Here is a 139,474-nt window from a genome sequence, read left to right on the forward strand (position 1 = left end):
CACCAACATTATCAGTGGTCCTTGTTGCTTGTATGATAATGAGAAAGGTGCGTCTAGAAATGGCACTGAAAAGTCTTAAGCAACTAAATATCCGTGACATTATAAAGCCCTCCTCAACCATCGTCACACCCCTAGACATACTCAAACACTGCCTTCTCATTATCAAACAAGCAACAAGAAACATTTGTGCTATGACTATTAACAAATGGAAAAGTGAAAAGAAACCTCAATTATGAAATTAAATTAATTTAGTGTGGACAATTCGTTTTTTTTTTCTCCTCACGCTAGATTACTTAAAGGACCAGTGTGTAAGATTTCATCTAGCAGTGACATTGCAGATTGTAACCAAATGAACATCCCTCCCCTCTCCCTCCCCTTCCAAGCATGTAGAAGAACCTATGGTGGCTGCGAAACTAGCAAAGGGTCCTCTCTAGAGCCAGTGTTTGGTTTGTCCCCTCTGGGCTACGGTAGAAACATGGCGGTGCAACATGGTGACCTCCATGGAAGAAGACCCACTCCCTATGTAGATATAAAGGGCTCATTCTAAGCTAACGAAAACACGATTCTTATTTTCATTGGATTATACACTAACTAAAACATACTTATGAATATTATATTCTATTTCTGCTAAGTCTGTTCCACTAGATGCTACTAAATTCTACACACTGCACTTTTAAAAATTTGTAAGAAATGTACGTCTAATTTCAGAGCATTTGCTGTCCTCTTTGTTCTATTTCTAAATGGTCCATCGTTAACAGCTGATTACTCTGTCAGCCTATATAAAGACACTGAATGTCATAATGAACCTTGCACAATCAAGAAAGAAATAGCTGAAACATTGATGTTTGTCTTTTCCTGTACTGACAAGGCAATTTGAAAAAAAAAAATCCAAAATAAAAAGCAATAGGTCTGAAAAAAAGAAGCGATGGTGAGTTTGTTTACAGGTGCAAAATAAAGTTCCACTACGTGCAATGACTCACAATATCACTTCCTGTCTTGCAACACACACACATGTCAGTGTGTCTGTGACACACTGACATTACTTATATGAAATAAAATATCCAGTCACTATAATGCCACCTTACCTTCACGCCTTGTCCTAAATCGTCCACAATTCTGTTGAACTCATGCAAACGTTGACAACGTATGATTGAAGAGGATGACTGCTGAATGGAGATGAAAAGAGGCAGCAGCAGCAGTACAGACAGCATCCATGTAGAGGTGGAGGTAGAGGACCCAGTCATGGTTTAAGGTTAGGTTTGGATTACTATAAAAGTCGTAGCTCACAATGAGAAGTAAGATTCGAGCAATGTGATTTGTGCAAATCAATTGTCCAGTCTATGTTTTAATTGTAATAATTTTAGTCTAGACTGTTTTTTCTAGTCCCAAGTAGACTGCTGTGAAGCCCAGCCAATGATCTATACCTAAACCTATATTAGCTTTCTAAATCTGGTAGAAAGTCTTGTTGTCTGTGGCTTGAGGCTGTGTCACTGGATGAGCGACAGGTTTGCAGCTTTTAACATACCGGGATGTGACATTTCCAAACTATTGGGGAATCCCTGCACTAATTGTCCATGATTTGACTGTTTGTTCCCACACAGGATGTCTTTAGTCAACCGGACTCTGACATGGTGGTTAGAGTGATACAGCATGTGTGTTCTGATGCTTATTCTAGCTTCATATCAGTGAGATCTTGATCGCTTATGACTGTCTCGGCATTTCCTCACCTCTGAGAAGACCTGGCCGTCACCACACAAAGGAAATTTTCAGATAGTATGCAAACTGAGCTGAAGTCATATCTCATATAATTGAACATCCAACCAGTATATCCATTGCTGGGTGCCCATGTAAGCCTCAAGTGTGACTAAGTGCTGTACATGGGTTTGAAAGGATCATAAGTACCACTAGAACTGGGTACACTATCTGAGACCCTTATGTTAGGTAACATGTGGCAAATCCATCTGAAAATGTGGAATCTTGAAGGCTACTTTTACAGTCAGTACTTTACTAGACTAGACACTTGCAACTAGGAATTGATCACATATAACAAATGCTCTGCTCTTTAAGAGAGCTCTTAAACAATCCAAGCAGCAATGAGGATTCTGCTGAGACTGATCCCCAAACAAACACATACATGAACTTTAGATCTAAGTTAAATCAACAATACCAGAAATATAACACATGATGAGTAGGTTGGGGTGGTGGAGGGAGCTGAAAGACTGCAAAATTGTGTTAACTCATGGTTCAAATTGGTAGCTGCTGAGCTATTAAACTAATACATAGTGCAATGGCTTAGATTAGAAAAAAATGAACAAACTACATAGGCAGTAACTGCAAATCTTTGAACTGAACTAAACAAAATGATTTGAATCTACAAATTTGTAATTTATACCTCTAGCGTACTGTATCAGCAGAGCAAAGGCCTAGTCACGTAAGAGAGTGACACAGCGGAGTTCATCTGTGGGTCCTCATAAAATGAGCCATGCTCGAAACTCATAGGTGGCCCACCATAGCCCCACCAAGAAAATATTAGATGTTTGGCATATAAACTCCTGTCTGAAAAGACTCCGTCAGAGGAACCAGAAACTAGTGAAAATGACAAAGTGGCGACAATAGCTCCTACAGTGCTGTTCACTCTTGGCAGTGCTATTAGCAGCCAGCAGCCTGAGGAGGGATCCATCGCCCAGCATTGATAATGTTCCCCCCAAAAAACTCCAAAATCAGCAGAGGTCAAATTAATTATTTTGAGCCATATGTCACAGTAGTGACAAACCACATTATCACGTAGATAACACTAATGTGTTGTTTTGGAAGACGATAACAAACGGCATATATTATCATTTACTTTGGAGGATTTGCTGAAATTAAAATGACATAATTACACCCTTTGTCCCATCATAATCACAATGAAAAGTCATGTCTTTGTGAAGGAAACAGAGGAGTCCCTCATCTCATTGTAGGCTTCTGTAGGTAATGCTTCAGCTCATGTGGACTGGTAATGGGACCAAGGCGGACTACGGTACGGACTTGTGGTTTTCAGGTCCCACATCAGCCTATTTCTCTTTCCATGTGTGAAAATACATAGGCCAGGTCAGGCTAAAAGTGTAGTCTATGTGGGTAGAACTGACGTCCAACTGGAATGTCTTGGTTATTTTTGCTTGATAACACATCATATTACTTAACATGTATGAAGCTATCCTATTCATTTATTCCATTCCATTTTGTGGGAATGATCTATTAATACCACCGTGGGTGACACTGTGGGTTCCACTAATAAATTAAATAAATAAATGTGCTTTCCACTGTAACCTTTGTTCACAAGTATGGAAACACATTTTTCCCCTAAAGTTGTGCTAGTTAATTCAAGAAAGGAGTAATGAGTCTAAAACTTAAAAGGTCACTTATTTTCTCAAGCAGATAATATTATTGACATAAACAGTGAATCTTACTAATTTCCACTTCAAACCTTATAAACAAAGTTTTCCCCACACAGCATTTATAGGTAACAAGAAAGCATTTTGCTGCGGTCAGTGGAAGGCTCAGAAAACAATAGTGATGCAACAGATCAGTATCTGTGGAGGTTTCTTAGCAACTAAAACCATCCTGCCACATCTAAGAACTGTTGCACTGTCAGTGGACTCAGTGGGGGCGCTGAAAGGCTCCTTTTCATCTCAGGAGTTTGGGACAGACCAGAATACTGGTGAATCAACTGAAACTCACATCTGAGAATGTGTACTGTCCTCATGAGATTGTGACTAAAACAAAAAAATGACTTTTTTGTGGTGTACTCTCTCTAATTTTCAGGTTTTCTAGTAAATCCCCTATATACCTCTATGACATATTGCATCCTTCATAAGAAACTGAACATGAAAACCCTAATAAAGACAGAAAACACTGCATTATATTGCACAGGTGTTGCTGTTATTCTATACAGGCCTACACATATAGGTGTCATACTATTCAAACTGTGTCATTATGCTGTTTGTGGAGTCATGATGATTGCCATAAAATCTTAAAACACCATTTAGTATAAAATATGCAGATATTTTGTGTAAGAGAAAGCACATACGTACATCCTAGCCAGTTGTGGATAACAAGATTTGTAAGAATCACCCATTTTTCTTACCCAGTATGCACTCTACCTCATTCGCATTAAAATGTGTAATCTTGTGTGCATCTAAATCTACTAGATGAAATATATGTAAATTGAGAAGGCAAATATCAACATACATGAAAGTGAGGCTGGGCAATAATGTTCATTTTTATCAACTTGTAGAATTTTAGAGGTGAGATCAAATTTGTCTGATGTACTTCATAACAGTGGAACATCTTGACTATCAGTTTTATTATTTTATTTTTTGTGATTTTGAATATATATTCATGCTATACATATATACATTCATATCAGAAAAATATTCAAATTATTATTGTGATATTGGATTCAACCATACAGTATCACTCATTTCTGTAACTTTCCAAAACAATCCAACATTCACGCCCACTTCCCAGCCTGGCAGAGGTGGGAAAGGAGTCAGGGTTTTAACTTCTCTCTCTTGCTTTTTTTATTCGTTCTTGACACAACTATTTCTGTCACTTTTCATATAAACAAATGAGTGCAACACCATCAATGTCTTCCAGGAGAGACTGTCTGAAAATGTGCGCCGGTATCTTCGTATTTAAACAATATCTCCCCCTCTCTATGGCAGCCAACTTTTCACTCTGCCTTCAAGTGTAGCCATTCTGAACATCTAGAAACATTTTTGATTTCCAATGTGGTCGTAGGAACTATCTCTGATCAAGCATGAACCCACTCTTACTCTGTATCACAATGTAACCAAGTTTTGTGGTATTGGACTACCTCATGGTAAAAGTAAAGCAAATTTCTCTTTGCACTTGTGTTTATGATTATTGCCAAAACACCGCTATACAAAAATGTTGGTCCGAAGGAACAATATGGTGCTGGTCCAGCCTCTGCACAGAATGAACATACTCACTAAATGTTATGGCAGTATGACAATCAGACTTTGAAATTTCTTGCATTGAAGTGGAAATTTTGGCCCTGTTTCACTAAAAACATCAGGATTCATCCTCTTGGGATTATGGAGATTTTCAGCCAATTTTATAGAAATTAGTTTTCAAGACACCATGTTGTGGACCAAAGTGTCGGTTAAGTTAATATTTGTCATGATGGCAGTGCTTAAAAAAGGTCAAGGGGTCACCAAAATTATTCATCATGATCCTGTGGATCATGAATATTAAACCTAATTTCAGAGGAAGTACAGCAGACAGATAAACAAGTACAGCATGTTCCAGTCTGACATAAAAAATTGATTGATTTAAGATAAAATTCAGTCTGAAATCTTTTTTCTTGTATCACTCAGACCCTTCCATCCTCTATCCATCTTCTATGCCCATTCATCCTGTACTGGGTCATGAGGGGCTGGAGTCTTCCCTAGAATGCAATGCATGAAAGGCAGAGTAGAACATCTATCACACATAGAGAAACACACTCACACCTACGAGCAACGTAGAGCTTCCAGTTCGCCTAACCTGCATGTTTGTGGGAGGAAACTGGAGCACCTGTAGAAAACCTGCACAGACACAGTGAAACCATCCAAACTACACACAGGACCTTCTTGTTGTGAGGTGACAGCACTAACCAGGTCCTGATATTAATGTGCTACTCCAGAGTAACTTCCAAAGAGTTTTATCGCTTTTTTAAAGAGGCCTATCAGTAACTGACACACAGCAGTTATCAGCTCACTGAGGTTAACCTCTCCTTCCAGCAAACATGATGTAATTACTAAATAAATACAATGGAAAGTGAAATTAGTAATAATGAAGAGAAGTCTCTTCTCTGACATTTGGGGCCACTTACTATACCTGTTTGATGTCTTGCCCAGAGTCAAAAGATAGAATCAATCTCGGTGTCATGTCTGTGTGTGCAGTAGAAGAGCAGTGTAATTTTAGAAAAAAGTTAAGCATGCCATCACATTTTTATTTTTGTTTTTTAATAAGTCTATAGCTCAACTCTCCCCTAACTGTTATCAATACTAATAGTATTACTATTAATAAAATGTATTATTTAGTTTATTTTACTTAAAATATGCATTTTACTATCAATACCAATGATCAAACATGTTAACATTTGACAATTTTTAAAACTTACAACATGCCACAATTGTAACTGTGGCACTAATTTAAAATTCTAAAGTAATGTCAAAGCAGCTTTTGTTGATGGATACTGAAACGTGTAGTTTGAGTGACCAGGTTTTTAGAGAGGGGGATAGCTTTCAGGGGTGACAAGCTACTTGGGTCCACACAAATGCCAACTACCATGGAATACATGAGTTATTTACTGAGCACAACCCATTCCTGGCAGAGGAATACTGTATATCATATACATATACTTGCATACTGTATGTCATTTAAAGGCTACATATTACAGGCTGCATATATTCATGCATGTCCACTCCAACCAATGTGCTACAAAATCTTGTAAGTGCACCTCTCTCTTTCTTTTGGAAACCTCTCTCTGTTGTGTGTCGTAAAATTATGTTTTAAATATGTCACATAGTGAAGAAAATATGCAGGTTTTCGTTTCCTCTAATAGTCCGGCTATGTATGTATGTATATGGATTCTGATAGTGGTTCAGTTCTCTTTACTCTTTTCTCCACCTTTATTGTAGAGATTTGTGAAACACATACAAGAAGTCATACAAGTGTTTCACATAAATCATGTGAAACACTTGTCTCTGAGTCTGAAAGCCTCCTGTGCATGCAGGTTTGTTTACATGTGTGAGGCTGTGGGTCCCTGTGGATATAGCGAGTGTACATGCTAGAGAAGAGATTACTTTTCTGTGTAATGAGTAGTGCATCATATTACAGAAATTCAGCAATAACATTACAGTTCTAATCCCAGTAACCTTCCATTACTTCAATATATTGGGAGTTGGCTTGTTTGCCAGGACTTTGCTTCCTGCTGTGCAGACGCTTTGCTGCTTGTTCTTGCCTCTCTCTGCTTGCATTTTCTGCTGATATTCTTGTTTTTCCTCTGCAGTAAACTATGAGCAGCAGCTCCTGGATACTTATAAATCACTGGGACGGTCATTTTTTGTAGATACAGTAGCCATATTTCAACATTTCTATGACCTCCTCAGAACAATGTGAGTGAGGCAGTGACTGGAAACATGATTTTAGCTAAAGCTAATTAGCAGCAAGATGTCCCAGTTCTCCACAGATGACTACCACAAACTTCTACAGAAGATTGTGGTGCTGGAAACCAAAATTCATCAGTTAGAAGTGAACATGAAAGTGAATGGACTATGTGGGAATGACACCACTTTACCATGGACTCAAAACAGTGGACAAGAGCATGGTAACACATGGCTAATTAGCACCAACAAGACCAAGAAACAGGAGGGCTGTGTACTGTATAATAAATCTACAAGTGGTAGTCCTTCCTAGAACTTCTTAAAAGTAAATAATTTCCCTGGGAAATGGGAGGATGAGTAACAGACAGAGCCTAGCACGCCCTGAGATTTGTAATGTGACCGGCTGGCCTGCATTATCATCCAGGCAGAGCGCCTCTTCAACCTCTGTTCTTGGACACAGCTGTGGACAGCTGCAAAAGGGAGAATTAACAACAAACCTCCCAAACAACCAAGTATGCAACTGGAGAACAGATTTGCTAGATTGTTGAAGGACCTTGGATATCCGTCTGATGACCTGGATAACCTCTCATCTTCACACAGCAGGGTAAGAACTGAGAGTAACTCAGAAAGTAAAAGGCTACAGGGAAAACGACTGGGCTTCAAACTGATTGTGGGTGACTTTGCTGTAAAAGATGTAGGAATCATGTGCAGTAAAAACACCAATATACTCTGTTTTCCCAAGAATATGTTCTCTGACATGACTGAGAGAATCCTGCCTATCGTGGCCGCACATCCTACTGTGAAAAATATCACAGTGCACAGAGGGACCAATGATGTTGTGAAACAACAGTGTGCAGTACTGAAACAAGACTTTATTGATTTGTTGATCACAGTCAGCTCTTTAAATGGTGAGGTGTGTATCAGTGGCCCTCTACCACCAGTCAGAAGAGGAGCTGAGAGATTCAGCAGATTGTTGGCACTGAACACGCGGTTCTTAACTGCATGAACAGTCCATTCAGTGTACTTTACTGACAAAAGTTTTCTGGGGCTGCAGACCTCTTTTTAAGGCAGATGGACTTTGCCTTAACAAGTCAGGAGTAAAACTGTTCATCTCTAACCTATTTTACTTCCTGCGTCACCCATCTGTTCCCTTTGCCAAGGACAAGAGACGAGAGGAATCAAAACAAGAAGAAGGCATGACTCAGCACGGCAGAAACCTTGAAAGAGAGCCACCTCAGCCCCCGCCTGACATGAGAGTCATCAGAGCCAAAAGGAAGAGTCTGCACCCCCCCACCAACTACCACCTGTGGGGATTCACCTTTTTCACCTCCCCAAACTTCATCCAGGTCACCCTTGTGTCAAGTCACCCTTTCCCCCTCCTCTGTGATTTTATGTTTTTAACTGAAACCTGGTTAGACTGAGATAACAGTGCTGCTGTTCTTATCAAGTCAACCCCTCCCAACTTCAGTTTTATGAATGAAGCAAGAGTGCATAAGAAAGGCGATGGAGTTGCCATTTTGTTTAATGATTCTCTCCAATGCAAACAGATGTCTTATGGAAATTTTGCTTCTTATGAATATGTGGCTCTTCAGTTGAATTCCTCCTCTTGACTTAACTCTAAACATCTACAGGCCACCTAAATACTGTGCAACCTTTTTTTTATGATTTTGCTGAACTGCTGTCTATAATTTGTATTGACTTTAACTCTGTTATTGTTGTTGATTTTAACATCCATGTTGAAAACTCCCAGGACAGAGGGACTAAAGAACTGTGTTGTGTTCTTGATAACAGCATATGACGGAGCCCACACACAACAAGGGGCACACTCTGGACTTAATCATCTCCAAGGGTCTGAACATTTGTAAGGTTGTAGTGACTGATGTTGCTCTCTCTGATCATTCCTGTGTTTTCTTTGAGAGTGCTATCTCCGTGCACACAAATGGTACAGGATATATATTGTCCCTGTGTCCACTTTTAATGCAATCAATCAGTCAATTCAAGTAGTATGACAGCATTTTATCTTATCAACCACAAAAACTTGGAGGACATTATACAACATCTGAAATCCTCCTCCTGCTGCCTTGATATTCAGCCTGCAGGATTTTTCAAAAATGTTTCAAATTGTAGTCCCTCAGATATTCTACAAATTGCCAACATGCCTCTTCTCTCAGGTTTATTCTCACAGGCCCTAAAAACTGCCATCATCAAGCCACTCACTGACCAAGAAAGTGGATCACATCACTCCAGTTCTCAGATCTTTACACTGGCTTCCTGTCTGTCAAAGACTTGATTTCAAAATACTGCTGTTTTTTTTATATAAAGCACCAAATGGTTTAGGGCTGAATTACATTTCTGATCTTGTGCTACGTTATGAACCATCCAGACCTCTCAGGTCGTCTGGATCAGGTCTGCTTTCTGTTCCCAGAGTCAAAACTAAACATGGAGTGGCAGCATTTAGTTTTTATGTTCCACATATCTGAAACAAACTCCCAGAAAACTGCAGGTCTGCTGCTACTCTCAGTTCTTTTATATCACAGCTGAAGACTTTTCTGTTTGCCGCTGCCTTTTATTAAACCAAATTTGACAGTTAATATCTTACACTGCACTGTAACTTTTATTCTCCTTTTTTATCTGTCTTATTCTATTTTAGCTTATTTTTTATTTCCAATTTACTACTTTTTAATTGTATTTAAATGTCTTTTTATATTGCCTTGTTCTTCTTTTATATTCTGTCTTGATGCCTTTTATGTTCTCTGTAAAGCATTTTGAATTGCCTTGTTGAACTGTGCTATACAAATAAACTTGCCTTGCCTTGCTGTTTTACCAAGAGTTGATGGAGAGTTGATATCTGCTTTGTCTTTCTCAGTTCTGTGGACAGAATAATCCAGGACACCAGCTTTGTGCAGTTTTTGAGACAGCTAGCCTCCACTAAAAGAGTAGGAACATGCTTTCCAGTAAATCCAAAGTTGTCTTAATGCTGTGTTGTCTAAGCTGGCTAGCTAGTAGGGGTGCACCGGATCACAAAACTCACGGTTTGGATCATATCACGGATTCAAGTCACGAATTGGATAATTTTTCAGATCAGCAAAAAAAAAAAAAAAAAAAAAAAAAAAAGGGCGAGACAAAACTTTGTATTCCATATATTCTGTAAAACACTTACAGCATGGAACCTTTGCCCATGGTCTTAAATGAAAACAACATTCAAGATGTCCAATGTTTAAATAAAATCTTAAAATATATAAAATATTCAAAGCTCAATTGTTAAATTAAATTACAATATGAAGCATGATACCTTCTTCCTTTAAACATCGTAGTGAATGAAACAACAGTCTGTGTCCACATCATCAAAACTTCATAACTTACAAACATGAACACATGTCCTGCAAAATGTTGAATGAGCCACCAAACAAACATGCACCGGTGAAAAGTGCACCGCTAACATCAGTTAGCAGCTTCGTGGCTAATTAGCAGCTCAGCCGCAGCACATTAAACAGCAACGGATCAACTATTGTTGATCTGCACCCCTACTTGCTAGCAACTGGTAAGCCTACATTAATCACCTGGTTTTGTTCAGAGTTGGAGGGTTCACAGTGAGTACAGGACTTCTGTAATGCTTTGCGCAGTGACCTTTGCTAATCTAGCTGTTGATGGAAAGTACTAAAAAACCATTGGCCGGCTACTACCGCAATGTCTAATTTTCCATTTCTCTTAAAAATGCAACGTGTGGGTGTAGAAGATTCTGAGTTGTTGGAAGGTATTTTTAACAGTGCTGGGCTGAATAATCGAAAGTAACAAGTAATGCAACTAATTACTTCTGCTGTTGAGTAATTCATAAAGAAATGTAATTGTTAATGTAATGAGTATTTATTACATTTTCAATTAAGCAGCCCAACGCTGGTCAAACCTCTATTATCAAAAGCAGATGACTAGCAAGCAAGCAAACCTGGCTACACCCACTATATCTTCAGGAGTTCTAGAAATAATGTACTAAAAGTACAAAGTATCTAGCAACGTTTACATTTATATTTCCTCTTACAGTAAAAGATATAATGTGTAGAGAATCCAGCTTTAGAGATGTTTTAAATGTGAAAATATCATGCTTTTTGTGATTTTCTGTTCTTTACCTGCTCTGAAGACTTTGCAATGTTACCTATACTTCAGATCGTTCACGCATGCCCACAAATGGCCATCCACTGGTAGCCTTTATTGCTAAGGTTGTTGCTAAGGTTATTCCAGGGGTTGTTCACATCGTTCACTCACATATTTCGGATCAGATTCAGGCTTAAACAGATGCGGATGTATTTGAAAGGTTTCCATGTTGAGTAAAGCACAAGAAATCCTACTACTACTGTTTGTTCATAGTCCAAGCTGCTGGAAGCACAGATTTATTACATGATATTGTAACAAAAAATCCCTTGCGGCCCAAAAAGAATTTTCCCCTCTACCATTATAAAAGAGATGTCTATAAAACTGTTGACAGGACACTTCAAACTGCCAATAAGGTCAGTTATTACTCTATGAATTTTTAATCCATGAGGGTTTTATGTTTGTGAAATTTTCCCCGAGCCCAGAAAAGTGATTTTAAATTCTGAGCAATTCTCATTCGATTGAATAGACATCATCTTTGAATCCAGTATCCTAAATGCCTGTTTCAGATGGAGGCTGAACTGAGAGGCTGCATAAAGGGCCAGTATAAGATAAAGAATGAGTTTTTTGAACTGTAATTCATACGAAGATATTCCAGTGGAACCCCAAATTTAAAATATAGACTCAATCTTCAAATATCGACAACCAAGTCCAGTTACCTTCGATTCAACCTTCCCTGGAACACAGACTGGGAAATTTGTATGACACATCCCCTTTAAAGTGTATTTGGCTGTTTCACTATTGACTGAATGTCAGTGATCTTGTTTGACTGATAACTGTGATTCACAAATGCTGAATTAGTGTATTTTTGCCTGTTACAGAAGATAACAGCCTGAGAATTATGCATCACAAATGCAATTTTATGAAAGAAAATGTAGATTAGCAGAGATTACATAAAATTAATATGAATCATGAGGACAAAACAAGCAAGTCATCTGCAGCTTCAATGCAGAAAAGGTCATTTATTTAAAAGTATTCAGCAATTAAAACATGAACATAAAACCAACACATCTGGCTTCTGTCCATCTGTCCATCTCTCGTAAGTTCGCCTCTCCTCTCCTTTTCTCTGGCCTCCCATCTTCATCTTCTCCTCTACTCCAGGAACTCACTCCTCAAACTCCCCTCACTGTCAGAGAAGTTGATCAGCTCCTCTACCTCATCATCCTCCTCATCCTCATCTTCCTCCTCAGCCTCCCGTGATGTCTGTGCCTCCATGTCTCCTCCACCCTTTCCCCCCAGCTCCAGGTAGCCTTTTGCGGTTTGGTTCACTGCCCCACGGTCAACCAAAACACCACTCTTTATCCCGCCTCCTCCTCCTCCTCCTCCTCCCCCCTCAGCTCTACTTTTAACAGGCTGGACCATCAGAATGCCCTCATCCAAAATGGGGGTCCCTTCAGGGCTGAGTCCTTCCCCTGCTGCCTGGTTTGCTTGGTCTGCACTGAGGGTATGAGCGCTGGGATCCATGGTGACAGTGGACTTACTTGTGCAAAGACCCATGATTAATGCTTTCTTGGGCTTTTTTAAAGCTGTAGATTCTAGTTACTTTTCACAATTGTCTCAAATGTCTTGGGTTTGTCAAACTGATTGTTTTTTAGCCTAGAAGAAAAAAAATGATGCTATCCATAAGCAAGAGTATAAAAGTAGATTCCTTGCTTGATTTGCAGTTCCAAGGCAGCGTCTCTTTTCACTTCACCTTTTCTGGTCGGTCGATCCAAAAGATTAACTTCCACAATCCCAGCCTTTCTTTTCTTGCTGAAAAACCGTCATAAGCCTTGCACCTTGATGACTGTTAGTGGTAAGTCAGATGAAAAACCCAAAGGAATGAAAACTTCCAGGAACTCTCTTGAAGATTGGATCACAGGTATAAAAGATTTTGTCAATAAAAGTGATCTTCCTGTTAATCTCATTAGATTTCTGCAAATCATTTCAAAGTCCTAAGGCCCGTGGCCAGTGGTGATTCTCCCATCCACACTGTCCAGCTGAATTTGCTTATCTGGTTTGAAATGACCATCCTAACTGAGCTGTCGGAGCCAGACTTCTCTTTCCCTCCCCTCAGTCCATAGAACAGGTTGGATAGGATGGGTTTCACCTCTTCTGCTGTCTAGAGCTATAAATAGCACTGAATCTTTTTGGATCATCCTTGGACCACTTGGAAAATGTGGGTGGGAAAAGTGAAAGAATACTACTCTGCATCACCAGCTACTACTGAGGTGCTTTTAAGCAAGAGACTGATCAAAGCTATTGAAGTTGCTTATTGGTCAGCATTAGTTAAGACTCCCATGTGAAGCAGGGCAAATCGGAGAAAAAAGAGCATTCAGTATTTACCGCTGATAAAGTTAACCAAAGTCTGTCTAAACAAAAAAAGACTGAAATCTATTTGAGGATGATTATGTGTCCATTTTCCAAACTGTCTGTATATGGCTCAAGGTGATTTGGCACATATGGTTCCAGCAGCCTGCATTGTTCTTTCTGTCTCAGCTGGTCTTCTGAGGGTCCTTCACTTAAACCCACAGAGCTCTTAAAAAACAGATAGCGCCAGAGAGGGAGTCTGTTTCTGGCAGGTCGGTATATTTTATAGCTAACAGTCACAGTAAGTCACATAATTAAAGAATGGATCCAATGGGGCTGGATGAGGATGCAGTATATCACCACACAAAATACTGCATTAACTATAGTGTACTGTCATTTGCTGCTTTGGTTTGTTATGACACCACTGTCTTCTGTAATAAATCCAAAATCACCTGAACAAATAACATTTGCGTTACTGGTATTAGTCAGCAACCCTCTGAACACCTCACCCACCACAACAATAAAACACTGATAATAATTTAGTGCAGGGAAATTTAAAGGATCAAAGTCAGTGGATGACTGGAGAAAGACCAAAGAGGCCAGACACCATCTTTGAATAGAGACAGGGTGAAGACATCAGTATGCTTCAACTGAAGTGCTTATTGGGTGTTCAAATAGTGTCTGAAACCCCCTCCCCACACACTTTTACAAAACCAACAAACTGACAGTCTTGCCCACTTTACACAGGGTCTTGCCAGGGTGCAGAGGTGAGAGAGTAGGCAGGATGTCTTTCTCAAGCTTTCTTTTATTCCATTCTTCACACAAGTACTTTTTGCATGTATAAATGAGTGCAACACTATGAATGCCTCTGAGGAAAGATTGTCCAAAAGTGTGCACCATTATACCCATTTGAGCAATTATTACATCTTGTCTGTCTCTATCACAGCAGGCTTTTCCCCTGCCTTTTGCCTGAGCTACAAACACTTTTGCCTTCAGACGTGGCCAAACAACATATTGTAAGAACTTGTTTGTATATAACCGACTGTATATAAAGCTATAGATGTATAAAGATGGACCCATTGGTTTACATTGGAGCCAGCTTGAAGCCCAGAGTTGCAGCTTGTGGTCGGTGCCATCTTTTCTGTTTGGAGCCAGGACCATCCAATAAGGAGTGTGGAGTGCTGCCTTTCACGCTCTGGAAACATGCCCCGTGACCTCGGACCAAAGTGAAGCACCAACCAGTGCACACTTAGTAACATTAAACTTACCAAAATATTGCATAACTGCATCCTGTGACAAACACAGTAGAACTGCATGTCTGGAGAAAAATCATTGTTTATTCTTTCATTTGAACTATTCCCTGAAAATACACATTTATTTCAAATCTTAACTTTCTAAGAACAATCTTTGTAATGTATAGCATTAGTATACAGTATAGTGTGGAATCAGGACATGTCCTTTGAAATACAGTTTTTTTCACAGATTTTTATTTATTCACCTCGTATTACATTAAAGTTTAAAGAGTCTTTAAATTAAATTCCTTTTCATATCTATTGTGTGTAATTTTATTTATATTTGTACAAGTTAAATGTATGTCGTTGCATGATATCAAAATAGCAAATCTGATCATTTTCTTTCTTTTTTTTTCACTTTAGATGTGATTTGGTCCGTGAGTTGAGCAAGTGTTGGCACAAATTTAAATCTAGCTGCGGATCTTTAAAAAAAAATTCTCTCAGTCAAACTGAAAATTGAGAAAGTTTTTTATTTCTCAGCTCTGAAACACTGACTAATTTAAAGGTACGAAGAAATTTGTGTGGTCTGTAAAAGATACGATGGCTGAGATAGGGAGATAGAAGTAGCGGTCTCATCTTATCTCTCTGCTCTGACAAATAGGTCTGAACACACAAGGTTTTCCACCACTGTCTGGTTATGGAAGGAAAAGTTCAGGGTTCCTCTGAACCTCCACAGTTCAGTGGAATATTTCTCTTTATGAGAACGGCTCCTGCTCACAAATAGTGCTTTAACCCACTTCTTTCTCTGTGTTCATAGTTTTGTGTGCACAAATAAATCAAACATTATAGTATGTTCCATGTTTAGACTGACTCACGTTTTTTCTTAATGTTATCTGAACCTATTCAGTTGAGATGAGCATGAAGAAACGCAGCTTATCTTACTACTGATCTTTCTGTGAGTGTAATGGTGCAACCACAGCGGCCTGTCTGCTGCTCTTACAGTAAATCACGTAAATTATGTGAAACCATACTTCAGTAATCCACCTGGGGGAGTTCCAGCTTTAGAGTTCACAGCGTTGAGACAAATCATTGACCAAAGACATATTTTTTCATTTTATGGAATATCGTTTGAATGAATTTCAGTTTTTACAATTCAAAACACAATTTATTAGCCAACCCCTCTAACCCCAGGTCCTGATACCTTAAACTGCATGATCCATGAAAAGTTCTAATAATTTCTGTAAGACTCACAGCACACAATGGATGCATCCTAGCAACAGAGTAGTCATTGTAGCGAGGATGTGCCGATCTGGACATGGAAAAAGGGAATGAATATGATGATGCTTTTCAGAAGATTTGACATGCATCAACACTAGTGAACAAATGTCAAGAGGCCACCAGTGAACAGGCTAAATAGAAAACAATAGATGCAGGTGTTTGGGTCCACATCCTATGCGAGGTAAACATCTGTGTCTACCTCTTACTGGTGGAGGTCACGCAGGCAAGTGGTGATTTGACAGTCACTAGAAGCATGTTTAAGCTAGGTTTATGCTTGATGCAGTGTCCACGGCACGAGGGTGTGCGTGCCAAAAATGATTGTGACTTTTGCGTTGAGCATGAAGGCTCCACAAGTTGTTGGGGTGCTTGGTCGCACACCTCTGAATTTTTGTAACTAGGCATGCACTGCACAAGTGGTCCCGCCGATTCTGGTGGAGCCGGGATTGCTGTCCCGGTTCATCAAACATCTAGAGACGGACAAGTGACAGTAAATACAGTACACAAATGTAATGTTTAGCGGTACGTTGGTGTTTACTACTGTTGCCAAGTAGCCTATCAATCAATCAGTCAATCAATTTTTATTTATATAGCGCCATATCACAACAGAAGTCATCTCAAGGCACTTTTCACATAGAGCAGGTCAAGACCGTACTCTTTAATATACAGAGACCCAACAATTCCCCCATGAGCAAGCACTTGGCGACAGCGGTAAGGAAAAACTCCCCTTTAACGGGTAGAAACCTCAAGCAGACCCCGGCTCTTGGTGGGCGGCCATCTGCTTTGACCGGTTGGGTTGAGAGAGAGCCTACTTTCTTTTACTTCCTCTCTCTATTGTAGTTCATTTCTTGTGTCTCTATAGCACTTGTGCTCTCTTTTACTTTTTGTCAGAAAGTGACCACACAACTTAACATAACTTAAGTAACAACTCTTTCTATGTCATGATACGCAGAACAAAGTCAACAAAGACTGGAAATCGTAACAAAGAACACTTGCTGACTTCTTGCTGATTCACAGAGTGTTTTGTTTGCAAGTTCCCTGTCGTTTTGGAGAATACTGCAGCGAACAACATGTTGAGCATAAACCCCTCTGCATGCTCATAGTTCGTGCTAAGACTTTATCCCCTTTGAGAGAGTCACTGTGTGGTTACATGTGTTGTAGCTGGGCCAGTGGCTCTACTCTCTAGTAGTAGTGTGTGTGTTTCTTTGGTGTGCCTGTAAATTATGGAGGGATGAAACCGCCAAAATTAAAAATAAATAAAGAAATAAATAAATGACTCAATAAATAAATTCAAATGCCATTAAATGCACCAAAATAAATATAATAAATAAATGGGCATCAATTAATTGACAAAATGTGACATAAATAGATATCTCTGTTTTAATTTACTTCTGTATTTATTTACCTTTGTATTAACTTACTTTTCCATTTAATTTTCCATTTTATTTCTTAATTTATTCATTTTAGAATTTATTTATTTATTTATTTTTGTATTATTTTCCCTTTGCATTTCCCCCCTATTTATTTCCCCAAACTTATGTATTTCTGTATTTTCTTTTTACATTTCTTTAAGGTATTTCTGCTTCATTAAGTAAATGTTGGCACTGTCGATCAAAGTGTGTCATGGGGTCAACTTTTTGATTGGTTGATCAACATCAGAGTGCATAGATTGACTATACATGCCTTGCTCCCACACAGGTGGTCAGGCTAGGTGTTTGGTTTGAAAAGGAGAGGGTAGAGGGCTGTAATGGCATTAAACCATACACCTTGATCATCTGTACACATGTGTGTTGTGTTACAGATCTGCGATAACAGGCATCACTGTCTTGAGGTAATTTAGCTGGAAACAGGTATCTTGTTGAGAAAAAACAGCTACACCAAACTCTGTAATCATTTTTAATACATTAGCGACAAACATTCATTACTCGTCTACTATAACTTAAAACAATCATTCAGTTTGGTCATTACAGTCTATTCAGTCTACTGAGAGATTCGGCTACTCTGTGATTCAGCAAAATAGCTTGACTTCGACTTTTGCAACCGGTTCATCAGTGTTTTTACTACAGTCATCTCCTGAAACACTGCAGACAGCCTAACGGGGGCAAAGCAACTGTGACAGCTGAAATTGTGTTAAATTAATTGCAAATTATATCATTAATATGCCTTCCTGATTAATAACATATCTTAAACTTAAGTTAAGAAAGCTTGGGGGTGTTGATAACCAAGAAAAATATACATTTGAATAAACTCGTAGCCTCTCATGTCGCAGATAACCCACCTATTAATCTAATATGAGTAATATCTTGAGTCATATTTGAGGAGTTGAAAGTTTCATGGTAACCAATATGGGCTTATCTGTAAGTTATAGCCAGTAGTTTTAATGACTGGTGATTTTCAATCAGTATTTATCTATTTTGAGCGGCTTCTGAATTGTTACTTCATCAGAACTGCGGCTCTAAACTGCAATAGGAGATGCTGTTACACATGAAGAAGAGATTTATTCTCTTCTGTGACAGTGAACACACAATATTCTTAAAAATAAATGTGGCCATTAATTAATTGATAAAATGTGACATAAGTTGATATGTCTGTTTTTATTTGCTTCTGTATTTATTTGCCTTTGTATTAATCCCCCTATTTATTTACTTTCCCATTTAATTTTCCATTTCATTGATTAATTTATTCATTTTCACATTTATTTAATTATTTATGTATTATTTTCCCCTCACATTTTTCTCCCCATTTATTTCCCCAAACGTGTATATTTCTGTATTTTCTTTTTTACATTTCTTCATGCATTTCTGCTTCGTTATGCAAAAGAGGGGGCTGAGTGTGTCATGGGAGACGTTTTTGTTAGCGCCAGTGTAACCAGTAATAGTTCTATTTGGAAGAACATTTAGGAAATTAGAAAATGCAAGAAATGTTATTGAATTAATTGCAAATCATATCATTAATATGCTGAATTGAGCAGAATCCCTACCACATATATATATTTTTAAACTAAGAATGTGTGGAGGTGTCGATAACCAAGAAAAACTTAAATTTAAATGATTTGCATTGTGCATCTTATTGAGCCTGATAACTGACATACTGTACATACATATACAGGCACATACTGTATTCTTTTATCTGAGACATAATAAATTGAGGTTTATTACTCCAAAAAAATCGTTTTTGTGCTGTATTCACTCTTTAAAACTAAAAAACAGCATAGTTTTGTGTTCCCAAGTGTTCTCTCTCAATTTAACATTGCCTGTATTAAGTATACAGCTACAAATTAAATGATTGTTTTGGGCATTTTTTTCCCACATTTGTTTGCACTTCCAGATTTGATGTTGTTGTTTTTTGTAGAATGGTCCACAAAAACAGTGTCAGGTGTTTTTTGGCTTTATGATCTCAAATTCAATTGCATGTTTTTTTTATGTTTGTATATCAGCTTTAAAGGTTGGAGTATGCATGAAATGAAAACCAAATTATTTGTACAAAACACGGTCTGACCGAGTGATTGTAGCAGTTCTGAATGGCCACACTCGGAGGCAGAGTGAAAAGCTTGCTGTCATGAGATGAGAGACACAATATTCATTCAAATTATCCAGCCCTACCACAGTCTTATCTGTGATCAGTGAGCTACCCCACTAAAGCTTTTTGTTGGTTACATGCATGTTCAAAGGCACCACAATGGTGGTATTGACGGAAGCGCAAGCCCCTGTTATCTGCAAGTAAATTTTGATAATCTGATCTGAGGACCCGACATTGTTGTACATGTTGTATAGTGAGACTAGCCAAACCATCCATTAGCTAACAGACATGGTCTGCCCCTGCTTTCCCCTTCACTGAAAAAGCTACAAGTGGTATATGCAAAAACTGTTTTTTATGATTTAACAGGGCACAATGTGTGACTGGCAGGGCCAGAATTGTATCTTTTCAGTTTCACTTCAAGCCAGGGATGTTGCAGGTCCTCTTTTCCCTTTTTTAACAGAAGAAACACAACATGTTAGGCGGGTGAATGAAGAGAAAGAAAAACACCCACAATACAGTCACATCCCACCAATGGGCATGATGTTCTAAGACACAGATTGCCACACTGGTCTGACCTTTACGTTATGATTAACCAAAAAGCACAAATGCCCGATGTAAACCCTTAAGGTTTTTCATAACCAGCCATGCAGTGCTTTAGTGGTAGCAATAATACAATCAAGGCCAGACTTGTGAGATGACCCACTGTGAACTGTCCTCATCAGGGACTGTTTTTATCCTTAACAATCCTGTGAGTTTCAGCAAAGAAAACATAAGATATGTAAACACATTTAAAGTTGTATTTAGGGATAACAGATGAGCTGTTATACAGGTGCTATTATCTGTTTATTTTAATTGAGCTTATAGTGGAAGAAGACTGTTGTCCCCCCCAAAACAACAGAATCAGATGTTTCAGATGTTCAAGTGACAGCACCCTCTACTGGCCATAGTATTTATTACAGGAGCAAAGGAGGAAATCAGTTGATATTATGATAGAGCGACAAAGTCATGTAGGGAGGTCGGGCTAGATGGATGAATCAACAAAACATCAGATTTGAACATGATCGCTGTTCATTTCCCGTGTCCAATCATGAGTCAACATTGTTGTTGGGGGGGTTTTTTGTTTGTTTGTTTCTTGTTTTTGTGATCGTCCCCTAACTTCAACCATGTGGTTATTACCATGACAACAAAGGACCCCAACCTTAAAGGGTAAACTAAATTATATTTTTTTACACTGTACATATAATCACGTAGGTCTATGTTGGCATATGATGTTAATACAGGTGATTTTTTCAACAAATATTGTATGTAAAGCTACTTTTGCTCAAAATTGGGTCATTTGTGTCTGTTTGGATTTGAAAATTCAGTTCAGCCAAATCATTTGCCCCCTCCTTTATCATGATGTATTTGGCAAGACTCTGAAGTATATTCACTATATCATGTGCAGCAAGTAAAAATAACAGAACACTGACTAACTAGTGTTATATTTACTGTGGCAGTAAATATAACACACTGATAACTAACTGTGCTATATTCAGAGCTGAGCAAGATATTCAGGGCTGATGACGGTAATGTTAACATGACAAACAGCAGGGCTGTGGCTATGTACTGACACTCACCAATAGACAAACAGCCTCTTGTAGCTGGCTCAGCTACGACACAGGTACAACACAGAAACTTTTACTCAGGGACATGAATGTGCTTCCAGTGACTGTCAAAGCTCCAGCGGACTCTGTGTTTCCTAATGTCACCTAATTAGCTCTGACTAGCAGCTCTACATCACTATTCCTACTACACTGAGCAGTGGTCATTTTTAATCTACTCTGGTCAGTGTCTATTTACCTCCAGAGTCACACACTATGTAGCCACGAGACCATGCCCGCTACAGTCATTTCCCTTCAGTCCTCTGTTGCATTTTTTTTAAATAAGCTGGGATGGAGGGAATTTGAGTGTGGGGTTACCCTTTAAACCTGCACCTACAGTGGTTTTTTAGTGCTTTTTCTCTGAAACCGGCTGCCTGAACCAGAGTGAACCAAGATGGGAAAGTTGCCGCCGAACAGATAAACAATGAGCTGAAACTCGACATAAAGCTCCATAAAGCTGAGGGGAGCTGCAGAGTCACAAATATTTCTCTGTACATTCATCATTATTAGCCACATCTCTCACATTACACACTATTATACAAATATCAATTATAGCTGCTTTAATGAAGTACTCATTTTAACCCAAACCACAATCTTTCCCTGAACCTAACCAAGTCGTTTTTGTACCTGAACCTAACCAGACCTTCACTATAGCATTGTAACATCATAAAACATATTTATTATAATATTATCGAGGACCATATCTTAAATGGTCAATAATATAATATGCTGGTATTTAATGCCATTTGAGGACCATCATAATGTCATTCTCTTTTTAAAACTAAATTTGAAATAAGTCGCCCCACACATACTGTCCCCTTACATTTATCCCATTTAATTAAGTGGTCAGATGATAATGTCATAAAGGCAGATGTTTTGCTAGGTTAATAAATCATCCACACACATGGATACATAAATAATGTTTAAGTTTCTCGGGTCCTTAAAACAAGGGCAAACCCGCCATGTGGCTCTATATAACTGGTTTTATGTTGCTCATTTGTTAATTAAGAGATAAGGAGTATCATATATGGTTCTAATCCAGGTCCTGGAGGGATAAACGTTATTCTACCAAGAGATATTTTCTCATTTGGTGTTTTGATGGTGGTGTCTAGCACTTTGTTCCAACATCTCCCATAGGTGTTCAGTTGGGTTGAGATCTTGTGACTGTGAAGGCGATAGCAATGATTCACATCATTTTCACAAGCATAAAACCATTCAATTAGCCTTTATGGCCTGTATGGAAGCAACTGCATTCATTATGTTCATCCACTCATTTATTCAGGTTTTCCTTTTAACTTGTCACTGTTATGGAAGATCCCTCATCAATGGTCAACTCATCAGTGAAGTGTCCAGGAGCCTTTGATGTCTTATGCTAACAATATTTATGGAACACTTGGCCAAGCAGAGAAGAGAAACATTATCAATCACGGTTGTCTGTGCATTGATGTCGTCTCTAGTGTTCTGACTCTAGTCCCAGGTGGTCACTCCTTAACCCCTACAGATCATACCATAAACACTATACACCCAGACATGGTCAAACCCAATGCATCTACTGTATGCAAAGTTAGTCTATTGGCTCATTAGTTTCTAAACAAGGAACTGTGTTAGTTCAGGTCACGTTGCATGGAGCTTCAGGTCACCGTCAACACAGTCTGTTTATGCCAATGGAATCTGCGCAATCACCTATCTGTGGTGTCTGGGGAGTCCCTGACCTTGGTTACCGGGACAACGCTGGTTCACTCTTTATTCAGAATGGCTCCTGCTTTCCCCAAACATCCAGACACAGTTGTGTACCCAAGGAGAGAGACAGTTTCTCTCAGGGTGACCTCAAGTCCCATGCTTGACCCAGTGTAGCCCAATTTGTAGCCCCTAAAGTTAGAATTTTCACCTGTCTGTGCATATTCATCAGAAGCCAAATTGTGTTTCGAAGGGATCAGAACAGTTTACACAGATGCTTTGGCAACATCTAGAAACAAAGCAAATCTACTAGCATGTTAAGGAAACCAGCCTAACTTGGAAAAAGTAGAGTAAGTAAGAAACAAATCAATTCCTGACTAAAAATTAAGAGGAGGAGAGTGGAAAGATGCACCAGAATTGATTGAGGAACATCGGTGGACAGTGTCTCTGTGCCACCTAGGTACGGATCTGACTAAGTCCTGGTCCAGGATTTGTCTTTCTGCATAAAAATTACATTTACCAACTGGTGTATCAGGTACACACATGACCATCTAATCAGACAGTGCTTCAGCTTCTGGTGATCATTCCCTGAGGTGGAGAAGAGCATGTTAAGTTTCAGTGATCCATCCTTTTCTTTAGGTGTATCTCCTGGATAAAAGCTTTGACTACTTTGGATGATTTTGGATATGCCAAAACATATGTACTGATGACAGGTGAATAAAGTTTGGTTTGGAAGCCATGAATTCATAGTATTGTTAGACAATCTTTGCCGACCTCTGTTGGTGAACTCTTACTATAACTGAAAATACACTGAGCTGCCCATTACCCTGTTTACCATTCACTTGTCTCATGGTTTTTGATCTGAGATCAGTCCTTTTTGGTGATGATAAATTGAAAAATTCTGATGCTTCTACAGGTTAAACAGGTGAGTTAGACCTGTGTTATACCCTATTAGTTTTGGTTTTATTTGTCCAGGTGAGAGATGTCTGCCTCAGAGATTTCTGTCCCTATGCCAATACAATACAGGTGAATGGAATATCATTTGTGGTTCTCACAGCATTAGTGTTCAAAACACTAAATTGGGCTCAATTTGTGCTTGAGTGCTCTTCCTTGTGGCTGTGAAAAAGAAATTTTAAAAATACAGTGAAAATTGCAAAATAGAAGCAATTTGCTTTTTGCAAAATCTGACCTAATCTTACAGTGAATACAAACAGCATCACTGTCTATCTCCTGACCAGTCTCTTCATTTTCAAACACTGTAAAAAAATGAAGAATGAAAGATCTCTAGACCGGATTTTGCTTCTTTATATCATTTGACATATAGACATTTGCATAAAAAGAAGAATAGTTTTAATAAAACAAACATCCACAGTATAAATAAAGCTGTGTGATATAGACTACCTGTACATTGCAAGAATTTTACAAAGGCTATGGAGCAGATATTGCTATATTAATATGACTGCTGCAGAGCAACATCTTCCCCAAATACCTGAGGTTTGACACAAAGAATGGAGTGAGAGCATAGTCACTTTGATCATTATCTACCATACGGTGTTTTTATGTCCACATTAGTTATATGTGTGTCAGCCCTCTCCAGACCAGCTGAGATGCACAGGAGCATGTTCTTCAGAGATCCAAAAAGAGCAAAAAATAACTCTCTAACTAGCTATATACAAAAATGTCAATGACAAGAGAAACTCTTAGGCAGGATCTACAGTGTGAAAAGCACTTCCATCAAGTAAGAATTGGAGTTTCTAATAAACTGGCTGCAAAAATCTGTCTCCTTGTGCAGCATACTCCATGTGAGTAAGCTAAGTAATTGCAGTGTGGATGCCTTATTGTCTGCTCTGTGCTCCCTGCAGGCTCTTATTTTTAACCCTAAAGGTCATAAGTACAATTAATTGCATAGTCAAGAAAATATTTACATTAGTTTTGTAGTTCATATTTTACAAAGAATTTTGAAAAAAAAAAAAAACTCTGCACCCTCTAAAAACAATATCTTTGTGAGTGGTGAAAATCCAGATCATGAGGTAAATCTATTGGCTTCAAAACAGCAGCACACCAGAGTCTGCAGTAGTTTTAAGTATGTTTTCATGCTTACAGAATTTCCCATCCAGCTCAACTGTTTTTGAAAAAGACCAAGAGCTGAATATTATAGATCTTGATTTTGTAGACAAAGGTCCTCACTATACCTGCGACTATAGCAAATACTGGAATTTAAACCAAGAGTTCAGGATTTGGGGGAAATGCACTCATTTGTTTTCTTTCTGACAATGAGAAGAGAAGATATGGACCTCAGGTCTGTGTGTTGAGTACAGAGCATGGTTAGCCTAGCTTAGCATAAAAACTGGAAACAGGGGAAAGCCTGACCTGCAAGAAGAAAGCCTAACCTGCAACCAAGGCTCTGTTCAAAGTTAAAAATACACCTCCCAACAACTCTAAAGCTCACTTTGTATCTGTTTTAATCTCTACACAAAGAGAAATGTAAAAATAACTGTTGGTGGTTTCAGGACAAATTGTATGTTGGGGCTATTTCTTGGCAAAGATTTAACAGATGTTTGTGATTACAGTGATCCTAAACTACAACCTGGAAGCACTGCACAGAAGTGCTGGGTGGATGGATAAAATGATGCTCATGTAAATAAAGTCACAAATTACCAGGCTAGCTGTTTCCCCCTGCTTCTAGTCTTTATGCTAAGCTAGGCTAACCAAATCCTGACTGCAGCTCTAGACTTAACACATAGACATAAGACTGATATTGTTCCAAAATATTTCCAAAAATGTTGAATTCTTCCTAATATAGTGGATTCACATAGTGAGTGTTTGTTGATGAGATGCAGCTGACTTTTATTGCATATGTCAGATTTAAATTGCCAACAGTGTCCATGTGCCCAGCAGCAAGGCAGCAATAAAAGATGTTGTCCTGCCACCAAGAGCTCCATTTTGGCAAGTGCACTGTGTTCTTATGTGCGGACCTCTGTCCTGCCTGTCTTTATGTTTATGTCCATGTCCGTCCCTCCCATGGTCTCTCCTCCTTCCTCCTGCTTCCTCCTTCTCCCTCTCCTCCCTCCATCTCTCTCGGAGCTCCTGTCTTCCTGCACGTGGAGAGAGAGACAAGGAGAGGTCGTCTACCACAGGTGAGGATGAGGAGTTGGGGCAGTCCAGCCAGTCAGCGGCCGAGGATCGTGGGTATCCGTCCTGCGGCGTGGAGCCTGGAAACATGAACTTCCAATAGGAGTCTCCTCTGAAGAGATAGACAGAACCTGGAGAGGAGAGAGAGGAGGATTTCACAAAAAAACTTGTTTTTTCTGCTCTTTATAACAAATTTTATTCCATTTAACAGTGACAACAGATTGGCTTGTGTTGGCTTGTTGTACAACCCTCCCCCTCCCTGTCTTTCATCCCCTGAATAATCTTCTTTGCTAAATCTGAACTACTGTATATCTGGGATTTTTCCTGTGTGCATGAATTTTAATGATTCACCACAGTCTACATTATCTACATTACAGTACTGTGTTCAATAAACAATTTTTTATCTTATTAAATACATAAAAATGAACTGCTAGTGCTCATGGATGTAGCATGGAATGTTTACTTTCGTGGAAAATATAATAACTTTCTGAATAAAAGGGAACGTATGTAACAATGGTTAAATGACTAAACAGATTATCCCTGTTTGTTTGTTCAACCAATCAGGTGATGTGGATAAGTTCCTAAAAACAAATCACCTGTGAGTGGTATATCAGAGATGGATACCTTCCAGAAATGTTTTAAAGTGGAGTTTGAATGTGCTTATTCAATCAATTTAGTGTACGCCAAGAACATCTTTACTAACCCAACAACAGAAATAATTTCAATCATTTGAATTCCGTTACATTAACCAGGTCAACGAAAGAGATTCTGCTACATTGAGAAGCAACGTTAACACTTTTAGTATGTGGCAAAAGCTCTCACTCAAATGTGCTTCTCTTACAAACATATATAAATCCATATGTTAGCCTGCTTTTGTAGGATCAAAATGATCAATGAGTAGGTCAGTCCCGATATGATCTTGATATGATAGAGAACTAAGTTGATCGGAAGATGTTTATCATAACTCCATAACTAGTTCCTAATGTTTTCTGATGCTGTTAAAGGTTTGTTTACATCAGCAATGTCTGCAAATATATTTTATCATCCATTGACTAACTGATAAGAGGCAGATTTTTCATACAACAACCTCTTCAAATATGTATGTGAGTTTATCTCAAATTAATATGGTCAAAAAAATGATGGACTGGGATTTTAACTAGTCTTAATCCTAAAATAATCTTAACCCTAACCGACACCTAAACCTAATCCGAGTCCCTAACCCAAACCCCTAAATCCTGATTATAAACCATAAAATCCAGCAGAATGTAAGGACATATGGTCCTCAAAAGACTAGATAGCTCTACAATGACACACATACACACATTCCTGTTCTCACCATCACTGTGCGTCGTGATTCCACTGACACCCTCTCTGAGAAGCTGAGTCCAGGTGTCATCTTGCTCTGCTTTCTCAGCATCTCCCTTTTCCCCCCACACAGGGCCCTCCTCTGGGTCCCAGATCAGGCCCCGCCTCCCTGCTGCTCCGTCCTCCTCCTCCTCCTCCTCCTCTTTCTCCACGTCATCATCTGCCCCTGCCAAACTCACCCCCATCCTGAGAGCTGACAGGGGCTGAGGGTAACCTTCCTGCAGGGTGAGGTCCCTGAACAGCCAGAACTGGGAACCTACAGCAAGACACCAGCTGGAGTGGTTACTTTTGGTTTGGAAAATGTAAAACTGCGAATAAATCAGCTTTTAGTGTGAACATTAAATAATAAGGCAGGTATACATATTTAAACAATATTCATGATACAATGTTCATAATTGGTTGGTCCAATGGAAACATTGTTAAACTTTTTCAGCTTGTCCATCAACCGAGTTTGGTGTCAATCGCACTTGCACTGTGTGAAATATAGCTTTTTGAAGTTTTAACAAATTTCACTATTGGATATGTATTGGATTGACTGATCAATCTATTGATTTACTTTCTTGGTTTACACTAAATAACTGACTAATCGATTAATTGATTGGTCAAAATAATATAACATTATGACATAGCTGGGAGTCATTGTTAACATACCGCTGATGAAGATGATGGCATGGTCTGATTGTCTCTCGAGCACAGCGTGAAGACGTTGCAGGTCAGAAGGTAGACCCCTCCACAGCCTCCTGACTGAAGCCCCACGACCGGACACTAAACCCTCGCCACTGACTCGCCACATCATCAGTCCTGGAGGGACATGAACAGGGACATAATGGAGGAGAGGCTAATGGTCATTTTTACACACAAGGTATTGATGTCAGTTTTCTAATTCAACCTGCTAATGAGTGTGTTTGAGTTTGCAGTCTCTACCTTTGAAGAAGAAAGTCTCTCCTCGGATTCTTGCCACAGCATCAAAACTGGTGTTACAGCGATCTATGGAGGGGCTGAGAGGATAAAACACACAGGGAGGACCAGTTACTGAAATATTAATACAATCTAATACATATCCTAGAGCTGTAAACAAACCCGTGCCAATGTCTTTTGTAAAAGGAATGCAGGAAATGGAAATGTTTTGGAGCATTTAAAGCTGAATGTAATAATTATTGTTGAAACTTATTCATATAGTTACAAGATGATATTATTGTAGTTTTTTTGTTTTTTTTTTGGTATTCTGTATTGTAAGCTCACCCATATCTGTGATGATAGTGATGGCCTCTGTGACGTAACTGTGGCTCTGGGGCAATGCGAGGAGCGTCTGTAGCCAGCAGCTGGTTCCTTTTACCTAAATCAAAAATTAAAACAATTTAAACCTCATGACAATATTCCGTACAGTAGACGTTTCCTTATAATGCAACTTTTTTAAAACTATTAATGACATCAAATGCATTCCAGCGATCAATATATTAAAAAAGCATCAGATTATGATGTAACAATCATCTGTAATCAGACAGAGAAATCTCAAGATTGATTATTAATTTGTCACCACACTGCTCATTATTAAAAACACGTCAATGAGCCACACCGTTACACCGGATGACATGTTACTTCATTACTATGAACACACACACTAGTTTATTTTGACTTAAGCCCACACACGCTGACCTGCTGCCAGAAATACTCACTAGACCATCAAATGTGTATCAATCTGCTGCTGAAAATAGTCCCCAAAACAAGTTCTATTTCTTTGACTGACGTTTGCTTGAACCTACAGTGCCCAGCTTTTTTTTTAGGAAATTACTTTCTAAAAACATCTCAAAACTATATATTTTTGACATGATATTTACATCTTTGTTGGGAAGGCCAAGTATTGAGAGACATGGGATTTATTGACAATAACAAAAATATAAAACCACACCAACCTCATCCTAAAGCCATCCTCAGTCAAAATACTTGTCAGAAATTGCCTTTTTTTATGATGGTATCATTCATGATGATGTATTGAAAGTAACAAAGCTGCTGTGTGGTCATACTGATGCATATGTAGAGCGGTCTGTATGTCCAAACTGCTGCTGGTAGGATGTTAAGAAGCATGCATGATATTATACAAAGACTAAATGAATCAAGAGATGCTCATTTTTAACAGCAATGGAGTCATACATGTCATAGATAATTTCCTGCTTTTGATCCTTTCATCCCTGACAGTCCAATGCTTTCACATGAGCATTTGAGAATAATGAGGAGGATAAAACTGCTAACAAAAGGGTCTGTCTGTACATCCTATGTAAGACACCGGACAGAGGTCAGTCCCAGCAACCAGCTCACAGCTGTCCTCACTCATCACTACTCAACAACTCTCCAGTTTCATGCCTTTATTGAAAAGCTACTGAGAGGGACTTTTTTATAAGTAGCAGATATGAAGTCACTACACAATTAAGTCATTATGTCCTCTGTCTGACACAAAATTGTAATGCAATTGGTGACTTAAAATATATGCAAGTAAACTGTCTTGCAAAAATGGGATAAAAATGTAGACCTACTGCAAGGAGCAGCAGTATGGCATGGTTTTCAAAGTCTGCTTTGTTGTCAAGTCAGAAAAGCTTCTAATCCACTTTTTGGAGATAGTTTGGATGCAACATGTGACAGGGAAAATGATGTTAACTAATTGCAGCAGTTGTGGCTGCTGTTTAGACATTATATAAGTGCTACTTTTTGAGAAGAAGGTACTTTTGGTTGGTAGGTATTATATTTTGATTTCTGAACATTGTTTATTGGAACTACTTTCCACAAAAGAAAGAGTCCTTATAAAAATAGTACATAGTCAAGTCTGTGGACTATCATGTAACGGGGACAATGTTTCTGGAAATAGATGTTAATTCTTTAAATGTTAAGCCACAGATGCAATTCCTTTCACCTCCATTGTATTGGGGTAGAGGGAGAAATGTCAAATAAAACCACAGTGACTGGAACTACATTTTTTTGGTAATGTTTAAATTCTCATTATGGATACTTGTGTGACTAAGAAAGGTGCATTTTGATAGGAAAGATTCCTACCATAGAGCTGGGTGATGTGCTCTAGATCTTGGGATCCCAGGCGGTAGTGAAGGGGGTCTCCAGCAGGACCCTGGTAGTACGGCCTCATCACTGAGTGGCGGGATGAGGAGTGAGCCAGGCCCAGTGCATGGCCAAACTCATGGACCAGAACTGTGAACAGATCAGTACCCTCAGAGGCTGGGAAGGAGAGAGGGGGAGAAGGGTGTAGTTTGAATATTCATTCGTATCTTTCATTGTTTGGAGAGGATAAATGTAATAGGGAGGGGAATTATAATGTGGTCTAAAGCCTTGCAAGCAGTCACCAGATGTTGCGATCCTTCTTACAAACCCAAAGACAAAACAGTTTTTTTTCAGATTTAAGAACTTTGGTATTTTAAGTCTTGTCTCTAAGATGGGCTCATATAAGCTCTGACCTCAGGGTGCCTCTACAGGTTACAATCACTATATTCAAGGCAGTTTTTTTTTATTATGCAATATCTTGGGTGGAAATTGAAGTTTTGATGTAAAGATAGCAGAGGTTGAAAGGTCATGGGATAACCAAAATAAATAAGCTTTTATCTCTGAAGAGAGTGAATATTCTCTGCAAAATTTATGAAAATGATTATTCTGTGTACAAATGTGACCTAACAGGCTGCTTACACTGGATGCTCTTTAGTTTGAATTATTACTGTCTGCACTGACTGTACAGTATAATGACTCACATTTCACTGGTGCTTTATGCACATAATTCTCGCTCCAAGCATCTTACTTATACTAATAATTACAGTGAATATATTAGGCGGTGATTGAAGCCAAAATTCTAGTGCACAGGGGCACTGTGGCTGAATGCATCCAGAATATATTGCTAGAGAAATGGATTGCAATCAGAAAGGATCATCCTCTGGAGACTATAAACATCCACAGCCAAATTCATGAAAATGATTTTTCCAACTATCTTGTGTCAGACCAAAGTGTTGATCAAAAGGAAATTTTGAATAATTTCAAAATAGACAAAAGGACAGTTCTAAAATGATTTGTTCAAAAATACATATACAACTTTATAACATTGGAAGATGAACTGTGCAGAAGTTCCACCTGGCTGTCTGAAGACCCACTCTTCCTCTGCGTCCAAATGAACTCCTCCTGCCCGGTCAGGGTCTGATGGGAAAAAAGCATGGCCAACTGCACCGCCTGCCCCATCAAAGGGATAGCCATCACCATGGTAACCATGGAGGAAGTCTACCTGTAGGTCAGCTGACTCTGGACTGCCCACCTAGTGGCAAAGGGCAAGAGGGAAGGAGTGATTTGGACAGATTTACATATTAATGTGATTAGCTGTCTGTGATAGGAAACTCATATCTCCCATCTTCCTTTATGGCATGAATGCAGCATTGCACCAATGTATTTACCTCATGGAACTCCAGTGGTGTTGGCTCTGCCCACACTCTTAAAGCATAGAAGACCAGCGAGCGAATAGTCTCCCGAGACAGATGGGAAGAGGAGGGATATGAATGCAACCTGGGGATGTAAAAGAGTGTGTGTTTATCATGTCACAGGTGACTTGAAGGAAATGGGATGAGTGGTGATTCTGTAAAAATTTTGTGTATCTGACCTCCAGTTGATGTTCTTGCGGGTCCACATAGAGATAGCCCTTTTCCTCCTTCTCATGTTTCTCTCCTCTTGGTTGGTCAGTGATTTAGATGGCTCTTCCTGATCAGGTAGGGAGCAGCGTGGAGTGCTCATTAACGCCATTGTTTCCTCATCTGAACACATCAAAACATGGAAGAGAAAAATCAGGTTCAAAGGGTCACATAAAGAACACCAGGTTAAACATGTTAGGTCCATCAAAGTGTACTTCTATGGTACATAGCTACCCTCCCCTCTGTAATCCTCACCTACAATTCCCGTGTCTTTGAGGCCTGCAAACCTCTGCATGGCCCTGACAGCATTAGTAACAGCTGTCCAAGCCTGTAGCTGTCCTGTGGAAGGGTCTGAAGGTGGGAGGTAGCCATACTTCATCAGCCAATCCTATGAGTAGAGAAGAGAAAAGTCATCCTGAATGGATTCTCCAACAATTTCAGCCTTGCATCTAAACTGGGCAAATAAAGCCTCACCTGCTAAACCTGTCTCCTGAAATGTACTTTAATATGCAAATAACATGCATTAGCAAATACATTTATACATTTTGTAGGAAAAGTAATATTGCCTGGAGACATTTTTTTGCCATGCTTGGGATGCTGTAGGGATGGCAATGTTGCTCTGTTGTTTGATCAGTCAACCACCATTGTCCAGGGTGAAATATCTCAAACAACAATTAGATGGATTGCCATGACATTTGTAAAGGTATTTATGGTCCCAAGAGGATGAAACCTACTGACTTTGACTTTTCCTCTAGCACCACCATGAGGTTGACATCCATGCTTCAGAGTGAAATATTTCGGACAACATTTGATGGATTGTCTTTAAATTTACAAAAGATATTTAAGGTCTCTAGAGGACACATTCTAACCACATTGGTGAGCTTCTGTTTTTTTCTTTAGCACCACCAGCAGGTCAAAGTTTTCACCTATGCTGTGATATATTATATATACGATATACAAATTTTTGTGCTGTTTCTTTTACCACCAGTTGGGAGCTCTCGTCTTCAGTGGGTGCCACTGGTGCAGAGGAGGGTGTTGGGGTTACACCTGCAGTAGAGGCTGTTTGCATCCATCCATTGCTCAGGCAGAGAAATATAATCCACGTCTTCATCTTGGCTGCATGTTTTTGCATGAAATATTCACTTAATAGAAATCTTCAATGCTGCCTTTAAATCCATTGGAGTCTGAGATGATTTTCTATCCCTGGATTGAAGTAAAAAAATAAATTGAAAATTAAAATGTTTCTGGATGCTTTTTTGTCCTTCAGCTACTTCAACATACATTTGTACGCAGAAGCTTCATTCAAACTTCAAAATATTCAGCTCAAAAAATCTGAAAAAAATCTTCACATCATTCATGGTTTTAGAAATATTCAACATTTTCCCACCTTTTTTAGCTCATTGAAATGGATGGAGAGAATGTGAAAAAGAAGAACAGTGTTGGCTCCAGCTTCACAGGAGATTCAACTGTCTAATTAACTTACAATTCAAATGCTTTCATGTCACTTACACTTCACTTGACTACAACTTTAACTGTATTTCAGTATTTCATTTGTTTCCAGAGTAACATTTCAGCAGGAAGCAAAATGTAGCCTTTTCTACTTTTCCTTGTATCCTCTTTCTCTCTAGCCTGTTTTTTCTTGTGTCATCCCTACATCACACATTCAAATGCAAAGGAAGCACTTTTTCAGTAGGCTCTTATGTCCAGTATCTTCAGTGACAAAAGAAAGAATGTGCTGATAAATCTAATAAGACCCTCTAACCTGCTTTGGCTTTCTGTGCTCAAATTATTCCTGGTCAGATGACTGAACAGCCCTTCATTTTCTCACTGCTAAATTAGGAAAAAAAACACCATGACTCCAATGTCACAAACATATGGATGAATTAAAGCAGTCAGCAAAAGAAGTTGACAGGAAACATCCATACAGTATTCCCACTGGGGAGACAATCTACCAGATGCAATCAGAAGATGGAAGGAAATTACCATAAAACACAGAGGGGAGGGCACAGATGACTGCTGTACAGGACAGTGGTGGATGTGAGTGCGTGTGTCTGTGTCAGTCAGAAGATGCTTCATTTAATTAAGTTAGAGGGTATACCATTTCAGTTAAAACGTCTGGGGAGGGAGGGAAGGATGAAAGGGAGGAAGGAGAACGGTGTTAAAGTAATGAGATTAAAGTAGCAAAGAGAGTAGAGGGCAAAAGCCAAAAGGCATAGACTGTTAAAGACCAACAAACATACTCCTTTATATCAGAGGTGATATTAACCTTTATGAAATTTTGTATAAAGCACATTTTTCTGGTATACTCAGTTTTTTTTTGTTTGTTTGTTTTTTTTGTCATAGCACACATGAAGTGAGCAGAGCTTCTCTGTGCCATGACTACAAACAAATTATATGATAAAAGTTGTCTTCCTCTTGATTTTTTTCAAAAAGTCACTGAAACAAAGACTGATGAATGTCACATGGAATAATTTTTTGTTTTATTTATTGCTGACTGGGACTTTAATATTATTAATTTTATTATTCTTTTTTCTTTTTTGGACAGTTTGTGTTTTTTCTACCTTGTCTTGTTTCATTGTTACTGTGTGATTTTAAATAGCTTTTGGAATTTAAAATATAAAATAAAGAATCTATGACAAATTGTACGATTCATCTTGAAAACTGGCATTTTGTTTGTATTTCATAAAAGAAGTAAATGCTACATATGATCATGCTGTTAAATTGATTTATTAGTTAGCAAGCAGTTGCTTGCTAACTAATGTGAAACTAAATGTGAAATCAACATTCACATTCATTTTGAGTTGTGTTTCTAGACATCTGGTGAATATTAGTGCTATTATACGTCCAATATTCACTCTCCTTTCAGCTCTTGCTGAGGGAAATATCTGCCTCTGTAGTTGCTAGTGTTAGTAGTTGTGCTTTCTTCAGCAGTTATCTTTACTTTTGTCTGTCGGTAGTGTAGTTGGTTTGTTAGCACTTGAGACTGAACTAAAACAGTAAAGTTGCTGTAATGAGCTGAAAGACAGTAAAATGCTCTGTACATCTGCAGCAAGGTTAGCTGTTGCACTTTATTCAGCAGTTACTTTAACTTTTGTCTGTCGGTAGTGCTGTCAGGTCGTCAGCGCTTGAGAGCTGTGAGGGATGTGTTAAAGTAGTCACAGTAAAGTGACAGCCTGTAAAACCATTAGATGCTAATAATCTCTGTTGTGCTATTTATAGTTATTATAGTTATTTATAGTTATTATTATTATTTCATCTTCCTATGAATGAAAATGCACCAATTCTAAAACTTTCACTTTCTTTTTTTCCTCTACGACAAACTCAATTACAGTAAAGCCTGGTCACTGTATAGCTGCATACAGCTGTACAGTCATACTGATTATCTTGGCTGTGACACATGCAATGTTGTCACCATCTTGCACTAGCTTCTAACATCTCACACCTTTCACTATAACACATGCACACTTCAGATTAACTTAGTGGCACATAAAATGCCAGAGCACTCCAAACTCCAAATCTAGACAAAGTGCAGACAGCAATAAACAACACAATTACCCTGCCACAGAGCAATTTAACAAAACAGGAAGATGAAGTGTTTTCATGCTCACCCTGCTCCTGCTTAACGTCCGTCCTCCTCTCACTCTCTCTTTATCTGCCACTATAGGAACAGATGGGTCCTTTCTCCTCTCTTGCTTCTTCCCTCAAAGCCCAGCTAGTAAACCCCCACCCCCCACCCTCTACCCCACCCACTCCCACACTGCCATGACAAATGTAGGCATGTTTGCATAAAAAGCCTCTTCTTTCACCACATCCACAACAAATATGAAATGTATATGAAAATAAAAGCTTTAATCTTACACAGCTCCTGTGTTCTAAAATTAAAACAATCAGTCCCAGCACGACACTCTCTGAATCTGGAATCCTGTATTTGACCCAGCGAGGATTAGTGAGTGTTACATAGCAAAGATGGGTTTAGAGTTTGTGTGTACGTGCATGTTTGCATGTGTGCAACATCTGCATATTCATGTGTATCTTTGCTCATGATAGCATTAACATCTTACACAAAATCTGCTTAACGCCAGGATTAAAAAAAACTAAAATGAAGACGAACAGATTTGATTCTCCCTTTCTCTATCTGTGTTTCCTCTTTTTCTCTGCTTCTTTCTTTGTGTTTAAGCCAATGGACCAACTGTTGGAGGGTTAACATGGTCAGCAGACTGACCTCTAAGTACATCTGATATCCTTCCACTTGGCTGTTAAAATCTCAGTAAAGACATTCATCCCATTAAATTCTGACTTGGAGAGCAGAGAGAATATAAAGTGGAATCGCCAGATAGAGAGACTGACATGACGAGAGTGCGAGAGAAGTACATCTGGAAAAAGATTTTAAACTCTCAGTCATGTGATGCAGTGTTTCCTTGTATTTTCTTTTTGTTCATATTTTTGTCAAGAACACCCATACATTTCTACCTGCCTCCATATGTCTATAGGCCGATTCATGTCAATACTAATATTCTTTCCGTCTTTGCTGAGTCGTATTAGTGGCCGCGGCGTCCCACTGGGATCATTAAGTTCCATCTAATCTGCTCTTTGTCTGCAGAGGGACAATGGCTGATAGTGAAAACACATGTAGGGCTGATGTGATGTTTTTGCAGGAAACCTGATTCCTCTGATCTGTCTCTGTAGCAGAACGGGCAGATCCAGTGTCTGACTGATGCTCTTCACTAAACCCTCTCTGAGTTGGTCACGTTTGTTGGGATTGTTTTTCTTCAGTGCAGATTAACTTGTCGTGAAATAAATTTGTCATGTGCACCCTGACCCAAAGTCTAACTTTGACACATTGATCTTGTGTCCACCTGTGATTGTTATTAATCTCATTACGAATTGAACAGATTTGTACAAATGTAGAGTAGGTAAGTAACTTTTACCTTTAGGGCCAAATCACACCAGCATTTATGATTCATTTGAGTGCAATCATTGTGATCAATGGGTTTAGCTGTAAAATGATACAGGATCAAGTGTAACTTTTTTCTTTTCTTTTTCTTCTAGAATGACAGAGATACAGTAAATATTTGGCAACATAATATTAACATAATCAATTACGTTCATATTTATCAAAGACCTACTGTATTATCAAAAATCCTTTGGGAAGTCTGTGGTTATGCTAGCGGCTTTGTGAGCCTTTGTGAGTATTGCACACATTGAAAATTTGACCTGATGATGGTGCCAGATTAAAAGTTATGGGATCACCAGAGTTCTTACAATTCATCCTGGGGGAGAACATCAATATCTGTATCAAATTTTCAATAGTCTGTACCATTCAATAGTTGTTGAGAACTTTCATTTAAAACCACAAATGTCAGCCTCATTGTGGTGCTAGAGGAAAAAGGTCAGTTGTATCACCAAAGCCATTAGCAGAAATTGTGTAGGAGCAACGAATGTCTGCACAAAATGTTGCGACAATCCATTTATTAGATGCTGAGATATTTCACTGAATAAATAAAAAAAAAAAAAAAAGAAATTGTCATTAAATCTGAACAAAACAAAGATAACTGTGTTTGGAAATTGTAAAATAAACACTCGAGTACTAGTGATGATAGACAATGTTAGCATAGAAAGAGTATATGAAAATAAATAAAGACCACAAAATCTGCTGGAAACCTCATATAAGATATGTGTGAGCAAAGCTGCAAGGAGCTTTACAGTACCAGGAACAACAAGACACATTCTGGATCACAATGCATTGCACACTCTGTACTGTTCACTTGTATTACTGTATCTGAGTTACTGTGTGGAGGTATGGGGTAACACCTACAAAAACACCTTACAGCCATTATGCATACTACAAAAAAAGAGCCAAAAGGATAATAAACAATGTAGGATGTCATGAACACACCAACACACTGGTTTTAAAGTCATATACATTGAAGTTCATGGATCTGGTATAAAAAGTTTAATTTAAAGAAACTCTGTGTTCGCACCACTATGAAGAGAGTATATGTATTATGAAGAGAGTATATGTATTATGAAGAGAGTATATGTATTATGAAGAGAGTATATGTATTATGAAGAGAGTATATGTATTTCAGTCTGAGGGGTGAATGTGTAGAATGGTCTGGATGTGGAGCTAAAACAAAGTACAAACATAACTCAGTTCAAGAGGATACACAAAAAAAATATATTTAAAGAGGTATGTGGATGAGGAAGGGTTGTGTTAAATGTTAAAGTTTTATTTTATTGACACCAGGTGGATATTTGGGATGTACATAGAACTGGGATGGTTGTTCATATGAGTTTATGGATGGATAGTTGAGGAAGGGGTAGGAATAAATATGTGTATATTTCTCTACTCCTTTCCAAACATGTAATATTTAATTTGTGTTGTTTATAAGAATGCGTTTATTGAGTTTGTTGTTTAAGTTTATTGTTTATTTCATTTTATTGGTATTATTGTTTTGTTTTTATCTGTTTTTTTATTTTTACACCTTCGAAATAAAATTGACTAAACTAACCTAAACTAAAACTTGACCTGTTGGTGACGCTGGATGAAAAGTCAGCCAATCACCAAAGTCTTTAGGATTCATTCTCTGGGGATCATGAATGCATGTACAAAATTTCATGGTAATCCAATAGTTGATGAGATATTTCACCACTTGACCAGACCGAACTGCAATCTATAGAGGAATACCCATTCTCAGTTCTCAACAGTACCTAGTTAGTTAGCCATGACACTCTAGACAAATTAAAACACCAAGAACCTGGAAGAAATATTTCACCTCCTATATGACACATAACCATACACAGAATAACTCATATCACAATAAAACCAAGTCCTGTCATTCAGTTACCTTTTTGGAGGTCTGTTCTTCTTCAGCTCTTTTTATTCAAAGTAAGTTTTATGGAAACATAAAATAAAAGTTTCTGGGATAAATGGAGATTAAACATTTCCTCTGACACCGTGACAACAGGCAGCTGCCTCATGAATGCAGCTGCTGTGACAGGTCAAAGGTTACTTGGGGGTAATGGGTGATGGATGCTCGGTGGGTGGGTGGGTGGGGATCTTGGTAAATATGTGAATGGAGCTGAGTGTCTGGGACCGTGTGAGGCTCATCTTGTTGTCGTCCATAGCAACAAAAATACCCCTTTTGGACTGCATGGTGTCTCTGTTAAGTTATTTGAATGGCCCTCTCTGGAGTCCTGCACACATGGGATACCTCTGTACACAGCTGCATTACGGTTTGACTGAAAAAGGGCGTTAAAGACCAATACCCACTCCACAGCTGCCACTTTTAAAATATACATTATCTTTAAGTTTGCCCATTTCATTGCTTATATAAAAATGCTATTGACAGTGACTTGTCCTGATGTTCTGACAAGGCTGACCTGCGGTGGCCCATGATCGGTTGGTGGTAAACCACCAGATGACTTTTGAGTGGAGGAGAAAAGAGGTTCCAGGTCCACAAAGAGAGCAGTGTTCAACTCTGATTACTAATGTGAATGTCAGGGCTGAGAGGACAGTGATGATGTGCACAGAGCTGTGGTCTCATTTATAAAATGACTCAATTCTCAGTTGAGAATTACTCAAGACAGAATTTTGATCATTAGACCTCAAAAACTCACAAACCCACAATAAAGTTCTTACTTATAAAAGTTACTCTGACGTCTTTGTCATGTTTCATACAAACATTAAAACTTTGGTTCATCCAAATTACAAAAAAACATATTTTCCCCTACACCTACCATAGACTGTATATGTTAGCCTAACAGAGGTAGACAGATCTTTAATTATTAGAATGATGCATGAATGCAGTGAAGTCACTGTAAAAGAAGCTGATGCCTTTAACACAACTTATGGGGGAAACTTTGCCTTTTCATCAGCATGCTAATGCTAGCAGATTTAGCAAAGTGCACTGACTAATCATCAACATGGCTGGAATAAATCTCAGAGAAGGATATTTCAAAACCTTGGCAAACAGTGTAGAACCCAAACTATCTGCATAATTAGATATCTATCCAGGTGGGTCAACTGATCCTTTAAATGCAATAATTGTTGCCCCACCAGCATTATTGGAGAACATTTTTTGCTATGATGCTATAACCACACCTGTCAAAGTCCTCTTCTCCCCCCCTGACATCACTGTCAGCAGAGGTTGCTGGCCAGCGGCAGAGGAAGTTGGACTGGAATAATAATAAAGTATATGTGTCAGGAGGCATGTGTTTGGCTACAGTGACACTGACTCCTACAGATTTTCCATCACCCATCTCCCTATTTCTAATACAGGTGATTCTGGTGATGAATACTACAGGCAGTTTTTTTGGCAACACATTTTGCACCAATTACCTTGTTAACCTCCAACTGAATTTCATGGTATCCTGTAGTGGAAGAAGTATTCAGATCCTTTAAACACAGCAATGCTACACTGTAAAAAATACTCCATTACCAGTGTTGGGCAGTAACACGTTACTTTGTAACGTGTTACAAGTCAGATTGGCCACTACCTGCTAGCTTGTTGTTGATGGTTATGTGACTCCAAAGTTGTTTTATTTGCATGTTGTGGTTTCTCAGCTGTCTTGCTAATGTTAAGCTTTCAAACCACAAGGTCTTGTTGTCTTTCTACACAGAAGATGTAGCGTGAGTATGGAGGCTTTGACGTTGTTTAAAGGGCACCTTTTGATGGATCTGGGCTGAGTGACAAAAGTAAAGTAATGAGTAATGTACTTTTGCTAGTATTACTGTGATTACTTTTGAAATAATATGTGTAAATTATTACATATTTCAGGTAACTTGCCCAGTACTGTCTATTACAAATACAAGTACTGCATTCAAAATCTTACTTAGATAAAAGTAAAAAGTATTATCAGCAAAAGATATTTATAATATCAACAGTATAGTCAGCAGCCTGACTGCAGTATGGCCCCTTTTCAGATGGTATATCGCTATTTGTCCTCATTATCCATTGTGTCAATGTCAAGTCAGTTTTTAACTTTTTAACAGTTTTTATATACTGCTGGGCAGTTTAATCTATACCAACACAACATAATTTTTACAAACTAATACTTGTGTTTTGTAAAATCTTAATATGCAAAGTAAGCAGTAATTATAGATGTCAGATAAATATAGTGAAGTAAAAAGTTTTTAGAAAGGAAAAGAAAAGTAGTGGGGTAGAAGCAGAAAATATATGAAAATGGATATACTTACTCCACCTGTAGAGAGGGCATGATGTAACAGTAAGCAAATTTCTTCTATATAGCACCTAGAATTAGAATAAGGAAAAGTCTCCAGGTCACTCCCTGCACTCTAATATACTACATACAGTACATAGTATGGTCTTCATTAGTGTCTGAGCTCTCTTTTTGTTGTAATGTATTATATTATTATATTTATTTTAGCATTTTCATTTTTTTAGTATTAAAATGATTGCTTTACATAACTTTGCTTTACATTTACTCTTGTCTGCATTGTTTCGAGGGTTAAACTACCATGTGTGATGCCTGGAGAGATGTGAGTGCGTCTCTTCAGCCAGCTACAAGTCGAGTTTGTGACTGACACCAACAAAATCATTTCGATGTGTGTCCTTGTTTCTGCATCTTAAAAAGAAAACACACAAAAAAAGAAGACATTTTCCTGTTCCTGACGGTCAGTTTCACGGTCTAAAGGAGAAACTTTCTTCAAAATTAACCAACGTTAGTTAATGCAGCTAAACAATCTGGTAAATATCAGATCCGTATTAACCAAATTGTTTCGCTGCATTAAGTAGTAGAGGTCGTCTGGTTGTTGGTGGATGGTTTATATTGATAAAGCGAATTCGATGGTAAAGCAAAAAAAAAAAAAAAAAAAAATGAAAAGCTGGAGATGCCGGGGATTGAACCCGGGGCCTCATACATGCAAAGCATGCGCTCTACCACTGAGCTACATCCCCGCTGCAACAATGTGGGAAATTACCCGATAAGTACCAGCTCAAGAAATTTAGCTTGATTTACGATTACATAGTCATCATGAAGAAAAATACAATCACAATTATAATGTATACGTTCATGTAGCTAAATGACTTGCTTTACAGGCTAACTTAATAAAATATACGGTCCAATCAAGCTTTTTATGATGTGTTATTAACATAACATAACGTTAAACCACACAACTAGACAATTAATAACTACACGAAACCACAACTCACGTTTTAGAAGCATTTTCATTTTAAAACACAGAAAATGTGTCGGGTACGGAGGAGTGAATGCAGGTGTCTCTTGTTCAACCAGCTGGTGTCGCTGTTATAGGCTATTATTGCCCTTTGCAGCTTGTCAGAACCGACGTTTACAGCACTTTGAAGTGATTTATTATGTGTGAGTTTACACCTATGGTCCCCGAGTGAATGGAAACAGGTACAGCAGGCATATTTGTGTGTGTTTGTGTGTGTTTGTGTGTGTGTGTGTGATGTGTGGTCAGTCATAGGCTAATTCTGGTGGGACGGCTTGTCCAACTGGGGACAAAAGCCGTGTCCCTAATGGGGAAAAAGCTGATTTTTGGGGCAGTGGTTAACTCTCCAGGAAATGAATGTAAATCTATGTTATGTCGCCTATGTAGTGTATGTTTGTGTGTGTGAGTGTGTGTTTCTTTCTTTCTTTTTTTTTTTTTACTGACGTAATTTGGCGTCACACCTGTTAGCCTATAACATTACCCAAACTTACCTGTACCGTTTACGTCCACCTGCTGCTCGCTGGGGACGCGGCGGTGAGTCTGCAGACAAGAACGGACGGACTGTCAGTGAGAAATGAAATGAGGTTGTACTCCTACAGATTTGGATGTCTGTTGGCCCTCGCGTGTTTCGTGTCGATTACTTGGATTAGGTCAACTCCCAGTGATGGAGGTAAGCTGTCACTGCAACCTAACGTTCTTTTTTTACCTGCAGAAAAGTAACTTAAAAAAAAAAAATTGCGCAAATCTTCCCCACACAGCAAAAAGTCGTTAAACAGACAACTTTGCTAGACGTCTCAATAACGTTGAAATTTGGTTGCAAAGTAAAAGTTGAAAAGACGTTTTTTTCAGGCTGTTTTCAACGGCTTGAATTCGATCTAATTTCAACCGATTCATGATTATACATTATATTCATTATATTATTACATTATCATATTATATTCATAATTACTCTCACAATAAGACAATTGACAAAAAAAAGTGCAAGTTACATTTATTGATACCTGTCAGATACAATAAAGACGTGTCTGTGTGTGAGAACCACACAGATGGTGAGTGAGACAGAAACTGTGGGAACTACTTTGCTCTTTCTCTCTATGCTCAGAACTAAACATGCCAAAATATATTTCAAATAGACCAAAAACAAATCAAACATTTAAATTGCATTGGGTTGCAGGTATAGCCTCCACTGCCAGACTGTCTAGGGGCATGTTTAAGGTGGTCTGCCACTGCACAGGATGTATGTTCCGTGGTTTTCCTGTCCCACTTTTTGACAGCAGATGCAATGACAAAGCAAATCATTTTTAATCAACGTTTATTTAATCCTGTTTATTGCGGAATACAATCAAAGGAGCTAAAAAAGAAATAGCGTACACACACTGACATCAGGGATGCAAACACATGGTGTGAAAAAATATATATTACTTTATTCTTTTCAGTTTTCCCACAAAAGTAAGTATTAAAATGTTACTATGATAGCCTAATCACTGCCTACTCTGAATGGTTTGTTTGCAGCCCTGTGACATCCATAAAAACGCACATAAAGTTATATCAGTATATACCAATCAAAGTGGTGTACAGTGCTGTTGGCTGAAGCACCCTTTCTGAGCTGTGGCCCTTCATGTTGAACTGTGACACGAGGATGTTGGTCATCAGCCTGAAAGACGAGCACATGAGATTATCTTACAAGGTGTCTACGGTTAATGAGTTAATCATCGTTGACTTCTTACGCTTTTAAAGAGATGGTGAGGGAGGAGAGGAGATGAGGTTGTTGGGGGGGGGGGGGGGGGGGGGGGGGTAAGAATGAATTGGGGGAGAGGGGAAGATAGAAGTAGGGAAGTGGATAAAAGGAGGAGAGGGGAGGAAGATAGAGAGGGGGAGGGAGGGAAAAATATAGGGAGGCAAGGACAGAGGGAGGGTAGGGAGGAAGACAGAGATAGGGAAGGATGGGGAGAAAGAAAGGGAGGGAGACAGAGCCACCCGGTTTGGCCCCCTGGCTTGCTGTATGCCTTCCCACCCTTGCAGCTGCTCCACAGGGTCCAGTTGCAGTGGTCTCAACGATTCAGAATGCATGTGCCCTGTCCACCTCCCGGTCCTACACGGCCCACTGGCGGGTGTTTGCAGACTGGGCGAGACCAGGAACTTCAATCCGCGTTTGTACCCTCTGCAGGGTATACTAACTTTCCTGCAGGGCTTGTTCAACAGTGGCCATGCTGCATCCACTCTGGGGGTGTTTGCAGCTGCAATTATGGTGAGCCATGACAGTTTAGACCACTTCACAGCCAGTAGCCATCCACTGGTGAAGCGCTTCTTGCGGGGGGCCAGCAGGCTTAGACCCCCCACTGGACGCTTGTCCTCAATGGGACCTTCAGACGGTGCTGGGCGGTCTAGCAGGCCCGTAACATATTTCACAAACCCAACCAACTTCCCACCAAGAAAAAAAACACTGCACCATTAGACAGTCTCATTTGTTTCATATCAATATATTTAAATATCCGGTAGATGGAACTAGAATTCATGCAAGTTCAACATAAGCCTTGTGACAACAAGCCACCCAACTGTGCATCGGAACTAATGCATGCAACGTCTATGTAAACCTGTAATAATATACAAATGAAATGGGTAAATATTGCTTAGGTCTTATTATCTAAAGGCTGGATCCTGCTCTCCGCTGCTGCTGGAATTTGACAATGTAACTCTACGTTTTGGGGAAATTGAGATGGATATTTTACATATTTTTGTGACCTTTTATAGCTTAATCAATTAAACTAAAAAGGGAATTAAGAGATGAATCAATAAACATATACATTTATTGCCTTGGTGCAACAGAAATGATAATTTAGTGCCCTGCCCAGTGAGATATTCAAAGTGAATTCAAAGTGAATGGGAGATAAAGCACATTTTGGGTGTGTGAGCATAGTGGTTCATTGTTTCAACTTTGCTGTTTTTGTCCTCTTGTCTCCAGAGTCCACAGCACTGCCAGACTTGCGGACCTTGTACGAGCGTCTTTTGGTGGCTGAGAAGTTGGGAGTGCAGGTCAGCAGAAATCTCAGCAGTATCCTGGAGCAGCTGAGGAATATGTCCAGAGCTCCCAGTGTCACTCAGCCCAACAGAAACAGCGACACCACCACCATCTCCACAACTAAAAGTAGGGTGCAGAGGATCCAGAGGAAACTGCTTTGGCCTGCTTTATAGTGATGTTTGAGGAAATGTTGGGTCATTCAGAAATTAATGTCAAAAATGCAGTTTTCATGGAAATTGAGTCTCAGGTAATCAGGACCAACAGCTATATAGAGTTAAGTTTCATCCACATAGCAATGAAAATCAATACTGAAGACTGAAAAGTAGTGGGCCCAGTACAACGCCTTGCACCACTCCATATGAAATGTCTGTTCTTTGTGAGGAGAAGCTTTGAATTTGGACAAAAGGTTGCTGTCTGATAGATACGGCTGAAACCAGCTCATAACCAAGTTATGACTGACACCCCTACCCATTTTTCCAAACTATCAATTAGAATGTCATGAGCAACAGTAGTAAAAGTTTTCATGGTAAAACACTTGATAAAAAAATTTTGACACAGGGATCCTCTACAAGATTAGGATCAACATTAAGAAATAATGCAGGACCCACCTTTGTTGATTTGTACTTAAGTGCAGCAGTCTTGAAGAAAATGGAAAAATAATCAAACCAATCCACCAGAAGCACCAGAAATCAGATGATATGGATTGAAACTGAAGATTTGGAGCTGGTCAGCTCTCCTAATGGTTAATCCAGCCTTGGATTTGCACATTTAATTTGTTTAATGAGTTTCATAATGAGTTTAATACTGTAGTTTCTAGCAGTTTACAAAAACTTTTACCTGTGAGAAAGTTGAGTGCTTGCATTGACCTAATACCTCCTCCCTCTCCTGTGGATAGAAACAGTAAGGCAGCTGATGGGCGATTCAGGTCAACAGACATTCCTCCTGCCCAACATTTACCTCTATATGCCCCACCTCAGACAACATCCAGACAGCCTTGTGCCCAACGTAGTCCTGGGACAGGGACGCCGTGGAGGTATGGAGCACTCACACAAAAACACACTCACATAAACACACATTTATTAGTGTTTAAAGCTGTGTGACTCTTTGTGTTTCAGCTTTGTTTGAAGGATTCACAATTTTCTTTCAAAATCAGGTTGATTTATAATATAATTAGGACAGCGGTTGGACAAACTGCTTTCACAAAATAGTTTGCTTGTCAGCTCCACAGGAAGAAATCGAGCGTTTGTATTTGTCGATTCATTGATACAGTTAATAAGCTGAAAACATATATTTGTGTGATTTAAACAGCTGCTGATTAGATTACGCTTCACTAAACGTGACAGAAAAAGACTCAGAGTGTAAAAAAACAGTTTCTGTGAGACTGTTTGGGATTCAGTGTGGATTGATACATTTAATAAAATGGAAGAGTTACATTTTGAACAGAAAGGGCTGTTTGTACTTTGGGCAACCACGAAACTGGTTTCAAAACGTGTTATTGTCTGTACAGCTCTCATAGTTTTAAAGAGAGTATTGGGCCCCAGTTGTTGAATTGTGTTGGTTCAAAATAAATAAGCAAATCAGAACATGTTCCATGTCTGGATGTATTCCTTATATTACTGTCAGACCAGACACTTTCTGCAAAGCAGCATTCTTAATCATTCAACCTGTGTTTTTCATCAGATAATGAGAAGATAAAATCTAATGTGAAATAAGTTTGACTAAAATGACAAAAAATGGTTTGGTTGATTGGTTTTGGCTCAACTAGCTTCACTGAAATGTTCTGATGATCTGAAGGCTAAAAAAATATCAACAGTTTTCATTGACTAAAAGTCTACTACAATAGTTAGTTTTCTTTGACTAAGATAAGACTAAAATGCCCAGACTAGTCAACTAAAACTTGACTTAAAAACAGGATGAAGTTGACTAATATGATAAAAACTAACAAGGATATTTGACACAGGAATAAGACAACACTAATGTGTGTGTGTGTGTGTGTGTGTGTGTGTGTGTGTGTGTGTCCTCCTTCAGTGTCCATGGTGCTGGGCATTCCTACAGTGAAGCGTGAGAAGCAGAGCTACCTCGTCAATACACTCAGCTCTCTGCTCTACAGCCTGACTCTCCCACAACGCCAAGATCTCCTCATCATTGTCTTTGTTGCTGAGGTTGCACAAGCACACACACAAACACGCACACATACCATTTCAATGTCAATTTCAATGTCAATTTAATTGGCTTTATTAGCATGACGTTGTGGACCAAATAAATGTTGCCAAAGCAAATAGTTACACACACATACACACATACTGGCATTGGCACATTTGTGCAGACATTGTGCTGACATTTCCTTATTGCTTATTTAATTTCCTTATCGCTTACTATAACCTTAACCTGTCCTGCTACATGCCCACCTCCAACTCTTAAGCCTTTCCCCCCCTTTTTTGTTGTTGTTGGGCCTCCTTATGAAGTCTCACTGAGAAAGTCATTCTTTAAAGGAATTGTTTGACATTTTGGGAAATATGCTTATTTGCTTTCTTGCTGAGAGTTAGAAAATGTCAAACTAAGGTTTTAAAGAGAAACATGTAGTGTAACCAGATTGATTTGATATTGCTCATCAAGGCCATAAAAATCTTACAAATGTTTTACTAGTAATTAAAACTGTAACACTGTATTTCAGAATGGGGTTTACTGCTGTTTTATCACTCAGAGTATACTAGAGCTGTTATAAACTCTCTAAAGTTTTCCCAGCACATTATGCATGTGCTCATGCACAAATACAACAGACTGATACAAAGCTGTTTGACAGGTAACTGGGTTTATCCCTCTTTTCTGAGTTGCTGTTGAACACGCTCATATCAGTCTAGTTCACTTAGGTAAATGGATACACAAAAATCTGACATATGATCATTATAATATACAGTAGACATTCCATAACCTTCTCGTGCAGTCAAAAGTAACTTAATCTAGCATGAGCAGAAAGGGAAAAGTAAACAAGAGTGGACACACATTTACCCTTTAAGACCTGCCTAACTGGTTTCTGTGGTACAACACAAAATACTTACCTGGGCTATACAGGTGTGTGTTTTATATGACGTTTGTGAAGCTAACACCCCCCGCTGTGAGCAAATAACATGATGGGGTGAAATGCTAGGAGGCTACATCACCCTCATATGAACTGAAACTTGTCATATGAGGTCTGGCCTTGGAGGGATGAGCACAATGAAGCTGTCTCAGCTCATAAGACCTCCATACTTCATTGTTGCGAAAGCATTCAAGACCTCCTGTTTGGTATTAATTAACTGCATCAGAAATCCCCCTATATCACTGACTTTCTCCTTTCTTTTTCACTCCTTGTCATGTCAGGTGGACTCAGACTATGTGGGCAGCGTCTCAGAGACCATCAGGAAGAAGTGAGTTAGCAGTTTTACTATTATATCACAGTTGCTGTTTGGTTTCATTTCATCTGTTGCCTGCGGTTACTTAAGTTAACTTAAGCTTTCAAAGAAACCAGTTCAGCTGAAAAATAACCTCTTTGTTTAAATTAGTTAATTTTGCTTTATTGTTTGCAGCAGAAGCTTTGTGAAGCAGGGCTGAAATTGAGAAGGGCACTCCACTAATTTAGACGTCACAGATTCACCTTGTTTCCCCTTCGCACCCTATATTGGGTTTCAGCTGTAGCAATACTGTAGATGGGACATTTCCCTCTGCTAAAGAGATGATATCACATCTAGAGAAAACTTGAGAAAATTTGCATTTACATTAATCTCACAAAACAAAGTCAAAATTCAAAGTATCTAGTTGCCCAGAAAGGATATTTTTATTTGTCCCTTTGGAACATGACAGGGACTAAAAGATTCTTAGCTTGTGAAATGACACTCAGACATAATCTCACACTCTGCCCTCTTTTGTGAATCAGTAAAAACATTTTAATAACAATTTCGTCCACTCATTCACTACTCCCTTTATGACAAACTGTCACAGGTTTACTTCATAGTGAGCAGTAAAGTGAGCTTTTGTATTCTCATTTTGTGTTATCAACCACAGGTGTGGACTCACACATCAGCTATGTTTTCAATTTTTTTTTATTATTATGTATTTTATTTATTCATATATTTTTGACAGTAAGTATAGTGCAACACATATCAAATAAGGAGTGATTTGGGACACAGCTGAATCCAACTAGCCAATTAAAAGCCTTCCTACTGTCTATCCAATTAGATGCCAATACCACCAGGTATTATCATTTGACCTGTAAACCACAAGGAAGCCTCATGGCAGGTTTTTTGTTTCTTAAAATTGTGGTCAAGCTGGTTGCATTCCAGTTGCAATGCATTCTACATGCATTTCCACCTCAACCTATGTTTTTCCTGATCCATGTCCACCTACTAACAGCAGTAGGTGAAAACTAGGTGACAAAATAAATTTTATCATCTAAGTGAGCTTTATGCCCAGGGTCATAAACTGACAGACTTTATGGTCTTTGTTTTCTCTTGCAAGGAAGGTCTGACAATATAGTTATGGCTGAATATGAACCTCAGATTAATCAATTACCGTGTTTGAATTTTAACTTAGGAAGACATGAGAAGAGAGAAATATCTTTTTCAAGATTAAGTACCAGAAATGTGAAAATCTTAATTTTCCTCCACTTTCCAAGCTCAGAATCTTTAATACCCTGTCATGAGCCCATACACTGAGCTCTTTTAATACATTTGAATGTATAGCAAGTTTTCTCTGTGTATGAAAGGCTCTGCACAAGTAAACTTGCCTTCCTTTGTGTACCATGCAGTTTATAATGTGTTGTATACTGATATAAAAGTGTTTGATGCTGCATTGATGTCCTTTGGAATATTCCCTCTGTATTTCAATAACCTGACCTGACCTGCTAAAAACAATAACTTGGTAGTTTTAACATGTTCAGACCCATCTGGAGCAGTTAGCACACCATGACGGAAGTTTTCTGTTTTCTATTCTGACATGTTGATACATTGATTTGTGCAATAAAACTAGATACTGAAATATTAACAGAAAGTTTGAGAAGTATTTGAGTCTTCTCATTAGAACGTATGCCACCTGAAAGATGTAATGAATGATATTTGTGTCTGTAGTGTAAAGAATGCAGTTTTGTAGTTAACCTGCTGTTTCTGTGTAGTTTTCCCAAGGAGTCGCAGTCTGGGCTGCTGGAGGTGGTCTCTCCCTCACAGTATTACTACCCAGACTTTGCCAGCCTCGAAGAGACGTTTGGAGACTCCAAGGACAGAGTCAAGTAGGTTTACAAATTCACTTACTACGTTCTTGAAATGCTGTAAATGTTGGTTGCATTAAGTTTGATTTATCCTGCTTTAGTCCCATTTACAGTATGTCATAGTTTTCTTTGCCGTATCCATGTATTGGTTGCTGCTGAGACTATCCACATGAATCAGTTACATTTCATCAAATTTTCTTTACTAGGAAATATAAAAGAGAGGCAGGAAATTAGAATATACATAAGTCTTTCAAGAAAATGAGTACTAGTAGGTGAATAAGATGTAGATTGCAGTTCACCCATCATCTGTCTAGTGAATGTGAAGTAAAGACATTAATCATTTCGTCTTTGTTTCTTTGTGTATGCATTTTGTCTGTTCCTAGATGGCGAACCAAACAGAATCTGGACTTCAGCTTCCTCATGCTCTATGCTCAGGACAAAGGCACCTTCTATGTTCAGGTAGGGTCAGACTCTAACTGCTGATATCTGTGTTTCTCCTACTTTGTGAATATGGAGTTTATTTTTATGCATATGTCTGTGTGGACAGTTTAAAGTGCAGTCTAGATGATTGTCACTCCATGCTCAATACTGTTGCATAGTCAGCAGCTGGCCACAGGCATAAACACTCTGAAGGGAAATTAATTTATTTGACGTACAGTATCTGACTAAAGCCAATTATCTCTAACCATGGTTCCTAGGAAACTCTATTGCCATCTCATGAAAGCTTTTTCATTTGCTGGTACGCAGTGTTGTAGATGCTTAATGGGAAAACTCCTCAAGAACACAAAAAATAATGCATTTTACACATCCAGCAGTTTATTTGGAACAGCTCAGGTAGATATCATGATCAGCAGTTGTCAGCATGTCCAGACAGACTCAGAAAACACAAAACAGAATCTCAAACTTAAGCAGTAGACAACATCTCCATACCACCTACACTCATTGACTGACAAGTGATGCAAGTAACAAGCAACAAAGAAACTCAAAAGGCGGGGCACCAAAGGTGGAGATAACATTACAGTATTCAGGAGCATGTACTCTAACACTTTGAATTGATGTTTTGTTATCTTAAAGCTGTCTTCACCCTGCAAGCCAAACCAGTATGAGTAGCCTGTCCGGTATGCAAGGAATTTGACTTAGGGCTGTCGCTGTGTGTCAGCTTTTGTTGTTTTAACCAGTTTTAAACCAGTTTTGTGTTTTCCAGTTAGAGGATGATGTTGTTGCAAAGGCAGACTACTACAACGCCATGAAGACCTTCGCCATCCAAGAAGCTTCCAAGCAATGGCTCTACCTGGAGTTCTCCCAGCTTGGATTTATAGGTGTGATTCTTTGTGTGTGTGTGTGTGTGTTTGTGTTAATCTGTGGAAAGAAGAATTAAAGCAGTTAGTAAATTACAATCCTCCATATTGGTTTGTAGTGCACTCACAATAAGATGTGTGTGTGTGTCCTTTAGGCAAGATGTTTCGAACCAGTGACCTTCCGATGATCGCTGAGTTCTTCCTGATGTTCCATAGAGACAAACCCATCGACTGGCTGTTAGATCACATTCTGTGGGTGAAAGTGTGCAACCCTGAGAAAGATGCGGTGAGTCAGTTATTGCCAAGAGGTGAAAAACACCACTAAAACAATTTGTCCCACAACTGCTCATATCCCCCATTTAGAAAATATCATGTGTTTTGGATAATGACTTGACAAACAGGAAAAAGATGTGACATTTATGTAACTATACTGTCTATGGAGCACAGTATTGTTTAAAGCTTTACAATATTCATTATGACACACATGCAGAAATAAGACTTCCTAGAATCCCACATGTAGTATCCATACCAGGAAACGGATAGGTGAAGAATAGTTTCCTTTTTAACTCAGCATCACTGCTATATCATGAAATAGTACAATTATCAACAGGTTTTATTTTTGCACCTTAGAAAAATCCTAAGAAACTAACTTGCAAATATGCAGACACATAAACAGATGCCCGAAATGTGAAAAACTAGACTAAAAATTGATGTAAAGAAATAAAACGTCATAAGAATAATTTGAAGACAAGACGAAGAATAGACATTATTTTACACATTGTTGGAACAATAGAACAATTTTAGAGACTCCAGACTGTCACACTTTCTTTAGATTTCTCATCATGTTTTCATTAGCAAATAGATCCTCGATCACAATATACAGCTTGACGACTATTCTTCAGACCTCAGAACTGACATACGTGCTGGTGTATTGTCTTGTGCAGAAAGACTGTAACCAACGGAAGGCGTTGCTCAAGCAGAGGTACAAGCCGTCCCTCTTTCAACATGTAGGCCTGCACTCCTCTCTACCTGGGAAGTTACAGCATCTGAAGGTGAGGGCCCCCAAATGTACCCAGCAAACATTTGGACATCTTATAGATGTCGATGTGTTGAACACCTGTGTAAATATAGCAGCATAATAAGCTGAAATGACACCTATAGTCATCCATAGCTGTGGAATCTGGTTTCCAGATCAGTTTGAGTATTCAAATGAACTATTATATAAAAAATGCTTGTTTGGGGCATTGTTTTGCTCTATATACCATATACGGTGATAGCAATGTCCCTGGTTCTCTCATATACTGAGAGCAATGGGTGCACTTGTACTTTGAATAATTATATGACATGTAAATTGCTAATAGCTAATATGGCAGTCATGCAGACAGTAGTTAGTAATTAACAGGTATACTATATGTCTGTGTACAGATACGGAACCAAAATCACCTGGATCTTACATAAAAATTTCCCAGGAGGAATCAAAGGCATCACAAGTGATGAAAACAGGTGCAAAAGGGGCCAAAGTTGTTGTTGTTTTTTTTTTATACATGTCCTAATGCTGTTTATATGTGTGTGTGTGTGTGTGTGTGTCCAGGATAAGGACTTTGGGAAGCAGAGTCTGTTCTTGGCCCACAGTAACCCAGCTGCACAGCTGAACAGCAGCCTGAAATATTACCAGCAGCATAGTCTGGAACGAGCCTACAAAGGAGAGGACTTCCTCTGGGCATTAACACCCATCAAGGGTGACTTCATCCTCTTCAACTTCCCCCAGCCAATCCATGTATCTGAGTGAGTTTGAAGAATTATTTTGATAAGTGGACAAAATGAATAACTTTCAAAAAACGCCTGCACGGTTTCAGTCAGTGTCAGTCAGTTAATTTGGTACATTTTGGATCTTATTATCCATTTTAAAAAAGTATAAAAGGGGTGAGAATTACACTTATTTTACAATGCAGTTTCACTTCTTCAAAAAAATGTTAAAGATAAGGGACAATGAGGCAGACCATACATTGTACAAAATTTAACTGAGAAACTGCCTCTGTCTTCTGCTGTGAGCGCTGTAACCAACGCCTAATTCAAATAAAGACATCTGTGAGAAAATGTAAACATACAGGTGAAAGACGGGCAGTGAGCCCTTTCATACATTTCAAGTCAACGTTGAAGTCCCTGTACAACTTTCCACTTGTGCCATGGTTTTCTTTGTGTCAGTAGGATACACTGTTCAGCTGCAGTGTTTCTGGACTTGTATTGTATCCATCAGTCATTTCATGTTAATGGAAGCTGGCTTTTTGTCCTCATCAACTAAGGCGACATGCATCCGTGACACCATCTTTATTTGCGCAGAGACAATACAGCACACACAGTAGACACACAGTGCAAATAATATCCCACCAGCACATGACAATGCTGTTGATATTTGCAATGTACATGCAAATACCACTACCGGTGGAAAAAAGCAACAAAGACACAAAATGCAAATGTCTACTTACTAAACATCTGCATTAGAGGAAACAACTAGTCAGAAGTCTGAATTTATAACCTAAAAATGTCACAAACACAAACATGACAAAGAAGCTTACTAACGGGGATGTTTCTGGACATTTTGGTGCCCTAGGCAAGACATCCACTGGATTTTAAAAACATTAGAATATTTTATAACAATTATAATAATTATATACTTTCAAACTTCATTCAACTTCACTCACCTTCTGTTCTGTATCATGTCATCAGCATCATCTTTCAGGTAGTATTTTTACATGCACAGACTGTTTTTGGTTTTAATCATATCAGGATATAGAACATAACCTGGTTCCAGCTATATATTTTTATTCTGGGACTCCACTAGAGTAGCTTTGCATGATTCACAGTTTATCTTATACTGGCCCGTTCTGCAGCCCCCAGTTCAGCCTCTGTCTCCAACAGGCAGCTTTAGCTCTTGTCTGTTTAAGGCCCCCCTCCCAATGAGCCCACTCTGTTGTGATTGGATAGCTTTCCACAAGCCTGCCGAGAGGCAGCCACATCAGAATCGTGTTAAGTTGCTGCTAATGCAAACCCAACATTTCTTACTTTACTGCTTCAAATTAAAAGCTTTTAAATGACTAAATAACAAGATCTTTTATTGTGAAGAATTTACAAGCAATGAAATGTGTTCCTTACCAAATAAGTAGAGCTTTGTTAGTGGCGCTAAAAACTGGTCAACACAACAACATATGGAGATATTTGGAGTTGTTTGTTCAGTGGATCAGTTAGAAATAATGCAGGGAAGAATAGTACAAGCAGAAACAGCCACAGTGATGATGATGTGTGATGAAGAGCTGCAGACAACCAGCACACCTCCAACATGTAAACAACTTATTTTACCCTGCTCCGTAATGGAAAAGTACTCACGGCGTGCTAGCTCAACTCCAGTCATAGCTTGGCATAACAACCCCTAAAACAATGGAAAAATGCCATAATGTAAGCGGAGTGGAGCAGTGAATTGGTGCACTGTGCGTGGAGCAGATGACCATATGAAGAAATCTGTCACAAGCTGACGTCAGCTCAGGATGAAAGTAGAAAAAAATTGTTTGAAACTGAGCATTCAGAGCAGTCTGAAGCCGGTGCTTTTTGCTCACAGGGATTACTACTACATATGTTTACATTATTATTATTTGACACTTTGGCCATGTTAAACATGAACATCTGATATTTGTAATATCGTAATAAAGTGAAAATGCATACAAAAATATTGTTATAAACTGTTTTAATTTATCAATTAACTTCTCACAAAGTTAAGTAAACAGCAGAAACCTAAATGAAATCAATATTTGCTGTGAGCAGCTTTGCCTCGGTTCACTTGAACACAGTTTTTCATGGTAACTTGCAGGTAGGTTGTTGTAACCATCCTGGAGAAAGAATCTTCTTCTGTGGATTTATTATTTATCTCAGGTGCTTTTTCATGTAATCCCAGATTGACTCCATGATGTTGAGATCAGGGCTCTGTGGGGGCCAAACCATACCATCTGTTGCTCATCATTCTTCTTGTTGCTGAAAATAGTTCTTTATGACTCTAGCTGTACGCTTGGGGTCATTGTTATGTCATGAATAAATTTTGGACCGATCAGACACCTCCCTGATGGTATTGCATAATGGATAAGAATCTAAGCATCTAGGGTGCCTAAAACTTTTGCACAGTACTGTATATGACTGAAAATAAGGAAAAGCACAACAGGTCCCCTTTAATATCCTTATATGATACTATACAGGTTACAGATAATCTGTGCAGAGTGTCGTTTATTCACCCACATTAAAGAGTATCTGTCATATCTGTACTGAGGTGCAGGTATTATCAGTATGAGACTTTCACTTATGGCTGTTCTGACCACGTTTATGATCCAATATTTATTTTAATTCAGTCTTTTTCTTGATTATAGAATTTACAATGCACACTTTCCATAACTATTTCGATATGTTTTAGAGCTGAATACCTCTGCAATGAGAAAATATAACATGCCAGTGTCCTATATTTGCTAAAGTGTCCTAAAGTATAGTATAATATCCATAAAGAGATGACGTCAGTGTGAATCTGTCTGGACAGAATTTATTTTGTAGCTCTGCGGCTCACTGACTCACAACACTGTGTCTTCAGTGAGCACAGCTGGGCAATTTTGACAGCTATCATTCCAGGAGCAAACATCTGGATTTATTGTGGATAGCTGTTAATCAAAATGCCTGGATTTGCCTGGCTCAAGACATCAATTGTTTTACTCTAACTGTGTATGTGCAGGTGAGTCCTCAGCTCGTGTCATGTAGTTGTCAGGGTTTAATAAAATAGCCTTTTATGATAAAAAAAATTATTTACCCCTTCAAATTATATACTATAGTTACTGTATATTAACAATTCATCTCAATTCATTTCTCAACAAATTGATTCATTGTTTGGTCTGTAAAACACCAGAAAATGGTGACAAATGCCTGTCACAATATTCCTAAAGCCCAAGGTGATGTCTTCACAGTTTTAAACCCATAGATGTACAGTGTAAGATTTTCAGTAAGTAAAAACAACAAAAATTTCCTAATCTAGGTTTCTGTGAGCTCCATACTGTATCTTTAGAACAACCCGCTCTGAGGTGTTTGTGTGTGCAGGAGCGTTGTGTGCATTCCTGCTTACGGGAGTGTTTGCCCTGCTCAAACTCATTCTGCCCCATGACATTTAAGGGCTGTGGTTCCATGTCTATAGTGGTTGACGGCCATTCACAGAGATGTTTACCTGCTTTCTATAGGACCCCTCCTCTGTTGATTAACACATCTGAGTGTTTTAGAGAGCATTACCCACCCAGCTAACATTTTCTAGTTTTTGAAGAATTACAGTAGCCAACAAATCTATTTAGGGGTAATATCATTTCTAAATATAAATCACATGACAAAATCAGATGATAAAAAAATAATTCCCACTTATGTTAAAGGTTGAGTTTGGAATGCTTTTATGCTTTTAAAGACTGGTTAGTGAAACATTTTATTTTCAGAAGCAGTAAAAACTGTTATAGTTAATGTAATTACACTTTCATTTTGCTGCTCTCTGTTAATAATTAAACACAGTAGTGAAGTCTTTTGCGTTCTATTTGCATTTCTCAACACCTGGTCCCCATTACTCTTTCCATAGTAACTTATCTTGATGCACTGGGAGCAATTTCTATGTTGGAATCACTCCTAAATAGATTTGCTGGTTACTGTATGTTCTTGTTAGGTAAGTGATAGGAATGATATCATCATGTGTAACAGAAAGTTGGAGTGTTTTAGTCTCCAGCCCATCGTGACATGAATGGTATTTTGAAGGAGGAGCAGGGATTTAGGAACGGAATTTATAGATGATGTGACACATCTGATAATGATATGATACAATTTGACAGCATTGTTTATTATACTTGTCCTGCCTTTTTTACTGCAGGTTCCTGTTTCGCAGTGGAAATATCGAGACCAGTGGAGATAAATTTTATAACACCACAGTGGAAGTGCTACCCAGCAGTGTGAGTAACCTGTTCGTGTGTGTGTGTGTTCTCTTGTTCCATTACTGTCGTTGAGCAGGTCTTGGTTTTCATCTCATGGTTTCATTCAGGAAAGACTGGCAGTGCAAAGAGGAACACCCACCTGCTATCACTCTACTGCCTCCTGCTGGCTGTGTGTGTGTGTGTGTGTGTGTGTGTGTGTGTGTGTGTGTGTGTGTGTGTGTGTGTGTGTGTGTGTGTGTGTGTGTGTGTGTGTGTGTGTGGTCCAGGTATTCCTCACATCGTGGGGACATTACAGAGTCATGTTGTGGGGACTTGCCGTCCTTATGGGGATAAAAAGCAAGTCCCCTTAATGTAAAATCATTAATTTTAGGGTAAAAAAAACTTGGACTAAAGTTACGGTTAGTTTAGGGTTATGTTAAGGTTAGGGTAAGTCTCCAGGAAATTAATGTAAGTCTATGGAATGTCCCCAAAAGTGAGCTAGGACAGTGTGTGTGTGTGTGTGTGTGTGTGAGAGTGTGTGTTTGTATGTGTGTGCGCATGCATGCGTGCATGTGTGTGTATGTGTGTCACACACCATGGGTGACCTTTGAGTAAAGTTAAAGAGAGATGGAATGGCTGTGTGGAAGATAAGAGGGAAACCAGTTAAACAAGATGATGCATTTAATGCAGCTTTAATGTTAAACCGGTAGATTTGGGCTATTGTTCACTATCCTTCAGCTGTCAGTCCCTTATACTTATGAGTTAGCAGAGAGAAAAATCTAACTTTGTAGGTTTTTGCTTTTTGAACAACAAAAAGACAGTCTGCACACATCTTTTCACACATCAAAATGATACAGAGTTAAGTCAGTCCGTTGGTCAGTTAAACCATTTTTGGCCAATAGACACACCAGCTTGCAGAAAACCATGGTAACCAGACCAGAGTTTGGTCAACTCCAGGGATTAAGTTTAATTAGGTACACCTCACTAAATTTTCTGTTGACAAAAAAGTGATGGTCACGGAATACTTTCTTACAGCTCTCTGACATTGATAATATTGTATTATATTATCTAATTATGATTACTTTCAAATTCTGGTCTTTCAAATGGCAATTTCAATATTTCTGTTATACCTCTCACTGGTGTTTGGATCATTTCTGGTGGACTGACGTCACATGTCATGTCATGTCATTTTGCTAAAGTCTTCCCGTCATCCCCAGCCTGAGGTCTGATATTAGTTAACACCCACACTAATCAGACTGGCTAGTATCAGTTTGTGTTGGGAAGAAATTACTGGTTACTTCTTTATGTCTTTTCGGGGAAATGTGAAGTCAGTGATGGGATGTGATAAATCAAACAACTACAATCAGATCACAGACTTGATGTTGAAATCAGAATAGCAGCACAAGGTCGTTATTTTGTCTGAAGCTGTTTGTTGAACCCTGACTGATACTTGCTGTGTTTTCTTTCTTAAGGCGTTGGCGCAAGACAAAATAGCTACTGGCTCTTCTCCTCCAGACAAAGAACCTGACAAGGGCTTCGTCATTATCGGTAAATACATCAAATAATAATCATTTAATAATACTAATAAATCACTGTGTGACACATGCATACATGACATAACACACACCCAGCCACACACTAAATTATTGAGTGATCCAATTCTAGAAATTAGGATCTGTGCAGGAAATGTTCTTGTGTGATAAAAGACATGGGTGAGGCTTCTTTGATCACATTCCACACAGGACATTATTTATTAATATACAACCGCACCTATCTGACAGAATGACATAGCTGGTTGTTGAAGTAGACCGATTAAGATAATAAAACACAACCGATACAAACACGTCATCAGAGACGCTTCCACTCATTCCAGTCCTACCTACTCAAACTGATATTTTGTGCAAAATATTAAAACATTTCATTGTTCAAATGCTCTAAGGTAAATGTTAAATGTTTTAGTGGTCCCAGAATGATGACACCCCATTCTTTCCACTGGAGGTTTCCCAGTGTATGTGGGTTTTAGGCTTATCTAAAACCTGCTACAAAATCTCTCATTTTTAGCCCCACTAGCTGCACTAGGGATGGGAATGTTGTTCAGTAGGTCAGTTGGTTCTGTTTGGTGCTAATTTGCAAAACTAAGAAGATGATCATGGGAAACATTATACCTGCCGTTGTTATGGGCATATTAGCATGCTGAAGTTAGCACTAGCATGGCTGTAGACTTATAATTTTGTTATTGACTTGGAGGAAGCTTGTTATTTTCTCTTCATTTTTTTTTCACGTGTCACTGTTTATATGACATACATATTACATACATATTCATGTTGTATTCGTGCACTAACGGCAAGCTTTGTAGAACAGGAAAACCTCCTGTTATTCAGACTCGGGAGTGTTCAGGCATTATTCTGAGATGGTCACCTCCCAATGCTAGCTTTAATCACATCAGATCAATACCCTAAACTAACCTGTCTTTGTGCAATACACTGAGCTGGATTGATTCTATTTGTGTTAATATTGTATTTTATTTAGATGTAACTGTGATGGTGGCTCTGCAGCCATTTTGTGGTGTGTTGACTTCGGTAGTTAATTTCAGAAACGTTGTAGCTGTCAGTAATTCCCAACTCCAACAGGTGTCAGACAGCTCCGATACTGAACTGCAACTTGGAGCCTGACATCAGTTTTCCCACTCCAAACTATATGACACAGAAAACTTTTTTTTTGCTTGGAACATTGAGTCCAGGTGAAAATCTGATTAATTAATCTGCTGTTTTTAATAAATCTATATTGTTTTATTTTATATTGCTGACTGATTTTTATTTTTTTTTACCAATTACAACATGTCAGTGGGGAATATATAAATTACAATTATAGCACTCTTAAAAGGGGATATAGTGAAACAAACAACTTGTGTGTATAGCATAAAAGTGTATATTTTGTCATTTTTTGTTCTCTTTTTACCCATTGCACATGCGACATTCCGTCTACCATGCTGTGTGTTTGTATGTTTCAGGTGCGTTTGAGAATGGGGTAGCTGCGGGGAAGATTGAAGAAGCGCTGCAGCCGATCTCAGCACTACGGTTGGTGGTTCACTCTGACTCAGACGTCTGGGCTCTACTGAGTGAGGTGTGACCTGAGAGCTCTGTGGTATTGTTCAATATGAAACTGTAGATCAAATACAGAAGTGCACAGATTGACATTTTCATATATTTACATTTTTAGGAAGCATAAATCTACTGATCGTTGTGTGCAGTGTATGCTAGCATAGTTCTCATTCTGCAGTAAGTTTTAACTGTACACAGTCATACACAGGTCCACCTACATTCTTTTCAAATGCATGAGAACAGAGAGAAGTCTAATCTTCCAGACTGATCACAAGCTGCCTCAATCTGAAATGTACAAAACATTTCATTAAGTTTTTGCACATTTTTTGGTGGATGAGACGTTCTCTCAGGTCTGTGTGGACATGTACGGAGCAGGTTTGATTGACATCTCCCGCATTCTCCTGTCAGTATTTTTACATGTAGGGTCGAGACTACTTATACTTTCATTATTCTCACTGGCTGTGCTCCATTTGGCTGTGCCAGTGTGCCACATGGTGTGCACAGGCTAGGCCTGGGAAGCCTGTTTTACATAGACTGACACATGAGGCCACAAGAATGGTATTAAATCTTTATCAGATGGTAATCAAAAAACTGCAGGATGGCTGAAGCTTTTTGAGCATGAGCTGTATTAAGATGATCTAGAACTAGGTGAAAAGGGCAGCATATTAAAATCCTGGAACCAAACGTTAAAGGAAAAGTTTAGTTTAGGAAAATTCGGGGAAATACACTTTTTTAGTTTCTTTCCAAGAGTGAGATGAGAAGATGAATATCAATCTCTGAGGTAAGTATGGAGCTGAAGTCAGGACGTGGTTAGCCTAGCTTAGCATGAAGACTGGAAACAGAGGGAAACAGCTAGCCTGGCTCTGTCCATAGTTCAAATATACGCCTACCTGCACCTTTTAAAGCTCACTAATCATTATGTTGTATCTCATTTGTTAAACATGTACATTAACAAAAATGTAAAAATAACAATTTTTGGTATTAATGGGAGTTACATGCTGGAACCTGTGCTCACTGACCAAATCTGTGGCAGTGTGGGTTAGAGGTCTTCATGGGTCCAGTTGGTTTCGAGGGTCGGGTCGGGTTTCCTTTTACTGCCACAGGTGTCGGGTCTGTATGACCATATGTCCAATACAGGAGTGGATCCGAACGGACCCGCGTGTACGCATATAGGCTCTGATCATGGGGTACATCACAGTCACCATGGGAGAAAATGGTGTTTTCAATGAGAGGAGAATGTAAACTGTGAAGTGTAAAGAAGGAACAAGTTAAAGGAGAACAGGAAGGTAAAACCAACCGGAACATCAGCTGTTTGCTCCTGTTTTATGCAAATAGTTGACAAAAATGACAAAAAGGTTCTGACAAGGGAAATGAAGCTGAACATATTTTAGGAAAATCAGTTGTTTTAAGATTTATGCTGCTAAATTCATTTTGCAATTTGAATCACAGATATTACATTTATTATTAATTTCTATTAAATAAAATAAGGAGTAAATAGGTTAGAACATTGTCTTTTGTCTGTCTATCATCCAGTTGGCAACAGAAGGTTTTATTGTTAGTACAGGAAGTGGAATAGGATTTTCAGTTATTATATATTATACATTTGTGTTTGAAGCATGCATTTTCATTTCTATGACTTTGAAATAAACAGATAAACAACTCGCACAATGTCCACTTACAATTTATTGCACCAAGCACTTGGTACAAGAAATTATAAGTGGACATTAGAGCTCTGACTTTACATTGGTTCTTAGGGCATTATCATTATAATAGAGCTGCTCTTTGCCACCGCAGCTGCTTGTTAATTGATTGAATTAACTGATAGCGCATCAGGCTGCTGCTGATGTTTGTGTTCTCTCTTTATTCTTTTTAAAAAATTAATTTATGCACATCGGGTTCGGGTAGGTTGCCACTGGACAGAAGTTCTGGGCAGATGGATAAACTGTTCATCAAGAGAGCGTCCAAATAACTCCCACTAAAACCACAAATTATTACATTTCTGTTTATGGACTAATTAACTAACTGGATAATAGGTGTTGTTAATAGGTAGATTATTAAACTTTGAGCAGAGCTAGCTGTTTGCCTTTCCCTCCAGCCTTTATGCTAAACTACACTAACCACATCCTGATCCAGCTCAGTGCTTAACACACAGACATGAGAGCAATCTTATTTTCTTACTCTCACAAAGGAATTAAATAAGGGAGCTGTAACTGCTGACAAAGACACCCAAGCTATTTGCTTTCAGCTATTCTAAGCCATGAGAACAATAGGTGTTTATTTGTATCCATTGTTTCCTGTCAGGCTGGTTTTTGTTTTTGTTTTTTGTGCCATACAAGCTGTCTTCTCAGGTAGCCACAACTTATGTATGTGCCATTGCATGTGCCAGTCTGCACAAACAGGTAATGTTTCAGTCAAGCGGAGCTCTAATCAGCCAGAATAAGCGAAAACACCCATGTGAGTTTGCTATGTGGAGCTTCAAACTGTCTTATTCCCACTGTTGAGATGCAGCACATCAGTTTGGTGTGTTCCTTTACTGACATCCTTTTTTGCTTTATTCCACTCTGTTTTAATATTTAAAGAAGTAAACACTTGACTGCCTACAGTTACATCTGTGATAGCTGTTGAAGATAGTTCATGTAATATTATCTTTGTGTTTAAAAGTAGCTATAGTGAAGTAAGTGTTAAATGTGGTTGAAAACGGAACTAAAAGCCATGATCTGACTGACTCTGTTGTCATCTAATAACACATCAGGCCTTTACGTGTGTGGTCTTACAGCAGCTAAGGTTTGCTTAACACTCACTCTTGTTCCTATCTGTCAGATACTCATTAAAGTTTGACGACCACAGAGAAGAGGAAACCACATGCGGGCACACACACTCTGCCATCAAGCCCAGCGCTTCACCTGAACAAACTGCTCTCCCTGCCGAGCAAAGACTTTCACTACAGGGACTCTTTTTTTTTTTAACGAGGTTTACATGAAGTGCCTAAACCGACTGTGACTGTGGAACTATGTTTAATGTTTGTTCTGATTCAAACTGGGGTGACGTACGTTCAGTTCAAACAGCAATATTAAAAATGTTTAGTAATTACATCTAGAAGGAAATCCACTTCCCTTGTGAAGTGACCGAAATGGCCACAATGCTGGCTCACAGTAGCTGTTTAAAGACAGTCCTCTGATCAAAGAGTTCATTGTTAAAACAGCAGAGTTATCCACTGAGTAATTTATTACATTTTATTTTGTTGTAACAAATAAAGAAAATATATCCAGTAGTTCCTTGTCCTTTGATTATTTAATTGCTGCCTTCTTTGGGTTTTCTTTTATTTGTTTGCATTTACAGGAAATATAAAACTGCACAAGTTTCCCCAAAGCACAAATAATAGACTTGTCATACACATAGTACAGATGTGTTTCCTTGTTGTAATATGGAATAGAGGAAGTCATATCATTTTCAATACAAAACCAAAAAAAACAGTTTTAATATCAGCTTTCAATAATTTGACTCTCAAACACCGGGTAAGGAAGTGAAGTTTTATCCACAAACATGAGTCTGACATGAGTAGTTTAAATTTACTATTACAGGTTAAAGCTGGCAATATTCTATATTTTTCTTACAAACAAATCCCACGAAAACTACCAAAACCAACAGTGATTAAAGCCTGATATATCTTATTCGTCAATGCTATAGAGCTCCATCGTACAAAAACTGTTAAAAGCACATCAGTGGGTTTCACTGGGTGACATGTTGCATACATGAGCACTGTATTTTCTTTTGAGTCAGTCCTACATATATGGAGGACAAAAACAGACAAAAAATGACTTTCATTTACAGAAATAAATTTAATTTAAATTTACTATTTAAAAAATAAAATTTATTTTAATTTGCAAGCTGACATTTGTGCTTCAAACACAGATGTCAGGGGCCAGTTTCATCAAGTTTGCAACATGCAAGCTGCGACTTGCAACATGAGATCATTTTCTGTCATGTTATTTTTAGCACATTTAACTCGTCAAAATAAACACCCAACAGCCCCAAGTCATCTTTATACACCAGGAGCAAGGCAAAAATAATAGAGCCAAATCAATCACACTCTTATGACCAATTGTGCTTTGCAGTACTGCCTGTTGCATTAAAATACAGACACAAAAATAAAGAAATAAAAATTTCTTTATTGACTACCAACATTTATTATTTACTTACGCATTTGATTATGTATTTATACATTTATTTACATTTTTATTTATTTCTGTACTTATTCCAGCATGTATGAGTACATTTTTATTTATTTATTTTTTTTAGTGATATAAGTCAATTTTGCTCCTCCATACACATTTTTTTGCAACAAACAGGCTTTGGGTGTGCCACAGGCAGGCTAGGGAATTCAAAGTGTATCAGAGGACAGACTGATACATTGTTGGTTTTTGTCTTTTCATGGGATTTGTTGGCAATAAGTAAAAAATGCCAGACTTATCTTACGATTGTGACATTTTAAATGTGGTTCCACAAATGTTATCCTTCCTTCTAAAACAACACTCAGATCATGAGATAATCTAAACTATCATATTCAACATAACTGTAACATACTAGTAACACTGGCTGGTTTCCTTTAAAAGTTAATATCAGTCTGACATACTTTATCTATTAGCCCGCATACTTAGTGACAAATTACCTTTAAAGCCCCTATGTATAGAATTTGCATGCAATTACGCTTTTTTTTTTTTTATAAAGTACCCTGCTGCAATACCCATCCCAGCTACTGGGAAGAGGACTCATACATTATCAATTTTTTCACATATGGGCTTTAATTTGCTGGACCTTGGAGTAGTCTCTACTGTGCTACCTAACAGTGTGGTACATCGAAAAATAAGGACAAACGCCTCCTTTTCCCTCACAGACAACACAGGAGAAACCAGAGTTTGGGATGATCCAAACAGTTTTATTCACAAAGCATAGAACAGTATATCAGAAATGACTGCACTAATGCCAAACCTGCTGGATTCCCAACTCTGGTCTCTGCTCTTTGTTCAGGATCTAAACCAAGACTACTGGAAAAAGTAGGATACACATCACTGCTGTGTCTACAGACTTTAGGTTACACCCAGTTTCCCAAACATCCTAACACTTGGATTATCCCGGTCCATTAACCTCCAAAGCAACAAACATGCTGGTATTAAGATGTTCCTGGGAAACCAGATCCTGCACAGGAGTTCAGTATAGAATGGACCAATGTGGTCAATGTGGAATCTTTGAAACAATGACTACACACAGTACAGTTTACATGTAACTGTCAAAGTTTTATCTACCATACAAACATACACATGGGTGACAAATGAAAGTAAAAACCAGCATTAATCCACCATGAGAATCCTGAACTGCCTCAGTGCTTTCTCATAGATTCCCCAGGTCTATGAAACGCCCCATCTGCATTCAATTATTCAGCTTTTTCCTTTCATATGTCACCCGCCTATACATGCAGTATATACCAGACGTGAAAATGCAGAATACAAAGCAGTGGGGTCACTTGTCCTTGCGAGCACCCTTAGTGACCCTGAGAGCATGTGGAATTTGAAAAAGATAAAAACAAACATTTCATCAAAAAGGATCATCACTTTATTAAACCAAATTCATTTCAAATGGCAACATAAAACAATTATATGTAAACAATGTACAAATGCAACAGGGTTAAAGATATTTCAGATTTCATAGATAATGCTTCTTTAACATTTATGCATAAAATGTAGTATGCATATTTGTCACTGATTTATTGAGAGACTAAAACTAGGCTTTGCCAGTTTAACAAGCACATACACAAGACTCTTTTAGATCAAAATGAAATTGACACATCATGGTCGCGGTTATAAACAGTAACAGTGAAGGTCACTGTTAAGTAGTGTAACTCAAAAAGCAGCAAAAAAACCAACAAAATAGTGACATTGTACTGAAAGACTGAGCAGTTTCAAAATGTGCCTTTAGACCTTCCTCTCTACAGAGAGGTTGTAAGCAGTAACAATAAAACTATTATGTAACATAAAAATACAAATTCTAAAACCTACTGTACTGATGGCAATGGCAGAAATATATAATAAATAACAAAAGGAAAATACATTTTTTCTCTCACTTTTTCTCCCCAATTTGGAGCAGCCCAATTCTCCTGCACTGTGCTCCTTGTCACTGCTGACTCCATTGTTAGGGAGGCAGCAGCAACAAACATGATCCCTCACCAGCTTCCCACCAGCAAACGCTTAAGGTTGTGTTCGCCGAAACTCACCATCAAGCCGGATCCATCATGCTCCGAGGAGTAAAGGGAAGTTTAACGTAAACACTTGAACTCTATAAAAATCTGAACAGGGTGGTTGGTTGGAGTTTTTTTTGTTCAGTGAGGAGGAAGGAGGGAGGGAGGGAGGGGTGGTGGAGAGAGGAAGAGGAAGCCCAACATCACCAGTTCCAATTGTCTCTGTGAGCCAATGAACATCTGACAACATGGCTTTGATAAAATCTCAACATGATCTTGACACTGACATGTTTTCCATGATAATGAACAGCCGTGCTCTAGACAGGTTTCCAAGCAATGTCATTGTGCAGTGTGTGTGAAAGTGCAGGGTCGAAAACAAACTGAAATTACAGAGCTAAGAGGATGAGCACCATGAGAAGGAAGTTGATTTTGTGCCATTTAAAGGACTTGCTCACAATTTTTCAAGTCTGCCTTAAAACAAGTCAGGTGCTCATTTGTACACTGAAACATGGTTTTGCTTGCTGCTGAGCCATACTGGCCATTTAGTTTTTTTTGGAAGATCTCCATTTGGTTTGATAAACTCAGATTGCTGAAACCTCATTTTAACTTCAGATAAACTTTGGAATATATTTTTTGCATTCACTTCCACTGGAGCCTTATTAAGAAGGAATCTTTTAATGGCCAGCTTGAACAGAAGAAATGATTAGAACGATAAAAAACTGTTTCAATGTTCATATGGGAACGTGAGTATAGTTTTATGACAGACTTGAAAACATGTGGACCTATCCTTTAACGGCACTCATTGCAAAGGTAAGGCATAGATATGTTTCAGTATCCCCAAAAAAGTAAAGCTTCCTGTTAGAGTGGATGATTAGCTATTAGCATCTTGTTTTCTGTTCAGAGCCCTGGATTTTAATAAGGTGGTGGGAAGTTTTGCACAGAAACTGGTGAGGCCAAACTGTTACTGTGTGGTTTTAGCTGTTTGTCAGACTCTGTCATCAGTGCTAACATTTACTAATAGAACTTCTAACATCTGCTATCTGTTGATGGTTTGGGATGCTAGCTCCATATATAGCAGTTGTTTAGCAGGAAGGTTACTGGGACTCAAGATGTTTGGGTTGAGAGATGAATAGCTGTAGATCTGAGTTTCAGCTGACTTCAGTCTAAAACATGCTTCTGAAAGGATACATGTAAACACGTCACCAAAGCTCCCACCATATGTTCACCTTCTAACTTTCAAAAAGCTGCTGTGCATATCTGCAGATAAGTTGAGCTTAAAATGGTGTTAATCGAATTAAAACAAAGATTTGTTTCCTGACTGATTTGTCCAGGACTGAAAATGTGTTTCAGCTTTCTTTTGTGTTCATTTCCTCTATATTCTAATTTTAGAGATGCAATACTGCCCCCTAATGCGCACATTATGGAGCAGTGCAAGTATGATGACAAATACCCATCTTTCAAAACTGTCAGGATATTTGCAAAAGCATGATTGAGGCTTCAGCAGCATCCAGGGGCCCATGGTGTTAATGATCAGAGTCCAGTATTCCAGGATGGTTGGGGTTATGTAATGTGTGTGTGTGTGTGTGTGTGGGAGGGGGGGGTAGAGTGTTCTAGGTTCTAGATCAAGGTTCTCCGAGGCTCTCCTTACTTTCGTTTGCTCTTGGTGTCAGTGGTCTGGAAGACACTGGAGGCAGACATGAGGTTCTCGATGTACTGACCCAGAACCTGATTCTCCGACTTCAGCTTCAGGTTCTCCTCTTTGACGGCGTCCACCCGGGCAGACAGGTCTGAACACACACAAACATTCATCTTGAGCAACATTATACAGGTATGTGGGATCTAGATGGGTATTTTGTTTGATCATGTGCACTAAGGAGACAATGACAATTAGAAAGAAAATAAACAAAAACCACCTAAGCCATGTAAAATCTGAAATGGGCCAGACATCTAACTTAAAACTTGCTTGTTTGATTTTCAACAGCATCAGTTTATCCATTTAGTTGATCTGCAAATTTAATAAAAAAAACATTTGACACTTGTTTCCATTAGTTCAGTGTCTAATAAGGGAAATATTCCAATATATTTTCCTTTTTGTTTCAGCACAGCCAAGTATTAAGTGTTTCAATGTAGATGGTGACCTTTTCAAAGAATGAGTTAAACCTCAAATGTAAACAGAAAATGTATTCACAGTGAAGCAGCTCAGATATGAATCTGAGATCTGGGAACTTCAAGCACAGATAGCTGTGCCGCTGATTATGATTAGTCAGCAAATGTGTCGTGCACTTGTAAAATCTTATTAGCAGGCTACACCTCCATATCAAACACATTTTTTAAACTGCTGCAGGAAAATTATACAGCAAGTTGGAAAGAAAGCTGTAAGCCTTCATCAGCATTGGGAGAGCTCAGCAGGAGCTTGTTCCAGCTTCAAGGAATGGAGAAGTGTATCCAACCTTTCTATGTGGAAGAGCACAGCATCGAGCACACAGCCCACTATTAATGGAAAATTGAAGAAAATAGCACTAAAACATCTATTTTTTGGATTTCTACAACCATACTTTTATGACTGATGAAATTCCCAACGTACCGATTAGTCAGTTTCTGTTTGACTGCGCTGGTTTTCATGAATGTGAAACCCACCGAATACACCTTACAGTACCGACATTCCAAACCCCCCCCCCCCCCCCCCCCATTAACTTTAAATAGTTGAATCAATTGTTATCAGTGCCAAGATAACATCGGCTCACAAGGCTGCCATGTGGAGCACCTTTGTTCTGTTTTCTGACAAAGAGTTCTTTGTTCACTTTGATAAGGAAAAGTTGGGTTGAGCAGATGCAACCCTTATATCTTCAAACCAAAGCTGCTGATGAAAACATAATAGTTCATTTTCATTTGCTGACTTTTTTGAAATCTGTCAAAAAATGATGTAACACTTTGAATGAAACATGTATATTGGTTTGTAATATCCAAGTAATATCCGATACAAGTCATTAATTTCCTTTGGTGGAAATTATACTTATTAATTATACTTAATTATAAACTATAATTGTGAAACACAAACACCAGGAGACTGCAGGCATTTCTTTACGCAAACACTCATTGTCCTCACTGTTGTCTGCAAGTGACCTGATGACATTTGTGTTGAGGCATTGTTAACATATCAACATTAGTTGCTGTGGTAACAACAAACAGAAGGATCATCTCATTCTTCACACCACAGTACCATGTAGTTGTTGCCAACATAATTGAAGGAGGAGGTTAATCTATGCAGCCGTGTTTTATACTGTAGTCACAACACTCTATGTGACATCCAACCTTTACAGCAACACTGAGACTTGTCTCAAGATATAATAAAATCTGATCTCAATTATGTGATTCAAAATCAATCAAAAATACTGTACCACGCTGCTGGTATTTAATACTATAGATGGACAGTTTGACTGTCTGACTTTGTAGATAAATGAAAGTGTGTGTATGCCTGTGTCTGTCTGTCTTACCCTCTAAAGTGTGCTGCAGCTCCAGCACCTGGTTGATCAGCCTTGTCTTCTCTTCCAGCTCAGCCTGGTTCTCCATGTCACCTGCAGCCGTGCAACAGGGTCGTCACAACAGTCAAACATCATACACTGACTGACATGTAATCTGAATACAGACTGTGTATGTATGTGTGTTTGTGTGTGTGTGTGTGTATGTGTCATAGAATACTGTTGGGGACAGATTTCAGACTAAAGACCAGTTAACTGGGTACGGCTTGTCCAACTGGGGACAAAATCCATGTCCCAAATTGGGAAAAGCTGATTTTTGGGTCGGTGGTTATGGTTAAGGTTAGGGTAAATATCCAAGTAATGAATGTAGGTCTATGTAATGTCCCCAAAAGTGACCTAGGACAACGTGTATGTGTGTGTGTGTGTGTGTGATGTCTCACCATCGTCTGAGCTCATGGTGAAGTACTCGTCTTCCTTTTTGGAATGCAGGGCTGCGACTCTCAGGAACACTATATGAAATATCTACAGTTTAATGTCTGTCAACAGTAAAAAGTACACCTCACCTTGTTGAATATCACCCTGTAGCTTTCTGACACTCAGAACTCCCATTAACTTCCACCAGAATACACCGTGATGGGCGGCAGTCAGTACTGTCACATACAATAATTTGAAGGATATAATTTAATAACAAAGTGAAATTTAATGGTAACATTAAGCCGAATTTGTCTTAAGGCCACAGTGTTTCACATAAAGACCTACACTCCCTATATAAGGTATGAGCTTTCCAAAAAGAAAAAAAAATCCATTTTCATAAATGGAGTTTGATATGCATGTATGTATGCAAGTACAGAGTGGATGGATGATGCCATTAATAATACGAGCCTGCCTTATTAAACCTGAAGCGAGGCTGATAAGAGCTGAGACAGACAGAGAGGCATGTAATACGGTTTGTTTGTTAGATAGCCGTAATAAACCAGCAGGCCAGCTGGCGGAAAAAAACAAACTCCGGAGATACAGGCCCGCTATACACACGCTAGCCGGATGCTATTTAGCATCTCCTGAACACAAAGCTATTACCACCTACAATAAATAAATTAAACAGTGTAGTCACACGACATATAACCCTACCTTCAGACAGGAGAAACAATGATTGCTGCGCTGAAATGCAGAGTGTCCACAGAAAATGTGAACGCTTTATGTATGTATATGTAAATGTTTTGAGTCAGCTCGTGTCAGCTGTGTTCAGTCTGTCCAATCCGCCTCCATCAGGCCGCCTCAACATACAGCCGCCAGAGGACGACGCAGGACCGCAGGACGGAAAAGCAACACAACTGCAGCCCACATCACCCTCAATTCATATCTGTATTAAAACAACAGTCAGGTGTCCATATGAACAATGACAGAGGTTTTCCTCGCTGTAATCATTCCTCCTGTTCATACTGGCTATTAAAAGATCCCCTTCAAATGTGCTTTCAATGTAATAGGGGACAAAATTCACAATTTTGTGTAAAAATGAATTTAAAAGTTGATGTGACGCTTATATGAGGCTTCAGCAGTCTGAGTTAGTCATATCAAGTGGATATCTGCCACATTTACAGTCTTTTTTAGCATCAAATTCCCTCTTTGTGTTTCCTCGGACAGTGTTTCCCTGTTGAGCTGCAGTGGAAGTATAGTAACAAAAAGAGGAACTTTGGCACTAAAAAGACTGTAATGAGTGAAAGATATCTACCTGATTTGACTCATTTGGACGCTGAAGCTTCATATTAGCTTCAGATGAACTTTTAAATACATTTTTACACAGAAGGAGGACTGTGGATTTTGTCCACCATCACTTATATTGTAAGTGCATTATGAAGGGATCTTCTAATGGTCAGTATGAACAGGAGGAATGATTATAGCAAGAAAAACATGTTTCAATGTTCATTTGGGCTCCTGACTGTTGTTTTATGACAGACTTGAAAAATTGTGAACCTGTTTGTGTGACAGCGCTAAATGCACAGAAATGTGTAAATGTGTGTTTGATTTACTTTATAGAGTAAACCACTCTTTTGCCTCTACCTTTTAATTGCTGGTGTAAATGCATTCTATTGTACATAAATGTATACCAGCCATTTTTTCCTTTTTCTGATTTGGCTTGTTATATAATATCACCATTATAACCAGTTCACAAGTCTGAAAACATAGTTCCATGAAGCATCCCAAGAAGTAGGCTACATAAAGCATTAACTTCTGCATCATATATGCACATCATGTATGAAGGGTTGCACAACATGTCATAGGACCCCTACATTGCTGTGTACAAAATCATATTTTCAAGGGCATTTAAGTCAATATGTATCAAATTTGGGGGGTGAGTTGGAGGTAAATAGATAAATAGATCTCCTCAGATGTACAGTCTGTGAAATTTATATTTGTATCTATGTATTTGTATCTATCTACATAAGCATACTTATATATAACTGTATTTATATATATGAAAGTATGCTGCCTACACAGTGTAAGCAGCCATATAACTATAGGTACTGCATACACCTGTATGTATGCATAAATGTACATATAGTGTGTGTACATTGAGAACATTGAAAGGAAGATTAGGAGATGAACTTCACCTGTATGTTAAAGATTATTTACACATTACACATTTTACAGGAGTACAAAAAAGTTCAAAAGAAAAAACATGTTTATTTTTGATAAACTGACCTTTTTTTAATTAAAATGGGACATCCAACACAAAGGTTATTAAGGTTATTACACGAAATGTGTGTCAGACTTCAAGGTATATGGGAGGTTGAGCAAACACAATGCATTTTACAGTCTACAATGAAATATTTTTGACCCTGGGGTTTGAGTGCAGAACTGAAAAAGATAACATTTGTGATTTGAGTTGCAAACACGAGTATCCTGTGAACAACTGTATTTTTGAAGTAACCCTCCTTTCATAGGTCTGTTATACTTGGTCGGAACTGAACTCTTCAGAGGTGGATGTTAAAGTACTTGTGTAGTATTCCACACAGTATCCCAGTCAAACCCAGTAGAGACAGAGTGACAAAGACAGCTAAAGTCAGGTGGAGACCAGGTAACCTGAAAATGAAAAAGAACCCAGTCAGCATTTTTACACTGTGGAAAGTCACTCATTGGATACTTTAACAAAAGGCCATTCTTATTTGAGACTTACAGTATATTGATGATGATTGACATATTTTACTTGAAACTCTATCCCAGATTTAACCATTTTGTAAAAAAAAAAACAACCTGATATCAGTTTGACAAATGACCTTCTCTTGGTGGACTTGACGTATCCGTTGAAATATATCTGCCGGGCAACAATGTACATCAGTCCTCCACCAACTGCAGCCACCTCACTGAAGAACACACCGCATGTCCATAGTGTCACCAGAAACACAGGGTAACACTCCACACAGTTCTGACTGCAAACATAACCAGAGAGTCAACTTTCAGAATGATGTGATTTTTGTCAACTTACAGTTCTGGATAACTGATAATTAGTGCTGACAGTCAGTATTTTCATTCAGTATTTAATGGTTTCCACCAATTGTAGTCTTGCTCAAGTGCAAAAGCCTCTGAAAAAGCACCAAGTCTACCAGGGAAGAGGTGACGTTTCACAGTGTGTATTTAACAGTGAACAAGACTAAGAGTCTACAGCCATGCTAGTGGCTCAGTGAGACTGTACATCAGATTGCTAATATGCTCACAATGAAAATGTTAACATGCTGATGTTTAGCAGGTATAATGTTCACCATGGTCGCCATCTTCCATGACACAGTTTCAGTGCAGATTTGAGATATTTGGTGAATCAATTCATATTAGAAACACCACACAGCTTATAATTCACAGCTGGGATATGTACAGATATGTCACCCAACAAAATGTGAAGTATTATATCCATCAAAGACCACCTGCGTTATCAAAAAGCCTTTGGGAGACAAGCAGCCATACTGGCAGCTCTGTGAGGCTGTGCTAAATGCTAACACTAGCATGACAACATGCTCACAATGGCTACAATATACTAAAGTTTACTGGGTTTAATGTTTACCATGTTCATCTTAGTTTAGCATGTTAGCATGCTAATGAGTACTGAACACAAAGTACAGCTGATGGGAATCAGTTTTGCAACAACTTTAACCAAATGATAGCGCTAGATGAAAAGTTAAGGAAGTTCATTCATCCCGAGGGAGACATGAATATCTGTACCATATCTGACAGCAATACATCAAATGTCGAGAGGTTTCACTCATATATCAAATATACTGTGAGGCATGTGACATGCAGCTGACAGATGCCTTTCAAATTTGATTTAAGGGACATGACATCTGCTTAGGAAAAGAGGTCTTAGTCTTCTTACTGTGCACGGAAAGTCCTCTCAAACTCTGGAGGTCCAGTGACAGAGGGAGGCATGACTTTATGGGCTATTCTGGACAATCCCACCCGCCGGGCCAGGTAGCCTGAGAGGAGACAGTGATGGAGTGACAGTGATGAGAGCTCATTCAAGGACTCAAACAAAACATAATCTATTAATGTAACATAATCCAGGGAGTACAAAGAGGTTTTCAGCCTGCTAGAGGCCTACCTACGACAGATAATTGTCTTCAAACTGTCACTTGAATATCAATCTCAGTAACCTAATTCAGATCACTGAATGAAATAGAAAAGTTAAAAGACTTGTCTTCTGTTACTGGTACAGTTTCTACTTCAGATTTGATCACAAAACACCCCCACAGTGACATGAGAGCGTGAGAAAAGTTATTGGTAAATGAACAACCCCTCTTACCTCCCATTACTGAACAATTATGTTTAAGTCAGTATGCTGACATATAGAGCTCACCCATTTGCAGGGCAGACAGGAGGGACACTGCAGCCAGCAAAAACAGGGAGTCAGTTGCCATCGCTCTGCGGAAAATACAGTTTGCCTCAAGTAAAATGTCAACTTTACATAAGAAACAGGTACAAGAAGGAAGTACTTCCTGGGGAGACAGCAACTTTAGCACATCCCACTGCAAGTGCTGTCATGTTGTGTTCACAAAGCCCTGCCCTGCTACTGGATAAATGAGAGAAGGGAATGCCTGTGCACGCAAAGTATATACCTTTTTTTCATGAAACCTAATACCTGTTGGTCTATGTTGGTGCTAGATACAATTCGCTAAAAAGAAATGTGCTTTAAGATGCAAGGTAAAATGATTTATCTTTATTTTCTTATAAAGCTTTAGCTTTAGCACTGTATCGGCAAGACTTGGATCCAGACCAAGTCGGTCCATCATAGTGCATGTTGTATGGCCGACCTCCTTCAGCTCTTTGTTTTGGTTTTATAAACCACATATTTCTTGTATGATTCGGTTTGAGCCTCTTTCATTAACTCCCTTAGGCAGCAGTTTCCAGCAAAAAAAGCTCTGATAAACCGACTGTATACCTGCTACCTGCCCGTCACCAAAAAGCAGGCAGACAAAGTTACAGAGTGGCTGCTGAACACAACAGGGAACAAAGCGACCTAATGAGCCAGTAATTTGGTTTTTGCCAAAATTGCAGGAGACCAAAATCTGTTATAAAAAGACAAATATAATCAGGTGGATAGAAGAAAAATTTAAAATGAACAATAACGTTGCTGGCCTGAATGTGAGGCAATAGTTTTCTTTAGCTATAACAACTTTATAAGATTGTGATACAGTGGAGGCTCTATCTGTTTTATAATGTTTTTCTGCCCCCTGGTGATCAACAATTGATCAATGCAGCTTTAAATAGACAAACATTCTGGAGATACCAAATATGACAAATTGACTTTCACATGAATAAAAACTCCATAGCAGACATCATTAAATTCTCCTACTGACCTATTTTCTCGTATTTACCAAACTAATGAGATATCTCCACATAGTTGGTCACCTCGTCCTTTCCAGCAGGGGGAGCACACCCTGACAGCTGATTGTTGCACTGTCACATTGAAATGATTTCTGAGAAAAGAGGCTTTTACATTCACCAAACTGGTAACACCTCTCCAAAGTGCAGAGGTCCTCCTGTCATTTCATGGGTCCACACCAGGAGGATAAACACATATGAGCCAGGAAAAGGCTGGTTAACTCTCACATATGAGAGAACTGATTGATAAAATTAGAGAATGTGCTAAAATCACAAGTGGAAACTAGGGCATCAACAGACAAGGGGCCAGAGTAATGGCTGCATAATTGTAATATGATATTGGTAGCCTCATTTTCACTGACTTCAGATAAATAAATAAAAAAAAATAAAACTTGTGCCAATTTGTGTGTGATCTGTGCATTTCATTATAAAGTTAAAACTACCGGGATCAAATGTGGATTAAGGTTAGAAAGTCAGGTCAGCTGTCATATCTTGCCATACCCAGCTGACGCCCCATGGTGACAGGATCAGCAGGAAAAGCAGCGCTGTGGACATCCAGCAGACTCCTGCAGCATGGACAGCGATGATGAGAACTTAGAGGAGGTTGTGGAAGGTAAGAAACATCAGCCGTTCGTAAACCACGACATTATTCACATTGTTCAAAACGTTTGTAAACGACGACATTGTTGACATGTGTTATCAGTTCTCCGTAAATCTCCATGAGTCAGTCAGTGGGCCCGCACGGTAACTTGGAGCGCCAGGGACTTGATTTCAGAAGGAAATCCGCTTGACAGGCGAGAGAGGGCGGCCTGGGTCATCTCAGTGTCCCGCTGCCAGCTTGGCTGCTGGAAATATTAGACCAGGAAGGAAATATATGTAAATGAGATAAAAGGTTACAATTTAATTTTTTTTAGCGATCGTCAGTGTGCTACACGTGTGCTCAGTTTATGATAATTAGCAACAGTGTAACGCATGAAAAGGTGTGGTGTTTGGATACTTTGTATCATGTACAGACACGAAGAACCGCCATAGTATTAGTGTTTGATGAATTATATGTTATATGGTACAATTTCCTGTTGTATAACTCGTAAACGTAAACTCTGCTTCTTTTTTTCCTAAAAAAAAAAAAAAGGTAAGTAACACGTGTCGTGGAACATTATATGACGACTTTTACGAATTGTTATCTTGAATTCTTCGGCATGCCTATGAGCCACCACCATAATCTTTTTTTAAAAAATGAACTTGTCATTCCTCCTCCTGGGAAAGACACAATATCGAATGAACATGAACTAAAAAATAATGAGGGTCAATGGCAGACTTCACAAACCATCGCTACTTTAGATCATTCTGTCTATAGACGCTGCTTATTTGAGCTATATTGTGGGTAAATTAACTCACACCAGGTTCTTATTTTTAGTTGACATGTCTTTTCAGCACTGGTTAACCGGCCAGCAAAGCTTATGAAAATTTGAAAACAATGCATCATCTTCAAATGTGTATTTTACCAGTTGATCACGTGACTATATGTACCGTGAAAGGAGTCGCTCACAGTGACAAACTCAGAGTGTTATCACCCAACACTGCACTTCCACTCACCTCTATGTGTTTAGGTTTTATAACCCGCAACTTGATTGTTGGGTTCTATCAGATAGATGGAATAAATATGGAACCTGGGTCTGTCAGGTGGCCTGATACCTGACTCCAAATGAATGTTCATGTTGTCTCTAGGCAACTGTTTGTCAAGTGTAAAAAATGAATGCAACTTTCTAGACTTATATTGTATATTTTAAGTGCAGTGTGTCTCAGTTCTATTTAGTGTATCCATTTTACATGTACTAGGACTAGGGGGTACTTGTAAATGAATCAGTGGAGATAGAGTGGTGTGCATCCTCAGTAATCTTTGATTAAACTTTGATGGCATTAAGGCAAAAGTTAAGGCAGGCTTAGACAGTGGTAGACACTAATTGACCAGGGATCTGAGGATATCTACAGAAACATTTACAGGTTAGTTAAGTTTAGGTTCTGGCAAAGTTAATTAACAAAGTCCAATGTATTTTTAGTTTCTAGGAGGATATGAGTTGAGGCCTACTAAGCGACAAATCAGTAGTTGGGGGCGGTGTCGAGGTTAAAGGCTCCTGAGGGAAATCCAAATATATTCCAGATAGTGCTGCTTTGATTAGAGAAAGTACCGTGTCTAATCTCATCAGACTGTGTTTTCTCTGTACAATGCTGCTAGTGTGTGCTGAAAATCAGGTAAGAGTGTCATGAGGCAAAAAGAACAAAGATACAAAAGCAAAAGCAAGAATGCATTCAGTCGAGTCAAATCATCAGACTCAACTTGGCTGTGTGTGTGTTTAGGTCCATTGGATGAAGATGGTCAGCCCCATGGCTTCTGCACAATGACCTACTCATCCAGTGATCGTTTTGAAGGACACTTCACCCACGGAGAGAAGAATGGCAAGGGCAAGTTCTTCTTCTTTGATGGAAGGTACTGCAAAGATAAAACAGAAATTCACCACAGATACTTGATTGTCATGTCTCCATTCTTAACATACTGTAGTTGTGTTTACATTCACAAGTATGTCCTGAAAGTGAGTGTGAGGGTAGATAGAAAATTGAAATCAGACATTTTGAGGATGAAGTAGAAATGTTATGAAGAAAAAAAAAAACTAGTGCTACGGGAAAAAAGTCATAATATTCTGAGAATTAGATCAATATATTACAAGAACAAGAGCATTTAAATGAATTGGAGCCAATTAAATAATGTATGAGTTCACAAACAGCAGCAAGACAGCACACAGCCGAGCCAAACAGTGAGCCAAACAGTGAGCCAAACACTCAGCCAAACAAAAGGTTCATCAAGTTCAGGTTTGTGGTTTACTGCACTGAAAAAGGATGACACCCAGTGGACACTATGACTCTTGGAATGATGTGGAAGGCAGCCAGAGTCAGCTGTTATAGTTGTATGCTTTGCATTGAGTGACCCTAAATGCTCCGCTGATATCTTGCTAATATCATCGTCCGTCTGACAGGCACCAAGCCCCGTCTGTGTGCCTCCAAAAGAAAAGCTTGGGTACAGTTTCAATGTACTGTCCATAAAATGCTAAAACATGCACATGTAATGCAGTCTACCCAGTTTTTATGTAACGTTATGATGTAATTCCCTCTTTTGTGTGTGTGATAAATTATATTTTGTCAGTATTGGAGGGTAGATCAATTACGTGAGGAACAGTCTGTATCCTCATGCAGATTATCAGACCTAACATACATCTGTAATACGGAACATATGTTATTATCTTAGTTACAATGTAATTCTCAAAATATTAGCACCTTAATCTCAGAATATTATATTTTTATCAAAGTATCACAAATCTATTCTTACAATGTTTCATCATCATAACTTTTCTCAATATTTAGACTTTTTCTTGAAATATGACAACTATCTTTTTCTCAAATTACTTCTTTTTTTCTCCAAATATTATGACCAAATATAAAGACTATAATCACCAAATATCACAACTTTTTCTCAAAACACAGACTTTCATCTCCAAACCACTTTTTTTCTCAAGAGTTTTTTTGTGAAATGTCACAGTTTTAGTCTTTTTTCTCCAAATATTATGACTTTTTACTTTTCAAAATTTACACTCCAAATATTACCACGTTACTTTTTTTGTTTCTTTGACATGATTTCATGGCATTATTTCTTCTTAAACTCCCCTGATTTGTTTTCTCAAACTACATTGAATATACATGATAAATGGGCTGCATTAATATAGTGCCTTTCTAGTTTTCCGACCACTCAAAGCTCTCCCCTCTCTGTCTCCTCTCCACAGTACCCTGGAGGGTTTCTATGTAGATGATGCTCTGCAGGGCCAGGGGTTGTATACATATGAAGATGGGGGTGTCCTCCATGGGACGTATGTAGATGGCGAGCTCAATGGGCCTGCTCAGGAGTTCAATGGAGAGGGCAGCCTGGTGTTCAAGGGCCAGTACAAAGACAACAACCGCTGTGGGGAATGCTGGGTCTACTACCCTGTGAGTCAGCTCAGTGCTTACTACAGCGCACTGGCAATGTTTATATTGAGAAACAAGTTGTGACGCTTATGAACGATCTTTGCTAACTGTGTGTGTTGTGCATGTTGGTGTGTACTGTGGTGCATCTAGGATGGGGGCTGTGTGTTTGGGGGGGTGAATGAGGACGGGGAGATGACCGGTGGCTCCGTGGCGTACATCTACCCCGACAGACACACGGCTCTCTACGGAAGCTTCGTGGACGGAGAGCTGATCGAGGCTCGACTCGCCACCCTGATCTCCCATGAGACTGGAAGGCCACGTTTCGAAATCACACCCAACAGTAAGTAGTGATGTCATCTAATGCTTCGCTGAAGTTAAGTCAGCGCTAGTTTGTTGTACTGGTTCATTTTGCATATGCGCTTTCAGGAGATAACAGTCTGTTCTGTCAACCCTTTTTCAGGCACAAGGATATTAATGTACATGTTCAAATACAGCTGGTGATGTTAAAGGGATAGTTGGCTCAGTATAAACAGTATTCAGATGCAAAACACAGTTCTATTATCTTCACATTGCCCAGCCCTAGTGGAGCATCTTGACATCCTTCTTCAGTGTAAAGTGAAGCAAACACTTTACTCATCTGTTTTATTGAGATTTTAGGGTTAACAGTATCATATAGTTAATTTAAATAAAGATTGGTATAAGCTGAAATATTTTTTCCCTTGCCTAGTTTTGTGGCAGTGATGCAGGAACAAGGAAGCTAATCCAATGAGGAGTTATCAGTTTAGATATCCAAATCATGTGCTATAATAACTTTGTTATACTTAAAGGGATATTCCAGTAATTTAGTGTTCCAAGTTGTCAGACCTGCATGAGAAAGATACAGATAAAGTAAGAAATGGTCAAAGTTGAAGCAGGCCTAGATATCCTTTAAGTCCCTAACCGGGGTCGAGCTACAAAAATGATGTGTCCTACACTTCCCATAATGCAACACAATAGGGTTTTTATTAGACCCTGCCTGCCTGGTGAAAGCCCATGTATGTCAAACTCTATTCACACAGATGATGAATGAAATGAGTGATGTTAACCTGAAGATACAGGTTGATCTTTATCAGAGAAAAATAAAACCTGTCACACAATGTATGAGTCAGTCAGCCACACTCTGCCTTTACTGTAATGCTGTAATTACAGAGTAATGTAATTACAGAGTAATAACATAATGCTGTGCATTATGTTATTACTCTGTGCTCTGCTGATACTGTAGTGTGCCATTCAGACCAATACAGTGGCACGACTTCCTGACAGACACCCTGTTTGGGATTGTCTCTGGATGAGGCAAAAGTTTAGGGAAGTGGCTGTGCACTGATCTTTATCAGAGATGGAGCACTAACAGTAACAAGATGAACATTTGCCAAACAAACCACTAATCCTCATCCTTGAAGCTTCTTCTCCTCTTGGGAAACTGAAACAAACACTTCCAATAAGGAATTAATCTCACCTTTGTGTGGTTTATTGTCCACATAGTTCCAATGTGAAACATCCTGGAGTATAGGAGACAGTCCCAGACAGAGCGACTGAGAGACACAGTAAAACACAGCAGCTGGTCAGAGGAGAGTGAGCCTGCAGTCCAAACAAATGTTCTCTAGTTAAAAGAACTGTAGGTGACAGGAGCTTACAAGCATAACATACAACATTTTACTCTCAAAGCAGCTATTATGACTTTTTTTTCCCTTGAACAACTCTGAATTCATTTCAAAATATTAACTTTTTTTCTCAAAGAAATTGCAAAATTACAACTTTATTTCTTAAATATTACAATTTTTTTCTCAAAAAAATTCAAACTTCATTTTTGAAATTATACATTTTTTTCTTGTAATATGACTTCATTCTCAAAATGTCCACTTTTGTGTTGTTGTTTTTTTCATAGTGGCCCTAATACTGTAAACTTCAGCTCTCTAATGTTCAATATATGAAACAGGTAAAAAAAATATTGCCTTTTGATTGAATTTGAATTGTAAACAATCATAGCTTCATTTAGCTAACTGATTACATGTATTTTTGAAATCATGGTGCACATTATTTTGATTTTAATGGTGTTGTAATCAAATGTGATGTGCTGGAAACTGATGGAGTTATGCTGTAATTTCACTCAGATTGTCCTGTAGTTCTGCACTGGAGAGAGGCATTCACGAAATTTGATATATGATGTTTTGAAGGTGCTGTTTACTCATACGACAAGTCCACATCCACCTGTATCGGCACCCACACTCTGCTCTCCGACCCCTATGAGAGCCAGAGGTAGGTCATCTTTGTACAGAATAATATTAGAACAAAGTCAGGACTGTTGTTCTTATTCTCACCATATTGTTCCTGCGTGTGTGTTTGTGTGTGTGTGTGTGACAGGGTGTTTGTGGCAGACTCTACGATCAAAGGTGCAGGACAGGGTCTGTTCGCAAAGACAGACACTGAGACAAACACTGTAATGGCCTTTTATAACGGAGTACGCATCACACACACTGAGGTATAACAGACGCTGCACCAGTACAAAAGAAGCTCATTTAGATGATATAATGTGTTGTTTTACTTTGTTTTCATAGTTCATTCTTGCAGTGTTGATCCTAATTTAAACCATTTGTCTCTTTCGTTTTTTCCATCACCTCATGGACTCACTCAGGTGGACAGCAGAGACTGGGCGCTGAACGGGAACACAATCTCTCTGGACGAGGACACTGTGCTCGACGTCCCTCAGCCGTTTGACCAGATGGAGAGATACTGTGCCTCTCTGGGTCACAAGGCGAACCACTCATTCACCCCCAACTGCAAATATGACCCGTGAGTACACACTGACACAAGCATATACATTATCATTACATCATCATTATTATACATTATCAAAATAAAAATTCAAAATCTTGATCAAGTTGAATCTTGATCTGACAAAAAAGTCTCACCACAAGTAGGTGTTCCGGAGCTTTCATACAACATGGTCTTCCTCAGCAGATAGAGACTGCCTATTCATCATTGTAGATGTTTACATTGTCTGACCGCTTTAAGGACTTCTTATCCTTGTTGGCTTAAGTTAACATGACTAAAACTAACTAAATTTAAATGTAACCAAACTAACTAACTAACTGCAACTCATCCTGTGATTCAGACCAAAGGCCTGCAATGACTGTGACCTCTGGAGTGAAGTGCTCCAAGGTCAATGCAAACATGGTTACATTTAATTTAGTAGTCCAGTTAAATTTTTGCAGAACTATATATAGGGCAAACATCTTCTTTCCTCAATCAAAATCAGATATTATCATACATACAAACCAATCCTAGTTGAATTTGGAGATAACAACATTTTACTGGTCTTACTTGCTTAAAGAGAAACTAAAAGTCAGAGGTCCACTAAGACGATGAAATCACATAAAATATCTCATATTTAAATACAGTAATAACTCATTTTTTTAAATGGCAGTTTGCTTGAAATTATTAATTTAGATGTCAGAAAAAAATGATCACTCAATGATGTTGCCATTATACAATTCCATTGACATTTGATATATTGCATGGGGTGTCCTGGTGGGCTGGGGGTTCAAAATGCTTTCCATGAACCGCATTGTCTCTGGTTCCATTTTAACTGGGGCCCATTATTGCATGTCAATCCCCATCTCTCTACTGTCAAATATTTAATAAAGGCATAACATGCCTATAGTTGTATGTTCCCCATCACTTAACTTAGCCCATTAATAAAGCATGGCAAATTTAGTGTGGTTATATTTCTTGTCTGAAAGGTTTGTCCACCCTCGTTTTGGGCCAATCAAGTGCATCAGAACCGTGAGGGCTGTGCAGAAAGATGAGGAGCTAACGGTTGCCTACGGTTATGATCATGATCCAATGGGGAAGAATGGCCCAGAGGCCCCTGACTGGTACAAGCAGGAGCTCACGGTGTTCCAGCAGAGACAGGCGGCTCCCACTGGCCAATGAGGATACAGATGAATACCTCTGGACAATAAGACACCCCTCTACCTGTGCTACCTACCACCTTACAAAACTCCAGGAGCATTATCCCCTGCAGCTGCATACCGCACCATACATATGGGAGAAGTTACTGTGCTTCATATGGTATTCAAATGGAATACAGCTTGAGCAATTCAGGCTTTGGAGATCCAGGGCCAAAGCAACACAAGAACTATGCAAGACACCAAATGTTATTAGAGGAGAAATGTCAGTGGGTGCAGGTGCTGTCCTGACAAAAATGTCCTTTGACTTCCTCATCACATATTACTCATAAAAATAAAAATTCACATGCTCATCTTTGGTGCTTTCAAATTTACAGTATGACAACAAATTACTACCATTGGTTTCAGTTTTCGCTGTCTGTATATTCTCTTGACTGTATGTAGATTGTTTTACACAGCGGCTGCAGTTTAATTAACAGGGCTCCGCTCAAAGTGTTGAGTTTAACAGCACTATTTGTACCACACAGTATTTCTCTTACTTGTTTAAACTGTTTAGCTCACACTCCATTTGAACTAATCTAGCTGTCTGACCCATACATATAAAAGTGTAACTTTATTCACTTAGCTTAAAATAAATAAGTGTATACAGTGGCTATTTATAATATGTGAAACAGGCAAAGAACTGAATTTCCTGGGATTTGTGGAAGTGATTAGTAATTTAAGTTTGAGAGAAAATAATGGAAGGTTTACTACAGGAAATACCTGTGAGCTGGTTCCATTTTTTTCTAACCTAATGACCTGTGTTCATACCATACAAAATAAAGTCCAAGATTAAAAAAAAATCAATTCATGTGCCTCATTTGTCATATGATGCAGTTGTGTATTTTTGCCATTCTGATAAAAATAGTGTACCATTTCATGTTGCTATCAATATTAAAAATGAAGAATTTTTTTACATATTTTAATTGGGCTTTTGTAAAAGACGTAAAATGGGAAACTTTCAGAGAGTTGTCTTATGTAAGTTCCTGAAAAAAGTAACTGTACTACACATAAATACCTTTTAGTACACTTTAATGAATTGCAACTATTTTGAGATTTAAGGATCACAATGAAGAGTTAAAATTAAGTCTGAGGAAGGATACAAATGCTGTTAAATTGTATAATTGCAGTGCTAAAAGCTAGCTTAGCCAGCATAAATTCAAGTTCAGTATAATTTAACTTTTCATATATGTTTCCATACAAAGGTAACTGATGTCATTTTGAATACCATTCCTTTTTTGTAATTTATGTAAGAACGTCCTTAATATTAATTTACTCTTTTCTTAACAATTATTTACTTCCTTAAAGAGCAGATTGCAATATCTTCACAATAACTTATTATATTTTATGATGAGTCTGCTGAAGCAACATCTTTCCCACGGGCTTATTTAGCGTTGCTCAGTTATGAGTTTGTTGGTTAATGTTGGTGGAAACGTCAGTTTGCCTAACCTAGGGGGCGGGGTTGTCAGCCTGAGAGTCTAAACTCAGGGCTGGAAAAGCGACAGCGCACCTGCTGCTGGTCAGCCAGGTTAATGGATAAACTTCCTACCTGCTGAACCGACACTGAAACCAGCCTACTGTCCGGAACATATACACCACTGGGGAAAATACACCAAGTGTCGCTTCCTGGAATGAAAACAGTTCTATTTTAATTTTCAGACATATTTTCTGCAGTTATCAACACCGAGACTCATGCTTTTAACACAGAAGACTCAAAAACAGACGACGAGCATCAAGCGAACTTGAAGTTTCGCCCACAAGCTGAACTAGATACTGTAGGCTGTATTGTAGGGTCGTCTTTCTAGCGGGTTAACACCTGGAGATGGACCGGTACAGGTACTTTATTTTTAACCAGAAGAGTGTGCTTGTCCTCGGTATCCTGCAGATGGCCTGCGCGGGTCTTTGTCTGGTTTGTGGGTTCATGGACGCTGTTTTCCGCAAGGATACCTCGCTGAGTACCACCAGGACCCCGGTGTGGGGAGGACTGGTGAGACTCATCCTCTATCATACACACTTCAGTAGTGAAACAACACGGGCTCATTGAAACAGCATCAAAAAATATGGAGTAACTAATACGACCACCGATACTGGACTATACACTCAAAATTTGACAGCAAATTTACTCCTTTAAGTGTAGGCTACTATTCTAATCATAACGTAACCGTTTTTACAAATTATTATCTTCATTTCGCCATAGCCATATATCCAATTAACATGAGATATAACGCTGTCATTAGGACAGACCCTCCAGTGTTTCTACCTGTTTAAGTTGCTCACTGGCCTTTGTTCTTTCTGCTGCTGGTTTGTCATTTCATTCATTGCTACTTTCACTTGCTTTTAGATCATGGCCTCTCCAGGTGTTTTGGCGTTGTTTGCCTCCCAAAGGAAAAACTCACTACTGGTAAGTCATGTGCTGGTTTCCACTTGTGTATGTTAACTTTACTTTTCAAGGTTCTGCAAGTTTTTTTTCTTCATTTGCCTCTGGAGTACCTTTCCTTTTCTAATTTTCAGGTATTTGGTGTTTTTGTGATATTCAACTCTGATTTTTCATTTTGATCTCCTGTCTGTAATATTCTCATGTGAACCTGAGTGTCCATTAATGAAACACTAAGCCATGGCAGTGTTCTACCTTTTCTCAGCAGTGGTGTGCACAGACACATTCATTGCAGGTGGTGTTGTGACCTCACTGATTTCTCTTTCCCCTTAACTTACTCTGAAAGCCATATCACATCTCTGCGATGCCTAACCAATAACCCTGACCCCAGCGATGGAGGGCAGCGCTACCACGAACACTGTTTGAAGGAGAAACAGACTTGGTCACAAGAAATGATCACTGGAAAGTGTCCATGATAGATGCACAGTGTTTTGGTACTGTACACACTTGGCATCCTCCACCCCCCTGTACATGAACCGACAACAATCTGGCACATTCAGCATTGTTGCTTGATGTTCAAAAATCTGAACAAATATATGAAAACCTGGACAAATAAACCAAAATTACAGTACCTGTATGGAGAGACACTGCTAGAGGAAAAGGGGGGGGAAATATGTTTTTAGTAATACGGGTGAACCGACCCTTTACAGCTAAACTGAAAACTCCCTGTACTCATTTCCTTGGACAAAAATAAAAAAGAAGGATTGAGGAAATGGTGTTTTGCTGAAATAAAATTGTCCCAACATTTTTTGAAGGCACAGATTGCACTTTGTGACAGCTGCTATATTCACACAAAAAACTGTTAAACTTGAATCTGTGTGTAATATCTTGATGTGTAGAAAAGGAAAAAGGTAGATAAGCACAGTTATGTTAGTTAAGTTATTGTTGCTGTGTCCTGTGTGTGTGAAATGTCTGTTTGGACATGCTCATATTATTCCTGCTGCTGGTGTTTAACCTGCTGAAAGACAAGGGGACAATAGAAGTTGGAGGCAACTCATTCACCAAACATCATCAGTATTGACGTTTCTGCAAAACAACACATTACAAAAGCATCATCCATAAGACTCAGCCATTTATACTATATACTCTACTCTGCACTGGGTAGATGATAACACTTGCTGGTTGTGGTGGTGCATAATGGAAGGGATGATGGCTCCCTCCTGCCCCAAACATTTGTGCACACTACAGGATTTAGATCACCACCAAAGCTTCAAAGTGTACCCAAACAGATTTAAAATTCTAGGAATTAATGTAAACGGCACAATGACACAGAAGCTATTATATGGTCAGTGTGATAAATTATTGGAAGCAGATCAACCAGTGATCTGTGTGTATTGAACATTGGACTCTTCTCTTTTTAGACATGAGTTCCAAATAGATTTCTAACAGTTTTCTTTTTCTTTGTCATAGTTTACTACCATGGCAAGATGTGGACTCGTGTAGGGAAAGGCATGGCTAGCACTACTATATTATTTCTATAATAACTTGTTTTTAAGGAAGTGAATAGGCTGCAACTAACGATTATTTTCATTATCGATTAATCTGTCGAATACTTTCTCAATTAATCGATTAGTTGTTTGGTTTATACAATGGTGAAAAATGTCAATAACTGTTCCCCACAGCCCAAGATGACGTCCTCAAATGTCTTCTTTTGTCCCGACCAACAGTCCACAGAAACCAGAAAATATCACACTTGAGAAGTTGGAATCAGAGAATTTGGACTATTTTTTTTTTCTTTTTCTAAAGACTCAAACTTAATCAATTTCTAAAATAGCTGGCAATTAATTTAATAGTTGGCACCTAATTGATTAATCATTGCAGCTCTGGGAATGAAATATGTATCGGTTAGATAGTGGGAAATACACACTTTTTTTCTCTCTTATACACACACACACACACACACAGTGTCATTCATTGGCTGTCTACCTGTTCCTCCAGGTGAGTGTGATGGTGGTGGCAGCAGGTCTCTCCTGTGCAGCTGCTGTGTTTACATCAGGTTACTCCTGTTTGACACTCACCTATGGGGAGGAGGATGAAGATGTCTTCCACCACCACGACAGTCCCCAAGTGGTAAACAAACACACACACGCAGTGTATCATGTAGACATTACACACAGCAGATTTGTCAAACACAGGTGTAATTAATAAGGTAAACAGTGTCAGGGCGTTGGTATTGTGCATGCTTGCACACTAACATTGCTTACTGATGCACTTACATGGAACATCAGTAACATTATTAGCTCCACCTGTGATTTTCCTGCCGTGACATCTATTTAGACAGTCAGAGGTGTTAATTCATTTTGATGGTTGTTATGGAGATCATATGTTAGTTAATTTTGAAATTTTTGGTTTGTAGAGTAAGATATGAAGGATAGATTAACAATTATATTATGTGTTTTATAAAACCTCACTACAAGTTTTATACATTGCTTTTCTCTCTGCTCAGACGTTCGTGCTTCATCGAATGGTGAAGGGAGCCAATGCCACCATACTGCTGACCTGCACCATCAGCCTGGTGCTCTCCTCTCTCATCGCCTTCGTCGGCTGCCGTAGTCTTCCCTGCTGTGGCTGCTATGATGCCAGAACTGGACTGGTAGGGAAGAACAGTCATGCTGAATTGCATTCAGTACAGAAGGAAAACACTCTAAACATTGTACCTTGTATGATGTAGCATATCTCAAGTAATTTAGGTGTGGAAACTTTTTTCTAGTTTGAATTAGCCTGCACTGAGAAGTAATGTCTCTGGTTTAACTGTGAGGTTTAGAGGTTGAAGTAAAAATTTGATAATGATGTTTCACCCAACTGTTAAATTGACTGGTTTCTAATCCCTGCCCCCCTCAGTTACTGGTGCTTCACTTTTAATGTTACAAGAGAACAAGCGTTGGGAATGAGGACGTATTGCTATCCTGGGTAATGAGTTTGGCTGGGGTTGCTGGAGTGAAAACTTCCCTAAATCCAATAAAGGAAAGACAGAGCCTCTAATGTTGGCCTGTGATGTAGTAACATCTTAGCTCCCGCACAGGTGTGAAATAGCTACTACACTGTGGATGTTCCATTCCGTAAGAGGGTTTTTCTAACATCACCTTTGACCCCACCATATAATGTAGTTAGCTAATGATATGCTCCTTGGACCTGGAAGTAACGTCATGTCTGCATAAGGCCTGCTGTACCTGGTTATGGTTGCTAAGCTAGGCTCAGACAGTCCCCACTCACGGGAGGGGTTCAGGAAATGATCAGTTGCAGTCACTACTGAACTTGTTAACTTTGAGCCAGTTAGAAGCCCAGAGTTGCAGCTTATGGTCAGCGCCATCTTTTCAGTTTGGAACCAGGATCTTTCAGTTAAGGAGTGCTAGCTAGCTGCTTTTAATGTAGGTTCAGATAAAAACCATGGCGAAGTAAAGCAGTTTGCTTAAGTTTGTAACAAAAAGACGTGGTGAGGAGCAGAAGGAAGAGAATTCTGCTCAAGTACAGCCATCATTGTCAATCCAGACACCTCCTCCTGAGCCAGTTTCTTCTCAACAAGTGCCAAGTAGTAACAACACGAACACGGCTGCTAATTCAGCCCTTTCCCTGTCAGCAGTAGCAACAAGCTGTCCTGTTGAAAGACTCTTTTCAACTGTCAGTCAGATAAAAACTGGCATCAGGGCATCAATGATGAGATACAGACTGAACTCTTTGTTCCTGCTCTCCTTTGAAAGAGAACTGACTGAAGCGTTGGACTGTAATGAAATAATTTGTGTTTGTGCCCAGTCATCTCCTGCTATAATCATCAAAAGTAAGCTAATTTACAATTCCGACTGTAGTAACCTATCGCCTATTTCAGTATTGTTTATTGGGTGTAGTTTTTGTTGGGTGTACAATTGGATTTTATGCTGATGTTGCTGTCTGCCTTCCGTGGTTTATGTGGCCACCGTGCCAAGCATTATTTTTAACGTTACTGAGGATGTTGGTGCTGGTGTACCTCTATCCATACACTTTAGCTATTTTATTTCAGCTGAAATAGTTTGATGATAACATCAGTATTAATATTTTAGTTAATTTGAGCACTGGTGAGTACTCCAGGTGAATCTACATATATGGGTAGGAAGGTATGGGACCAGCAGGCACTGGGAAGGGTTTATAGTTCTTTTTACCAGGGCAGGAGAGGCTGCAGACGCCATTGCTCTCTGTTCACTTGCTGAAATGGTAAAATAAACCACACAAAACATCATGCTTGCCTGGATATTGGACTTGTTTTCCTTGCCTAAGATTCATTCCTGAGGTGTCTCTGTGGTTGTTTGATTTTGAGTTTGTTTTATTTTATTTTTATTATTTAACTGAGGACATATCGCCACTACAGTTGTAATGGCCTATTATTGATTAACATATGCATTTCAGAACCTATTCAGTTTGATTAGTCTTGGACAGGCTAAGCCCACTCTGTGCCCACCACACACATTTCTGCCTATGCTACTGTACTGTAGATTTCAGTTTTATGTTTTATTCAACATTGCCCCTTTGATTATTCTGAGAACAAGGATTTTATCTTCCAAAAAATGACATTTTGTAGCAAAATAACGCTTTGATTTTTAAATCAGACTCACTTTTCTTTCTCATTTGTAATGTTTGTGTGTGCAGGAGACACTGGTTCCTCAGTGCGACCCCGGGGACACTGAGATGGTGTGTACCTGGCAAGGTAAGGACAGCTGTTAAATGTCCTTAGCCACCATAGTTGTAATTTTACCATTTGATGGTGAAGCTTTGCTTTCAGCAGTCAGTCTGTGATGTAGTTCTCCTCTCTGTCCAGCAGGTGGTGACGACAGACTCTTCAACTCTCCAGCTCAGTCCACTGACCAGGGCAGCAGAGTGGAGGAAGAGGAGGGACCCTCTAAACTGCCACCATACAGCAGACTGACCTGACACACATCTACATTAGAGTGTCTGCTCCCACTTGTTCCTGTGCGTCTTCATTCCAAATGAGATGATTATGGATTATAATACCTATAAGTTGTGCCTACACATTTCATACTGGTTTTTTTGGCTGGACAGATGGGAGGATTCTTAACAATCCACTTAAGATGAAGAAGCCAAAGTCTTGAAAAACAGGGATGTTTTATAGAGATCTTCATGTGACATATGCGAGTGGTTTGTGCTCACTGATTAGAGCAAGCACTTTGGACTCTGGATGTCTTTATTTGTTCTCTGACCAAAGATTCCTATAGCTAGACTCATTGAAACCTTGCCCAAGTTGCATGTCTGTATGTGTGAGGAAAGAAGACTGAAATAGCAGATTGTCTGTATGCAGTGTGACTGTTAGCTATGATATTTTATTAGTATTTAATTAATAAAACCTGACTGAGCTGTTACCATTTGGTCAACTTGCTGCATCTAAAGAGAGATGACTTCACATTTTGAAATGTTCAGGGTAGTTTATTGCAAGGTTACACATGTCAAAACCATTGCAAGCGTCTCCCTTTTTCTCCTGTCCCCAGTAGTGTCATTCATTAGTCATTAATACCTTTCACTAATTGATATGTTCTTTCTCAGTATTTGCTGGGGGTGGTGGGGGAGATGTTCTCTTCTCAAAAACAAAGGACACTTATTGAACATAAAAAAGCAGCACTCAAATATAGCACAATAAAACGCCCACATGATGTCTTCCACTGTTGACAGGCTGCAGAGATGCAGCTAGCACAGCCTGTCTCTGCTCGTGTTCTTTCCAGTTCCTGTGCATAGCCTCTGAACAGCAAGTCCTGAGAGAAGGCCATTTGGTTTGATTGATAGTCCTTCGAGAAGACGTTAATGTACAGCTAAACCTGGGGTTGATCAGCAGAGGAGCCACAGGACCAGCTGTGGCCGAAGAAAACTGAATAATTTAGACACAGAGCTGCAAACTAACATATACACACCAGCCTCAGGTGCGTAACGGCTGATGGAGACTTACAGTCAGCTTTAACAGTGTTTGTGAGACATGCTGGATATTGTATCACAAGCTTACATACAGGATATGTAGTGGGTGTATAGACATCCATTTACCCAAGAGGTGCACACTACAAAGCCTTACACACTGAGAGGTACTGTATGTTAACTGTTTGATTCACTGGCTAGCCTACACAGTACTGTAGATAACCAATCTGGCTCTTTTATACAGCTGACAAAGACTAACGGCTTTTTTCTATATTCCATTCTTACAGGTTCCCTTTGCATCCTTTATCAAGATAACAGCAGATTCCTGGGACATTTCCCCATCACTGACTTTAGGAATAAACATCTTAGTATATTCAGCATGTTAGGCTGAAATACTGATTCTCAATCTGATGTGTTGGACTTTCGAAGATGAGACCAGTTTTGGCACAGCTCCACTCTTAACCTGCGAGCCACTACTTTAAGTACCCATTAATGGTGCCCTGTGGAGCTGGTGATCACTAATAGTGTTACAGACAAATGGACCCCCCGTTGTGTTTTGTATTGTGCATGTGCACAAGGACACACCAAACCAATGTTTTCACACTATTCTGCTGATTGACATTTGGTGGCAGTAATGTGACGACAAAGGTGAAGACAACTAAATAGCTATCATGAATGTAAGCGCTGCAGGATTTCAAATATTTTTTAAATGTAGCTGTGCAAATGTTTTTATGAGAATAAATGCACTCAGCAAGTTAGTTAGACCTCTAGGTTTGAGGTGTGTTCAGTGAAAAAGACTGAGTGTAAACACAGCTTTAGTTTGTTTACAAGAAAACACCACAGGGTACCTTTAAGTGTTGTCTAACTTCTAACTGGTCTTTAAAGGAACATGAGCTGATGTTGAGAAAATGCTTGTACTGGCCTGGGAGAATGTTTCCATTCATCAAAAGAGCTAAAAGCTGTGTATTCAGACAATGTGATGCTGTGACTTTTTTCCTCTCACCTATTTGTTGCCAATGTTGTCAAGTGACATTTTATTTATTTAATCAGACTTTTCTTTTTAATCCAGCTAGCCCCCATCAGCTGTTTCCAGACTTACTCTAAAATGTGGACCTGCCCAGTAACACCTCACAATAACAGCATGACAAAATCAGTTTTGGGACACATTTTGTCAGGTGCATGCTCAATCTATCAGGAGTCTTAGTGACCTAGTCAACTAACCAGTGCAGGTAGCCCAAACACATGTTGCCTATCCACAGTTCATTCTGCTTACCAGTCTAGACTAGTCCAAAGCCCAGGCTTCTGACAAGCAGGCAGAGGGGTCCAACTGTTCTTACCATTGGAGTACATGATTAAAAAGAAAGAATAATTAAATATCCCATTTTGATTCCTAGTAAGTAAACGTGAATGTGATGACCTCAGTCAATTTTACCACCACCATCCCTTTTTCTCAATCAACTACAAGTCTACCCATGCTTCCTATCCCTGGGTTACAAACAAAGGTTACATATAAACTCACTTCCCTCAAGATATAATGCACTTTTTGTAAAGAGTGAAAGGTTTTCAATCATTTAATTCAAAGCAGCCAGACTTAAAGGTACCCTGCAGAGTTTTTTGACCACTAGTGACGACCATCAGGAGGCGCTGCTTTTAAGCAGGAGTCCTGTATTGTTTGCATCTAAATGCTCTACTAGCATGTGCACGCTGGTGGTGCATACCACCATCTTGTCGATGATTTTTACACTATTGCACTGATCAACAGTTGTTGGTGTTAACAAGATTTAGCAATGTGTCAGCAAAGGCAGAACGGCTGCTAGCTAGCAAACAAGGACGTAAACAATGCAGGTTTATATAATTGTAAAAAAGATTTGCTTTGTTTTAGGGGGAAATAAATGCATTTAGTGTGTTTACTAGGCCTCAATAGATACAGTAAACATGACTGTTTACAAGGAAACTCCATGGGGTACCTTTAATAAAATAGTTGAATCAGAGGGCAGACAAAATAACAAACACCTTAATATACTGTACATGATGACAGTACTACATTACCACAAACTCAAAAAACTAACAGAGATGATCTTCTCTGACAGTTTTGACTAAAAGGTGACTGACTACATAAATAATCAGTCATATATGTGGCAGCCTGTTGTGTTGGATTGCATTATAATGTAAGGTGTTCTGTTATTTTGTCCCCCCCCTTCCATCAATCTGCATAAAAAAGTAATATTCTGTATTCCTGTTGAAATCAATGTAAGTTGTGCATCGTGGCCAGTAATGCGGATCAGGTGCTTCTTCATGATGACATGATGTTGGTCTTGTCTGGATTTTTTTTGCCTCTTACATGTGACAGTGGAAGTTGTTTCAGGTCATTGTTCCCACAAGAGGCAGAAACTTGGATTTAACATTTCACCAGCTGTCAGAAAGAAATTTCCATGGATGACATTTTCTTCCAAACAATCTCAGGTGTTCCTTTACATTATTTATTAATGCTGCTGTGTCTCCATGTTTTCTGTTGCCACAGGACCCTTGTAGGTTAACCTTGGTGGTGCAGGCCCGGGACTGATTTAAGATTTGATTTTTGGCCGAAGTTCAGGATCATTTCCATGAACCAACAGTAGATTTTGGCATTCCAAAACAACACTCGCACTGTAAATACTACCCAAAAAACACTTAAAGTCATTTATAAATGAAAGCTGAAGCATGTGCTTCTGTGTGATGGAGACATTCATACTGTATGTGTGTGTTTCTGATTGTGAGACCATTTTGCTTGGTGCATTCTTTCTTTCTAGACCTCCACTCTTTCTTTAGTTTCTCCCGTCTTCAAACTCATCAGCCTTGTGCAGCCTCACGCTGAAGTTGTCTCCTTCTGTGTCTCCATCTTTCTCCCTCAGCAGCTGCTGCAGCCCCAGCCCCTGGCCCCATCTGCACCATCATCCCTCCCCCTGCTCAGGTTGATGGTGCCCCCTGATCCTCCAGGTGGCTGGCTCAACACCAGAGGCTTCTGAGACTTGAGCTTGTGGGCCACCGTCATAAAAATAGCCTCGACGTGGTCACTGTTTCCGCAGCTTCCGTCCCCCTGGCTGTTTGGGTTCTTTGCAGACGTCTCGAACAAGGGCATGGAGTGGGCGTCGGCGAACTGTTGTGCCACATCCGTGCCAACTTGGATGGAGTCTTGGAGGTCACACTTGTTTCCGACTAGGATCCTAGGAACCTCTGTGCCCAGAGCGTGCTGCTTGCACTCCTCGATCCAGGCGGGGAGGCTGCGGAAGCTGGCAGCGTTGGTAACATCATAGACAAAGACAACAGCGTGCACGTTACGGTAGTAGTGCTGCACCATGGACTTCCTGAAGCGCTCCTGGCCTGCAGTGTCCCACAGCTGGATCTGTGGGGAAGAGTGTGGAAATGAAATCCCATAAAGAGACTAAAACCAACAATTAACTGATTCTACTAAGAAATACTGAGTGTTTATTCAACATCTGATAGATCTTATTCATTTGTACCATAAAGCTTCATTGTTGTCCAAAAACTATTAAAAAAAAACACATCAATGAGCCACAGTGTTGCACTGGGGGACATTTTCCTCCATTACCATAAACACACACACTGCAGTTTATTTTGACTCAAACCCACACACACATCATCCTGCTGCCACAAATACTCACTAGAACACCGAATGTGGATTAATGCTGAAAATAGACCCCAACAAATGCACCTCCTAGCCAAGACAGTTTTGCTTTCAATTTAAGGTGTGCGCCAAGGGAGGGATGGCTGTGATGTCACTGCTATTTACAATGAAGTTGCCTTTCCAATAAACTGTGCGGTTTATATAGTAACTTATATGTGGGACAGTTCAGCTTAAACCAGCAGAAAAACTCTGGTCAAAAAAGTGAGTGAGCAGTACTTGTCACTCCCTTAGTAACTACTGCTGCTGTACCCTTGAGCAAAGCACCTCACCCTCAGCTGCTGCAGTGAAGCTGTTCAGTAGCTATCAGAGCTGCAGGGCTGCACATGATAGTAAACATGCTCACTAACACTGTCCTCCTGCAGACTAACACACAGGCTTGCTGGCTGTATTTAATGGGCTTTTTTACTAATATGGATATCCATCTATTTCTATCTACAGACTGCTTGAGTTTTGCACGACTCTGTTTCCCCACATCAGAACCAGCAGCATACCCACTTCTCCTAGTAACAGTGTCTGCAATGCACACCTTGATATTCTCGCCGTCGATCTCGACCAGCCTCTCCCTGAAGTCCACACCGATCGTGGCCTCGGTCTTCTCGGGGAACTTGCCGGCACAGAAGCGGTACGTGAGGCAAGTCTTCCCGACACCCGAGTCCCCGATCACAATGATTTTGAAGATGCGGGTCCTCGGCGGCGGAAGTGTCGAGCTCGTCAGAGAGCCGGAGAATTCACCCGACGACCCGCTCTCCGCCATGTCCGCGACGGGCTGTGGATGATCAGCAGGGAAAGCTGCTGCTGGATGACGAGGAGGCGTTAGCAACACCAGCTACCGCTCCGTGTCCAAACTCACAGACATGAATTCACTACACATAACATTTAAGCGACGTTCATATGTTGTCAATACGCATATCTGTATCTCTAGTTAAACCAGTGCATCCCAGTAAACACTCCCAATCCTCAGCTGTGAAGCCACGTACAATGTTGTTCAGGGAAGTCGCTTCTCGCGAGATAAAGTTTTGCAGCATTCACTGTCCCGTTAGCAAGACCGTAAAATCGAGATTCACACTAGAACCTCAACGTTCAGATAGTAAATACTCGTCGCCTCTGAATTGAATACTGTTCAATTCAGTTCGCAGTTGTTAACTACCACTAAAGATGGTACTAGAAAATACCACCCTCACCAACATCCTGTGTTTGCTTCATGTCAATAAAGCATGAACAGACAGACCATGCTGGATTAAGGCAGACAGACAGATAGATAGTCTTGGTAGTCAAATGCTGGGAGGTAGCTAGTCCTATTCAGTGTTTTTCAATGCTTTACGGCACCATGTCCTGATAGGGTAGGCCTATATTAAACTGTCCAAATATAGTAAATAGTTTTTCTGGATTGCCATCGCCACCACATGCGCTCATGTGTAGAAAGCGACATCTGCTGGTTAAATGGAAAAAATAATCAGATTTCTGTGAAAAAAACATTTCATGAAAAATAATTTCACAATGATAAACTAAAACACCATTTGTAATGAATATGAGCATAATCAAAGTGTTCAAGGGCTTGATCCTTGTCAGAAGTTAATGAGTTAAACTTAAAGGACAGGTTCACAGTTTTTCAAGTCTGTCTTACAAAAACTGTCAGGTGTCCATTTGAACAGTGAAAGAGGTTTTCCTTGCTGTAATAATTCCTCCTGTTCATACTGACTATTTAAGGTCCCCTTCAATAGTGCTTTCAATATAAATGATGGGGGCCAAAATCCACAATTTTGCATAAAAATGCATTTAAAAGATGATGTGAAGCTTATATGAGGCTTCAGCAGTCTGAGTTAGTCATATCAAGTGGATATCTGACACATTTACAGTCTTTTTCAAATTCCATCAAATTCCCTCTTTGTGTTTCCTCGGACAGTGTTTCCCTGTTGAGCTGTGGTGAGGTATTGTACAGGTGAGGTGTTATCTCCTGCTTTGGCATTTCAGCCTGTCGCACTGCCACCAGTGCCCTTAGGTCAGCTGCAGGGTCGTCAGCTGGAGACCGCCGCCCCTATTCCAGTACATCTCCCAGTGGAGGGTAGTGGCGTGTTGGGGACGTCCCCCACCACCCCCTGCAGCTGCCTTTACAGGGGTGTCAACCTTCAAAGGTGATCCTTCCTCTGAAGCAGCAGCCATTAGTTGACTGTTGCCATAGGAAGTACAGTAACAAAAAGAGGGACTTTGGCATAAAAAGACTGTTATGTTGCAAGATATCTACTTGATTGACTCATTTGGCCTCCATTTACATTTACATTTACTTACACTGTAGCTGCAATATTATGGGATCTTCTAATGGTCGGTAGCCTATGAACAAAAGGAATGATTATGGCAAGAATAACCTATTTCAGTGTTCATTTGAGCACCTGACTATTTTTTTAAGACAGACTTGAAAAATTGTTAATCTACCCTTTAAATATTAATGGACAATGTAGTGAACAGGTTTCAGAAGCAAAATAATTCAGCCTTGTGTTAGATTCCCACCTAAAATTTAAGAGACATGTTAAAATGGTAGTAGTAGCAGTAGTTTTATGCACTCCATGGACTTTTCACATATAAGTTATTGCGTTACTTTTTGGTCACAAGCAGCATCTACAACAATCAAGCCTCTTATGATGATAGATGGTCAAGCAATTCAAATTTTGGACAAGAAGTTGACGCCACTTGCCATGTTCTTAAGAAATTAAATATGTTGATAATTTCATTAAATTTGCAAATCTCAAACTCAATAAATGCCTAAAGGCACTCAGGTGTTCAGTGAACTGGTGGTTCCTCTCAGGGTTTCTGGCTCAGCAACACAAGGAGCATCTGCTGGGAATTGTAAGGAGCCCTTTTATACTTCCTCATTTGGACTGAGAACTTTTTCTGCTCAGGGGATCAACATGTGGAACTCTTTACCCCAGAACTCACAATGGACCATGACTGGGATTAACTTGAAACCATTTTTAAAGAGGGATCAGTCATGTAGTCATGAGTGATCTGGTGCATCTCAATTTATATGATATTTCTATTGTCTCGTTTGTAAATTGTTTGTGTTATATGGTGTTTTTATGTATTTTCTTGTGGAGTTTTGTGTTTTGTACATTAATGTATGTGTGTACGTTATTGAGTTTTGTGCTTCATACATTTCCATATATATTTTATTGTTGGGTTTTATGTATTTGCATATTAGGCTATAAATGCTGTGGTATGTGGCATTAGTCCATGCTATATACTTTTCTCTGTACAAATAAACACTGAAAAAAAAGAAGAAACATGTATGCATTCAATTGTACCTGCCCCCAGTGTGTGTATTGTTGAGATGTGTGCTGCTTGTGTGTGCTCTGCTGCGTATATTGTCAAATTGCTTCACTGGGAAAGAATAAAGTCCTTTGAATTGAATAACCAAATTGTTAAATTAAAATTGGCTGCTCCCGCATTAAAGTCATGGTTTCACACTGTGGTTTGACACAAAAGAGGAAGAGAAATTCAGTATGTTCTTTTTAAATCTTTGGTCTTTGCAGTTGTATGCTACACTTCACTAGCTTGATAATCAGACTCAATCACCCCACAGTGCAGCCTATAGTGAAGGCTTTCTGTTATAAATCTATAAAGTTATTTCCTTGGGTTTGACAACACTCCTTTAGAACCCCAGAATATATCAGGTGAAAGATACATCCTATGGATGCGCTAGGACACATCATCAGTGATATTTCCTGGTTTCATTTGATGTTTCAGGTCTCACAACAAAATAACACCCTCGCCCAGGTGACTCAGTCGGGTTTGATCAGTTCCCAACTTGCATCCCAGCAGCATTAGTCCACAAATCACTCCTCTTTATCCACATCATCTGGAGGCACTCTCTGCTGCCTCTGCTGCAGCCCTGATGGCTCTTCTCTTCAGAGGCCCACTCATGCCCAGCAGAGTGTAGACTCTGTAGAGAGAGTGGCTGGTAAAGCCTGTATAGACTACTTCTACTGGGTGGCAGTGTGCTCGCCAACCCTGTTCCCAGCATTCCTCCAAGAGTCCCTGGTACAAGGGCAAGCTGTTGTGAGGCCACTGACAAAATGACGATGTCTGGTTGCAAAGATGTTGCTGCAATCTGTGCCAGAAACTTGAGTTGCTCGCCCAGATGAACCATTAGCTGCTAGTCCTATGCGGTGGTAAGTAGACCCACAGAAGCTTTGGGCTGTGGTTTGGGCTGCTCCTCTGCCTTAATGAATGTAATCTGCTTTCTAGGGGGGCAGTGGTGCTGTTTGTTATGGCTAAGAAGACACTCTCGGCTACTGCCTTCAGCACCTGGTCATGATGCCAGCGGTAGCGACTGTCCCCCAGGGCCTTCAGGCAGCTGCTCAGGATGTGTTTGAGTGTCCTACTCCCAGAGCAGAGAAGGCGAGAAGGTGTGTCAGCCTTGTCCCAGAGCTGGAGGTTTGCCAGGCTGGGTAAGATTTTATAAACGGCTTCAATCAAGAACTTTATGTACTGGGGCTCTGCTCGCCAGATGTCAGTCCAAGTGAACCTTCGTTCCACCACATTCTCCCATCTCCTTCAAGCCCCCTGCTGCCACATGTCTGCCATATCGCTTGTTCTTGCTTCCTCTACTGCTGTTCTCACTTCTTCCTGGACAAGCAGCCGCCTCTCCTTGCCCTGGACCTTGTTGTATTGCGGTGTCAGAAAGCTGCCCAAGCCTGTTCTTCCAATTACCACTGCCCTCACCACCGCCGCATGCCTCAGCCTCGTTTCTGCCCTCTCCAGCTCCCTGGTGGTGTTCCATTTCCTGCCAGTGTTGATTTCAATGCTAGCCGCTGAGACTCTGTGATCATTATCACAGTAAAGGCCTACAGCTGTTTCCACAATGTAAACAGAACTTTCTTGTGTAAAATTCTGGCATTGTTAACAAAGTCTACACTCTTCTTTCTTGTACTTTAGAATACTTTCATATATTCCTCCAGTACTCACAATTATTAATCACTACACATAGTATTAAAGCAGGAATTCTGTGTATCAATAACCACACATGCATCCACATACTGTATTTCTGAGCATGCATCTAGTAGAACAGTTGTTGTAGATGAACTGTGGAGGCTGCAGGAAGCCCAGGCATCTGTGGTGACATCCCTGTCTTTCCTGAAAAAAAACATACAGACATATTTAAAAGGATATGTGAGAGAAAATCAAGAATGTAAAAAGATGACATTGATTACATGTATGTGTGTCTCATGACTTTATTTAACCAGTTACACATGTCCTAAGCAAGTGGAATCCATTGGACTTTTGTATGGTTTGTATGTAGTCATTTACTAGTTTATGTGAAGGAGGTAATCACTCCTGTGGAATGCAAACATGAAACGTGCCTGTGAGAACTCAAAATCTGGAAAAACTGTGAAAACAAACTCCCTAGTGTGGTATGAGTGTGGTATGGTGGGACACATACAATGAATCTTTGAGTTTCAAGGTAACATGTGCTTGACCTGTGTGTCTTATCTTTACTCTCTCTCTCCATTTTCTCCTCCTGTCCTCTCTTGTCTCTCAGGCATCTCTTGCTGGACCAGCACCCATCCTGGAACCGTTCTGCTTCCCTGACTGTCGGTGCCATTTCCTGAGGTTTTGGATCTGGTTTCCCATCCTGCAGGAGTTCAGCTTCACCTCATGTCTCTCTCTCTCTGAATGATGTCTTTATCCTTCTCTCTCTCTCTCCTGTGTGAATAACGTCTTTTCTTGTCTCTTCTCCTGTGTATGTGAATGGTGTGATGTGAGTCTCCATGGTGGTGGAGGTCACGTGACTCAGGTCCTATTCTGTTCTGATGGTACCTGGAAGCTGCTTGGCATCCTCTTCATCACATTCTTCTCCCATTCTTCCATTTTTTCCCCCTCATAATTGCCCCCTGAGGCAAATTTGTGATTTGTGATATTGGGCTATACACATAAAATTGACTTGACTAGACATAAGATCAGAGTAATGTAATTAATTTTCTCTAAGTTGATTTGTTGACAGTGTCAAAAGCGAGGAATGTGATATTTGATTGACTTGCATGTAGCTGTGTTTCAGATTGTATAGTGGATAATAGTGGATGCACATCTCATCCCTGGGAAAACAAAAGACAAAAAATTCAACACACTGCTTTCAAATGGTATGAATAAGATGTGTTTTTTTTTATTGGAAGCTAAGGACACAATATTACTGAGGAATAATAACTACATTTGTAACACATGCATGTAAACTTCAGTGAATGAAAAATTCCTCTAATAAAGTCATGATTACCACAGCAGTGGCTTGATGAAGACTGTTCTCATGAGCCAGCCTGGTCAACAAAATAAAACACTGGCACTGTACGTTTCTGTAAACATCAGAAATGTTGAATATCTACGTTTCAATATGTGTAATACGTAACATTAACATTTCTACAAAACATTGCATATTAACATTTCAACAATATGTATCCTATAAACATTTCAACAAGATGTATCATATCAACATTTCCAAAATACATATCATATCAACATTTCAACAAGATGTATCATATCAACATTTCTGAAGTGACATAGTTCACATGAGATCTACATGGGCTGACTTTCTTATTAGGAGGAGGAGGGGGTCGGTGGATGGTTAGGAAGTTTCTTGGCAGAAAGTTGAAAGTTGGAAATCAGCAGAGCACGGTCCGAGACCACCTCGAAACCAATGCCCGCTTCCTGTTTCAGCCGACAAGAGCGGGCGGGTGTTTTTAGCAAGTCGTCAGAACATTTGCAGCCATTTTTATTCTATTTTTTATTTTTATTTCAACCCAAACCATGATCTTTCCCTAACCCTAACCAAATGGTCTTTGTGCCTAAACCTAACCAGACCTTAACCACAGCATTGTCTCACCATTAAACATCATTATTCAACGGATAGAAATGTTAATATGATACGTTTGTAGAAATGTTGATATGATACGTATTTCATGTATTGAAACGTATATATTCAACGTTTCTGTGGTTTGCAGAAATGTTCAATGCCAACGTTTTGTTCTGGCGATTGGGTTGCATGAGCACCGTAAACATTGTACAAGGTTGCATGATTCTATGGCTTCCATATGGCTTGTATGGAGCTACCACTGGTATCAACCCACTGACCAAGACATGAGTTGAACACATGTTCCATACTTTTCCTTTGATTTTCTTTTTATGAAGTTTGAATTTATGTAGTTGGTGAGCCGCATACAACAGAAAAACAGACATTTATAGCCTCATGGCCTCATGTAGGATCCACTTTCCAAAGATCTAAGAAGAAGAAACACTGGATTTACTCTTCTGCTGTAGGACAGACAGGAGGATGTTCATACTGTGGCCTGTGCTGCACCAGGCAACATTTAAGGAACCCCTTGCCCCATTTGTGAACTCAGCACTCCCTGCGTAACATACTGATTTGGTTACATAGCATTGCTCTATGCAAATTAGTGGTAAAGTCAGTTTGTTCCCTGTTATCCAGCAGCAGGTTGTGTATTTGGGTATTTTTGTGGTATCTGAGATATCTATTTTCTCTCCGGTATTACATATTTCTTTCCCTATAGGTGAAAATACAATTTTTGTAGGGAATGCTATGTGACCCAATCAGGGAGTAATGTATGGAGTGCTGAGGTCACAAATGGGCGGAGGGACTCCCAACCCTGACGTCATGTCAACTTTCTCGCATTAACAACCTTCTGCCAACAGAATTCAGACAACCACGCAAGAAAGGGCAACATTTTGTGATACAGCAGAGTAAAATGGTCCTCCAAACTATCTGAAGTGAGCACATGCTTATAGCGTTGAATAAACATTGAGGATTCATTTCTAGTGTGAACATCAAAAGTTGTCTCAGTCAGTCATGTTAGCTGGACTGCTGCAAGCATAAAGGCATGTATATACATATATATGACAACTCATCACCAATGCATTCTTCATGGAAAGTTAAATGTGTCATTTCAGAGCCTCTAAACATTGATTCAGAATGTTGCAGAAAGTGCTAGAAGCAGCTCCATGATCACAAAAAGGTTGAAACTGAATATTTTTATACTATCTTATATTCTAGACCTGCTAATATGGTGACATGCTGTCATATTTTTTTCTTTTTGTGGGGTTTGCAAATGTACAATTGATGAATAGGAGGTAAGCTGAACTGTCTCTGTGAAGCTGCTGGTTGTAGACTACAGTATGTCCATATAATATTTTCAAACCGCAAAGTGGTGTAAAGCAGTGTACCATGTGCAGCTCCTGAGCTGAGAGGGTTTTGTTAAGATGGACACATTCATCTGGAGTCAGAGCAGCCGTGGTCAGGGTCAGCAGCAGAGCCAGAACAAACGTCTTGGACAGAAAACACATGGTGGAAGCCTGAAGAAGATGCAGCAGCAGAACCCAGAGAACCAACTGTCCTTTGAACTGGAGAGAGGGGGGATCACTGTCTCATATCATGGATCAGGTATGACTGTGTGTGTGTGTGTGTGTGTGTGTGTGTGTGTGTGTGTGTGTGTGTGTGTGTGTGTGTGTGTGTGTGTGTGTGTGTGTGTGTGTGTGTGTGTGTGTGTGTGTGTGTGCACTTTTGTTACCTGATTGGGACCTTTTCCGGTATAAACACTGACCTTGTCTGGACCAGTAGTCCTCATGGGGACCAAAGCCTGGTCTAATGAGGAAAAATGTCATTTCTAAGGTCCTGGTTAAGGTCAGGGTTAGGGTTTGGTGTGTGTGTGTGTCAAGGTTAGATCAATAACAGTGCCAAACCATTGTTAATTATTAAATACTGTTCAGTCATTGACACTTACTTTGATAGATTAGTTGCTTGATCATGAGTGTGGGATTGACCAACATGTATTGTTCCAATGAGTCACTTTAACTATAAAAAAAAGCCACATTTCACTTAGAGTTAGTGTATATATGGATATTAGCTTTCAAAAAGCTATTTTGTCTTATCCTAGGTGTGTTTGCATGTGACCAGTATTGTATTGATAATGTGCTTTTTACTATTACATTTATCTGATGGCTGTGGTATCGAGTTACTTTGCTGATTTTACATTTACTAAAAATCTGAATTCACACAAACATCCTTTTACTTTACTTTCTTTTTTACTCCTTTCCTTCTTTTTGTCATTCCTTATCTATCCTTCTTCAAACATTTTTCCACCCCTTCTTTTCTTGTTTGTTTTCTTCTTCAGCTCATTTGAAACTGTAGAAAAATCACAAAACTCGGCATACAAGGTTTGACCTCTACTACTACTACCTCTGCTTTTCTCTGTGATTTACTTTTATTTTAAAATGTTACTTGTAAAACTTATTTTTCCTTGGTATTAGTGAGTAAAGTTTTAACTGTGGGGTCATTTGTCTTGTTTGACTTGTAAAAGTTAATGACCGTTGACCAGACATGTGAGACACCAGTCAGTACCAGCATTAGATAGTAGTATTATGTTTATTTCAGGGCTGTCAGTATGTTGCAACTCTGGTCATTGACCCTCCTGCCCGTGTCAGTATGTCTTATTTGGAAAAAGTTACTTTCAAAAATAATTTTCTTGTTTTCTTTGTACTTTTGCGCTTGGGTTTTGGACAAAATAATGAATTTGAAGACATCACAGTGGACACATTTATCTTTATTTTCTTACACTATAAATGATTAATGCAAATTAATATTTAAAAAAAAATCATGACAACAATAGTGAGTTGCAGCCCTAGTTAAGAGCCCTGTTAGAGGATGATCTCTTGTAGTGTGGAGTCTGACACAGCTCTGTAAAGGGAGAAGAGTACAGTTGACTTGAGATAGAGATTAATGGAAAGATAAGGGGTGAGAGAAAGAGATTGGGGTAAAATAATGACAATTTATTCTAGATCAATCATGATGAAAATCAGTCAAATCAGGTCCTTGCAGCAGCAGCAGCAGTATCTATGAAAACTGAGCAACTGGATTATACTGACAATCTTTTGTTTCAGCATATATGTACATTACATATACAGTTTGTGTAGGGTTCCTTGATGCCATGGCAGCTTTCTAGCATTGTGAAGCAATGCAAAACACTATCTTATTGGGGTATTCCAGTGATTTAGTATTGTACTTCCATAAAATTGAGGGTCCTGTGAGAGATAGATGAAAAAGGAATGGTCTAAATGACTTTTATTTCATAAAATGGATAGAGCTCCAAAAAATGCTGGATCCCTCAATTCCCATAATGCAACTCCATAGCTTCTTTCATTAGTGGGCACTCAGACCCAAAACATGTATGTAAATGATCGGCCGAAGCAGGACCTTGCTGGATGATGTCATGTTGTATTGCTGCAAAAGTCCAATATTCACGCTCTTCTAGCTCTGTGGTTGCTCTCTACCAACTCCTGAGGGAAATATCTGACTCTCTAGATGTTAAATGCTCCACTATGTTCACTACCTAGTCTACAGCTAACTGTGTCTGTTTGCCGTTTGGTGCTGAGCAGGTAGTGTACAGTGGGTTTTTAGAGCTTTTTCTCTGAAAACAAGAACAACACCATGAAAAACAGTAATGAAAACAGTAAAGTTGCAGCCAGACAGCTGGACAATGAGCTGAAATGCTATAAAGCTCCGTAAAGCCGAGGTGAGCTGCATAGTCACTGATAATTGTCTGTAGATTCATTGTATGCCATTTGATACATTGTTATTACAAAAAATATAGATTATAACCACTTTGAATAGCCTAAATGAGTTACTTTTGGTTGAGCATCACTGGTCAAGGATTGTGACTTCTCACCTATGATGGTGTCGTAGTGAAACGTTCTAGGCTGGTGAAACTGGAGACATGCAGCTTGTTTCCTTGTGGTCTCCAAATCAGAAGCTGATATAGTCACATGCCTCCCTGAAGAGATCAGTAACAGTGAAAGGTTAACTAAATTTGAAAGTCTTGAAAAGTGACATCAGTAAACTGCACAGCACGCTAATATTTGCCAACACTGCTAGTCTGTAATGCTTTAGTGTAAATTGACCCCTTGTCCAGTATGACCTTAGCAACCATAACCAGGCACAACAGGCCTCTCAAACTATGTGGAAGTCATTCCCAGATGCTATCAGAGTTGGTAACGTAACGTTAGCTGCTCTGCCTTAGTTGTTTTTTGGATTTGGGTACATTTATACTCAGCCAAACTCGTATGTAATCCCCATCCTAAAAGACTTTTTCTCTTGTAAAGTTAAAAGTGAAACAACAATAAAGCATACATCTAACCTGTCCAAACATGCAAGCTATAAGCAGACAAACAGGGTTTTGTTAGAATAAAAACAGTCTGATCTTTTCCTTATTATTACTTTGGGGCATGCTGTCAAGGTCTCTCAGCATCATGTATGTAGAGTTTATTTAAGACCCATTTACAGAGTCCCTATTTGAAAGTTAGCTGGAAAAATTACAAAGCCAGCAGTGTTTTCAACCAACTCATGGAGCTAACATTAGCTTAATTAGTTTGCTAAAGCCAATAAAAGCTGCCAACAGCAGTTGTCATTTCAGCAACAAAATTGATCAACAGCTAGAGATAAGAAGTCTGCTTTTCTCTACCACTGTCTGAAATCAAGGATTTCAGACAGTATAGCCTATAAAGAGTGCACAGAGAATGGAGAGCTTAATAGGTGCATCAACAGTACAATAGAACGGTAGTGCTTAGAAACAGTCAATTATAGTGTTTTAAATGATCTAATTCTTAGGTATAATTACTTACTTACTTATTAACTGCTTACAATTTTGCACCTGTAGTTTACCTACACTTTATGTCAGCAGAAGTTACAAATCTTGTGGGTATACTCCATTAGCATCGTATGAAACACTGACTTGTCATAAAGTGCATCAAATATGCAAACATTATTCTACAATAATGTATCTGAGTACACTGACCTATTCCTTTTATCACCATACCTACCAAATAAATACAATAATCCGTAATTGTTGTCTTCATTGTAGGAGTGCATGAGCAGACAGTCAGGGCAGGTCTGCAGGAACTTGTAGTTAGAGGAGGAAGCTACCACTAAAAGACACAACTGAAAGATTCATGATGAGGACAGTATTCTTGGTATACTGAATATGTGTGGATTAAATTGTTCAAAAAACTGTGGTGTAACAGCATCTGTTAAGCCTATAATGCAGGTTAAATGAGACCATTATCTTATAAGAGGTAATTGTCACTGTACATAAATGGGTTTACATAGAATTACTGTAATCACTGGTGCATATTTGTCAGTGTGTGTTTTCAATAAAACAACTTACTGGAGACTTCTAAGACTTTGCCATTGATGAGGGTCACATTGTTTGCAAATTTGAAACCTAGACGTGTCCTAAAATAAGATTATTGGATGTTATAGCAGAGAAAGGGCAAAAATGAAAAAAACAGAGTTAGATGTTAGATCTGTCCCATGACCTGCAATTACTGTCTTAAGCACTTTAGAAAAATGTCAACACGCTGCTCTTCATCCCCACTTGATGCTCATTTACTGAGCTTAGCAAAAGTTCAGTCAGGAAGAGTATCTTTTGCATGCTTTAAGCTGTAGTTATATTTCTCATACCACCATGCCATTCACATCTCTCACACATACGTCATTACTCAGGGCTGTCAATTGAGATGTCAGCTGTTCACATCAGTTGGTCACATTTATCCAATAGCACAGTGACACACCTCCATTGTCAGCCTATCATTTTGTGGCTGTCTTTTTAAATATGTTTTCTCCCTCTCTGCCTTAGTGCTTTTATGCTGCTGTTATGTGTGCCCCACCATCACTGCCCAGCTTCACAGATTCATCAGTTCATCACTTCATCATCAACCTCATCAGCAGAAGTCATCAGCCACCACCACCAGTGTCTGGACTCCATGAGGGGATTTATCTTTCTGCTGCTCAGGACTGATGTCCTTTGATTACAAAATCTCCCTGTAGAGCCTAAGTGCCAAAGACTTTTGACAAGATTTAATTATCAGTATTGTATCATCTGTACGATAAACAATTATCTTTACTTCATTCTTGAGTCTCTCCTGATTGAAATCCTACAGTACTATTGCTTCAGAGCAGAATTCAGAGGTACATCTATACCACAATTCAGTGAAGAGAAGAAATCATTTAGGGCTGTGAAAGAATCTGTTTTACCAATCGGTGGCCTGCAATAAATAAATCTGCAGATACATGCAGGTCATCGAATAAAACTACATTAAAACATTCATTTGTTTGACTTTCACATTTTGTTTAGGTTTTATTCATAGAGAAAAAAAATTTAAAAATGAAGTTTTAGTCTTGTTTTTACTGGGAGAAAATGTCAGCGAATATTTTTGTCATAGTTTTGCTGATGAAATTAACATTTCATTTTTTTGATACTACCAGTATGATTCCACTGGTAGTACTGGTGGTACCACTATGAGTCGCCATAGTCTGAAATTTTCAAATTATACACATATAGGAGCTTTAAAGTCAGCATCCACCATGTTAAGATATATAAGCCCCATATACAGTATGATTACTAATTAAAACAAGTGCATTATGAACTGTTACGCAGAAGAGAATGATAACAGAAGACTACTTACGGTTGGTTTGGAGAGGTTACCACTCAGTTTGCGAAATTAAACAGCAGGGTCTGGTTGTCCGCGGTTGTATTCACCTCTAGCCACATGCTTTTTATAGTCTCCAAGGCGGAGTCCAAAATTTCATTATTGGTAAACCCCTCGATTAGGATCCATTTGCCCAAGATCTGCTCAGAGCAAAAAACTAGAATTTAACCTGACATGTTGTTTCATGCCAACATGGAATTAATAATGTGTATGAGGAAAAGGAAGAGATGCTGTCAGCTGAATATACTTTACATTTTGGCAAACTTTCCTTTTCACACCTTAAATGTATTCATTTACCGTTAATTAAATATTACAGTGGGGCAATAGATTTTTGATAGTTATTGATCTGTACCTGATGAAGCTCGTTCACTATCAGAGATTGGACCAGCTGACTGCAGCCATCTGTTGTTGGTGCTGCTGTGCTTAGAGACAGCAGAGAGATGAGGACAGATGCAGAGAAGTGTAGCATAGACATGGTGGACAGCAGCAGGGAAACACTTCACCTCAGAAGCTCAGTGAAGAACTGGAACATCTAACATTTATATGGAGGTTGTTACAACAGGCAGCTTGAAATTCCAATACTGGATTTAAGAAATTGGGAAATTTGAATTGTGCAATCTTTTGGTGACACATAAACAAACTGTGACATGTGTATGTCACCGCTTTGACATCACGAATCATTGTCAAAGGAGACCTAGCCAAGACAGGCAGCACACACACACACACACACACACACACACACACACACACAAAGATTGCACAACAACTAAATAACAACAGGAACCAAACATGATTTCTAGTAAAGAGTGAATGCTTATTTAAACACAGTGACATATTTTAGATTTAAAAACATTCAGAAAGACTCATTTGTAAAAGGTTCACCCTATGATCCTGGATTTCAGTCCAATAAAAAGTTTTCTTTTAATCTACTGTGTGGATACTTTCCATTTTCCCCTTCATTGATTCATTCATGATATCTTGCCTAGGACAGAATGTGCACACAACTACCTTTCTGCAACCTATAGTATGTGTTCACATTTATTTTGAGTGATTATCTTGGTAGTATTGCATATTAATGACCTTGTTTTTTTAATGGTAAGTGCTTTCAAAGAATCTCGTACAATTAAATGAATCATGTGTTTTGGAATGGGATTACAATCACAGTAAGCAGCGATGCCACCGTTACTTAGCTGTATATGCTGCAGCCGAAATCACCTAAATACAAAGTATATCTAAATATTTCCAAAACATCAGCAAAATTTCATAATTATAAAATGAATGACTCTTGGTCTTTATTACAGATAGTACAGCTATTAACATTATCAGTAAATCTGCAAATAAACTATGATGAAGGGATTCATTTTGTGAAGTATTCAAATGTATTTTTTTCTTGGGCGATCACGTGACTTGCTCATGGCCTTTGTCATGGTTGATGTAAGCAGATGTTACATACTGGCTTCTGAAACCACTCACTGCTGCCCCCCAGTGGGCAATATTAAGTTCACATCATTGTTTTTCATTGGATTTAAAAAAAAAGAGACTTCGTAATGGATTATCCTGTGTTCTTACAGGTGTCAGTGTTGCTGCTGTATTTCCTAAAACATTATGATGTATTGACATTATTTAACGGTGGTGATTTTTACTGCCTAACATTTCCAAATTATGTTGACAATAGAACTGAAACTTTTACTTGAATCAATCGCTTGCTCGACAGAAAAATTAATGGACGACTTTTTTGATGTTTGATTAAATGTTAATGTTAATTTTTCAAGCAAAACATTTCACATCAAACCAGCTTTTCTATTGTGATGATTTTTTGTTTTTCTTTGTCATATCTGGTAATAAATTAAATATCTATGGTCAGACAAAACAAGACTTTTGAACACATCCGTTTTGGCTTTTGGAAATTGTGATGAGCATTTTTCACTGTTTTCTAACATTATGTATCTTATAGAAAAAATGATAAATCGATTAAATGAGGAGATAATCTCCAGATTAATTTAGAATGACGAAAATTGTTTCTTGCACCCCAAATTGACAGCTTTTTGTTTTTCAGAGGACTCAGCAGTACAAGTACATGAGCAGCATCACTATGTTGGCCATTAAAAATAATGCTGTAAGGTACATGAAGGAAACACACAAACATTTGTTTTTTCTGAACTACAGTCTCATCACCTGTGTGAACTGTATTCTCCTCTTGGACTATTCTGTATCATATGTGGCAATATTTGCATTAGTCCAGTATGACCACACTGGGAGGTAAGGTCATGTTTTCTAACCCTAGTGTAATGCAGAGGAGGGCGATGAAAAGGTGTGCACCTGGTTTGTATTAAACTTGTTCCCTGTTGTATATAGTAGCTTATAGATTTGATGTGTATGGATATAAATATAAACTATACGAGCGTACGAGTTTATACATGGACAATAGTATTTATTGGTACAGCATATTTTCACTCAGCATCCCTGATGTAACAAACGTGAAACCCCGGCGTACGCGTTACATCATGACCTTCATTTGCCCACTACGTGTAGCTGCCCTACTCTGTTCATAATCACAAAAAAGGCAAAATAGTACGAAATATATCTAATTTTTATATATTATAAAATAAAATAATCTTTTATAATATTTCACAGGTGTAAGACATATGTTAAATGAATTAAAGGTTATATAATGTTTTGTTAAGTGTTAAAAAGCGTTCAGGCACTAACTGTGCATCCTACTGTAGGCCCTCACGCGGTGCATGGTGCAACATGTGTTGGATGCTTCCAGAAACAGCGTCGCAGTTACTCTGTTGCAGCCCAAAGACACGCAGCTCCATCGGACCCGGTCTCAGCTCTGTCCCGGACACACTACCTGGAAGATCTGACATCTGTTAGATACTCTTCACTGCTCAACAGTTCAGTCCTGCTTGGACATTTTTTTTATTACATTGAGTTAGCCTGTTAGCTTGTTAGCTAAGTTGTCAAAATGTTGAGTGTCGCCAGAAGCGTTTCAAGGACTCTCCCAACAAGAAGCTGCGCAAGAAACGTGTCCTCTCTTGTCAAGAAGGTGAGTTTCAAACACATGCAATTAACATTAAGTAATTACACACAAATACGTAAATGTTTGAGCAGAATCACGAGACAACCGGCCGGCTAGGTTAGCATGCTAACAGAGTTAGCTTGAGGCCAGACTACTCAGCTAATCGTGACTATTTAAATGTCACTTGACGCTATCATCGACGCTTTGTTGTTTAACTGATATTAATGCGCACACAGAGTGGTGTCACGCTAAATATCACTTTACTTATTCACTGTTGTTTCGTGTGAGTTCGCGTTTACGCAGCTGGTGTGATTCGAGGTGTTTGAGGCTAAGCTATATGTTGCATAAGACGTCTTACCGGTCACCTTTCTGGTTACTGTGTGTGCTGCAGTGTGTTTAAATGAGAGCTGGATTCGTTTGTCATTTACTCTAAGTTTGAAGGCAGGATGTGTGTTGTGAGACAATTGATTCATCATGTCCAAGGCTGTAACTTAGAGGATGAGTGGATGAGTGACCTTCAGTGAGCCGTCCCCACCCCCAACATGCTGCAACATTTCTCATGTTGTTTCAAAGTTGAATTCACATATTCACAGCGTATTACTCGTCGTTTTCTTCGTTGTGTTGCGTTTTAACATTAATTTATGATGATATGTTGCCGTACATGAGCTGGTAGACTTCTGTTAATTTGACAGATGTCGCTCAACATCTTACTACCTCAAGATTTTAACAGTTCAAGTTCTATTCAGTCTTGTTGTCTTTTTTTAATGTTACATTCTTAATTTAGTGGTCAAAGTTTTTTCTTTTCTATTAAAATGTACTGCAGTACCACCTATCAGAAGTTTTGCAATAAGTTAATTTTTTTCCTTTGTTAACAAAGATTTTTGTTACATTTATGATGGAACTTGGTCATAAAACGGAGGGACACCTACTTGTCTTCATATTTTATCAGGGTATTGGCCAAAGGGAAACAGTATATGGTAACTGTGATGTAATCATTTTGTGATTTGTTCACAGGCATGCTGGAGTGGCTTCCAACCAGATGCTCTCAGAGCCCTGTCCAGGAGGGACTATGCGTGAGTATCAGCAAGAAAAATACTTGAAATGGCTTTAAGTGTAAAATTGCAGCTGTAGGAAGATTGTTATTGATCTTAAGTAAATGATAAAATATGAAAGTAAATTTACATCAGTGTAAATGTTTCATAAAATGAATTTAGAAACTGACTTGTAAGTGGAGTTTCTCCCAGAACTGTAGAGAAAATTATTAAAGCACAATATTAAGTCTAAAGTTAAGAAATGTCCTACAAAATTGAAGTCCACATCTCTGTGGTTGACATTAAGAACATTCTGGTAAGATTTTCATGACACACCTGTAACAATAAACATGTATGTGTTTCAGGTCAGAAGCCATCAAGGGTGCAGTCATTGGCATTGACCTGGGAACCACCAACTCATGTGTAGCAGTCATGGAGGGGAAACAAGCCAAGGTGATGATGAGCAGACTTGACTGTTAGAGATAATCCAGTATGTGTGTCAGGTTTAGTTCAGGCAGGACTCTGACAACTCAACTAATATACATGCCAGCTTTTCCTTCTCAATTATGTAAGAGGTGAACGTTAGATGTTGACCATAATGCACTTAAAGACAGAATCTGTCCCCCAGATGCAGCTGATTAATGGTCAAATCCTGTCACACACACACAGTTGGGTTATGCTAGAAAATAACTAGTTTGTATAATGTGGTGTTCAACTTCAGTAGGCAAAAGTGTTAATAACTTTCAACTATTCAACAAGCAGTCCAGTTTAACTATACTGGCACCTTTTTAATAAACTATTTTCTGTCTTGTAGTGTATATTTTAGATGCAAATGCATACTTGATAAACACATTTCTGCAGCTATTGGTCACTTTGTAAAGTCCAGGAAGAGTGGCAGTTGATGCTGGCTTGTTTTGTAAATTCAGCTAAAGCATTGTGTATCTAGTATTTTGTTTTTACTGAAAGATTCCTTTCAGTAAAAACAACTACTGAGGTTCCTTGTTTTGTTTTTTTTTTCTTGAGGCATACAGTTTGTAAAAGGTGTTTCACCAGACTACAAGCCTGTTGTTGTTTTCAGACAACAGTTAAGACCTCTGGCAGTTAGCGCCTCAAGCATTTAATGTATGCAAACAACAATTTGTGCCTTTTTAGAAGTAGATGTGTGTTTTTGGCTGGACCGGCCATGCACCAGCCCTATTACCTCGAATGTCTGTCACTGACTGCCTGAGTGATGAAGTTACACAATTGGTCAGCTGGCCCAGTGTTGGAGTTTCCCCATTGGCCGTTGCTCTTGCAAAATGAATCGGCGCAAACAGTTTCTGTTACATCCTCAGTCGTGATGGATCCATTTAAACAGCCTGCACGGCGGCTAGCAGCTATTTAGCATGGCTAGCATTGGTAGCATAGCTGTGCTGTGTGTAGCTCATAGACTGTATAAAGATAAAGAGTATCCGCCGTGTTTCTGATTTAAGAGCACTGTGCTGGGCAGGTGACAGGTGTGATTACAGTGTTTGTGTGCTGTGAAAGACGTCACAGCACAGATATAGTCACACAGCTGATAGACTGTTAGCCTAGCATGCTAATCCTACATAAACATAAGGATGAGACCATATGTTTACATACATCCGCAGATAGAAACAGATGAAAGCAGGAGGAGTTAACAGATAATTTGAATAGTTATGATTTAAAATGAGTTCTCTTGCAAATGAAACATCCCAAGATATGCATGGAAAGTATTGTTCTTGCTTTTTTTTTTTTTTTTTTTTTAAATCAAACGTTGCTTAACCATGTCATGTGACAGTACAATTTAACAGTAAACTTTAACAACAAATACTGCTGGAAAAATTGCAGATGAATATTAAATCCAGGAATTCACATTATAGACACCACCAGTGACTATCACTGTAACTAAGCCATATACTTAGTTTTGACCCAGTCTTGTTTCACCACTGATCTCTTGGGTCTTGGATATAAATGGTTATCCATATGGTTATGGTCATCCTATTCACTCTCTGCTGCCTCACAATGTTCTTTAAGGGTTTTCCCTACTAATGCATATATTAGTTAACAGTGTAACAAAACATTGTGGCCTGATGTTAAGTGACACAAAATCATGACGTCAGGTTTTGATGAGCTGAAAAATGGCTCGTGATATCAATAGCTATATGAGCGGAGGAGCGCGCAGCAGCTGTTTTTCAAAGTTGTAAAAGATGTAAAAAGGGAGCTAGAGAGATGAGTTAAAACCATGACAACTTTCTCACCTCTATGGAGAGGGTTTCTGAAGCTATTTGTCTGTCTGACAAGCACGTCTGACAGAGTATACTGGCCACTTAATACTGTCAAAAATCAGGTGCCATAACTGGAGAATTTTAGTCCAACCAAGCTCTGACATTATCTTTATTCTCATGAGGACATTCTGAGGCATTTTCAGTTATTTTCATGGAATTTAGGTTTTATTTATTTAATGATGTAAGAGTCTATTATTTGCATTGCAAAACTCCTCTGCAGACAAAGAGTAGTAATCTGATAGTCAACTTGGAGTGAACAAGGCAGTACATTAGAGTAGAAGAACGCTGATGCCTGATGTCAGTCTGAAGTTTCATGAAGCAACTAAAGGATTTTGTCTTTTCTTCCCAGGTGTTGGAGAATGCAGAGGGAGCCAGGACGACTCCGTCAGTCATCGCCTTCACAGCAGATGGAGAGCGTCTGGTGGGCATGCCCGCTAAACGCCAGGCTGTCACCAACCCTCAGAACACACTGTATGCCACCAAGAGACTGATAGGACGCCGCTTTGACGACCCAGAAGTCCAGAAAGACCTGTGAGTGCATCTTTGCTGGGTTAGGGTTATATAATAGACTTTTAACTCCAATAGATGTTAATGTTGTTTCTTTTTCACTAACAGGAAGAATGTGCCCTACAAGATTGTACGTGCATCTAATGGTGATGCTTGGGTGGAGGCTCATGGGAAAATGTATTCCCCCAGTCAGGCTGGAGCCTTTGTTCTGATGAAGATGAAGGAGACTGCAGGTATGACTGCATCTGCACTGGATAGAGACTGTCTAAACGATCCACATGTGAGCATTGGTTTTGGTAATGATTTGGTGTTTGTGTTGCAGAGAGCTACCTGGGAACCAAAGTGAAGAACGCTGTGGTCACAGTTCCAGCCTACTTCAATGACTCTCAGAGACAGGTACACACACACACACACACACACACACACACACACACACACACACACACACAGTAATCAGTCTGACTGACAACTCAGTGGAAATATTTAGCACTAAAAAGTAAGATGAGGTGTTTCAGGCAGAGAAGCTCTCAGGTGTCGTGATAGGTGTCACCATGAGCATGGTTTTGTTTTGTGCTTTGGGAATAATATTTTATTAAATATTCAACCTCAGGAGTTTTTAAACAGGAGATAAGCTTTCTGTGCATCTCCCAATTGTAGTAAATCACCTGTTGAAAGATTGTTCCTCTGGGAAGGATGCTTGAGAAAGTGCTCGTAAAAGACATTGTTAGTAGAGAGCGTTGTGTCTTCCCAGAGGAACATCTTTGATTCAACTGAAATCAGCGTTGTGCAGAAAGAGGATAGCAAAACAGCGGTGGGGGCGGCTACCACGGCCTAGTGTCTCCTAAGGACATCTACCAGAACACGTTGTGTGATAATTACTGGTGCTGGTTTGGCGAGAAAGTACTGTAGGTGGAAGCCTGGGATGTTTGTTGGAAAAGATTGTGAGAGTTAGCAGATGGTCACCTCTGATCAGTAAATGTTTGGTTTTGTGATGCTTGTGCCTTTCCCATTAATGTGGACAAAACACTGTATGGCCAATACCTCACAACATTCCCAAATGTATGATGTGTATCTGTGATTTCAGGCAACGAAAGATGCTGGTCAGATTTCTGGTTTGAACGTCCTGCGTGTGATCAACGAGCCAACAGCCGCCGCTCTTGCCTACGGCCTGGACAAAACCCAGGATAAGATGTGAGTAGAGACGCCAGTAGCATCAGTAATTACTGAAACATGGAAATGAAGAAAGGAACAATTAGACAACATAATAACTGGTTTGGTTTGTAACTAAACTGACTTCTGTGTGTCTCCAGTATCGCTGTGTATGATCTGGGTGGAGGTACGTTTGATATCTCAGTCCTGGAGATCCAGAAGGGAGTTTTTGAGGTGAAGTCCACCAACGGCGACACCTTCCTGGGAGGAGAGGACTTCGACCAGCACCTCCTCCAACACATTGTCAAGGAGTTTAAGAGAGAGGTAGATCACTTAAGTCTTTTTAGATGAGCCTGTCATTCGTATTTCAGTCCATGTTTTAAGGTTTTCGTGTGTGTGTGTGTTTTGTCTTGTCTCCCCAGTCTGGTGTGGATCTGACTAAAGACAACATGGCTCTCCAGAGAGTCAGAGAGGCTGCTGAGAAGGCCAAGTGTGAGCTGTCCTCTTCACTGCAGGTACACACACCTTTTAATCCTCATTGATGCTATGAGTTTGTGCAAGTCAGCATATACATATAAGACCAGTTCAGACTTGGTCTGTATACTCCTTCACTGTCACATAAATGAGATTATGTTTAGCCTTGAAGCCACAGCCCCAGCTCTCAGTCAGCTGCCCAGACGGTGTGTGTGTCTGGCTCAGTGTTACAGTGCTGGTAGAGGAAGTTCCTGCGTTGTGCTTCACTGCAGCAGGTTCTGTTTTAGAGTCTGCTGCTGCTGAGCTCTTGCAGGACTGGGCCCAGTGAGAGTGGACTGTCCTGATACTAACAGCAGGGCAGGCCTAGTACAGGGCCATACAGCATTTTTAACCTTTTTTTAATGACACTACACCTAGTATCTGTAGTGAGCTTATATTGTTGTGGTTTGACGGTGTAGAGGCTGATATTTTGTGTTGTTATTCATGAAAGGAAGTAAGGACTGGTTGATGGATTGATTGTTTCTACTAGAATTTCAATTACTATTGGAAAATGGAAGACTGTAACAAGACTGGTGTTCATGCATAGTTATGCTATACAGCATATATACAATGCTGTATATACAGCATGGGACTCAGAATGTCAAATGATCATCAGTTGAGATTTGGCTCTTTCCATAAATTTAAACCTGTAGTGTGAAACTTTACATATAAATGAACATCTACTACATTCTAGCCTTTACCAAACGACTTCACACAATGCTGATGAAGCCGATCACCACCAGATAAATCTCTCTGTATTTGACAGTATACTGCAGTTTTTAAATCTGATGTCAGGTTTGACACCTGAGCTGAGCTGGCTAACTTCTGCTGCTAACGTGAAGGGGGATAAACATAAATAATAAAAAAATAAATTTAATCATGTGGCTCTTCTAGACTTTCCAAATGTTATTGGACCAAATGGATCAAATTTTGATAATGAAACGAGCCATTTCGTGGGGGTTGTGTGACGCTCAAAACAATGTATCCACCGTTTAAACAGCCACAACAGTAGCGACGGAGCAGGCTACGATGAAGCCTATGACATAAGCATGTTGACAGTGTTTTTGTAATTACACTCACTGCCAGAGGGGGGAGACAAAAGTCCTGCAGTCCAGCTTTAAAGTGTAGTAGTGATAAGCTTTACAATAAATACATTATATCTGAGGTACTTTACATTGATTGACAGTTACAAAAGACTTCATGCGAATGACTGTTTATAATCATTTTTTAATAATAATGATTTAGTAATCTGACACTGTACTGATCCATCACTAAGCTTATTAATTGATCACTGTTAATGATTCTTTATCGCTGCTATCGTTGATAATGTCAAACATGCCATTTCAGGTGGTTTGATGTTGTGATGTTATAGACGCTGTGTCTGATGTTTGGCCTCTTTTCTCAGACTGACATCAACCTTCCCTACCTGACCATGGACGCCTCCGGTCCCAAACATCTCAACATGAAGCTGACTCGCTCTCAGTTCGAAGGCATCGTGTCCGACCTGATCCGCCGCACCGTGGCTCCCTGTCAGAAGGCCATGCAGGACGCAGAGGTGTCCAAGGGAGACATCGGAGAGGTGCTGCTGGTCGGAGGCATGTCTCGCATGCCCAAGGTACACAACACACACTATCACCCCTGAGCCCACAGGTCCTACCAGAGAGTATTAGTCTACTTTATTTGACATTGCAAGGAGGAGGACATTAAAACACACAACTTAAAAAATGTCAAGGATGTGCTGCCTTTGTAGCATACTGGTTAGATGTGTGTTTTGCATATCAAACCTCTCTTTACCCTTTTTTCCTATCATGTCAAATATGCTTTATTGGCACGATTGTTAAAGTTACATTACTGCCAAAGCTAAATTACATTTTATTGAATAGTTATGTTTTACACTCTTGTTGCACTTTCAGCTGTTATGTAAAGGCAAAAAAAATAAACGTAACCACCGCTGCCACCAGACCAACACAATACCTAAGATGAGACATAGTCACAAGGTTTTCTGACAGCAATTAAGTCACAACAGATCAACCTTGCCTTGAAAATCCTGCTCATTTCAAATCACTGCAGAATAGGATCTGATCCAGACAGTATGGTGAAGAGTGACATCTGCTGGACAAATGTGGCACTACAAGTAATGTGGATTATACTTTTATGGAAGATTTAATAAACAGTGTTGAGCTCTGTTAGGCAGTGAGAATAATACCCATTACTAAACTCTTGTCTTCAGCAGCGTTGCTTTGGATTTTGAATTCCATCATTTGCCTGAAAGCATGTGTAACTTTACACTTACTAGCACTACCTTAAAGAAGTTCACTTGTATATAAAATGGAAACAGCAGATTGTTCAAGCTTAGTCTTATATCATCCAGTGTGTTTCTCCATATTTCTTTTGATCTTTTCTGTTATCCATTTCTACTATCTGTGTATTACTGCTGTGCACAAAAAATCCCAGAGAGCATCAGCAGACTGTAGTCAGTTCTGGTTCTTGCTCTGCTGGCCCTCACATACTGTACATGAGTTCAGTTCAAATATGGCTACGCTAACACTCAGTGTCTGTCTCTCTGTAGGTTCAACAGACTGTTCAGGACCTGTTTGGTCGGGCTCCCAGTAAGTCTGTAAACCCTGATGAGGCTGTTGCCATAGGAGCAGCCATCCAGGGTGGCGTGTTGGCTGGTGATGTCACTGACGTGCTGCTGTTGGATGTGACACCACTGTCGCTGGGTATCGAGACCCTGGGCGGAGTCTTCACCAAACTCATCAACAGGAACACCACAATCCCCACCAAGAAGAGCCAGGTACTTACACAAACACTGCAGGGTTGGGTTTGAGGAGTTGCGGCAGGGAAATAAACATATATTCCCTTTAGTAAGGACTGTTAAGCTGTTTGCTTCTATCTGTTGGCTTAATCATCAAAAATGGCTTGTAAGGTTAAAAATGTAAACACAAACATGTTCTGAAGTACCTCTGTCTGCTCCTCTCAGGTGTTCTCCACAGCAGCCGATGGACAGACTCAGGTAGAGATCAAGGTGTGTCAGGGAGAGAGAGAGATGGCAGCAGACAACAAGGTGCTGGGTCAGTTCACTCTGGTGGGAATCCCCCCTGCTCCCCGCGGCGTCCCTCAGATCGAGGTCACCTTCGACATTGACGCCAACGGCATCGTCCACGTCTCCGCCAAGGACAAGGGCACAGGCCGTGAACAGCAGAGTGAGTGTCTGCCTTCCATATGTAGAGGTTAAACTAACCATCACACACAAGTCTGGACAATACATTATTAAATGGTTGTTGAGACTTTCAGAAATGATTTCTTTCTGCTAGTATTTAGAATTTTAAACACATATCTTATCACATCACTTAGTTTTGCATTCATGCTAGATTTTGCAGTCTTCAGGGAGAATGAAAGACTACTATATGATCAATTACATATGTAGCTGTAATCACCCAAGACCAAGAGTTCCAGTACTTTTTTTTTATTTTTATTTATTTTTTTTTTTTTAGAATAGTCAATAGTCTTTACTCAAGCAAAATGTTGCCTAACAAACAGTGAATATTTGACTTGAATGAAAAGGTTTATGAATGAAATGGGTTTTAGATGTGTTGATGTGCCTCAGCTGACTGTGTTCTGACTTCCTTTTGATTTTCATTCGTTTTAATTAGCAGATAGAAATGTGAAATTGCTGCTTGTTGAGTGTCTAAACATCCTCTCTGCACTGTCCTCAGTTGTCATCCAGTCATCAGGAGGTCTCAGCAAAGACGACATCGAGAACATGATCAAGAACGCTGAGAAGTACGCAGAGGAGGACAGGAGGAGAAAGGTAAAGGCTTCAAATAGTGAAGTAGATTAACATTGAAATAATCAATGTATTTCAAATATGTTCTAAATGTAGGGACAAATAACTTCCACTTGAAATAAGCCTTTGTTGAAGCACAGTATGTGTGATTTTTTTTCATTAATGCAAACCCACACTGGTCTCTTTCTAACCATGTTTCACTGTGTTCACTAGGACCGTGTGGAGGCCGTCAACACGGCTGAGGGCATCATTCATGACACAGAATCTAAGATGGAGGAGTTCAAGGACCAGCTTCCTGCTGATGAGGTACAGCTGCACACTTTTTAGTTTACTCACATGAAGTTTACGTCAAGTTGGTTTGTATGGCAAACTGTGATCTCTCGACACCAGCTCAGTCAGCTGCTTAAAGCTGAGGAAGCGCACGTTTTGCTTTCGTCATTATGTACAGTGTAAAATATCAGAAGCAGCATTCATCCTTTAGCAGTGGCGCTGCACCGCTGTAGGGAAACGCTGTAATCGAAGTTAATTTTCTTAAACAAAGGAGTAAGAATGGAGCAGAATGCTGAAAAACAGTTTGTTGGTAGATAGTGAATATTCCCCTTGCATTCCACCAAGAATATCAAATGGCAGACTGCAATATCTGCTTTTCTGTGTCTTCTGTTGGTTGTATAGCAATGATTTTGTGGTCAAACAATCTGCCTAAAGATATAAAATAAAATCTGTTACCCAGTTTGTCAGCTGTCCTGAAAACTTCAAACCTTTTTTTGTAGTTACTTCTCTCTGCCTTTGTAGGGTAGAGTAGATGTTTCCAGTGCTATTACATCCTGCTATGTTAAGTGAAAGTAGCTGTTGATCTGGTCTGTGTGTGGTAACTTCTACCCAGCTGTCAAAGATATCTGAAATGTCAGGGATGCAGGAGTCTGCTGTGTATGAATGACGGAGGACAGGTTCATGATAGATATGAAGATGATGGTTTGGATCCTACAGACTTAGCTGTTAATTTATGATTTCATATATTTTCACACAGATCTATATTTACACCACTTAGTTCCACTCAAAGTATAAACGACATGATGGCAAAAACGCTGTTCTTCAGTCTGAACATACGATGCAGCGTCATTTACTCATGTTTCCTCTACTCGCAGTGCACCAAGCTGAAGGAGGAGATCACAAAGGTCAAGGATCTTCTGGCCAACAAAGACTCAGAAACAGGAGAGAACATCAAACAGGCGGCTGGCAACCTGCAGCAGGCATCACTCAAACTCTTTGAAATGGCCTACAAGAAGGTAAGAAGAACATTAACTCTAAGTCATACAACAAACTATGGAGGTCATGGTTGATATCTTGGACAATGTGTCTCACTCCATTGATAGTAAAGGGGTGTGTGTGTGTGTGTGTGTGTGTGTGTGTGTGTGTGTGTGTGTGTGTGTGTGTGTGTGTGTGTGTGTGTGTGTGTGTGTGTGTGTGTGTGTGTGTGTGTGTGTGTGTGTGTGTGTGTGTGTGTGTGTGTGTGTGTGTGTGTGTGTGTGTGTGTGTGTGTGTGTGTGTGTGTGTGTGTGTGTGTGTGTGTGTGTGTGTGTGTGTGTGTGTGTGTCAAAATGAAAATTCATTTTTAGAAGCTGTGTTGCTTCTTCTCTGAGTAGTTCATACACCATCTGTTGTTGCTTTAATACCATTTCTAACAGAACGGCACTCATCTAACCTGGCAGGACTGAAGTGGTGATTCATAATTAAATTGTAACATAGATAACAATGAGATGATGATGATGAAAACAGGATTAAATCATCTCTAATGGAGTGTAGTTGTTGAGCGTGTACAGCAAGAGATGGTGAACACTAACAATGGAGCAAATGAAAGGTTCTGGCATTAAACATTAGATAATAACGAGGTTAGAAAACAAATGAAAAGCCATTTAAAATATGAAATTGACTCCTATATTAATCTTTAGTTTGAAGTAGGATTGGATCCTAACTGTGCTATTTGCCTCAAATACAATGCAGATTAATTAGTTGCTTATTTCAAAATGAATGATCAAAGTGTGCTTCAAGTGGCTTTTTTTTTATCCTGCAAGGGATTCAGATCTGGCACAATAATCTTCACAGTTGAAGATGTTGATGTATGGCTAAAAAAATTCAGATCAACGCTTACTTCCTCGACCCGTCATTTCTAGGGCTGTCTAAAATACAAGCAGTAAGTAGACTCAGAGCTTCCTGTTAAAAACCTGTTAACGTGAATGCAGAAATAAAATTAAATAAATTACAACCTTAGTCTGTATACTTGAGTCATGTGGTCGCATTTGTGTGAGTGCATCTTAATGAGGAGGCGGCGGTCTGATAGGAATGAAGGGTGATGAGAGGGAAGAGGAGAGATGTTAACATTAATATCATTATTTGGTCCTGTCCAAATATTTGGACATGTGGTATTTTGATGCATGGAAACTTCTCAGCCAAGGGTGGAGGGGGGGGAGTGCGAGTCACAGTGCAGGTGCCTCCTTCTCATCCTCGCTGGCTGTCTCAGTGTCACCCATGCCACTGGTGTTTTGTCAGTCTGCATCCAGCTCCTGCTGAAGCTGGAAACAATGTATTGTATATAATTTGGAGGGATTTCCTATTTAAACACATGTAAATATTAATTCATTATGTATTTTTTATTTAATATTTGTATGCTTATTTCACAATTGATATGATATTTAACAATGATGAATTGGATACATTATTGTTAAATATTAGATCCACAATAAAAAGATGAGAGGAAAAAAGAAAATCCTTTGTAAATTATACACCATTAAATAATTGTTCTCAGCTTCAATCTGAAAATATTTATCATGTACATCACATACCTCTAACTCACTGCTTCCATCCTGCAGATGGCAGCAGAGCGGGACAGCAGCGGCAGCGGCAGCAGCAGCTCGGGCTCATCAGAGGGGGAGAAGAAGGAAGGCCAGCAGTAGATCTTTGCACTTGGTTGTCGGGGGTTCCCATGACAACGGAGGACTGTCGGGCTCGGGGTGGACTGGGGGGGGGGGCAGTCACGAGTGACAAGCTGAATCTTAGTCATTCTCATCATATTATATTATTCTACTGTGTTTTGGCAGTAAAATACTCTAGTGAAACGATAAATGTCAGTGTATGCTCCTCCAAGTCCTATGATATCCTGTCTGTTTGTAATTTAATTATCTCCCAAACAATGTCATGTATGTTTATTTTTACAAAGCTGTTGATTTACATTCTGAGGTAGTAAAACGTATTTTTTTTGTGTAAGACATCATGTAGATTTCATCTTTTGTTCATCTTGTTTATGTCTCCAGCTTTGGTACAGAGGACAGCCCTGCTTTACTCTGTCTACATAAGATAATAGTGTACAGTGCTCTGTGTGAGTTTATAGATATCTTATTTTAATAGTGCGCTCATAACAACTCTGAGGTGGGAAGCTACTGTACCGGAATATTTGAAATGACTTAACTTTTCATGTCAGGAACTTGCCACTGCCTGGTTGTGTTGAGTGCACTCTAAAGGCTTTGCAAACTAATGAAGAACTGCAGTAACGCGGTTGTTTTCATTTCATCATTTATTCTTGAAATCTGTAAAAATGCATCTACTGAGAGGGATTGTGATCCTAGTGGTTCCTTTCCTCTCATGTCCCCTGACATTTGTTGAGGGATTGTTAAAACCAGTGCAGCTGGAGTAAATTCTCACACTGCCTAATGTGGGAGGACAGAATAAATGTCTGTCTGTGCGAAGATGAGAGCAAGCTTTCCTTAAATGATGTGATATATAAGAATGTAAGATCTGTGAGAAACTCTTTCTTTTAGTTCTTTTATGTCCTCTTCTGGAGCATTCTGTAAAATACATGTCTTGAAGGTATCACTGACTTGAGTTGAACTAGAAATGAGTCAGGTGAATCTGGATGTTAAAATTGCACAATAAAGGATGAGGCCTTAGTTTACTCCACGCTAACCGACACAGAACAGAAGGAAGAGTTGGGATGTGAGGAACCACCGCAAGATCCGTGGAAATATGAGCCCAGCCGTGTCATTCCCCTCCAACAGGAAGTTTTGTTGCTGCCATAAACTGCTCTGTGTAATGTGATAGTTGCTGCATGCCTGCCAGATAGTGATCCAGGTCGCTCTATGTATAAAGGGAGCAAAGAGGCAGGCAGGAGGCAACTTATGGAACTGAAATGGGGGTGGGGGGGTGGGGGGGTTCTGTTATTTAGGGGTGTGATTATATTAATGGAGTGGAAATTTAGGGTCACCATAACTGTTGCTGTCTTTTCTAATAAAAATCTGAAATGGGATCATGTGTGTTGATGTAGCTTTTCATTCATTCATTACATTTATGAGAGCAGTCCAGAGAGAAGTTGGAGATGTAGCTTTCACCACGATTAGGCAGCTTCAACACAATAAGATTTGAGCTAAATGATAATTGAGTCCCAAGTTGCAGACACAGCTACCTAAGGCGATTGGTGCCTACACACCTGTGCAACCTCTGCCTACCTTGTTTTTGGCTCTAATTTATCATACAAACAACCAGCAGAGGGAAGCAGAGCTTTATCTTCCAGCCTCAGTGGAGTCGTCTTTAAAGTGCAGAGATTTCCTACAACTGAATCACTGAAGCATCTGACAGTGTTTTATCTCATAACAATGCATATTTCTGTCACACAATATGTTCTGACTTCACTACCTTGTCTTTTGCTCTCAGGCCCAAGCCCACTGGTCCCTACTGAAGAAGTAAATTTTAAAGGTGCAGTGCGTGGAATTTAGTGGCATCTAGCAGAATGGACTTAGCAGAAATGCAGCCACTGTAGGTTCTCCTACATGCTTCGAAGGGGAGGGGTATTCACTCGGTCGCAATCTGCAAGCTCACTGCTAGATGGCATTAAATCCTCCACACCAATCCTTTAAATAACAACACCCAAATATTTAGTTTCATTTTTTTTAAAATTATTAGTCATTTCCTAAAACAGCTGGGCACTGTAGTTTTTATCAAGCATTACTCAAACAGGAGGAAATAGTGCATTTGTTGGGGATTATTTTCAGCTGCAGATTAATAGACATTTGGTCCTTAAACTACAGTGTGTGTACATGGTAATGAAGGAACATGTCACCCAGGGCAACAGTGTGGCTCACTGATGTGTTTTCGATGGATCAATTGATTGTTGGTATTTGTCTGCACATGAGATTTGGTGACAACAAGAAAAATACACAATATCACCACACTGATCCTTTTAGCACATGCGCATCTCTTACCTTGTAGAAATACAGCTTACTGAATTGGGTTTAATGAACATGTAAAAAAGATAAAGAGGTACAGCAGCTATCATTTCATCAGGCTTACAGTAAGCTGAATCCCTCTTAACAGAGCTTTTACTTTGTGTGCTGACAATGACTACTAGCTGCTAAATCATATTTCTCTTGCTCTACTTGTAGTAAGTAGACCTGCAAGACAACATATGCTACATCTGTAAATGGCAAAAATGTAACTGTATGTTCTCTTGAGTGACAAGACAGTTTAGAAGCATTGCATTATGAAATGTGATCGTCTCACTGCTGACATGACATGTCACCTTTAACTGCAGTCAGCCACACTCAGGCAGACAGGAAGGTGGATCCTGAGGACAGACAGCAACTTCACTTCACCTCAGATCTCTTCCACATGTTCCACTGAACAATGCTGTCAGAGCCACAGGACTCAATTTAAACTGCGCATGAATAACTGTGGGAGGGACTGTGCCCAACAGCACAAAGGCTTATGATGCACCATTGCAAAGTCAATGGTTGATCCTCCACTTAGGCCAGGGCTTACCAACTGCCCCCCCCTCCACAGCACAAAAACAACTTGCACATCACAAGCCAAGTCATACACAGGGCTCAAACACTGCAACCACTTCTTCCTTTCCCTTTCATGGGGAGGAAGATAAAAGCTGCACAGTCTTTGACTTGAATGAACTCTGAAGTCTTCGCCTGAGTGTAGTGCTCTTGTATCAGCAGATGGGTCGCACACAGATCCCTCCCTCTGTTAGTCAAAGTCAAAGCAAGCAGCAGTGCTGTCTTCATTGACAATGGCTCAAAACAGACCAGCAAATGGGCTTGAATGGCTCCTTAAAAGAGCCATATGAGCAGAAGGCAGTTCCCACAGATGGACAGAGGAACACATCAATGCACATTTTCTTATTACAAAAAACACTTTTCCCAAGCCTTTATCTAATCCCTCATGACAACAGAAGATCACTAATGCATAAAGACTGGCTTATTCTTAAAGTAAACAAGTGTGATCCAACCATGTGTAAAGTAGCCAAGTTTACATCCAAATGTCGCACAAATTTTAACAAATTTTTCAGAATATCAGCAAAAGATGGTGCTATTTTTCAATTAACCATTTCAGAAGGAGTGGGTGCATCAATATGATGTTATTAAAAGATCGCCCATCAAACCTCAAACAGTGAAAAAAACATGATGGAAACATGACATTTCTGTTTGTTTCATGTATTAATTCGGGGAACATTACATTCTCCACATCGCTCCACACAGATCTGATGTTTTCATCTCTTCAGTGGAGCAGAAACTTAAAGGACCAGTGTGTAAGATTTTAAGTGTAAGACTTATTGCCACCTGGGCTACAAACAGCTGAGTTAGCTGGGGCTGAATGAAAGATTCTCCTGTCTCACCCTCACACTGGGCAGTAGGGGCGTCACAGCAGACAGAGTCCAAGATATCAGTGCAAGTGGAGTCAAAAAAGGTGCTAAGTTCCTCAGCACTGAAATCACAACAGCCATCCAGGGTATTAAGCAACAGAAAACTGCAACATAGTTAGAGGGTTAATCGCATGCAGGCAACGTGCGGGATCAGATGTTGTAACCATAGAACAAGAGACAGTAGCAGTAAATAAGGCAGATGATCCGATATACAAGTGTCACAAATTTCACTGATACATACATGTAAACCATGAGACAGCACAAGATCCAGTGTGTTTGGTTTAAGTAATTAAATAAGGCAATTCATGTTATGTGACTTGGGTAGGCTCCTGTAGTTGGCCTCTGTGTTTTCCTCCAGAGTTACTGTACGGCATCAATGTTAGCAGAGAGTTAGCTGTAAGCTAAGTGCCAATAAAGCATTGTGACTCAGCATTAAAGGTGGAATCAGCAATTCTTGAGACACACTATTTATCAAATTCAGTGAATATCTCCTCAAGGCCTGCTAGTTGTCCATTCTGTGTGTGCGCTGAAAACAATCCAGTGTTCATACACAGTACTGACACTGCAAATAGGAAACAAACAAAGTGGCTCGGACCAAAAATCAGTAAATACAAACACTGCTCGGTTAAATAGTCTGTCTGCAAAGAGAAATGATGACTCAGACATTGTGAATAGAAGGAGAACAGTGCATGTGTTGTATCTGAGAGCTGAGGAGAGGCTTCAAGCAGTAAGCAGTGTTTGTTCAATCAATGATCTATAGGCTATATTTGTTTATGAATCAATCAATAAATACCGCTATGTCGACAGAGTTAATCACTATGTGCTACGTTGACAGAATAAATCAATACATTCAATATTTACATACTACTGCTACTGCTAGTCTATAATTATTGAATCAATATAAATCTTTATATTGGCAGAGTTAATTACTTTACATGGTATGTTAAAAGACATATAATCACTACATTTAAAGAATTCATGGGATTCTTTAACGTTACTGCATTGGTAGAGTTATTTGATGTTATTATTTCAATATATCATTGAAAAATGACTTTTAAATAGCAACATGTATTTGCCGTGATAGCTGGTAGTTCTGTGGTCTTTTTTCTGACAGCGTTTTGTTTAATTTTGCTGGCGTTTCCTGTCCTGACAATGGATCTGCACTGGGAGCGGCACCAGAATCGTCCCCACAGAGGAGCCCTGAAAGCAGACTGTGTTGGAAACTTGGGGTAGCTCTAATTGTCCAGGCGCCTGACTATAGGTGTCCCCCCCTCTGATGTTTCCAGCCCAAGCGTGCAGTGAACCCAGCTGTTGACATAAGGCCCATAAGGGTCTTGACAGTAACAGTGTTAATGCAACAGATAATTTAACATATCCTTACCAGTGCTCTGGCTGCCCAAACTGCAGTAGTCCTGAGTATCAGCTCAAATCAGATGCTCAAAAGTATTTAGTATTTTGTGATTTCAAACCTAGTACCACTGGCTTGAAATAAAACTCCCCTGTGTTGCTGTCTACAGCGATAGGAAAACCAGTGACCTTTCCATAAATTAGGTACTTTAAGTGATTTAGGTGATGTCTAAATACAAAAGCTGCACCATAGTTCCACACCAAAGGTCAAATGTACCTTCCCTCACACATTACCTGGCAAAAGACTCTAGTGTCTCTCTGCATTAGAAAGCTTTCTCAGGACCAGCTGTTATCACAGTGTGCATCTCATTACATTAATTTTAAAATTCAAATCATTATGGCCTAGCTCATGAGGACATAAGACATTGTGTGAGTTGTAACAAATGTACTTCAGCTGCAGTTTTGAGCTGGCTTGAATTTTCCTGAATTCAATGCATTGTATATCTCATAGTCTAATATAGGGGGTAGAAAAAGCCTAAAGTAATGCTAAATAATGATAAATGTAACAAACTAAAATTAAGATATTTTTATTTCATTTATGATGATAAATGAAGCTCATAGGTTATATGTCTTCATATCTTGTATATGTACGAACTAACTTTGTACCATGATGGCAGTAAAGCTTTGTGTTGCTTTGCTGCCATACCAATCTGCTAAAACACTGCCTTTTTAACCCATGATCATCTGTGATTGACACCCAGGGTGTGTTATTTAGTTGTTTTCATTTCAGTAGGAGTCAGACAGTCTGAGTTTTATAATTCATCAAGTCAGTCTGACAGGAAAATATGTCAGATTTGATACAGCTGACATGATATTCCAACAGAGATGTTTTAGATTTAGTTTGATGCTCTGTTAATCTAAAAATATGTGGATGAGAGTGTGTGAACATTTACCCTTCAAGCATGTTATTTTTTGGTTGATTCGTTTCTTTTTCTACAGTCAGACAAACAAAAGGTGAGAGTACAGACAGACTGGAAGGAACATAGAGGGGAAAAATCAGTCTGATAGAATTGCTATGGTTATAACTTGCAAGTATTGGACTGACAGGAAGCAAATAGAGAAAGTGAGTGACAAGCAGACCAGTTCCATTTCCAGAGTGAATGCAGACCTTTAGAACAAATTTCTAATGCTGTAAATTGTGACCAAGGGTAAAAATTCCTCTGTAAGTTGTACTGTCTACCTCAATAAGCACATGGATTTAACATCAACTCAGTAGAACCAGCTGTGACAAAAATCTGCAAACTACCACATCTAGTTTATTCTTGGATGTCCAATAATTTGCTATGCATGACTCATGTCTTGAGAACAAATATTAAGTACTAACAAAATGACAGAAATGACAATGTAGTTCTGTCTCTTCCATGGTTTGTCCTCTCTTCATCTAGCACCACCATGAGATTAAATGACTGACATTTGTGGTTTTGGACCTTCACGCAAGAAGTTATGGTTTAGTAGCTGGTGTGCTGATTTGGGGAGCAAAGGTGATCAAATTGATGCTTTTGCTGTTTCAGCTATTTGTTGAGTTGATGCGCATTAATGCTTGGAAGAGGACAGAAGGGTATCCTTATGAGTTGACTCACATCAACCCACAATGACGAGTGAAGATGACCCAGGTGTGTGGGTTTACATAGAATACTATGTAGAATAAAACTGCCATATGGACTGCAGAGAGTCATGAGCTTAATTACATTTATTTAGATCCACAAAAGGCAGTTTAGTTCAGAGACATACAGGTAGGAAAAGGTGGCTGCGCTGCCTCTACAAATCACTTAATATCCAAAATGCCAAAACTATCCTCTTTCATTTGCAGCTCATTCAGGCCTGCTGAATGCCTTCCTTGCATTCAATAGGGAAGTCCTACTGCAAATAGTGATAACCTTGGAACAACACTACTTTACAAAGCTGTTTTCTTAAATTGCCGTTCTGCAGTTGCACATGTAGTGTTGCCTCAATTTGTAAAAGCTGCTCACAATCAAAGATATGAGGGTAAAGTGATGGTCAATGCCATTCTGAGTTTTCACAATATGTTCACTAAGATCAAATACATCTTTCAAACCTATGTCTGATCTGACAACACGGTTGACCAGGGACACAGTGCAGAGGAAATGTTTGTAGCTTGTTGGATGCAGTGCTCTGCTGAGTGGAACACTTTTACTGTACCTCTGCTTGGAATCATCAGGCCCCGTTAGCTTAAAGAGAAATTGTATCAGGGTGGGACCTTCTTTTAAGCTAAGTTTTTATTCACATTGATCCTAGAACATTTGCATGAGTGGTCCCCATGTCACAAAGCTTTTATCACTGTCTATTTTGTGAGAATGAGCAGATGAACTTCACTGTGCCACTCTGTGGTGTGACCAGGACCTGAGAGTGGTCCATCAAACCTGTACCAAGTTCAAAGAAATGGACCAAACCATTAGTTATACAACACTTACCTGTTTCTCCTCATTTATTTAACTATGATAGAGTTCATTATCGGCCATTTATTACCTAACTACAAAGACCAAAAACAATTTATGCATTTATGAATCACAGCTTACTGTGCTTGTTTATTTGTGCAATGACTTGGAACAAAGTACTGTACTGTCACCCAAAGTCACTGCAGTCCCCACAGACCAACACACACATACAATCACACACATAGACAAACACTTCACACACTACCACAAACTGCCAAACTCACACGAATCCTCTCTCTCTCTCTCACACACACACACACACTCACTCACTGGCATAGATTTTCTCTCACATACAGACACGCAAAGGGCAACGTTGTCAACCTTTTCCCTCAGATACAGTGAATGTTGTTTATGCTTCTGTCAGCAGCTTCAGTGGAAACACACACAGACACACGCACGCACGCACACACACACACACACACACACACACACAGACACACACAGCGAGAGCCCGCGGACAGTCAGGTTAAAACTATGCATTATTGATCCCGTACATCTTGGATTATTTAAACGTGGAAGTGGCATCAATTGAAAATAAACTGCTCACTTTGTAGCCTGAATTCTTAATGAGATGGTTTGAGCAAAATTGAACTCATGTACCTGCTCATCTTGAAAAACAAAGTTCAGGGGAAACTTTGACATTTTTCTATTTTGCTATTTCTGCCAGTTATCATGAAAAACATTTCACATTTCTCTTCCAGCTATCACGATGCTACTTTCAAGTGCTGCTGGAAATACTATGACGTTGAACAGAGAGCAGCAGAGAGCAAAAAAAAAAAAGAACAAAAAGAACAACAACAACAAAAAAACCAATCCCCCAGTTGCCAGATTAAAGGCTAAGTCCAAAAAGCCCTACCAGTGAGGGCTGGTAAAAGTGATGAATACAACAACTTTTTGATAAAACAAGTTAAAAAATAGCTGGAAACAAAAATGCTGTTGATGTGCATTACTTCTTCCTTTTGCTGCAGCAGCAAAATGCAGCTCTGTGTTGCTTCATTTGTTAAATTAAGAGCTGATGACTCCTTTTGTTACATAGTGTGTAACAGTTACTGTTAGCGACCAGGCAGTTAGGTGATGAGGAAACAGGAGTTGTAGATGGATTTACCCCAAAAATGCACAAAACATTATAAACAAAGAATTAACCCTATAAAAGATGTCAACAAATACAACTGTACTCAATGTAACAACAACTAAACAAGATGGTAACTGAACAAACTGACCTAACCATGGATGTATTATAAGAGCTGGATGGAGCTCCGCTGCTCAGCCTTGCGGCCAATTTTTCCCAGTGGTAACTCCATAGACCACCATTGTAAAAGAGACGTCTGTAAAACTGTTGACAGGACACCTCGAAATGCAAACAAGATCAATTATAAGTCTTTCTATTATGAATTTTTGATTCATGGAGGTTTTATATTTTTAAAACTTTCCTTGATCCGAGAAAAGCGATTCTGGATTCTGTTCCAGAACAGCTGATCAGACTCAGTTCAATCAACTCTGAGTATGTTCACTCTGAGTTAAGTGCATGTGTGATGAATGAAAAAAGGCATCATCATTGGAGCTCTGATAATATGAGTCACCATGGCAACAGGTAAATAAAAGGCAGAGCCTCCATTTTAATCCAGTAGATGTAGAGATATGAATGTATATGTGTGTGGACGAAGCACATTTATCTTTAAAAAAAAAGAGCCTGAGTCAGAGCAGGAAAGTGTCAATAAGTTAACACAATAAAGTTTCATTCAGTGTTGTCCATTAATTCATCATTTAGTAGACTTACATTTCCTTAATGGTGATAAAGTGGAATCTGACTGTGTATCAGGCTGCAGCTACGTTACATTTTAAATATATTTGTTCAGCTTTAATCTGACGGGGACAAAAACACAGGAGGCAGCGACTGAAGATGAAAAATATAGTTAAAGATTCAATAAATGTATAGATCAAAGACACAGAGACATGACTGTAAGCTCACAGTCTGATCAGTAATAATGTGTTTGGATTTGCACTTGAAAAGGCGTCAAGGTTAAAATACAGCAGATTTTAAAATTTTAGACACTGCAGCTGCACCACAGTCCTGCTCATTCAGAAATATTAACAAAAATGATGATGCGCATAAAAACAGTAACTTTAGAAAGTCTTTGAATAACAAATATCCAACCAGGATTTTGATTCTGGCATACAGTGAACCTCCGTTAATTAATGTACTTCGATAGACACTTTGATACGGACTGAATGAATGAGGATATGAAACAGTGTGTCTGGCTCTGTAAGAGGGAGGAGACAAGGAAAAACTCAGAGTTTGTTGAAAAACCTGCCAGTGAGCAGGTTAACTTCACAGAGTCAGTTACCATGGTAACTGACACAGAGCTTCAGTTACTTCTCTTTCTGGAACTGAAAACCAAGAATTTCCCTCATCTCAGGGTTAACAAACTCAGTGTTTTCACTAAACCCGCTTTCTGGAATAATAACCACAGTAACCCAAGACAAAGAAACAAATGATTAATATAACAGAAAATTGCATGTGTAACCCTACAGTGTTACAATGTGTGCACTCCATATAAAACAATGTAAGGTTAAAGTACAAACTGTGTGGTGTTCATTGTTTGGGTGAGGTTGATTGTGATGAAATGAACCTGTGTAGGAAAGCAAACGAATGAGGTAGAAGAGAGTGAATTGGGTGAATATTACCATGTGTGGCTGTAGCCATCACAATCTCTCAACTAACGGCATACATGTTTGATTCTAATAATTAGACAATCTCAGTTAAAATTGGTGCAGTGTATGTGTTGATTTTTTTTATTTGACTTTCATCTCAGTGTCCGGGGTCATATCCATGGGGAGTAGTGGCAAGTGTTTATTTTAGCACCTGATTTTGATTTAGTTTTATTTTTAGTCTTTTCACTAAAATGTGTATTAGTGTGTGTCATATTTTAGTTATTTGATTATTATTACTTTTAATCTGCTGTAGTTTTAGTCAGAATCAGCTTTATTGGCCGAGCATTTTTACACATACAAGGAATTTGATTCCAGTCTCTAGTGGCTCTCAATGGGCCTCATGCATGAATGTTTTCTTATTTTTCTCTTATATTTGTTCTTGCACAAAGCAATTGGAGGAAAATAAGAAAATCCTATGTGGGATTCAATAAACTCTCTTAACTGCCTGAACTTGTCGTAAATTACTTGTTTCAGCCTGATGAATGAGGTGCACATTTGTGAGATGCGATCATTAGCATAATCAGGCTCCTAAAATTGCCATGTAAGGCTCTATGTTCCACTCCGTTTGTGAGCGAGTTTCATTCACAAAAAAGTTCTGAAGAGTAAAAATACTGGGCAGCTTCAAGTCCTGCTTTCAGAAATCAGAAGACAAACACAGGAAATTTAGGAGTAACGAAACAATTAGAAAATATGAATCCAGAGCAGCTCTGCACTTTGACAGAAGTAAAGAGGGAATGATTTGATGTGAAGTTAGACGCTAAAAAACATCTTTCTAAATCAAAGCGCTTTGTGAAGGGAGGCGGTCATGTGACAGTCACAGAGATATTAGAGGAGAATATTATAGTCTACAGGTGATGTTACACTGTCAGCTGCAACAGAAGATGATACTGGACAGAGAGCTGCAGAGACACAGAGGCAGCTGAGTGACAGAAGTTTCCAACATACAACATACATATAGTGACTTTAATACCCCAGCAGGTTTTACCTCCAGTCTCAGCAACAGGAGCCTGTAGACACTCCTTAAAGGCAGCATGAACACAACTTGTCATCACAGCTCACATTACACATTACTCATTGAAGGCAATTGTTTCTGTCCTCTACATGTCCTGTCATTGTCCTTTACTTTGATTGAGGAATATGTACAATTAACGAAAAGCCAGTGCACAATGTATTTCCATCACAACGTGACAAGATCCTGGGGATGAAAAATTTCAGACTGCAGTGCCAAATGTCACATAAATGTCAAAATCCTTGAGATGTAAGTTTGTGATAAGAAAGTCGATGCTGGTCAAACATCAACATGCAAATCTGCATGAGAGGAGAAAAGTCCTTCAATAGGCAAGACTCTGAAGCCTTTACTGTTTCAGTGATGTTTGTCCCAGTGCTCATTTTCTAATGTTTGTTTTTAATTAGTTATTTTAAGATATAATAAGATGGTTTGAAGTCATGATTGACAGCTGTGACAACTGCTCTCAAAACTCCATCAGGCTGCAGGACGGCTAGGGGGGACTCCGCTGTGCAGACTCCAAATGACATCATACAAACAAAATGGCGGCTCCCGGAAAGGAGATATTTTGGCTTCACTTTTGCATAGAAGTAGGAAGTGGAGACGTGTTGCCCATATTTACATACATTTAACGGTCAGACTATATATCATATATATACCCGTATGGGTAGTCAGCAAACACTCCTGTAACTCCATCTCATTAAACAGTAAGAGACTCCACCTAGTGGAACAACTACTACTACTACAGTAAATCTACCCGTACTAAACATTATGTACTTTAGACTGTGTACACACAGTATTTTCCAAAACTTAATATTGTATCAGGGCAATAAGTTGACCAAATTTTTTTTCTCAATGAGAGGGTACGCCTGGTATGTATGCTTTATTAGCTGTGGATGGTGTGCCATGTTGCACTGGTGTCGTATGCATCAGCATGCGACATATAATCACATATAACCTGCCTCATTTCAAGAGATAAAAACTTAATTTTGGTAAAGATGAAGTAGTGGAATCATTTTCCACTCTGATTTAGAAAGTCATGATTTTATAACTTATGACAGGACTAAATAACAATTAAATATGTTTTTTTTCTTCATTTTATCCACCTCCCCATAAGTATATGGTTAAACCAGTGCAGAGAAGTGATTAATGGGTCAATCCAAAATCTGATGAAAAATCAAATAAAAGACAATCAAACAGAAATATACTTGAGATATTTGAAGAAGAAAAAGATGAGTTTTCTTTCACTGCTAACACAAATGCCCTGAACTGTTAAACCATTCTTCATACGTACACATAAACACCTGCTGCATGACTAACCCACTTGCATGGAGGGATCATTATAACATGTCCCTGGGACAGATGTGTGCTGGCTGTTTTATATATATATATATATATATATATATATATATATATATATATATGTGTGTGTGTGTGTGTGTGTGTGTGTGTGTGTGTGTATGTGTGTGTGTGTGTCTGTGTGTGTATGGTGATTGACAGCTCTGCTCTGCTGCTCTGTACCAGCTCTCCTGTGACTTTGCCTGCAAATGAACTGACAGAGAGTTGAAAGGCAGACACAGTCCCAAGGCGAACACTGGCTGGAGGGATTCCAGGAGAGAAATCGGTTTGAGGACAATTATATTTCATCACCACCCTTTTTTATTGTTATAATTTCCCATTTTCCCTCCCAAAAATATTGTGTAACCAGTTCTGGTTGTTCCTGCAATTGCCTGTCACGTCTGTCATGTAACAAGTTCTCATCACTTCCAGCTTTCTTTCATTAACTTTTCTTCAGAGATTCAAGAAATGTTTGGAGGGAATGTGCTGACTGATAAATCTGCACGTCTTAGTTTATTATCGGACTACTCAAAGCACTGATGGATAGGTAGAGCATGGAAATTAAAAAAAGGAAGCCCAGAAGTTGCAATTTAATGCTTGCTCTTGATGGACAAGTCAACAGAATTAGCTTATGGCTGTGTGTGTATGAGAAATTACATGGTCAGGGGAGATGTCCAAGTCAATAACACCTCCATAATTCCTTTTTTGACAAACCATATTTCACTGTCTCATGTCAGCAGGTCCCAGGGAACACAGAATACTGAGTGTACAGTCTGTGTGTGTGACGTCAGCCTCAGTCAGAGGGGATCTGGGAAAACAAATGCTGACTCTTGAGCAGCAGCAGCAGCACTGATCGTTCTCATTCTGGCCCAGAAACTGTATCCAAGGAGGCTGTCCATCATAACTCTGCCTCATTAACATAAAACACTTTAAATTATGCAGGAACCAGTCACTTAATTAGCTCCACTGGTGCCCGACCAGCGGCCCACATCCTTCTCTAAACACACAGAGGTCTCCGTCTCACTTTATCGCTTCTTCTTCAGAAGAAAAAGAAATGCCTCTGCTGTCTCTCCCTCTATAGTCAACTACATAACTTCACTTCAGTAATTCTAATCAGCTCAGTGACTTTATAGGCATGACTGCTGATACTGTTAAAGCATCCTGATGGCTGAATGAGACATTCATTGTTCATACACAATACACAATATATGCATTATCCAAAGGCTGATATATGTAGCACAACAAGATAGTGAAGCTCTTTAAACAGAACTGCATTCCCATGCATCTGCGCAGTGGCATCTGCCTTACAGGAAATGTTCTCTGAGGGAAGAGAACATGGTTGCGGGTTGTTTCTAAACAAAGTACGGTAATGACAATGTTCGGGGTAAATCAACAGTGCAGATGTCTGACTCACTGACATGTTTTTAATCATTTTTGGTTTTGTTAGTAGATTAGTTCACTGGTAGTTTGGCTCTGCACATGAGATTTGCTGACAGGAAGAAAAATATAGAAAATTGCCAGCACCTTTAAGAG

General features: G+C 39.3%; 8 protein-coding genes and 2 non-coding genes across 17 annotated transcripts; 5 read left to right on the forward strand and 5 right to left on the reverse strand.

Moving 5' to 3' along the window:
* Positions 1–24,293: 24,293 nt before the first annotated feature.
* On the reverse strand, positions 24,294–42,341 carry mmp17b (matrix metallopeptidase 17b). 3 transcript variants are annotated; one of them, XM_042419409.1, is made up of 14 exons: positions 41,574–41,659; positions 41,293–41,347; positions 33,856–33,923; positions 33,076–33,296; positions 32,349–32,481; positions 32,066–32,216; positions 31,863–31,971; positions 31,549–31,726; positions 30,475–30,651; positions 28,672–28,765; positions 28,354–28,427; positions 28,081–28,230; positions 27,401–27,685; positions 24,294–26,195 (listed from the first exon to the last, which is right to left on the reverse strand). In XM_042419409.1, the coding sequence occupies exons 4-14, from the start codon at positions 33,223–33,225 to the stop codon at positions 25,798–25,800; spliced, it is 1,899 nt and encodes a 632-aa protein (XP_042275343.1). In that variant the 5' UTR covers positions 33,226–33,296; positions 33,856–33,923; positions 41,293–41,347; positions 41,574–41,659; the 3' UTR covers positions 24,294–25,797. The 3 variants fall into 3 exon arrangements, with proteins under 3 accessions (XP_042275343.1, XP_042275345.1, XP_042275344.1); XM_042419411.1 differs by lacking the exons at positions 33,856–33,923; positions 41,293–41,347; positions 41,574–41,659 and adding an exon at positions 42,269–42,341; XM_042419410.1 differs by lacking the exons at positions 41,293–41,347; positions 41,574–41,659 and having other exon boundaries at positions 33,856–34,014.
* On the reverse strand, positions 41,942–42,013 carry trnaa-ugc. The gene has a single exon. It is a non-coding gene; the product is annotated as a tRNA-Ala (tRNA).
* A 50-nt stretch (positions 42,342–42,391) lies between the features above and the next one.
* On the forward strand, positions 42,392–65,107 carry zgc:154054 (Alpha-1,3-mannosyl-glycoprotein 4-beta-N-acetylglucosaminyltransferase B-like). 2 transcript variants are annotated; one of them, XM_042419414.1, is made up of 15 exons: positions 42,392–42,473; positions 45,251–45,433; positions 46,203–46,340; positions 47,336–47,469; positions 48,668–48,714; positions 50,454–50,567; positions 50,930–51,005; positions 51,751–51,865; positions 52,000–52,130; positions 52,789–52,896; positions 53,436–53,629; positions 57,768–57,846; positions 59,280–59,355; positions 60,818–60,930; positions 63,729–65,107. In XM_042419414.1, exons 1-15 carry the CDS (start codon positions 42,464–42,466, stop codon positions 63,744–63,746), a joined length of 1,536 nt encoding a protein of 511 aa, XP_042275348.1. In that variant the 5' UTR covers positions 42,392–42,463; the 3' UTR covers positions 63,747–65,107. The 2 variants fall into 2 exon arrangements, with proteins under 2 accessions (XP_042275348.1, XP_042275346.1); XM_042419412.1 differs by lacking the exon at positions 42,392–42,473 and adding an exon at positions 42,508–42,958.
* Positions 65,108–65,158: 51 nt separating this feature from the next.
* LOC121902582 (short coiled-coil protein B-like) lies at positions 65,159–71,898 on the reverse strand. 2 transcript variants are annotated; one of them, XM_042419964.1, is made up of 5 exons: positions 71,748–71,898; positions 71,060–71,128; positions 70,635–70,715; positions 68,789–68,927; positions 65,159–66,456 (listed from the first exon to the last, which is right to left on the reverse strand). In XM_042419964.1, the coding sequence occupies exons 2-5, from the start codon at positions 71,073–71,075 to the stop codon at positions 66,426–66,428; spliced, it is 267 nt and encodes an 88-aa protein (XP_042275898.1). In that variant the 5' UTR covers positions 71,076–71,128; positions 71,748–71,898; the 3' UTR covers positions 65,159–66,425. The 2 variants fall into 2 exon arrangements, with proteins under 2 accessions (XP_042275898.1, XP_042275899.1); XM_042419965.1 differs by lacking the exon at positions 65,159–66,456 and having other exon boundaries at positions 66,496–68,927.
* A 1,422-nt stretch (positions 71,899–73,320) lies between these two features.
* On the reverse strand, positions 73,321–77,024 carry mgst2 (microsomal glutathione S-transferase 2). The gene is made up of 5 exons (XM_042419872.1): positions 76,989–77,024; positions 75,463–75,489; positions 74,983–75,082; positions 73,895–74,047; positions 73,321–73,700 (listed from the first exon to the last, which is right to left on the reverse strand). The coding sequence occupies exons 1-5, from the start codon at positions 77,002–77,004 to the stop codon at positions 73,592–73,594; spliced, it is 405 nt and encodes a 134-aa protein (XP_042275806.1). The 5' UTR covers positions 77,005–77,024; the 3' UTR covers positions 73,321–73,591.
* On the forward strand, positions 76,990–84,801 carry setd7 (SET domain containing 7, histone lysine methyltransferase). 3 transcript variants are annotated; one of them, XM_042419869.1, is made up of 8 exons: positions 76,990–77,100; positions 78,846–78,975; positions 80,321–80,522; positions 80,652–80,841; positions 82,715–82,796; positions 82,902–83,019; positions 83,173–83,330; positions 84,281–84,801. In XM_042419869.1, the coding sequence occupies exons 1-8, from the start codon at positions 77,061–77,063 to the stop codon at positions 84,471–84,473; spliced, it is 1,113 nt and encodes a 370-aa protein (XP_042275803.1). In that variant the 5' UTR covers positions 76,990–77,060; the 3' UTR covers positions 84,474–84,801. The 3 variants fall into 3 exon arrangements, with proteins under 3 accessions (XP_042275803.1, XP_042275804.1, XP_042275805.1); XM_042419870.1 differs by lacking the exons at positions 82,902–83,019; positions 83,173–83,330; positions 84,281–84,801 and adding an exon at positions 82,426–82,476 and having other exon boundaries at positions 82,715–82,767; XM_042419871.1 differs by lacking the exons at positions 82,715–82,796; positions 82,902–83,019; positions 83,173–83,330; positions 84,281–84,801 and having other exon boundaries at positions 80,630–80,770.
* A 1,184-nt stretch (positions 84,802–85,985) lies between these two features.
* zgc:113425 (uncharacterized protein LOC541425 homolog) lies at positions 85,986–92,266 on the forward strand. Of its 2 annotated transcripts, none has more exons than XM_042418952.1 (6): positions 85,986–86,474; positions 86,829–86,888; positions 88,860–88,991; positions 89,368–89,514; positions 91,539–91,596; positions 91,711–92,266. In XM_042418952.1, exons 1-6 carry the CDS (start codon positions 86,310–86,312, stop codon positions 91,818–91,820), a joined length of 672 nt encoding a protein of 223 aa, XP_042274886.1. In that variant the 5' UTR covers positions 85,986–86,309; the 3' UTR covers positions 91,821–92,266. The 2 variants fall into 2 exon arrangements, with proteins under 2 accessions (XP_042274886.1, XP_042274885.1); XM_042418951.1 differs by having other exon boundaries at positions 85,990–86,474; positions 91,708–92,266.
* Positions 92,267–95,694: 3,428 nt separating this feature from the next.
* On the reverse strand, positions 95,695–97,745 carry rab33ba (RAB33B, member RAS oncogene family a). Its single transcript, XM_042418950.1, has 2 exons — positions 97,019–97,745; positions 95,695–96,189 (listed from the first exon to the last, which is right to left on the reverse strand). The coding sequence occupies exons 1-2, from the start codon at positions 97,244–97,246 to the stop codon at positions 95,695–95,697; spliced, it is 723 nt and encodes a 240-aa protein (XP_042274884.1). The 5' UTR covers positions 97,247–97,745.
* Positions 97,746–112,755: 15,010 nt separating this feature from the next.
* hspa9 (heat shock protein 9) lies at positions 112,756–126,068 on the forward strand. The gene is made up of 16 exons (XM_042418136.1): positions 112,756–113,077; positions 114,065–114,123; positions 114,447–114,534; positions 116,719–116,900; positions 116,985–117,109; positions 117,199–117,272; positions 117,961–118,067; positions 118,187–118,349; positions 118,448–118,540; positions 119,944–120,153; positions 121,108–121,335; positions 121,522–121,744; positions 122,258–122,352; positions 122,542–122,634; positions 123,474–123,614; positions 125,196–126,068. Exons 1-16 carry the CDS (start codon positions 112,997–112,999, stop codon positions 125,277–125,279), a joined length of 2,046 nt encoding a protein of 681 aa, XP_042274070.1. The 5' UTR covers positions 112,756–112,996; the 3' UTR covers positions 125,280–126,068.
* LOC121903027 lies at positions 118,679–118,882 on the forward strand. Its single transcript, XR_006097986.1, has one exon. It is a non-coding gene; the product is annotated as a small nucleolar RNA SNORA74 (small nucleolar RNA).
* Positions 126,069–139,474: the final 13,406 nt, after the last annotated feature.

Source organism: Thunnus maccoyii, chromosome 8 (genome assembly GCF_910596095.1).
Source record: "Thunnus maccoyii chromosome 8, fThuMac1.1, whole genome shotgun sequence".
NCBI classification, from domain to species: domain Eukaryota; kingdom Metazoa; phylum Chordata; class Actinopteri; order Scombriformes; family Scombridae; genus Thunnus; species Thunnus maccoyii.

What these genes read in the sequence shown, in the direction of transcription:
- mmp17b (XM_042419411.1), bottom strand. Translation starts at nt 33,225, where the DNA reads ATGCAAAAACATGCAGCCAAGATGAAGACGTGGATTATATTTCTCTGC. An exon ending in CACTATCATCACAGATATGG is followed by an intron (nt 28,428 to 28,671) that starts GTGAGCTTACAA and finishes TTATCCTCTCAG; the next exon opens with CCCCTCCATAGATCGCTGTA. An exon ending in TGCCATCATCTTCATCAGCG is followed by an intron (nt 27,686 to 28,080) that starts GTATGTTAACAA and finishes GTCTTGCTGTAG; the next exon opens with GTTCCCAGTTCTGGCTGTTC.
- zgc:154054 (XM_042419412.1), top strand. Translation starts at nt 42,868, where the DNA reads ATGAGGTTGTACTCCTACAGATTTGGATGTCTGTTGGCCCTCGCGTGT. An exon ending in GGGACAGGGACGCCGTGGAG is followed by an intron (nt 46,341 to 47,335) that starts GTATGGAGCACT and finishes GTCCTCCTTCAG; the next exon opens with TGTCCATGGTGCTGGGCATT. An exon ending in CAGCCAATCCATGTATCTGA is followed by an intron (nt 53,630 to 57,767) that starts GTGAGTTTGAAG and finishes TTTTTACTGCAG; the next exon opens with GTTCCTGTTTCGCAGTGGAA.
- LOC121902582 (XM_042419964.1), bottom strand. An exon ending in GCTGCAGCACACTTTAGAGG is followed by an intron (nt 68,928 to 70,634) that starts GTAAGACAGACA and finishes GTGTGTGTTCAG; the next exon opens with ACCTGTCTGCCCGGGTGGAC. An exon ending in GACACCAAGAGCAAACGAAA is followed by an intron (nt 66,457 to 68,788) that starts GTAAGGAGAGCC and finishes ACATGCTCTCAG; the next exon opens with GGTCACTAAGGGTGCTCGCA.
- mgst2 (XM_042419872.1), bottom strand. An exon ending in GAGAGGACTTTCCGTGCACA is followed by an intron (nt 74,048 to 74,982) that starts GTAAGAAGACTA and finishes TTATGTTTGCAG; the next exon opens with TCAGAACTGTGTGGAGTGTT. An exon ending in GTCAAGTCCACCAAGAGAAG is followed by an intron (nt 73,701 to 73,894) that starts GTCATTTGTCAA and finishes TTTCATTTTCAG; the next exon opens with GTTACCTGGTCTCCACCTGA.
- setd7 (XM_042419869.1), top strand. Translation starts at nt 77,061, where the DNA reads ATGGACAGCGATGATGAGAACTTAGAGGAGGTTGTGGAAG. An exon ending in AATGCTGGGTCTACTACCCT is followed by an intron (nt 80,523 to 80,651) that starts GTGAGTCAGCTC and finishes TGGTGCATCTAG; the next exon opens with GATGGGGGCTGTGTGTTTGG. An exon ending in TTTCGAAATCACACCCAACA is followed by an intron (nt 80,842 to 82,714) that starts GTAAGTAGTGAT and finishes GATGTTTTGAAG; the next exon opens with GTGCTGTTTACTCATACGAC.
- zgc:113425 (XM_042418951.1), top strand. Translation starts at nt 86,310, where the DNA reads ATGGACCGGTACAGGTACTTTATTTTTAACCAGAAGAGTGTGCTTGTC. An exon ending in AAAGGAAAAACTCACTACTG is followed by an intron (nt 86,889 to 88,859) that starts GTAAGTCATGTG and finishes CTGTTCCTCCAG; the next exon opens with GTGAGTGTGATGGTGGTGGC. An exon ending in ACCACGACAGTCCCCAAGTG is followed by an intron (nt 88,992 to 89,367) that starts GTAAACAAACAC and finishes CTCTCTGCTCAG; the next exon opens with ACGTTCGTGCTTCATCGAAT.
- rab33ba (XM_042418950.1), bottom strand. Translation starts at nt 97,246, where the DNA reads ATGGCGGAGAGCGGGTCGTCGGGTGAATTCTCCGGCTCTCTGACGAGC. An exon ending in TCGACGGCGAGAATATCAAG is followed by an intron (nt 96,190 to 97,018) that starts GTGTGCATTGCA and finishes TCTTCCCCACAG; the next exon opens with ATCCAGCTGTGGGACACTGC.
- hspa9 (XM_042418136.1), top strand. Translation starts at nt 112,997, where the DNA reads ATGTTGAGTGTCGCCAGAAGCGTTTCAAGGACTCTCCCAACAAGAAGC. An exon ending in CTGTCCAGGAGGGACTATGC is followed by an intron (nt 114,124 to 114,446) that starts GTGAGTATCAGC and finishes TATGTGTTTCAG; the next exon opens with GTCAGAAGCCATCAAGGGTG. An exon ending in AGCTGTCCTCTTCACTGCAG is followed by an intron (nt 118,541 to 119,943) that starts GTACACACACCT and finishes CTCTTTTCTCAG; the next exon opens with ACTGACATCAACCTTCCCTA.